Source organism: Labrus bergylta, chromosome 21, assembly GCF_963930695.1.
Source record: "Labrus bergylta chromosome 21, fLabBer1.1, whole genome shotgun sequence".
In the NCBI taxonomy this organism is placed as follows: domain Eukaryota; kingdom Metazoa; phylum Chordata; class Actinopteri; order Labriformes; family Labridae; genus Labrus; species Labrus bergylta.
In genome coordinates, this window is record NC_089215.1 from 511138 (window position 1) to 616073 (window position 104936).

Consider the following 104936-nt stretch of genomic DNA (forward strand, 5'->3'; position numbering starts at 1 on the left):
GGGGTGTTATTTGCTAAAAGAGGCTAATTAATCAGCAGCAGGTATTAGCAGCTTATCACAGAGGTCTGCACAGATTGTTTTATTTACACGCTGACTCAAGTGACATCACTCGAGGACTACATAATCAGACACACGCAACGCCCTCTGGAGACTCCGAGGGCTTTATCGCACTCAAACCATCTGCCTTCCTAATCCAAAACAACCTATCTGTATAATGTTTATCATCATAAGGACGCAGTGTCTCGGGATGAGGGACAGGATTTGGGGCTTTGAAACGTTCTGGTTTCTGTTTTTTTCATCATGTTTGAGCTTTGGCTTTATGCAGAAAAAAAACATCCATGTGGCTGAAATGAATCCAGGAATCCATCATCACCTTTCATCTCTAAACCCAGATTTATTATTTTAAGAATCATGTTTCCAGTAGAGGGCTGCACGGTGGTGCAGTGGTTAGTCCTGTACCCTCTCTGTGTGGAGGTTCCTGGTTTGAATCCCAGACAGGGTCATGTCAGCCCTGTGATTGGCTGGCGATGAGTCCAGGGTGTAACCCCGCCTCTCGCCCAATGACAGCTGGGATTCAGTCTTATCAAACTTAAACATCAATTTTTAACAATGCAACCTGTTCAAAATGAATTGTTTAACCCCTTCAGCAATTAAAAATAAAAAAGCACATTTGCTATTAAATTAAAAACTAAAATATAAATACTTAACCGCCATGTGACGATATAATATCGCCATGCAAAATATCATGATATGGTTAAAAATCAAACAAAGTTGATCCCACAACAACAAAAAAAGAGAAATCCTAGACACCCAATATTGGGTTATTTCTAAAAAATTGCAAGCAAACTTTTTCACACCATCTAAATTGCACAAAGTCATTGGTTGTGCAAATCAGAATCCGGGAGTTTGTTTGTTATATTTGATGGATTCATTCCTCTCCTACACACCTGTCTTATATGAAACTAACTTCTTGATTCTATCCTCATTAAAATAAATCGATTGTTTTGTTTTTAAACACGTTGTATCACAGCTCATTCAAGATTTGACAAATTTTAGCGTACCTGTCTTATCTCCAGGTACGTCTTTGTTACCTGACCAACAGAGGAAATCTTTTTTCCCTCTGTGTGTGTTTGTAATGAAGACGTCTCTGCAGCAGACTTTCTTCTCCTGCTGTCGTCCTGTCAGATCGTCTGCGAGCTCTCAGCCCGTTTCATCACTCGACTCGACGGCAAACAGTCGAGTGGATGCAGATTAACTGGTTTGTAGAGCTTCTGTCTCAGTTTACAGAAAAACAAAGACGAGTGAGTGTGGAGGAGGAGGTCTCACTCTGCTCTCTGTTTGTGATGATTACAGGCTTGTTGACCCGGTGCTCAGACCAACACTGATGAACCCTACAGGGACTTTAAATATAATGAATCTTAACAAAACAACAGCATACTGCCGTTTTCACAGAGTACTGTAGTGTACAGCCAAGTACAAACACACCTCGCACCTACTCTGTCTGAATACTCTCTGTCTCTCTCTCTGGTAGTCGGTCGCCCACACTGTTCTGTCACTCTCTGTCCACCTTTTTTTTAAATAATTGAACACATTTTCTTGAGTTTCACCTGTGACTCCCCCTCCAATGTGCCAGAACATTCACTAATGCATGATGTTGGATTGTATCAGAGAATTATCTGCAGAGCCCCTAAAGCAGTGTTACTCATTGTGCAGCTCGCAAGCCTCATGATGCTCGCCAAGCCTGGTCGCTTTTAATAATATGGTAACGCAGCCAATACATGAAACACAATGTGTTAAATATATATAAATATACATTACACAGCACTATGAGCATTCAGAAGTTCACATCATGTTTCTGTTCTGTTTCATCTGCTCTGGTTTCTTCTATTGTTTTCTCAGCATTTTCAAAAGTGATGGATGAGATTTGAGGCGTTGTAGAGGACAGTAACAATGAGCAGCTGCTTCGTAATGACCTCTCAGGTCTCTCAGGTGTTTGTAATGTCGACGTCTGATTCACTGTAATGACCCAACACATGTTTCAGCCCTGAAATTAGGAGATTCAAACATGCTCCCCGTGTGTAACTGAGGATTATTGATGATTATTACGACCTGCAATTACAGCAGCAGACTCTGTGTGTGCATGTGTTTATCCTTATCTCTAATTCTACTTGATGATCGGCAACATCTGCTGTGTGTGTTGCTAGGAAGCCTCATGATCATTTCCAATAACAATACCGATATTTTTGTATTCACTTTTGATGATATCTGCGAGTACAGATCACAGTGAGCAAAATGACCAGGAGAAACCATAAGGCCGTCAACATTTTTGCTACTTTTTTTAAGATGTATTTTTGGGCCTTTGAGCCTTTTTCTTGGACAGAGAGGACAGTGAATACAGTTGGAAATCAGGGAGAGAGAGAGTGGGGTTTGACATGCGGGAAAGGAGCCACAGGTTCGGACATGGGTCGCATGCTTGGAGGACCATGGCCTCCATACATGGGACGCACGCACTAACCACTGCGCCACCAGCACCCCAACATTTTTGATATCACCAAAATGTTACAGTCTTTGTTATTTCAATGATTGATAGTTTAAAAATGTACAGAAGCTTTATAAACAACTACATCTATATCATGAGTCAGATGTATAAGAGAGGAATGAATCCAGGCAAACTCCTGCACATTGTCTAAATTGCACAAAAATGTTGGCAACCTTTTTTACATGGATAACAAGTTGTGTCTCAAGTTGTGTTTTCATGAATTTCTGCACTCTGTAATCTCTGATTTTTTTCAAAGAAGAATGTCTTTTTAAAAGAAGAATGTGTGATTTTTTGATCCAGTCGCCCTTTGAGCACCAGCATGAAACCAAAACAAACTGCTGTTTGGCCACGCCTCCTCCAAACTGAAGCCTCCGCTCTCCTCCAGCGACACACCTCCAACCCCCCTCCACTCATGTTGCACTAAGGAGTTATGAATTAGAAAGCACCATAATTAAGCACCATTGAGCACAAGCGGCGGGTTAGGGTTCGATATGCAATCACCTATGGTCTGCATTGTTGTGTTAGCGCTCTTTAGTCACTTTGCATGTAAACTGACACAGAATGAGCGTGATCTAAAAACTCTTACTAACATCCAAATAATCAGTGAGTATGTTCTTCTTCTTCTCTCTAGTTCTTGACTAAAACAGCTTTTATACACAAGGGGAGGAGCCGGCCGTCCCGTCCATGTAAACACGGCTCTGACAACAACACAGCCAGCGGGACTCGAGCTTCTCCCTCATTGTAGACAGTCAGGACTCAGAGACACATTTACACAGGAGAGACTTTATTCATGATATATTTATCTGTAACATGTCGCACATTCTTCCTTTTAATAAAATTCTCAAAATCAGAGTCTGGATAATTTTTACCTGAATCAGTTCTAGCTCAATAACGGACAGATCTATAATAATTTGACAGATCAGACAGGTTCAGTGTAACTCTATGATCCCCTTTATGGTTTGTGTTTGTTGAATTTATTGTGTTGTTATTGTTTGTGCTGTTACGACACAGATGTTTTGCGCAATCTGACATTTCCACTACGTTTGAATCCATCTTTATTATTATTAGTCTGAAATGTCAGAGCTGGCCAAATGTCGAACGCAGCTCAGACATAAATAATGAAACGCCGATAAACATCAGCTCATTTCGACAACTTGTATAATATAGAAAATAAATAACAGAAGGTGCAGAAATTCATCAGTCACGAGAGAGTGCAGAGAAATTCAAATGCAATTTCATTCCTATGTTTGTATAGTTTTTCTGGGAGTCTCGTTTTCTAATCTGACGAGACTTTTTACTCCTCATTCAACATTTCTCTGACAAAAATATGAAAGGAATAAAGAGACACAAAGGCATGAAAAATGATCACAAATATGTTAAAAAAAAACTTACAAAATCCAAATGTTATTTTTGTTTTAGTAAAAGAAATCAAGGTTTTTCGTTCTGGGAAACTAACACTGAAATGTGAAGTTGTTGTGAAGTAATTGAAGTCACACGTCTGTCCCCTTACTAATTAAAGTCTACAAACTTTAATATGCAATCCCCCATTTCCCTTTATACACAAACACAAAGAAATACACAGAAACACATGCGTGCCAACACACTAAAATGAATCTTTTTTTGTTTTTTACAGGAAACTTGTTGCAGCTCAGATTAGATTTCTTCACTAACACAGCCACAAATATCAGTGCTGAGAGTTCTTCCTGGAAACTGAATCTTAGTATTTATTCAATAACATCAGAGAACATTTTAAAACGCACTTTTTAAATTCAATTCCACTGTGAAGTGCTTTACACTCAGCAGATAAAGGATACAGTCACAGAATCGAAACGCAGAAACGTGGGAAACAAACATCAAACAGAAAAGATTGACTGATTCATTTGTTTAGTATTAGTTTTTGATTTAAAGGGCAAAAACTGAACATTTGGTGAAAAACTCTACTTTAAACTTACAATATGGGGGGGTGGGGGGGTAGGGAGTAGCAGGGAGAACTCTCATAAAGTCCTGGTCTCACCCTGCCTTGGTCTTGGTCTTGACTCGGTCTTGATCCCTAAATGTCTCGGAGCATTTTGGTCTCAACTCTCAAGTATGTCCTGGTCTTGGTTAGTGTGATCTTGACTACAACACTAAGATGCTTGATTAAATGCAGGTTAATTTTAAAGGAGGGTGGTTGCACAACATATATCCATGGGCAGTTTATAAAAATGCAGCAACTGTGCACATTTACACAAGTTATCTACTTCATTCAATTTTAATGTTTTGGTACTTTTAATAATTTCAATAAAGTTTTAGTTTAGCTTGGATAAGTTGTAAAGGATATCTGTCCTAAATTCTTGTTGGTTTCTCGTTTAAATCTTCCAAATTGTATTTTCTCTTTTCTTTTTCTCTTTGTGTGACTGTCTCTTACTCAGAGGGGAAGGTGGAAGTGACTAAAGAGGGGATGAAGTTGTGTACGATGGGACCGGGAAAAGTGTTTGGAGAGCTGGCAATCCTCTACAACTGTACCCGGACGGCAACTGTCAAAAGTGAGTACACTGTGTGTGTTTTTTCCGGTACATTGGCAACATTCTTTGTTTAATTTGGATGTTTCAATGATGGGGATCAGTTTGATGCCTCAATAAGTCTCTTACACAGAGGATTGGGTTGGTCCTCATATCCACGTACAGATTTGTGACAAATGTCCTCATAAACCACAAAACCCATTTAATGTGTGTTATTGTTTGAAGCTCAAATCAAAAGAGCATAAATCCAACATATAAAGAGCACAGTTGATATTGTAGAACCTCTAATGTATTGTAGCAGTAGTTCCCAACCTTGGGCTGGGGACCCTCACAAGTGGTCGGAAGATAAACCTGAGGGGTCCCAAGCTTATTATAGCAGTAAAAACACAAGTGTTTATTGGAGGAGGAAATACAATTTTGTATCACTATATTCCATTTATCATTTAATTAATCACGATAATGAACCATAAATTTAAGTTTGTGTAACTGAAAATGTCATGTCAATTTTAAACTATCGAATAAATCGACAAAATTCTCCTTTGCTTTAGCTGCAATCACCTGTGTCCTGCATTGTTGTGTTAGCATGCTAATGTTAGCGCTCTTTAGTTAGCTCGTAGCTTCGCATTGTTGTGTTAGCATGCTAATGTTAGTGCTCTTTAGTTAGCTCGTAGCTTCACATTGTTGTGTTAGCATGCTAATGTTAGCGCTCTTTAGTCAGCTCATAGCTTCACATTGTTGTGTTAGCATGCTAATGTTAGCGCTCTTTAGTTAGCTCGTAGCTTCACATTGTTGTGTTAGCATGCTAATGTTAGCGCTTCTTTAGTTAGCTCGTAGCTTCACATTGTTGTGTTAGCATGCTAATGTTAGCGCTCTTTAGTTAGCTCGTAGCTTCACATTTCATGTAAACTGACACAGAATGAGCGTGATCTAAAAACTCTTACTAACATCCAAATAATCAGTGAGTATGTTCTTCTTCTTCTCTCTAGTTCTTGACTAAAACAGCTTTTATACACAAGGGGAGGAGCCGGCCGTCCCGTCCATGTAAACACGGCTCTGACAACAACACAGCCAGCGGGACTCGAGCTTCTCCCTCATTGTAGACAGTCATGACTCAGAGACACATTTACACAGGACAGACTTTATGATTTATTTATGTGGAACATGTCGCACATTCTTTCTTCAGGATAGTTTAAGAGGTCAAAGTGTTCTGAGAGGAAAACTGCTCAGGTGGAAAGTGTTTCTACCTGAGCAGCAGAGGGCTGCTCATTAAATTTGATGGAATGTGGAAAATATCCAGAAACATGTTCCTACATTTTTATGAATCCTGGATGATCGAGTGCAGAGGCTGTGCGAGATAGACGAGTCTAAATAATGGTGTTCATTTTTAAACTGTAGCTGCAGGAATATTGGTACATCTGCAGCTGTTCATGTCGGGAGGCAATGTAAGTAATTTTAACACGCTGTGGATACTTCATTAATTATTCAAAATGTTGACACAGCACCTCCATGGAACTGCAGTTCATCTTCTAAGCTTCAGATATATACGCGAGAGTTCTCTGTGTTTGAATCCGGTTTTTGTTGGTATTACTTTTTTAATAAAACAGTGCTGACATCTTTGTGTAAATATTTATATAACATGCAACATTTGACCACAAGCAATAACCTATGTTTCCCCTACAGAGACAAGTTTCTTTATGATATATTTAAAGGTTAAAGGTCAATTCTGGACTTTAATATTTATAGCAAAGATGATGAAAACATTTTAAAGTAAAACTGAAACTGTTCTTGAAGTGGGCTCAGTCATGCAGTCATGTATGATCTTGTGTTTCCTGTTTGGTATTCTATGATGATTTGTTCTTTTATTGTTCTGTTTGTGTTATTGTTTAGTGTGTTTTGAAGACATACCTAGGGGATGGGCTTTTGAATTTAGCTTTAGGTGATAAATACATATCGGATTACACGCTTCATTCTCGCCCCTATACAAATAAACTTTAAGAAATAAACAAAAGAAGTTGAGCAGCTGGACTTTTCTCCTCTCTGCTCAGTGAGCGTTAACCGTTCGAGGTCGGGACAGCTGGAGGGAGCTGATGTGAGTTTGGGAGACGAGCTGGTTGTCGACAGGAGGAGTGGGAGTTTTGCCGTCTGAACCCATAAAACATCAACCACAACTCTGACAGCTGTGTGTGTGTGCTTTTTAGTGTGTGTGGACCTCCAACTTTTTGTCAGTGCTTCCTGGTGGAGTGCTCGCTAAGCAGTTGCCAGGCAACACCATCCGGTCTTAGCCAATGAGCTAAGTTTTGGCAACAGCGTCTCTTGGCAACAGCGCTGGGTTCGAGGGGATTCGGGTTCCCGTTTGCTGAAGCTTTTTGCTCGTTATCTTCATATTAACAAACGAGCTCCAGCTGGAGTTTATCGGCTCTCACAGCCTTAACTTTATCCTCTCTCACTTCAGCACAGAGCGGTCAGTGTCAGCTTTATGGCTCACATGAATAATTTAAATCAGTTTATATGAAAACAGAAAACACTGAACTCTAAGTCATGCTCAGTTGACATAAACTCAAGAAAAACTGTCAGGACTGTGCCAATAAAAAGAGGCTTTGTTTTCCTGAAATACTAAATACTCCTGAAGGGTTCGGACTCGATGGATAGAGAATAACTTTTATTCTTGGCCACAAAGCAGTCAAACCTGATTGAAACAAAAAGCAGTTCAATAGCTGCACGTTTAAAACCCCAAAGAAACAGTTACTAGACGGAGATGAATTATAAATGAATCAGTGAAACTCAAAAGAAGTTAGTCTCTGAATACAGAGATGCAACAACAGGTAGCTGAGATACAAAACAACGTCTGAAAAGTACAAAACGGGGGAAGAGTTGGTGAGACAAAGCTAACACTTAAAAGCTAACAATGAAAGATCACTCTCTGACAAACCTATTGTGCACAGAAGGCCTTCTTTCAGAAGTTGCACTGTTGCTAATAACATAGATGTAGTACACGGGCCCCTCAGATTTTTGTGTTTGTTCTTAGCTCTGTGAATACCACATGCCATTAGTCAACAAGGTGCGTTCGAGAGCAGCTACTTGAGAACATGAAATCATTCATGTTTTTATTAAATCACCTGCTCATTTATTCCTACACGCTCTGACCTGACCTTTACCGCTCACACATGCAGCAGGTCAGTGTCGCCGTGGCTGTAAGGCTTTAATGCACATTAATGATAATCATTCAAGTGTGACAAGCCCACCTGAAACACACACACACACACACACACACACACACACACACACACACACACACACACAAAAACAACCATACACAAACTCACACACACACACACACACACACACACACACACACACACACACACACACACACACACACAAAAACAACCATACACACACACACACACACACACACACCCACACACACACACACATACACACACACACACACACACACACACACACACACACACACACACACACAAACAACCATACACAAACTCACACACACACTTTAGATTCTTCTTAGACTATAATATGTGCTGCTGTGCAGTGTCTCCTGTTGTTTCCGTGGTTACGCAGACACTTGGCATCTCCGTAGCAACAGACAGGAGGTCATAAAGCAGTGGAAACAAGAAATAATAAAAAATGTGACCAAACAGATGAGCTGTGATTTTTACAACTGATTCATAGAACAGCAGAAGGAGTGGGCAGTGTGTTTAGGTCCTCGAAATCAACAACTAACAATCCATATCCTGATCAGCTGATGAGTTTTATGATCTATAAAATGTTGGATGATAGTGAAAAATGTTTTGGCTTCACTGGGAGCTGTCACGTCATCCATCTTTATGTAAAGTCTATGATGAGAAACTGTAGAAAAGGTGTGACTTTGTAGTGTGTTAAAAGGATTTCTGGGCATTCTTCCTCTAACTTTATTTTATAAAACTGAAATTTAATAAAAAATTGAAGAAGTCAGATATTTAAAAATTCAATAAAGCCCCCTCTCTGATCTGTAATGATCGCTCAGTGTGACGTTCAGAGAGTTTATTTTTTCTGAGCTCAGAAACTTTACAGACCTCTGCTCATTAAACTGAAGGAAGTTTGATCGTCGCCAAGGAAACTGCAGACAATCTACACATACACACACACACACACACACCTAAAAACACACACGGAAGACATCAAGGTAGCTCAGTGTAACCATGGTAACCGGCTGGCTGTCTGTCTAAATATCGGTCCAGGGCTTTAAGGAATAACTGAGGATGGAAGCTCGCTTTAAATCTCAAATATATGTTTGACTTTATTTCTTCTGTTTGTTCAGATTTCTGTAGAAAGTTAAAAAACTGTTAACTTTAGTGTCTTTTTTAATATAGTATTTGTCTTGCTGTAACAAAACCGATAAAGCCTAAGTCCTTCCAGAGAGGGGGCGTGGTCAGACACAGCTCATTTACATATTTAAAGTTACAGACACAGAAACAGCCTTTTCTGAGCAGGGCTGAAATAGAGGGGTTTATAGACATGATCAAATACAGGATCAGAGTGGATTTAGAACAAGAAACTTCACACACATGTTGAAGAGGAGCTCTGACACTTATTTAAACTGAAGAGGAGGAGGAGGAGATGGGACCTTTAAACTCTGGTTAAGTTTTTAACAGATGCTGTGTTGAGCAGAAATGTAGAAAAGTTCTTCCAGCTTCATAAAGATCAAAATGAAAAAAAATAGTTTCCAGGTGAGTGAGAGCTGGACGGGTCAGCTATCCAGACCTCAAGAGAAATAACAGCAGAGATGTTTTTATATAACAACATTCTCACATCGCAGACTTTTTCTGTATTCTGACAGTTTGATCTTCATTCAGCCTGAAATGTCCTCTTTCCTTCACTCCTTCTCTTATTGATTTCCACCTCTGACATCTTAACAGAATTTCCAGCAGATGAAACGAGGTGAAGTCTTCACCGTTTTAAAAGTCATGAAAGCCAAACAATCACAACATCAGTTTATACTGTTTTAACCGGGAGGATTCCCAAACACAGCCCAATACTTTTTTAATCTCAAAAAGGATTTTCAGTAAGAGCAGTTCAAACAACAGTCTGACCCTGAATACCATGAAACATATCTTTAATCTGAAGTCGCACAGCCGCATGTTTGCAGGAGGAAAACAGATCGAGGTGTAAAGTCTCCTTTTCTTTCTTTTCTTTTTCTGCAGTTACGACGATTTAAGAGAGTTAATGTTGCATGAAATTATTCAATTAAACCCTCATTTTGATCTGTTTGAGTTTCTCAAAGGCAGTATCATTGAATGATTTGTCCATCTGGTTGGTGTGTAGTAAATGTGTCAGTCATGTCGTTTCTCTCCATGACGGTCTGACAGACAGACTTAGTGGCATCCATTTTTAATAAACGTCTGAACTTCTGCTGGATGTATACAGTCTAACATCACACACAATCACATACACATGTGCTGTATATATATATATATATATATATATATATATGTGTGTGCTGTTGCCATGACGACACCTGCATGCTGTACACATACACCCACACAATCAACAGCAGCAGCAGCAGCATGATTTATTTTTTCATCTGATCTTTAAGTCGAGCACACTCACAGATTAGAGCAAATGTGCATGCAGGCACACATGCGTATACATCCCCACGTGCACGCGGCACACCTGATGTGTTTAAATATTCATATATGCATAAACACACAGCTGTACACTCTGATAACGAAATCAGATCCTCATATCGTCATGCAGGAGCTGCCACCTGAGACGATGTTCAGGATTTACCTGCAGCTCTGATGCCTCTCACAGCCACAGTTCAAATATAATAAGGCCATTTAATATGATTACATGACAGGAAGTTAATAAATGTGTATGCAGGGCTTTATTTAACATATTTCTAAATATGTGTTTCAGCTCTGGTGCATGTGAAGCTGTGGGCGATCGACCGTCAGTGTTATCAAACCATCATGATGAGAACCGGACTCATCAAACATGCAGAGTACATGGACTTCCTCAAGAGGTGAAAACTCTCTTTTCCCCTGCAGGTTTACACTGTACACTGTATATAAGAAATGGACGTAGTCACTGTGACAACACCTGGGCACGGCTTAGCATCTTGGCCTTTATCATCTTGATTTATTTTGGAGCCAGAGGCCTCAATAATTTGGCTGAAGTACCCAGAACAAAGAGTAAAGTTGTATTTTGTAAAAACAAAGAATTAAACTTTCTCTCTCTGCAGCGTTCCCACCTTCCAGGGTCTGTCAGAGGAAATTCTCAATAAACTTGCCGACGTCATGGAGGAGGTGAGACTGTACTCACAAACACACAAACTTTGACCATTACTGAGCTGGTCATATATGAAGAAACCTTTTATTCCTGTATATTCTTATTGTGTTTTAGCACATAAGTTATTAATTTCTGTTAGGACCTAAAGACAATTTCAACCAAAATCTTTAAAAGTGGATCTTGAGAAAATTTACAACCCTGCCTTTACGCATTGTATCATTATTTTGGGGGGAAGGGGTCCTGTGAGGGAGTAGGAGTGGCCCAAAGGTAAATAAGTTGGGAACCACTGGAGTATACCATTCAAAAATATGGTTCAAGGAATTTATTCTCACCCAAGGAAAGAGACCAGATGGATTCACTACATGTGGTATTACACACAATCTTTATGGTCAGATCGATGTGAGAGTACACTGGTGACCTTTTTTTACACACCGCTCCACAGTTCAGTTTTGAATCAATGATGTTCCCAAGGTATTAATAAGATTGAACACACTGGACGGTCTGACCTTTGATAACAGTGTCTTCATTAATGTGAGTTTTCCTCCTAAAATCAATCAGAATATCTTTAGTTTTAGATATTTTTAGACTTCTCACATACTGTACTAGTCAATGACCGTGAAGCAGACTACCAATCAATCAATCTTTATTTGAATAGCACTAATTCATAACAAATGTTATCTGGAGACACACAAAAGAGCAGGTAAAAGACCTTACTAATTGCTGTGTTACAAAGACCCAGCGTTGAGCACTTGAGAACATTTAGCAAAGTTACAGTGGAGAGAAAAAACGTCCTTTTAGACTCTAACAGCATCACCACTCAACAATAATGCTACACACTGTATGTGTTTTTAATTTAAATGAAAATAACTATTTCCACAAGTGGAAGTGTACATACCTTGTATTATTCTATTATTGTATTTTTTCACCCTTTATTTAACTGATGTAAATATGTTTGATTTTTAACTTCTTGTTATTTTTAATCATTATATTCCTGTTTCCTGTTTTCTTGAGCTGTTTCCCCCATGGGGATCAATAAAGTTTATCTTTATCTTTAAGAGATAAAACTCTTGGGACGGAGGGAGATGCAGGTAGAAGGATAGGGACAAATAGAGCTTGGGGGAGGGGCTCCATAGCAACAATCCTGAGGAACCTACGAGACGTCGCGCCCACAGCTAAATGAAGTTAATAAAGCAGATAGCTACTGGACGAACTCCCCCAGACACAGGAACTTTATGTTACTTAATTAACAAGTTGTCTGCATAAATATTTTTAGGCGGACTCGTTAAAATCATTTCCTAATGGGGGTGCCGGTGGATTAGCGGTTGATGTCAGCGCCCCATGTGGAGGGACTTTGTTCCTCTAAGGCAGGCGGCCCAGAATCGGGTCCGACACATGGCTAATTGGTTCCCCGCTCTCTCTCTCTCCCTCTCCCTCCGGTTTCTGGCTCTGTCCACTGTCATATTTCTAAGAAGGAGGCTTGGAAAGCACACAAAAATATCACTTTACAATTTGAGAAAAAAAACAACATATTTTGTAGAATTTCATTTTTCTATCAATTTAATTGTTTTATTCTGATTTATTCGAAAGTCCCAAAAAACATAAAACACAATGATTCTGATTAAATTGTAAGCCTTCATCTTTATGATGCTACTTTTAAATGATCAAACTAATAATGATAATAATAACTTTATTTATATATCACCTTTTATAAACACAGGTTTACAAAGTGCTTTGACAAACAGCAGAAACAAGAACAAACTAAACCAAACACAGAAGAACATAAACAACAACAAGAACATAACAAATGCAAAATACTAAAAATAATTAAATACAATTCAACAGAAAAGAACCCAAAGTGCACGATACCCAACAGACATATAGAACCAGACCATCACAAGAACCATCACAAGAACCATCACAAGAACCATGACAAGAACCATCATAAGAACCATCATAAGAACCATGATAAGAACCATCACAAGAACCATCAGAAGAACCATCATAAGAACCATGATAAGAACCATCAGAAGAACCATCAGAAGAACCATGAGAAGAACCATCATAAGAACCATCACAAGAACCATCAGAAGAACCATCATAAGAACCATCATAAGAACCATCACAAGAACCATCACAAGAACCATCATAAGAACCATCACAAGAACCATCACAAGAACCATCATAAGAACCATCATAAGAACCATCACAAGAACCATCACAAGAACCATCATAAGAACCATCACGAGAACCATCACGAGAACCATCACGAGAACCATGATAAGAACCATCATAAGAACCATCACAAGAACCATCACAAGAACCATCATAAGAACCATCACAAGAATCATCACAAGAACCATCATAAGAACCATGATAAGAACCATCATAAGAACCATGATAAGAACCATGATAAGAACCATCATAAGAACCATCATAAGAACCATCACAAGAACCATCACAAGAACCATCATAAGAACCATCACAAGAACCATCACAAGAACCATCATAAGAACCATCATAAGAACCATCACAAGAACCATCACAAGAACCATCATAAGAACCATCACGAGAACCATCACGAGAACCATCACGAGAACCATGATAAGAACCATCATAAGAACCATCATAAGAACCATCACAAGAACCATCACAAGAACCATCATAAGAACCATCACAAGAATCATCACAAGAACCATCATAAGAACCATGATAAGAACCATCATAAGAACCATGATAAGAACCATCATAAGAACCATGATAAGAACCATGATAAGAACCATCATAAGAACCATCATAAGAACCATCACAAGAACCATCACAAGAACCATCATAAGAACCATCACGAGAACCATCACGAGAACCATCACGAGAACCATGATAAGAACCATCATAAGAACCATCATAAGAACCATCACAAGAACCATCACAAGAACCATCATAAGAACCATCACAAGAATCATCACAAGAACCATCATAAGAACCATGATAAGAACCATCATAAGAACCATGATAAGAACCATGATAAGAACCATCATAAGAACCATCATAAGAACCATCACAAGAACCATCACAAGAACCATCATAAGAACCATCACAAGAACCATCACAAGAACCATCATAAGAACCATCATAAGAACCATCACAAGAACCATCACAAGAACCATCATAAGAACCATCACGAGAACCATCACGAGAACCATCACGAGAACCATGATAAGAACCATCATAAGAACCATCATAAGAACCATCACAAGAACCATCACAAGAACCATCATAAGAACCATCACAAGAATCATCACAAGAACCATCATAAGAACCATGATAAGAACCATCATAAGAACCATGATAAGAACCATGATAAGAACCATCATAAGAACCATCATAAGAACCATCACAAGAACCATCACAAGAACCATCATAAGAACCATCATGAGAACCATGATAAGAACCATGATAAGAACCCAGGCAACACAAGACTAAGAGGTGTTAAAGTTTGTGAGGGTGACAACGAGGAACTTTAATATACGGAGCATCTCCCATGATGAACATTAAAAGGTGTTACACCTGTTCAGAAAGCCAGCCTCAGCGCTCAGACTCACTGTTGGAAGGGTTTTACAAATCCACTCCCACTCCACACTCCGAGGTTTTTGGACGGTACTCAATGTGGTGGACCCTCCAGGCGAGTGCGAAAGACAGCGTGGAAGTGCGTAGGGTGGAGGGAGGGATTTTTAGAAAAGCGTAGTGAGTACTGCTGGTTAAGAAGTCAAGAATCCAGAATCCAGATTGCTATGAAGTCAAACTGTTCTGAAAGCCTTCTGGTTGAAGCACCAATCAGTGAGATGTGTAGAGAGTGAGATGATAAAGGTATCTTACTATCTGATCAGACATTAAAGAAACATGCTATGTTGAAGTGTTGGCTTCTCTGACAACAATTCTAAAAAATAAAGAAAAACAAAGACTGTATTTTTAGTCAATAGCATGACTGTCTTCTTCTGACTCAGACTGTTTTCCCTCCAGTCAGACTCTTCTTCTTCTTCTTCTGTGTTTAGACCCATTATGAAGACGGAGAGTACATCATCAGACAGGGAGCCCGAGGAGACACCTTCTTCATCATCAGTAAGGGAAAGGTAACACAAACACACCTTTTGTATGAATCCAATTAAATGTATTAAATTGATCAGCTGACTCCCTCTGATCGTCTGTTGACACCTGTCAATCAAACTTCCTGACAGGTGAACGTGACCCAGGAGGAGTCGGCAAATCAGGAGCCAACACACCTTAGAGAGCTCACCAGGGGGAACTGGTTTGGAGAGAGAGCTCTACAGGGGTAAGATCTTGTGACCTCTGAACTTCCAAACTTGAACCCTTAAAAGTCTTAACCTGTATTCATGATCATTGTGAGAATCCTCTCAGAGAGCTCACAACTTCTTAAACAGCTCTTCTGAAATGTGGCTAGTGGTTTGTTTTACTCCTTTGTGACATTTTCTGAGCGTTCCCCTTGAGGCCAAATGTATCTTTGGCTTAGAAAGACAGTAAAAAACGCGACTTAATCACAGAACATTCAGACGTCACCATATTGTGTATTTTTAGGTTAAAGGTCAGGGTCAGGGTCTTCAGCTCTTAATAACACCAGTGAGCGTTCAGCAGCAGTCTGACAGGAAATGAGGTTAACAGGAGAGAAGCACTTTACTAAAGGTTGGAAGGGGCGCTGGCTGGTGTGTTTTCATGACCTTCAGTCTTTGTGAGGACCAGCTTGTGTGTCCGATGTGCACAGAAAGGACAGATTTGGAAAGTCGGGACATTTTCTGTACTTCTAATAATTTATATTTTATATTTTTATTATTGCCCAGACTGACTAACTGCAGGAGACAGACTCTAGTGGACACTGGAGGAACTGCAGCTGTAAAGTTAGACATTTTAACATGGGGCTCTATGGGGACTGACTCACTGCAGGAGACAGACTCTAGTGGACACTGGAGGAACTGCAGCTGTAAAGTTGGACATTTTAACATAGAGCTCTATGGGGACTGACTCACTGCAGGAGACAGACTCTAGTGGACACTGGAGGAACTGCAGCTGTAAAGTTAGACATTTTAACATAGAGCTCTATGGGGACTGACTCACTGCAGGAGACAGACTCTAGTGGACACTGGAGGAACTGCAGCTGTAAAGTTAGACATTTTAACATAGAGCTCTATGGGGACTGACTCACTGCAGGAGACGTTAGCTTTGACTCAACTGTTCAGTTGCTCTGAGGTTCAGCAATCACGTTTAGGAATTGGTGGCTGGCTGGATTGAAATATAAAAAAATGCAGATTGGTTTTGCAGATTTTGCATATCTTTCCTCTGATGGCAGAGGTTTGTATTTAGAGGAATTTGTGTTCCTTTATTTTAGGCTCTGTAGAGGCTAATAGTTGTACCTTATTCTTTACCCTTAGATTTGTGCATGCTAGTAAGCCTGCTGTTCAGTTGCGGTTTTTCCAAACCAATCTCATACCTGCTGATGCCCTCCAGGATTACCCGGTAGAATATCAGCGTGATCACATGGCATCTCCTCGAAAAAATGTTCCATACAGAGCCTCGGGGGATATATGAAGATTAATTTTTCAAGACGTATTGACTGAAATAGAACACGGCACAGATACACACGCAAAAAACATGTGAACTAAAAGCCTGGAAGCAAGCATGACACCTATGTGTGTGTGGCATGAAGGAGGACGGTTTCACCCTGCAGGGACATCAATCTATGGTCCTCATATGTACAGTCAGACAAATGTGTGTGTGTGTGTGTGTGTGTGTGTGAGAGAGTGTCACTGTTGCTGTTCATTTATTTGATTGACTTTAATTAAAGAGGTATCTGGTCAGATGTGTGTGTTCCTTTTCTTATTTCTATCAGTGTGATCATGTGAAAATACCTCCCATATGCACACACACACACACACACACACACACACACACACACACACACACACACACGCTATAACCAGTTTGTCAGTGTCTCTGGTTTGTGTCTCTGCTGGATTTCCAACCTCCTGTCGGCATCATCACAGCCGCTGCTAATTGGATAAACTGTGTTTCGCTGTTCACAGGGGAGTGCTGTTTACACATCCAATGTGTGTGTGTGTGTGTGTGTGCGTGTGTGTATGTACTGCTTCTTCTATCTCTGTGAGGACAGGCACAGGTTTAAAATTTAAAGTTGTTTATTTCCCTTAATGGGATTGAGAGCATGTTTGTAAATATATTTAGAACCTGAGGACATTGTTCCTGACCATGAGAGGGTTTTTTTGCACTTGAGGTCAAGTTTAAGGAAATTAACACATGAAAGAAACCTGAAGAAACTATTTAACCATGAAGACATTTTTAGACATTTTGAATATTTAATAAAAGAGAGGACACCATTTCATAGTGGGGATATTTTTAGAAACGTGTAACTTTTTAAAACAAGAGTCCCAGTTCAGAACATTTTGAATAAATTCGATTTTATTTTAAACAGTGAGGATTTTTTATAAAGTTAAGACATATTTTAGAAGTGGAGAACTATGGTGTTATATTAATATCAAATCTCAAGAGTGAACCATGATTACAATCGTATTATATTATTTCACGCTTGCACAAATTAACAATCTCTTAAACAAAGTTTTTAACTTGGATTGCCTTTCCAAAATGAAAATGAAGAAATATTTTAAACGAAAGGAAATAATTCAAAAGTAAGGATGTTTTTGTAAAGTTAGGACATCCCTTAAACAGTGAAGAAAACTCTCAGGCAGTGAGAAGATTATACGAAGGTTGGGACAGTTTTCTGGAAAGTGGGAACATTTTTGCACTTGGAGGACGACTTTATAACGTGAGGACAGATTTTACAACGCTGGGCATTCTTAAATCTAGGACATTTTTAAGATGTGATATTTTCATGGAGTGAAAACATCTTCATCGTCATTACAATCGTATGACTGAGGACGTTCTAAGACAGTGAGGACATCTTAAATAGGTAAATTTGGTTTTCTGGAACTCAGATGTTTCTTCAATGTAATCTTTTTGGAATATGACGATTGGCCTTACAAAGGGAACACACATTTGTCTGGTTATAATCTTCAAAGGTGTTAGCTGGTCATTTTGAGACGGGGTCAGCTGGTAGGGAGAGTTGTCCGTTATGGGTTGTTGGTTTAATTCCGCTCGTCAGAGTGTCCTTAAAGAACCCACTGTCCCCACACAGCTCCTGATATCAGTATGTGAAGTAATGGTCGTGTTTTGTCCCGCTCAGATGGAACGGCCGGTTTAATTCATGAGTCTTTGTGTGTGTCTGTTTGTGTTGTGTCCACAGAGAGGATGTGAGAACAGCCAATGTCATTGCTGCGGAGGCCGTCACCTGCCTGGTCATCGACCGAGAGTAAACACACACACACACACACACACACACAGACACACACACATTACGACACTGTTACTTACGGGGATCTTTCACAGAATCAGTGACTGCTTTTCAATCACTTTTTAACCCTCACGTTTATACACCTGTCTTCTTCTTTTTGCCTTTTTAAGCCTTCCTTACTCCTTTTTGATTTCCTAATTGCTTACATTTCCCAAAATATCCTCAATTTCTGACATTGCTCTTTAAATGTGACAGCTCAGTTGGCCTCAGCGTCCACCCTTCAAACGCTTTAAGAAATTTCACGGACTGAGGGCATTTTCATTCATGACGAGTACAGATTGTTCTACATGAGCATATAGATAAAGTCCACTTTAAAGACAAGGCTAAATGAATGGGAAAAAATATATACAAGATGAACAACTGTATACCTTTGCATGCATCGAGAAGAAATATGAGCCACCAACCTGCATGTGCCAGCATCTCATTGGTTCCTACCACACTTAATGTTTCTGTCTATTTTATTTTCTTACATGGTTGGTCCTCTTTGGTCTCTTTGCATGTAGCTGGGTTCCTTTGGTGATCTTGTGCTTGTGTGCTGCCCTCTGCTGGTCCTCATCACTAACTACAAGCAAACACATTAAACACAAGAAAGACTTCATGATTTCTCTCTCCGCCCAAAAAACTGAAATATGACCATTTATAATCTCAACATAATAATGATATTTATCTTTCTTTTTCATCATGAACCTTTAACTTCTTTAAATAATGAACATACTTTTAAAACTTTGATTTATGATGAAATGGTATCATTTGTGGCTGCAGACGTGAAACACATCTCTCTCTTCAACAAACATTAAGTCCATTAAAATATTTTTAAACTGGGACACTTTAGTTTAAATAATATTTTAATAAGTTTAGACTAAACTTCAGGGACTTATTTTGGTTTTTATTATAAATATTGCCACATGTGATTTGTGATCTTTTTTTAAGATTATTTTTCTGTTTGAAGTCAGAATTTAAAAACAGCTTTAATCATCAGAACACAAAATATATTTGGTGTTTACACTGGAGACGCTGTATGCTGATTGGCTGCTGTCTTCTCCCTCCTCAGCTCATTCAAACATCTGATTGGTGGACTGGACGATGTTTCGAATAAAGGTTACGAGGACGCTGAAGCCAAGGCCAAGTAGGTTTAACGATCACATACACACACACACACACACACACACACACACACACACACACACACACACACACACACACACACACTAGTGTTACCAAGACCAAGAAATTTAGGGATGGAGACTGAGACCAAGACCAAGACTACGAATATCACTGAAAAATCATCATATTGGGTAAAATCAAACTACAAATAAATAAAAGTTATTTGTTCAGTTATTTGGTGGTCTTGACCGGTCTTGATTTACAATCTGGAGTCCGCCCAGTCTTTGGCCGAGACAAGAACGAGAAAAAATGCTTAAGATTCTGAGACCGAGACCTTCTAAAAGTGGTCTCAGAGACCGGTCTTGAGACCAAGCCTGATTTCAAGCTTTACTTTAGTAAAAGTCTATATTTTGTTTTGTAGGAAAAAGCTGCTGACTCTGTCTTTAAGGAGAACATATTCGACTAAAAACAGCTCCTCCTTCATGCTAGCGTTCATTGTTTTTTTCCTCCGACATGTCAGGAGCAGGTTTGTTGTCTCTGTGGGAATGTTTACAGCAGAAACAGGATCCTCTTATGTAAGAAAAGCTAATAATACAACGTGGCATTCAGGGAGCGACACAACCAGGGAACACTAAAGGACACCGACTAATTACCGAAGACACATAACACCTCGGTCCTGTCAGGTGATTCTGTCCCTGACAGTCATTCTTCTGCGTCATAAATCAGTGTTCAGGAAGAAGATCCACCAGGATGTGATTCACACTGCGATGTAAAAGCACTTTGAGTCGTCAGAAGTCGAGAAAATAAATATACAAGCTTAAATCCATTTAGCATTTAACTAAAGTACATTCGTTAGTATCTGAAAATTGTAGACAGAGATTATACCTGGCTTGCAATGATGTCAGATTTTTAAGCTTTGATATGATTCTAGTAAAAATCAAAACAATATAGATACCTAGCGTATGGACGACAGTTTCACTCATGGCCAAGTGGGCGGTTCCAGCAGTGTGTGACGTCACGTGAGAACTGAGAGCTTTTAGAGTACACAGATGTGAGTTTACTATTTACAGTAGTAGTGATGACATAGGGAGGCATTTTAAACACACACACACACACACACACACACACACACACACACACACACACACACACACACACACACACACACACACACGGTAGGAGTGTAATTTAAAATGGAGTGTCTTGTATCAAATGACCGTTGGCATGTCACAGAATGAAGTCATCTCCTCTTATGGTATGGAATCCATACAGCCAAACACCACACACACACACACACACACACACACACACACACACACACACACACACACACACACACACACACACACACACACACACACACATACACACACACCTGTCAGTAATGGGAGTTATGTTAACAGTACAAAATAAACCTTGGTTGTTTCATGCATAATAAATACAATACTTGTAAAAATGTATTTTCATTATCTTTTTGTCAAATTTACAAAATGCTTATGCCAAAAATTCAAACATAAATATCTCCTAGAACCCTAAATTAATATATCCATTTAGGGCTGCACAGTGGTGCAGTTGTTAGTGCTGTTTCCTCTCTGTGAGGAGGTTCCTGGTTTGAATCCTCGTCTGTCAGGAGTCTCTCTGTGAGGAGGTTCCTGGTTTGAATCCCCGTCCTTCAGGAGTCTCTCTGTGAGGAGGTTCCTGGTTTGAATCCTCGTCTGTCAGGAGTCTCTCTGTGTGGAGGTTCCTGGTTTGAATCCCCATCTGTCAGGAGTCTCTCTGTGAGGAGGTTCCTGGTTTGAATCCCCATCTGACAGGAGTCTCTCTGTGAGGAGGTTCCTGGTTTGAATCCCCGTCCTTCAGGAGTCTCTCTGCATGTTCTCCTCGTGCATGTGTCTCTCCGGGTACTCCGTCTTCCTCCCACAGTCCAAAGACATGCTCGTTAGGTTAACTGCTCTCAACTGCTCCTCTCAACCAATGACAGCTGGGATCAGCTCCACACCCCTCACTACCCCGGGAAAAGCTGTATTGATAATGGATGGATGTTTTGACTACAGACAACACATGTTTTATTACACTTAAACATCAACATCACGTTAAGATAAATTGACTTAACATCATTGATTCTGTGTGAGGTGTAACTTTGGTTGTATCACGTTGGTCCGACTCTTAATGTTTACTATTTCACTAAAGGACACTTCAGCACGTTGAAGGTTGGGGGGATTTGAACCCCGCAGGAAGCTCTAAAGGTTAATCTCTTCCTCGCTATGACAAACTATTTTTAGAGTGTTTATGGGTTGGTTTTGTCCAACAGTCGATCAACAGCATCTACAGTTTCTGAATCTGATTCCACGGCGGCAGTTTCCAGGAAGTAGTCCCGTTTGGAGAAGCACTGACACACGAACACACACACACACACACACACACACACACACACACACCCACACACACACACACACACACACACACACACACACACACACACACACACCCACACACACACACACACACACACACACACCAACCCGCCAACATCTGGGTTGGCAGACAATATATTTATTTTGAGCTGAGGAGAAAGTTTACTCCACAGAAAGATGCTCTTGTTTTTAAAATAACCCAAAATCCAGGTAGGAAAGGAGACATTTTTGGGCCATTTTTGCATTAATTGGACAGGACAGCTGAAGAGAAACAGGAAAAGTCTGGAGTGGAGAGTAGGGGGACGACATGCAGCAAAGGACAGAGGTCAGATTCAAACCCACAGCCACTGTGAACGAGGACTATTGCATCCGTTCATGGGGCGCACAACATAACCGCTAGGCTCAGGCACCCCAATAGAGAACAAAATTTAAAGTAAATATTGTCTTTAATGTAAAGTTGCCAACATTTTCCAAACAATCTCTGCTATATGAATGATCGATAGCATCAAAAAGTAATGAAACTAGAAACGACAATCACTCCCATGATTCCCCGCCAGCCTCGACGTCGTCTTTTGTTATTGTTTGGATTGAGAGCCCCCTGGTGGCGGACTTTACATAATGTGTGTTTAAACTTACGTACCAATAATATAATGAGTGGAATCAAAAGTCATTTTGGATACATTGGGATTCAAATTTGATGTCATAATAAGATGCTTTTGCAGATTATAAAATAAGTAGGAACACCGGGTTGACTTGTATTGGAGCCCTAACTTGCTATCACAGATAAACAGAGTGAAATAAAATTTATAAATGCTGAAGCTTAGGGCTAACGTAGAGTTGACATTTTGGACTGGTTTATATGACAGATGATGTGGATGTTGGACCGTTTGTTGTGGGTGGGTATAATCCTGCTCCTGGCTGTTAAAACAGAATGTTGTTTTATTTTTGAGATCCCTTCACCAGACATCAGACTCTCCCTGATGACATCGCAGATCTCTTCACAAGACTTTGACTTTACATTTCTTATAATATAGATATTAAACTCAAACCATTACACACATGGACACGTGCAGAAATTAAACACTTGAAGACTGCAGGAAGCTCGCTACATCCGGAGAAATCTTAAGTACTCTTTGTTGTGTCCTGCGGTTTTGAGGTCGGGACAGTCTGTCCTCAAACCTTCAGTCATTTTTATGACTGAGCTGGGTTTACAGGGTGAACCTCCGAGCAATGTTTCTATGTGCTAAAAATACCAGCAGCGTTATGCCATGAGGATCATCCTCTCAGGTTGGTGTTACCCCACCCCTGTAGGACTTGACCGCAGAAGTGTACCCTGTTTTGATAGAAAGGACGAACCCTTCAGAGGCTATCCTCAGACATTGCTTAAGTCTGAGCGTGCACAGTTGGATCTTCTCCGATTGAGACACCCTCACACTTGCAGACTAAATATTCGATTGGGTTTTGAGTTAAATAGAAAAGTAATATTTCCCAAAATCCATCAAGAGTACCAAGACAACAAGCTCTTTTCACAATGCAGTCCAGTTCTGGATTCTGACAGAGTCCCGCTCAGATCAGGACCAGGCCTGTTCTTCACTTTATTGAACACTGAGCTGGAGGATCTGGAAACCTCACTTCACCAACGGTCCCCTGAGACCAGATCTTTGGATCGGTACCTCCACCGTTGGCCATACCCTCACCATGTGAACTGGGACTGCAGCTCTTCCTTTAAGACGGTTCTCTTAAGGACTCTGTGCCGAACATTCTCGTGAGGACTGAGAACCAGCTTCATGTTGGTGAATTTGTGTTCACTTTTCTACTTTGTGACCAAGAGAAATAGTTCCAAGCGTTGAAGGAAATTAATGACTTGATGGCTTTTTGTAGATAAAGAACTAAAACATCAAGATCAACTGTTGACTTCCCGTTATTCTTCAAAACCAGACTGCTTTAAACTGCTCAAGAAGACAGCACAACATCTTACCTGAACTATTCCTGTGCTCGAACCAATGCTTTGGTGATAACTGGATGACATTTTTTCTGATTTGTGTGGATTCACGTTTGGAATATGAGAGAGTTGCTTCTAGTCCCAGCGAGGCAGAAGAGAGAGCGGATCACCAGCCTCCCTTCTCCTCTCTCCTCCCCCTTCCCCATCACCTCCTTCTCCATCCAAACCTCCAAAAAGTTCCCGTTCTTCCACGTGGTCAAATGCTGCAGGTACAGCTCAAAGTCCGGCTGGGCAGTCTCCTCTGTTTCCATGGCCAATTTTGACTTTAAACGTCTATGTTTAAGTAGACTGAAGTAGCTTGTTTAGATACAGATGATGCCCTTGCTCTGCAGCTTGATCACCATGTCGAAGCAGAATGGTTACTCTTTCAAATGGTCCAAGAACTGTTCAAAAGTACAATTTCCTTGAGTTCGGTGAATGCATCTCTAGGTTTTGTGTTTTCAGGTACGAGGCAGAGAACGCCTTCTTCTCCAGTCTGAAGTTGACCGACTTCAACATCATCGACACGCTGGGAGTTGGAGGCTTCGGACGTGTTGAGCTGGTATGATCACAATAGATGAAACAATATCAGATTAATTTAACTTGAACTGAATCATCATCAATCAATGATACAAGAGAAATCGGATGCAGATTTCCAACTTAACTAGTAGAAACACTGAGCAAGATGTTTGAAAGTTGTCAACATTTTAAAGGAGCAGTATGTAACTCTGACACCCAGTGTTTAAAATGGGTACTGCAGTCCAAATTCAAAACATTGTAGAGAACTGTCTCCTCCCGCCCCCTCCTCTCTAGAGTGGATGCTCAATCAGGTCACCATGTGGTGGACTCTGAAGCTTCAGTGTTTATCCAGCTCTGCATGGGTCTGTAAACCTTTCTGTGTTCTAACCTCTCTCCATTTTTCAAAAGCATCTCCAATATTGATCCTAGTTTGAGCACGTTTCTGCTCGTGGAGCTTATTAGAAACATGCAGAGGCTTTTTAGGTCGGGTACAATCACTTCTATCTGAACCACTTCTCTTGCCCACTTCCATCGCTGCAACACCTGTTGACCTGATAACTGCTCTCATATCTGACAAACCGAGGGGTGTCCAAAATGGCCGTGAGGGGGTGCCTTTAAACCGCCTATCTTCTCTGGTCCAAACAAATCCAGACCACAGTCTATTCACTGTGCTTGTTCACATCTGGGTTGTAGAGCAAGGAGAGGAGGAACATTAACCAGAGATATAACCAGAATATGGCTACAGCCCTAACTAGTCATCAAATGTCATCACCCTCACTTAGTGCTGACTTGTGAGGATGATGACGATAAACCATTTGTTCATCTAAACACGCACATCTGTGGTTTCAAGTTAGTCTGAGATTTAGCATTTGTTTGGCATCAGTTCGATGCCAGCTTTAAAAAAAAAACAGATTCAGATTAAAGGGTTTCAGCGTAAAGTTTGAGACTAGCTTCAGGCCGTACTACGCTAGCTGTCCCTCCAAGTCCTTTTCGTAGTTCAGAAATCTGCTCGGATGCTATTTGCAGTAACTTTCCAGTAAAGTATCAGTACTGGTAACTGGAAACCAGTCCTCGTGATTCAGAGTCTGGGCTCCTGGCCCTCTCTGTGGCTTTGTAAGGAACTTATATAACCCAGAAAACTGCAGTCAAACAGTTTGGTTCAAATTTCCTACTTGTTTCTCATTATGCTGCAGAAGAATTATAATGTGTTATTCATAACAATTGTCTTGGGTATTAAATGTCTGTCCCCTAATGACTTTATTCATCTTAACGAGTTTATTTCAGACTTAACGAGTCTCTCAGATCATTAAATCTTCAGCAGAGCTTTCTTTGCATCGTTTGCAGTTTTATTGGATTTGTTGATTGCATTAATCCCCACAGTGTACCTGAGGTGTGAGATGGAAAAAGCAGAAGGGGGGTGGAGGGTGGGTGGGTTGTAGCGGGTGGTGCATTGCAGCCACAGTGGTTAGGTTACTTTGCCGCAGAAGGCGTGGCTGGAGGGTTACTGAAGGTCGAGGGGAAGCCCTCCGGCGGGTTTGCCCAAAAGCAGGAAGGAATCCCACTCAGAGACTTCCATCGTGCCTCTGGAGGTATTTTTAGGTGATTCGTCATCGTGTAACTCTGATCTGAGGAAAACACTGACCTCTGATCCGCAGACTGCCTGTCTGACCCCGATCATAACTCTGACACTCAGGCAGACGCAGGGGCAGGGTTTATTTATGCACTGCACAGTGTTTTCACTTTTTATGTAGAATGTGTTGTTTTGTCTTCAGGTTCAGCTGAAGAACAAGGAGGCGAAGACGTTCGCCATGAAGATCCTGAAGAAGCGTCACATCGTCGACACGAGACAACAGGAACACATCCGTTCTGAGAAACACATCATGACTGAGGCGCACTCCGACTTCATCGTCAGGTCAGTCCAACAAGCATCATCATCATCAACAAAAGTGAGGGAACATTCAGCTTTGATGCACAACATTATAAAAATGTGTCTCTCTGAATGTGCTCTCCTCTTCTGTTTCTGTTATTATTTGGATCATGTTATTGTGTATCACAGGTTTCCTGTTTGTGTTCAGGTTGTACCGGACATTTAAAGACAGTAAATATCTCTACATGCTGTTGGAGGCTTGTCTTGGAGGAGAGCTGTGGACTCTCCTGAGAGACAGGTACACATTTAAACATTATCAAAGCCTTTCTGCACTATTTGGCTTTTCCACCCTCTGCTCGTCAACAAATGTGCATTGTACATGAGGGGAGGCATACAGCAATGTGTCTAACAACATTCAGTTGCACTCTGAGACCTTCGGTGGGCACTAAAGCCCACCAAACCAAATAGCTATATGTTATCTCTTTAAACAAATCAAAAAGCCTTCTCATTGTCTAACTGTTTTTTTAAACTATTTTAGGGGTTCATTTGAAGACTCGACCACCAGGTTTTACACGGCATGTGTGGTTGAGGCCTTCGCCTATCTGCACGCCAAAGGCATCATATACAGAGACCTGAAACCTGAAAACCTCATACTGGACAGCCGGGGATACGCCAAGCTGGTAATTTCATACCATGTACATAAAGTAACAGCAGTACTAATGTTAGCATGCTATGCTAAGCTGGAACAGTTTGTGTTTTGTTTCACAGAAAGTGTGCAAAAGAAAATGAGAAGAATTATTTAATTTGACTTCAAACTATGAACGTTGCACTTAATTCCACAAACACAAATGCATTTGGAAATATCCAACAAATAAGCACAAAACTGAAAAGTTCAGTTTTTTAAACTAGTCATTAAGGGACCCTCTCCACGACAGGGAAATAAATCAGGACTTAACAGAAGTTTCTTACCGTGACAAGTGGTGTCACCATCTTTTAAAAGTTTTAATAGAATTTGCTTTAAATGTCAGCCTGTTAGCTTGTGCTATGTCTTGAGTACAAGTGGAGATTCTGTACGGACAAATGAGTTAAAGAGAAAGTCAATAGGACACAAGAAATCCAAGATTCTGAGTTTTTATGACCAGAAGTATCAACAGAAAAGTGTCTTGAGGAGAGGTTGGGAGACACCAAGCCAAGCTTGAGATGCTTCACTGGTTCAAGACAGTAAATCGTTTTCTTTACCAGGTGGACTTTGGTTTCGCCAAAAAGATTGGTGTCTGTAAGAAGACTTGGACGTTCTGCGGCACGCCTGAGTACGTCGCTCCAGAGATCATCCTCAACAAGGGTCACGACGTCTCCGCAGACTACTGGTCTCTGGGTATCCTAATGTATGAGCTGCTGACTGGCAGCCCTCCATTTTCAGGTCCAGACCCGATGAAAACCTACAACATCATCTTGAGAGGCATCGACATGATCGAGTTCCCCAAGAAGATCACCAAGAACGCCGGCAACCTCATCAAGAAGCTCTGCAGGTAGAGGCCACTGTGTTCCCGGGCAACTCTGATGAACCACAGAGTCATAATTTGTTCTTTTTATCTCTGAATTAATCCTCAATGTTTGTGTGAACAGAGATAATCCCTCAGAGAGACTCGGAAACCTGAAAAACGGAGTCAAAGACATCCAAAAACACAAGTAAGGGAGATGAAAGGAAGCTGGTATCTGATTGGTTGTTTCAGTCCAGAAGTACAGTATAGTCATCACCTGACTTTCACTTTTCATTTCAGTTCCTTTAATTAAAAGGTAAGGCTAAAAGATCTCTCCTTCTCTGTTCAGGTGGTTTGAAGGTTTTAACTGGGAAGGTCTGAGGAAAGGAACTCTGACTCCGCCCATCACACCTGATGTGAGTTGAAATAAACCTTTGTTTTATTTCCCCCATAAAGAAAGCCAATCTCATGTTAGACCTTTTTTGACATATGACCACCCGGGCTGTAAATGTGTTTTCTATTCATCAATGTCATCTTAACAACAACTTCTGTTATGTGTATATTACCCATGCGATTGTCGCTAGAAAGATACAATTCTTGTAATCCCTACCTTGTAAACCATCTCAAGATTCGACCAAAACAGCAGCCACAATCTACACATCTGTCAGACCTACCAGTCTTTCTGATTAGTTTTTTTTAACGGCTGAAGGTATACAGTTCTCTTCCAGCCCTAATTTCCCAACAAAAACGGTCCTACTGCATCGGTGAAGGTCCCCACGATCCAAATCCAGAAAAATATTTAATCTAAATACATACCATCCATAAAGACGGATGGATTGCTTCAAAATTTCCATCACTGTCATTTCACCAATCAGGACCTAACATACACTGTTCTTAGGCTACTTTAGCCAATGAGAGCCTGACTAGAAACAGAACTGCAGATGATACAGATGTGTCAGTTGAAAAAGGAAAATAACGCTGATAATTAAGCTATAACAGATTAACGGTTGGTGATGCCCAGCTCGGAATATTACTGTTTGTACTTCAGCATTTCCTCCAGTATGTCAAGAGTTAAGTTCCTACCTTAAATTTTAGAATAGGATTAAACCCTGCGTTGTCTAGTCAAGTTTTAAATGTGTTAAACTCAATTTTGTTCTTTCCAGGTTTCCTCTTCAACTGACACAAGTAACTTTGACAATTTCCCCGAAGACACAGAGGAGCCGCCACCAGACGACAACTCTGGATGGGATTACGATTTTTAGCCCAGTACATAGTTAAACTTTCAACCCGACGCTCTACAATGTGAAATCTTGGAGGAACAATAATGGTTCACCAGGCTGAACAAAGACAAACTTTTTTCAAGCATTTTGGATCCTGTGGGAATAGAACTCCTAATGCTTTGAGAGGGAGCCGACGGAAAAGAACTGGAGTCCTGTCGTTGAGCAAACTGTTCAAACCATCCAGAGGAATTCTGAGCTGAAACCTGAAAACATCTGAGAGCTGGAGGATAAGGTGGTTCAAGTATGAGACAATCAATCTCGTCTACAAGTTTTACCTGTTTCCAAGAAATGGTCAACTTGTTTATCAATTCTCAGAGAGGGGAATGGATCCTGGAAATATTAGAAGAATTAATGCCGAATCCAAAGGGGTTCAAGTAAGTTGTTGACTTTTGTGACCTGGAAAAGTCACTCTACCAACTCCAGTTAGACCCCTATCAGAACTCTGATGTTTTTTGAACAAGAGATACTTGTGCCCTGATGAAAGGATAAGTGCTCAGTGAAGACACCACTCATCCCAGTTATGCCCCTTTACCCTACTGATAAGTTACATAACTTAACTTATGGCCCTTAGCTGCCACTGCAACCAAAACAGCGATTCAACAGACCCAGGCTCCATTTCCAATCGTTTAGACTGATGGGCAGCAAGAACAAGGACATCACCAGGGTTGTCGAGTTAGGGAACCTCCCTTCACTGGTGTTTTTCGCAATTAGTCCCACTACACCTTGAGAAGGACGGTCAGTGAGTTCTGACGTCCCAGAGCCTCCCCCCTCCATGCTAGCTCTCACCAACCACCGTAACCACACACAGAACTTCTATATCTCAACTACCCTACCACATGGCCATCACAGCCCAAACAGCATTGCCACCTTTAACAGACCTAGGCTCTGTGCATGCTAGTTCCTTAATGCTGAGTTCAATGCTGCAAATAGATTCCTTCAACTGAGAACACTGCTGATTCCTTGTTTAACTGCAGCAGGACCTTGGGTATCTCCACCATTCAGCAGTCATTCTCACTGTAGAGGTTGTTTTGACTCCCCGTAGATTGCAGCAACTCCCAGAGATGATGAGTCCTTTGAATGCTGCGAACTTGACCAACATTCAGCACTCCCAACCACAAAGAAGGTGTTTTAACCTGGAGCAGGGTTCTTTCAGAGGTAAAAAAAAAAGGATACCATGAATTTACTTAGACCCTTGTCCCCGCTGACGAAACATACCAAGTATTTTTAAATCCCATGAGAAACGTCCTAGGGGGAAAGCAGCTTCCTTGAGAAAAGACATGCTGATACATCAAACAAGGACATCCAGCAGATGTCGCCTATGACCTTATTTTTTTCCCCCATTGCTTTCATGCTTAGGATGCATACTCTTCACCAAATGCACTTTTTATGAAGCAGCCAAAAGAAAACCAGGTCAGGATAGTGGGTCAGAGGAGAGATACTTGCAGCTATCCGGTTTCTAACCACGGAAAGGATCTTAAACGGTCCCTTCAAATGTCACTTCATGATATTGGAGACTACAGCCGTATTTTTTTAGCAGCTCATTGGAAGCCTCAGCTCCTGTCAAGTGTCCTTGATCCCTGGCTGATTCATGACCTTTCTCTCCTTAGAAGAAGATTTTAAAAGACTGCTGCCCATCCTGTGGTATCTGCTGTTTGTGGTTCACATTCTGGAAGCAGTTCAGTAAGTCCTGGGGGCTTTTCCCAGGTTTGACTCTTCAAGCGCAGACTAGAGGAGATGCAGTTGCCAGATGAATCCCTGGTCCAAGTAGCAAACTATCTCCACCGACCTCGGAAGACAAAAGTGAACTTAAGAAAGGAGACGGGAAGGAAAACTCTAAGTCACCATGATGCCTTCACTTCTCATTTCACTTTTGGGGAACTTAAAATCCAAGGACTGAAGGACAAAAAGGTTTGTTTGTAGCAGCTGTGGTCCTCCTCCGTCAGTAACGCGCAGTGATCTGATCATTTCTACTTTAACTTTCCTTTCTACTTTTCCTTTTGTTGTGAATCTTTGGATCAAAGCATGACAAAATTATTTTGTATATATTTTCCAAGCCTTCCTACACATTTTTGCACACACCTACAAACACTCCATTTGCACAAACACATACACGACTTTGTTACATTTCTTAACACCATTTCTTTTCTTGGTTTGTCAAAATTGAGATCATTTCATGACTGTTTCTTTTTGGTTCCAAACCTCTGAATGAGGATCCACATCTTCACATTCTTACAGTAACTTCACAACAAATCTTGAGCTGAAGATCGTGTGCAGTCTTCAAAGTTTGTATTCTTCCGCGTAAAAAAAAAGATTTTAACAGAAATAAAAGGAGGAATTTGTTTTGTATTTCTATTTTGTGGCCTTTTGTAAAAGCAGCTGATTGTCGTTGTTTGGTATAAAGACTTTGTAATAGTGCTCTGAATTTATTGTGATATTTTTGTAAACTGATCAGCGGTGTGTCTTCTGTGAGCTCTGCATGAAACCTATGAAATTCATGTGTTTGGTTTTCAACTACAGCAAAGTTTAAAAATAACAACCAAACAGGCAGAATGTGAAATGTATTAATTTAGTCCAGAGAAAAGTCAGCATTTAAACTTCACCACCATACTCTGGAAAAACTGCCTGGTTGAAACGTCATTTATTTTGAAAACAAAACGATCCTTAAGTGATTTTAAAAAATGTGTTTGGACCAGAAGTAGAATAATTTAAAGTTTATGTTGATTATATTTTGTGAGTATTTTATGAGTTTGTGAAACGAAGCTCGCGTGTCACTGATGTATTTGTATATATTGGGAATATAGTGCTTTATAATGTGCCTGCCGTTTGTAGATTATTATTATTAGTAGTAGTACTACAGTGGTTGCCATGGTAGCTAATGAAATGTTCTGACTTTCTTGCTCTATCAGTTCAAAAAGCTTTATGGGCATGACTGTTAACACGACAAAACAAAACCTTTTTGCCAAAGCAGGTTGATCTGTTTGAAAAATAAAGTAAAAAACTAAACTAAACTTTTGTCCGTATTCTATGTGTTTTGTTTGAATATTTTTTTTTTTTACAATTTTACCAGTTAGGATGCAGTTTAAAATGCAACATGCCATCAGAATACTACATTATAAGTACATTTTACTTTTTCAACAACAGAAATACTATTTGGTTGATGGGCCTCCGCTTGTTTTATCCGTATTTACATTTTTCAGTAGGTTCACATCAGGTTTCCTACGTAGGCTTCCTTTAAGTATTTACAGGGTTAGTCATAGATTCAACTCAGATGAGGAAACCACCTCTCACCCCGCACAGCATGATTTCAAAATGGGACCTCTGGATGATTCCCAGTCATATACTAATATTAATCCTGGTTGAATGTTGCAAACATGGCCGATGCTGTTGACAAAAATAATATGCATGTATGTTCAAAAGCGCTAATAACTCTAGTTTTCATGGATGAGCTAGGTAAATGTAAGCTCAAACATTAGCATTAAAAGAAGCATAGGCTAAGCTGAAAACAATTTGAAATGTTTTTTATGTGTTTGGGATTGAGTAAATGGGATTTGCTCGTTTCCATGTGTAACTCAGGTCACCTCCTTTAATTTGGCAAACATTACATCTACCAGAGAGCATTTGGTCAGATATCATTTTACTTTTATCCACATGTACACCTCGCTTCTTAGCAGACAACACAGTGTTTCTCATACACTTGATTTACGCAAGAACTTAATTGAGTTTGGCATGAGTAATATTCTCTTTCCAAACACAATGGACACAACCCAGAGCTTCCTAACGTGAGTGTTTTCAACCTGCTTTGACACATCTTCGTAAACTTTTAAGAGAAGTTTTTTTATTTTTATTGTTTATCAACGAGGAACCCTCTCACAATCTATCTTTGCTGCAGTACCGCTCTCTGCCTGAACCGAATGAAGTGCATCGGTAGGGGCGCTGTTTCGCCAAAACTCACATTTGATTAAATAAATTGTGATGAATTAAAAAAATCATGAAAATCAAGGAAAATGAGAACGCTTCACAATAGTGCATGTTATCCTTGCACCAGGGGCCATCCTCCTAATCTTTTCTGTATCGTTCCCAAGTTTATCATGCGTTACAGATTATGAAACACAGCCTGATGTTAGTGCCTTCTTGTATTTAAAGGAAGGTCAGCAAATATGATGTCTGAGTCAGGGTTCAAACTCAGAAAAATAAAACAGAATACCAGACTGCACATTGTGCACTGTTAAATGTTAAACACTGAGTAACCACTCTCCCTCTGGCCCAGGTCCTGGTTCTGGATCCTGGTACCGTTTGACAGGGTGCGAGCTGAAAGGGATTGTGGGATTTCTATGCAGATCAGCCGTAACAACATGGAGACATAAAGTTCCTCCTCTTCCTCCTCACACTCAGGAGAATGTGGAGGAGGAGGAGGAGGAGGGTCTCAGACCTGCTGTCAGACTGAACATGAGGTGTCCTCCAGTCTTCACTTCTCTCTTCTTATTTAGACACTACTAAGAGACGCCCCAGATCTAAAACTGGATCTGAACTGGACCCAAATAAGAACTGATGGTGCAACAAAAATCTGAACAACAAGCTGGACTCTGATTTAATTTTTTGGAAGCTCTTTATCAGGTCCCATCGTTTTCTTATTATGATGTTTAAAATCTGTCTGATTCTGAATTTATAACCCTTGTTCATTTTCATTATTTATTTTCTTTCCTTTTCTGAAAAGCCTACCACGTACAGTTTATAACGTTAATGAATAGTGATCAGTTGATAATACACAAATTAAATAAAAACATGTAAATGAAAATGCACACATGATTACCAAAAATTAAGCTGCTCAAGATCAATAAAAAAAAATACATTTCTGCTTAAAATACAATTCTACAAAACAGTCTCAATATTAGAAGAATACATGTTTAATGTTAACAGATAATTTGCTTCCTCTTCATGTCAACATCTGTGTGTGTCATTTTCTGAACGTCACTCAAACGTTTTCTATAGTCCTGCGTCAGGAAGTGAAGGTCTCTTGTAGTTCTCCCAACTGGCCGCTAGGTGTCAGTATGTGACCACCCTTTGCTTTAATTCACGTCTAAAACCTCCTTAAAACTCTGTGTTTATGGATAAATATGATGAACATTCAGATGTTTTCATGTCATGTTGTTGTTATTTTAAGAGTTATGTCGTGTTGATTCTGTTCTTAGAATTAAGACCGGAAACAAAGAGCTCTGTTTGATTTCTGGATAAGGAAAATGAAGCTTGATAATTCTGGCGATTTCGCTTTTGTACACTTCGTCAACAAGACTTACGTTTTATTTGTATTTTTCACAAATGTAAGTGTGATTCTGATGAATTCGGCGTACTCACAAAAACGAAATTAGCAGCAGTTTATGTGATTGACCTGTTTAGGTTCAGTTTTGCTTGGCCGTAAAGCACCGATAATATAAGTAATTTAAAAGGTTTTCAGGATTATCTGAGAATCATTTTTAATGCCGAAATAATTGAAAGACCAAACTAATTCAGATAAAGTGTTAAGGTCATTTAAAAACATCTGTTTAAGTCTTCCACAAACAAAGTTACTTGTAGTCGTATCATTTCTAAAGGACATCCGGCGAGAAATGAATCACTAAACCTCTGCAGGGAGAAGCGTCACTCTGACACACAGGTGGGGTAAATTAGTAACTTTAATCTCCGTTATAAAAGCAATCATTTAGCCCAGGATTAATCAGCTCTTTCTATCAGTTTGTCAGTTTAATTAAACGCCAAATGTGGCTACGTTTAAAATATAAAATCTGTCATTTGTCAAAAGGAAGAGCCCCCCTAATAACTCAGTATTTGACTCAACAACCGGACTCACAATCTAGTATTAAATACTGAAACAAATATAAATCATGGTATTTAATGATGTGTGCTATTATTTGGCACAATATATTTTTCAAAGCAATCTTCTTTGTCTATTTTTCCTGGGTTTAATGTTCCACTCCAGTTTGGCCCCCTTAGTAAAAGTGGTCTAGAACCACCACTGATCTTAATATGCTTTTGCTTACTTTGACCTTATTAGGGCCAAACTAAGCTTAAGAAAAGCATATTAAGATCATAATTCATCACTCACACTAGAAAAAGTTTTCCCGTACCGCGCTTAAGCATGATTGTCCCCCCTCCCCTTTCCCCGCTGGCCTCACACTGCTCCAGGACTAACCGGGCCTGAGCACGATTACCTCTTGAACATAACGTCGTAATTCAACACATGCACAGCTTCATGTGATTATGATGCATGCATACAAGACAACGGTTGAACCACATACACACACCAGAGAACAACAGAGAGAACATGACAGATACTTTACTGACTTTGTGTCTTATTTAGAGTCATGCTCGTCGATACAGACAGAACACTCCAGGATTTCTCGATTAGTGGAGGAGGGGATGTCCATGTTTTGTCCCTGTGATTGTGCTCGTGCATGAACTGTACCGTGCTGAAGCGCACCTCTTCCAAGCGTGCCAAGGAAGTGTGTGATTTTGGAAGTGTGTGAAAATAAGTAAACGCCCCTGAGTGCAGGATGAGTCATCAGACATTTGAAGCGTTTTAAAAGGAAGAGAAAATATAGTTATTCAGATGTAAAAAAAAAAATCTTTAGATTATTCTTTATTGAGATTTATTTGGAAGATAAATTAACATTCAACAGGAACGCTGGGAAATGTATTTTTCATTTAATGGGGACTTTGAAGGTGAAACAAAAGAGGAAACTGGATGTTAAGGGGTTAAAACTCCTCCTCCTCCCCCTCCTCCTCACTTTTTTATGAATGAGATCTACACACACACACACACACACACACACACACACACACACAAACACACACACACACACACACACACACACACACACACACACACACACAGTGATGTCAGCGACGAGCCCATCCCCCACTGATGCGGGAAAAACCTCACGATGAAAAAGAGAGAGAGGCTTCCTCATGTTTCTAGAAGTCTCTCTCTCTCATTTATCACGGCAGAGGGAATCGGGCAAGCAAGCATCACCCCCCCTCCCCCATCACTCCATCCGCCCTCCTCCTCTCCGTCCCTCACGAGCCTGAGGATGAGTAATCCAGTGAGGGAGGGCGAACGAGGTAGAAGAAGAATGGGGGAGTGAGAGAGGGAGGATACCGACGCAGCATCAGCATCAGCATCATCATCATCATCGTCAGTGAACGTGCAGAGTGAGAGGATGAACATTCAAAACCCTGCAGCTCCTCTCTCACCTCTGAGCTCTGGGAAAGACGGAGCCAGCTAATTCCTGGACCGTCACATGATGAAACAGAAGAAGAGGCAGGGCATGAAGTGGATTGCATTACCGTGAGCATTTGGGATTAAAACAATCTAATCACTGGATTAAAGAAGGAAAAGGAGAAAACCAGAGGAGGCAGGAAGAACATTTGTATCGCTGTAATCTTCACCTGCGTAATGTGCTGCATGGCTGATTAATCTCTGGTAAAGCCGGACAAGAGGGAGGCTTCCTCCCTTATGATACAGGACGATACCTGACTAATTCATGGAGAGGAGGTCAGTTGACTCATCGCAGCGATTGTGTGGACTGACCTCTTCCTGAACAGAAACCCCTCCCCTCTTTAGTATCCGTCCTAACTAACAAATCTGTTTCACGACTTCACATGTGCTGCTTGTTTGCCTTGGATCTGTCTAATACCTGGAAATATTGAACCACAACATCACCTCGCAGCAACTGGACTCTCTGTACTACGAGTCCACGTTCAGCCTTCTCCTGGGACCGGGTTAATCTCTGGATCAGCAGCTCTGGCATGTTCTGTTTCTGCCTGCAGAGTTCTCTGCTGAAGCTCCAGGCGCTGGAGGTGGAGGGGGGTCCGTCTCTGGGTCCATCCCCCGAGGAGAGCCCCCCTGCCCTGGGCAGCAAGGAGCAGAAGAGCCCCTGTGGGCCTGTGGAGCTCGGAGGGAAGGAGGGGAAGACTCTGGCTCTCTGCCACAGCGCCCCCGCCGACGAGAACAGCCCACCAGGTACGCACAACACCTGTCTGTCTGCAGAGACACCTGTCTGTCTGCAGAGACACCTGTCTGTCTGCAGAGACACCTGAATGTCTGTCTGCTGCACACCTGTCTGTCTGCTGCACACTTGTCTGTCTGCAGGCACACCTGTCTGTCTGTCTGTCCATACTAAGGTTATCAGTTCTTTGCTGATACCATGCATTTTTATTTGATACAGTCTTCACAGGTGTGTAGGAGAGGAATGCACCCTTTGCAACCTGCAGACAAACTCCTGCACGCTGCCTAAGTTGCACAAAAAACATGCTTTAAAGGAAGAATGTGATGAAGTAGATGTCGCCCTTCAGCTCCAGCATGAAACCAAATCAAACTTCTGTTTGGCCACGCCTCCTCCATACTGAAGCCTCCGCTCTCCTCCAGAGACACACCTCCAACCCCCCTCCACACCAAGGAGTTATGAATTAGAAAGCACCATAATTAAGTCCCGTTAAGCGCAGGTGGCGGACAAAATTGTCCTCGGCTCGAGCTGCAGTCAGCTGTGTCCTGCATTGTGTTAGCATGCTAATGTTAGCGCTCTTTAGTTAGCTCGTAGCTTCACATTGTTGTGTTAGCATGCTAATGTTAGCGCTCTTTAGTTAGCTCGTAGCTTCATATTGTTTGTGTTAGCATGCTAATGTTAGCGCTCTTTAGTTAGCTCGTAGCTTCACATTTCATGTAAACTGACACAGAATGAGCGTGATCTAAAAACTCTTACTAACATCCAAATAATCAGTGAGTATGTTCTTCTTCTTCTCTCTAGTTCTTGACTAAAACAGCTTTTATACACAAGGGGAGGAGCCGGCCGTCCCGTCCATGTAAACACGGCTCTGACAACAACACAGCCAGCGGGACTCGAGCTTCTCCCTCATTGTAGACAGTCAGGACTCAGAGACACATTTACACAGGACAGACTGGATTTATGATTTATATTTATGTGGAACATGTCGATCATTCTTCCTTTAAAACTTGGTTTTATACTTCCCTGAGCATGCAGCTTCCAAGAGTAAACACAAACCTTACAACAACAAAAAAGTGTTTATACATCATAAGAAACCAAAGATATGTAAGATTGCAGGAAGTCTCCTTTTGTGCATCATAAAGGAATTGACACAAAAACACAAGAAGACGTTTCTTTATGATGCATGTTTTCATCCTCATTCTGATTCGTTCATTCATTGTTTGTTTCCTGTTTATGTTTCTCATGAAACACCGACGGCGGTCCTTATGTCGCTCTAACATGTCACAGACTTGTGTTGAAGCTTTCAGTCTTCTGGTGACTGTTATTTTGCTCAGCACGCCACCAGTCATGCTCTGACTATGCGCAGCTATTTATAGAGCAGCATGCAGGAATAAAACACTTTGCAGCATGTGAGGCACGCTCGCTGACCGCCGAGCACGCCTCTGCTGCCAAATCCACTGCTACACATTTAGATTCCCTCCAACGTGTCTGCTCTGAGACGGTGAAACACAGCCCTATTAAACACGCTGGAAGACGTCCTACCTCACATTTAACCATATTTTTACAAGATCAAATGACTGTTTAGAGGCTCAAAGTAGAAATAAAATGTGTCACTCATTTTTATAATCAATCTTTCGCCAATGTGAGGATACGTACTGATTTTGTTCTAGGTGTTTCTTGGACGTTCTTTTGGTCTTTTTGGTGACCCTCTGTGTCATTGAGGTGATGGTTTTGAAGGAGGGTTAAGTTGACCCTTTTTGGTGGTCACGGTTGACGTTAAGTAATGGAACCAACCACCTTAAGGATGAATATAAAGACCTTTGGGACAAACAGAAGGCCAAATTTAACCACCTTAAGGAAAGATAGAACTATTAAAAAGACATCCAGACCAGTACCACCTCAGTGACTTCAACAAACCACCTAAAGGTCCTCTTGTCTTTTAGAGCAGGGGTTCCCAAACTTTTCATCCCGCGACCCCCAAAATAACGATGTGAGAGACCGGGGACCCCCTCTGTCCCTGGAAGTGATTAAAGCATAACAGTGCACACAGCAGCACGCACTAATGGGCCTTTATCCAAACACTGACATTAGAACAACAATAACAAATACAGCAGCCTTAAACTAATTGAACAACATTTTTGTTTCACAGTTTCACAATTTCACAATAATAGGTAAAATACGTAATTTCAAGTCATTTCCAGTTTGCATTTGTTTTTGGAAGGCAACTCGCGACCCCCCTCCCAGTGTCTCCCGACCCCCACTTTGGGAACCACTGGTCTAGAGTATCAAAGAAAACATTTTTAGGAATCTTTCAAACTTAAGCACAAGAAACCTCCTAAAGACTCCAAACTAAAGGATCTCCTCAACCTCTTTGGAGACCATTTGATCCCCTTCCTCTCTTAGGTGGTTCCATTTGTCCTAATGTTGGTCTTTTTGTCCTTAAAGGCTTTATATGCCATTTTTTTGATCCAGCAGATGTCGCCCTTGAGCACCAGCATGAAATCAAAACAACTCACGCTGCATTGTTGTGTTAGCATGCTAATGCTAGCGATCTTTATTATGCTAGGTATCTTCACACTGCATGTAAATTTACCTGAAATGAGCGTGATCTAGAAACACAGTTAAGCAGTGAGTACAGTATGTTATTCTTCTTTTCTCTAGTCCCTCAATTAAACAACTTTTATACACGAGGGGAGGAGTCAGCCGGCCGTCCTGGCGATGTAAACAAAGTGAAGATTCGACTCTGAAAACTCTGAAAACATCACAGACAGTGGGACTCGGGTGTTACACCCATTGTAGACAGTCATGACTCACAGAGTTATTTTCAGAGGAGATACTTGATTTCTATATTTAAGTGTGAAACATCGCTTATAAAGCCTTTAAGGTGGTTCGGTTTTTCCTAATGGTGGTTTATGTGTCCTTCAGGGAGTCCATTTGTCCCAATGGTGGTTCTAGTTTTCCAAATCGGGTTCTATCTGTCCATAAGGTGGTTCCATTTCTACTTGAGGTTCTCTCTTTTATTTGTTCTTAAGGTGGTATCCTACTATTTTTCTTCAAGGTGGTTCTTTTAGTGTTGAAAGTGGTTTCCATTTGTCCTTCTGTTCATCGATATGTGTCCTTCAGGTGGTTTAACTACTCCTTATGGTTTTTCTGGGTTTTTTTCTGCTGTTTCTGTTTGGTGCTGTTCGTCCTCCGAGAATCTCAAAGACATTAAGCGGGTTCTTGGGATCCTTTAAAATATTTCAATGCTCATTCAGGATGTAAAAGTTCCCTTGGGTTGTTCTGTTAGGAGTAGACTTTCATCCTTCTGATCACCAGAGACTTCTAGATGTTCTTTATGATACTCAAGATGACACAGGGATGTTGATGTTGTTGTCATGAAAGAAAACTGTAGTGGAGCATCAAGCGATTGTAAGATGGTTCTGGAGATAAGAGGTTTTCATATGAACTAATGACTCTTAAAATAAGTTATTTAAGTTTGTTTAAAATCCTTACAGATGTCGTTGTGTTTATGGTTAGGGTTGGTATGAACAGGTGGACTTGATTGTTACCTAAATGTTTTTACTCACTTTGTGTCCTTACAGAGATCCTGAACGTCCTGACCCGACCTCCACAGTCTCCCCGACACCAGCCGTTAACTGCCATCCACCCGGGCCAGCAGTCCCTCACCCCGGATGGAGCGCTGCCCCCGAGCCCTCACCCCTCCCCCTACTCCCCTCAGAGGGGCAGCCCCGGGGGTGAGGGAGGAGACGGAGGAGGAGGAGGAGGCGGGGCTCTCCTCCAGCTGCTGGCAGGCGGTCCAAGCCCTCTGCCCTCCCCCCGCTGCTCCAGCCTCACCCACAGCCTGAGGTTTAACTCAGACCCCGAAACAGCTCCATCACCGCCCTGCAGCCAGCAGTACATCCTGTAAGTCTCACCTGTCTAACTGTCTGTCTCCTCATTGGTCTGTCTTGTGGTTGGGTTAAGGAGACTCTGAACGTTTGAATATGTTGACCTGGGTATCAGATTTGACTTGAGACTTGTTGGTCTGGAATTTAAACTTGTACCTACCTAGTGTCCACATACTTTTGGCTTTAAGTTGCCGAGGTAACAAAACAGCGACAGAAACGTCTCCTCCTTACTTTAACTCTCATCCAGGTCTACACTCCCCCCCCCCCCCCCCTTTCCCCACTACGCTCTGCCAATGAAAGGCGTCTGATCCAACCTTCACAACAGGGTCCTAAGACGCTGACTAGACTCTTCTCCTCTGTCGCCCCCCGGTGGTGGAATGAACTTCCAAACTCCATGTGATCTGCAGAGTCCCTCTGCACCTTTAAGAAAAAGCTAAAGACTCTTTCATGAATACCTACTAACTTAATGATGATGGTCTCCATATTATTGATGATGATGATGATGGTAATGACGATGGTTTTTGTTTGATAACGATGACTTATAAGATGGTTTCTATACTGATTAGAGCTCTCAAGAACTGCCCTCAATGTTGTGCTTTGCCTCTGGTCACTTCCTGTCAGCACCTGTGTGTCCAATCAGACTCAAAGCTGATCGTTTGCTCTTACTCACATTGTTCCCTTTTTTCTAGATCCTTGCTTGTGTTGTTCTTACTCTCTGATGTACGCTGCTTTGGATAAAAGCGTCTGCTAAGTGAATTGTAGAAATATCTCCAGGACAACGTTTTATTTTACTGAAACATTTAAAAAGAAATCCATAGCGTTTCACATGACGTCTGAGCAATGACGTATTTAAAAATCATCAGCTGTCTGCTGCATCGACGTGTCTTATATAATCACAGCTCTTCTTCTTCTTCTGTTTTCTGACCCACTGCCTGAAGCTGTGACCCAGTTTATGAGTCTGATGTCTCCAATCTGACTAACATAATAATACTAAAACACACACACACACACACACACACACACACACACACACACACAAAGACTCAGACTCAAGAAATCAGATGAATCTTTAAACGTGAAAAGGATCAAAATGTTAGCAGATAAAAACTTTAAGTTCTTCCAACAGGAACGTTGTGACACAAAGAAATGTGAAAATGAGAAGAGAGAATACTTTCAGATTAAAGACTCATCTGAGTGTGTGTGGGCATGTCTCCTGTGTTTACCTGTCCAGGTGTCGGGGCAGGGAGCGTGCGGAGGTCGTGGAGGATGAGTGCCCCCACTCCATCCCGTTCCTGGGTAAACACATTCAGACCCTGAAGAAGAAAGTCCGCAGGTTCGAGGATCAGTTCGAGCATGAGATGAACTACAAGGTAAGTTCACCTGACGCTCATATTTCACCAAATAGTTCTGTTCAGTACCATATGCCATTTTTTCTTATCCTGATGCTGCCAATATTTTTCCTGCAATTTTTGTTGATCAAAAACAAGAAATTAATAATAATAATAATAATAATAATATATTTATTTTATTTTATTATTATTAGTATTATTTTTTCTTTCTAAATGTTAAATTAATTAACTTTTTTCTCTTCGTACCTTTTCTATATATATATATATATATATATATATATATATATATATATATATATATATATATATATATATATATATATAAATGGGGAAGGGTGAAAAAATTATGTGATGAAATATGACAACTAATGTAGTAAAACAGCCTGCAATAAAGTATTTTAAAAAAATAATAAATAAATAAATTACTAAATATCTGATGCTTAGGATTTCTGTTTTTGGAAACCTGGTATCAAAACAGATTTTTAGGATTTCTCTTTCTTACTTCTAGTTTGAAGTTCTTGAATCATGACAAGCCTATTATAAATTATGTTGATGATGTCACAATGTGTTTCTTTCCTCCAGCCGTCTCACAACGATAAATACTCCAACCCGGAGATGATCCGCATCATGAATGAACTGGCCAAGGCTCGCAAACAGCTCAAAGGTAAAAAAAACAAAAAAAAAACACCTCTCTGACGTAACGCAGATTAGTTCACTAATCTGCTCCTGGAAAGAGACATTAATGTTTGCAGATTGAATCCTCCAATCATGTGAAGCTTCTGAGAGACAGAAATGTGAAAATCCTTGACCCCACAATATTTTTAAAGATATTAAAAATATTTTTGAAATCTTACAAATTTGGTGTTTAACTTGATGTTTTGCATCACAGCTACTCATTAAATATTATTTAAGAATGCCATTATCAGGATTATGAAGCAGAAGCATGATACGAGTCTCAAACAACCAGATGTGTGAGTTGGAAAAAGTTGAAACGGAGTCCCATTTTCTTTTGCATTGTACAAAATCTGATGATTTAAGAGAATTATTGTTTCATGAAGTAAAATCTGAAATATTGGGGCGGACAGATGTGCAGAAACTGGAATGGCTGTTTAAGTTTAACTTGATAATTTTGTTTCAAAAGCTTGGAGAAGAAGACAGGATATTCTGTTTAATGAGTTTGACTTCTTGCTTTCTCTTTTTTTTTCTTGAGAATGAATATAGCTTACCTAGTGCATGTTTTTCATTTATGGTGTCATGCAGGCTGGGCATATGGATGTATGTATGACACAATAATTAAATAAAAAACTAAAACTAAAACTAAAAAAACCAAAAACGTCAGTAAATGTGTTAAACTGAAGTTCTGTGTGTGCTGCAGAGCTGAGACTCCGACAGTCGGTGTTTGAGTCCAAGGAGCAGGACAGTCCAGAAAACTCCTGCAGGTAACACAAACACTCAACCCTCACATCGTCCCGGTGAAATACGGTATCATGAGATCCTTCTTCAGTGTAAATCTGTCCTGCAGGTACGGCTCGGGCCAGCAGGGGGCGTCTGAGCACAAACCCACCCTGGAGGAGACCGTGGAGTCTCTGTTCAGACGGATGCGAGAGAAGAGACAGGCGCTGGGTCTGCCCGACAACATGAAGGTCTGTATTGTGTTCATACAGCAAACACCAAAACGCTGACCGATTTTAGTCCCACTCATCTGACTCTGTGTGTGTGTGTGTGTGTGTGTGTGTGTGTGTGTGTGTGTGTGTGTGTGTGTGTGTGTAAACAGGAGATGACTCAGGCTCAGATGGTGTTGGAGAAGATCACTCTGCAGAAATGTCTGCTCTACTTTGAGAGTCTGCACGGCCGACCGGTGAGTCACAGCGCCATCTAGTGGACAGTGAAAGAACAAAGACCGTATCCTGCAGTTCCTCAAGTGTCCACTAGAGGCTGGCTGCAGAAGCACAGGAAGTCACATACACACCCAGAGAAAGCCACAACATTTTTTTAAAGTATTTTTTGGGGAAATGTTTGCCTTTATTGTAAAAGGACAGCTGAAGAGAGACAGGAAATGTTGGGAGGAGAGAGAGAGCAGGGGAAGACATGCAGGTGACCACAACGAGTACTATGACCTCCATACATGGGGCACACAACACAACCACAAGGCTATCTGGCACCCTTGCCACGACATTTTTTAAAACTAGAAGTTTTAGCTTCTTTCAAGTTTAGAGAAAAAAAATGCAAGTTAGTGTGAAATTAGAAATTGTACTTAGTTATTGAGAAAATGTTGCAGATTAAAATATGATGAAAATATTGATTACAGCTGTTATGATGTATTAATGATACAGGGAACTAAGCAGGAGAGGAACCTGGTGAAGCCTCTGTACGACAGATACACAATGATCAAACGGTTACTGTGTGCCAGTCCGACCCCCATCACAACCATCGTGAGTAACACACACACACACACACACACACACACACACACACACTGACAGTTTTTTAAAAAACTGGTGAACCCCTTAAACTTTGAACCGCTAAAAATATATAACCGTGTGATGTATTAACTCAGCCTAACTCAGCCTCAGTTCCCTGTGAATTAAAATAAATGTAAAGTATTATATGATGACATTTAAATGTTGTGTTTTTACTGGTGAAGAATCTCAGATTTCTTTGGAGGATGAACTCTGTACATTAGGGTTTTTCTGTTGTTGTTCTCTCAGGAGGAAGAGGACGGTTCTGATGAAGACTCAACGAGCTCCATGACGGTCGTCGAACCTCCGGTCCCGCCTCCTCGCAGAGCGGCCCGACCAGCTGCCGTCGAGGAGGAAAGTGACCGGGACAGCGACCCCGCCTTCGTGTCCCCCATAGTGGAGGTGAAAACTGTCCATCAGCAGCCAGCAGCTCTGACCATGGCTAACCTACACGAGGCCTCCAGGTGTGGGGATGTTTAAGATGTGTTTAAGTCAGAGTCTGTGCTGTAGGGACAACATGGATTAATCTTCGAAAAGTAATATTTTTGGCCTATTATCATGAAGCACTAGGCAGCTCCTTGCGTCTTTTAGAGGTATAATATGTGACGTTTTAAACATTTATTTAGCAGATATCAAAACAACTATATCTGTGAATAAAATGTGGAGTAATGACTTCCTAAAAAGAGAGTGAAGTCAAACTCCCTCTGGGTTTGTTGCTCCCTGATGAGACACACTTCCTTCAGCTTGGTTATGTTTCACTCAGAGGCTCAGACATACTGTATTTCCCCGCCACACCCACTCAGGTAGTGATGTCACACTTGCAGAAAACTCCTGAAAAACCGCACTTAATTTACGCTCTTGTGTTGACAGTGTGATTCTGAAAGTGAATTGTTTTTTTTCTGTGCAGTTAGTCCTAAAAAAATTCAATAACCTCTACAATCTGTCTATTTAAACCAGGTCTCAGCTGCTGATCTGTCTGCGTGAGACGAGAGCAGAGAAGAAGACGAGACGTAAAGCTCTGAGAGAGTTTGAGGACGAGTTTTACCGCCAGACTGGAAGGTAAGAGTATAGAAGGAGTGCAACAAGGATCTATTCTGAGCCCATTGTAATTTTCTATATTTCATATTCCTTGTGTTTCCTTTTAGAATTTGCCAAAAAGAGGATCGTACTCCGATGAAAGATGAATACCAGGAATACAAACAGCTAAAGGCTAAGCTTCGACTGCTGGAGGTCCTCCTCAGCAAACAGGAAGTCCCTAAAACGAAGTGAGAGGAAACATCAGCTCCTGGAAACTCCTCCATCAAAAAAAAAAAAAAATTCATCTATTCATGGGATAACCTGAAGTAAAAGTGTTTATTTAAAAGAACCGTACAACCTTAAGCTGTTTAAGGAATTAATTTTCCTCTCTGAGAGTTAGAAATTTGCATTGATACCATCCTCCTGTGTTTGGTTAAATTTACGCTGAAGTGGGAAGTGGAAATGCTGCGCTCCTGCCATGTGAACAAAATCACTACAAATTAGAGTTGTGACGATATCAGAAATACGATTCTAGGAAAAAATCAAACAATATTCATTCCTGTTTGACCCCATGGTTTCACATATTGGGAAATGTCATTTTTTAATGACAAAAAATGTAAGTCAAACTCCTGCCCACTGTCTAAATTGCATCAAAATGTTAGCGATGTTTCAAGAAGCTGCCCATGTTTTTGTGCAATTCAGACAGTGTGCAGGAGCTTTTTGTTAAAAAACTGAAGATATGAAGTTTTTTTAAGCTTCTGTACTTTTTGATACTGTCGATAATTAAACATATTCAATGAATAACATATTAAGGTAAAAGTTTCAATGTTAAAATGCTACCTTGCCATGCTAAGATTCATGCTAACATGCTCCTGTTAGGGTAAACTCATTGTTATAATGGTAATGTGTCTCATTACACTAGAACATAAAATGTAAAACATTTCTGCAGAGTTAGCATATTTCAGGAAACTCTGCGTTAGCATTAGTTCTACAAAGTGAATCACATTGAGCCGTGCCTAACCGTATGTTAGCATTTCAGCGTAATACATTTAGCACGTTATGGTAGCATGCTGGCATTGAATATCTTTATCACATCGTGTGTTTCAGGTTATTGAGGCAGCTGATATGATGGTAGAAACTCAGGCCCTGATTCACTAAAAATGGATTGTGGCGGCTAATAGCTACAGAAATTGTGCATCATTTGCTCCCTCTACCTGCACCGTCTCAAGTTCCAATTCACAAAGCATATAGTGTATAGCGCTAATGATATTCAGACACAAACACGCTCAGAAAATGGTCATGGTATGAGTACTTTACAAAAGTAATTTTTACAAAGGTGGATTTTTTTTCCTGATACTGGAAACTTTGTGGTGACGTCTCTTATAAATATTGCGACGCAGTTACCACCAACTCTCAGCAGACGGTAATTTTTTCACTGTAATTGAGCATGGCTTTTAGCACCGGTGTTTGTGAATTAGAAGCTTTTTGCAGTCAAGCTGATTTGCACAGTAAAGGGGCAATTTTTCCCTTAATGACTACAAAATGGATAATTTAAATATGTGCAACCAGCACCGGCGCACAGAGATGTTTTCTCTGCAGCTCAGTTAGGGAAGCATTTGCCCTTGTGTGTTACGGTATGTGAAATAGACATTGTCGCTGACTCATTTTAACAGGTTTATGGGGCTTAAAAAGCAGTGCAATCCTTTTGTGAATCAGGCCCTCTGTGATCTTTAGTTTATGTGTTCGTAAAAAACTGTAAATAATCTTGCAGAGATTTATGAAGATCGTAGCTTCCTGTGTGTACTGTCAGTGGAAACTTGTATACCAGCATCCTACAGTGTGTAATTAATGACCTGCATCCTCAGATGTGAATCATTTTGTAAAACTGCATTTATTCCAGTCTGCAAAGATGAGGATTTGTCTGAAGGTAAAACACGTTTTCCTTCCGTCTCGTTTGATTTAAAGGACCAAAGGATGTTTTTTAAGGGGCTAAATGTGTGTTTGTCGAACTGAAAGCACTTTAAAATGTTAGCGAGGGCGTGGAGAAAGAGAGTTTATTTATGAATGACTTTATTAATGATCAGGTTTTATGTTTTTAAAACAGCATTCAGGAGTCTCTGTTTACTGATCAGGTTCGTTTTGATCTCCATCAAAGTGTTTTGGGGCAAAGATGCAATGTATAAATTATTAATATTATACAGGATGTCAAGATAATCTGTAATGTGGAGAAATAGATTAATTTGTATTTATATCAAAACTTTCCATGTGGAAAAAAAGGGAATTTATTTTCATCCAAAGTCTAATGTTAATATGCAAAATGTTCTGATTTTAGAGATCACTGCAGTGTGAGTGAGCACGCAGGTGAACTTTGTATCCCTGCAGAGCGTTACAGAAAGAGATTTAACAGGAGGACAGACGGAAGAGGACATGCTGGAGAGAAACATGTGAGACGGGAATGTATCTGATGTAAAACCTTTGGCTTTGTCTCAGCGTCTGAAGATTTTAACATCAGAGAGCTATGTCGGATTTCTGCCCTGAACTTTGACTCTCAGTGCACGTTGTGTTGATGTTTTCATGCTCCACATTCTGACATGAATCCAAAATGTGATGATTAACAATGTCCCTGTTGTCGTGCAGTTCTGGTTTGCTTGACGAATTTCTACACAGACGAGTACAAAATAAATATTTTTGCTATTAACAAAGTTTTGACGTTTTTTATTACGTTTGAATCAGGTGTCTTTTATGATGATCAGGAGCCTTGAATTCTGAGAAATTTCACTGGTAGTAAAAGCTTTTAGTGACTCTGAAGACGTCAGACGTTCCTTCATACGGCGTAATGACGGGTCGCAGGCCTTTCATCTGTTTGTAGTGTCCAAAGTGTTTGATCCTGTAGGAGCCGCTAGGGGCCGTCTGGGGGATGTGCCACTCGACTGTGGAGTTGCTCTCACGGTTTGATCCTTTCAGCCACTGAAACCTGAAAGCACAAATCAAAGTAAAATCCCTTATAATATAGAGAGAGACGGGTGTTTTTTAAACTACTTAACCACCCTTTTAACAACAGACATGGCGTCCAGAGGTGGGAACAGTTAATCAAAAATGCAACTATGTTAACCGTTAATCCGTAAACGAAGTTGCTAACATTGCTAACACAGTTAATATTACTGGAAATTAACATAAAGTTCTAGGAACTGTTGGAACCGTTCCCCCTTTTTTTAATTAATTCCGCAACCCAGGAACAATGAACTATTTTAGTTCCGGTTTAGGGGAACCTTTTTAGCTCCTGATTCAGAGTTGGTACCATGGTGGTGCGAATGAAAACAGACAATCCCCATGATGTGTAGTTCTAAGGGAATTCCCTAGTGGATAGTAGCGGACTGTTTGGTCCGCAAACACCTATTAACGTTTACCGGTATAATCATAAAATGTCAGTTGATTCTAGTTCTGAATAGGGCATGTATGTGTTGAAACCTTTTTCTATATAAAAACATTGTCTTTTATTGTTGCTGCTCTCTCTGAATGTATAAATGTCGGTCATGAAGCATTTCACAATAAAAGCACCCGGGTCAGTGATGGGAGTTTTTGCCCGTTATTCAATAAGCTCTATAAAGTACAGGGGGCGCTATGCTCTCGCTCAGGTTATCTGAGAACCATCTTACAATGTAAGTGCGGGGTAACAGAATTTAGCTGTCAAAGGTTTTGATGATCTTTTTTTTTTTTTTTAAATCAATGTTAAAAATGATGTTTAAAAAAGCACCAATAGGTAACAATTGACCTGCTCTGATTCAATCTCCATCTTATCTTCTCTGTACTAAATGCTTTTTATGTTAATGCTTTTAAAACACGTCAGTATAACTTACTTTTAACAAATTATTTTATAATGTGGAAATTGTATTTTTTATTTTAAAACAGATATGAAAGCGCCTGTCACTGGTCTTTATATTTAAAATCACCTACCACACTTTTACCTACCTGGTTTCCCATGATGCATCATTGTAGATCACTTCCCAGGAGCTTGTTCTGTTGTCATAAAGCTCCACAGTAACAAAAGTTTTATCTCTCTGTAATGAAACCACAGGACGCAGCATGTGAAAGGATACAAAAGACTGAAGAAAGAAGAGACAAATAGGTTAAGTTGAAAAAGCTTCTGGTCTTACAATGTCTCCAGAATGTCTCGGGTTTCCTGCTACGAATGTGACCAAGACAACATCCCCCTGAAAAAAACCCCAATAAAATAATTTAGTTGGTGCTGCAGGATCTTCAGACAGAATAAAACAGGGCCCAGTACTGAATTCTGAGGGACACCATAAAACAAAAACTTTAAGCAGAAGAAGCTGTGTGTGTCCTACTTGTCTGTAGATGGGGTAAACCTGCTGCAGGACGTCTCCGAAGCTGCTGTTCTCTGGTTTCCTGTCAACAGTTGCAGCGGAAAGGAGGTTGAAGAGTTTCTCAAAGAAAGGAGGCTCGGGGCCAATTGGGAGCTCCGACACTCTGTCCTGAAAACACAAAATCACACAAAGCATCACTGTAAATGCTCCTGGTAAAATACAATACGGTTTAAGAAGCTACTGTTCATTTTCCCTGTCTTACTTTTTTCACAAGGATAATTTGACATAAAACCTTGAACTAGATCACTCATAATATTTTGGGGAATTTAAACAGAAAGTATAATGTTGTCATGGCTTAAGCTGTAGCTAACAAGTTTCTCCCTGTTATTTTCAGACTCAGTCTATTTAAATATTTTCCTGAATTAGCTGTTAGCTGCTCTTCTTAGTAGTGTGCACATACATGTACAGACACTTATCATTGGATTAGTTTTGTACTGGAAAAAACTGAAAAGCAAACACAATACATGGATTCTTAGGCAAGTTTTGACTTATTCAGAGAACAAGTTTTGCTGTAATGTGAAACTATATTTTTGATGTTTATTCCTGATGTCAGGGATAATTAATTGTTTGTGGAGAGTTGGTTGAACAGAATTTAATGATATTTGTTTTATGTATTTGTGGTTGAATAAATTGTATTATTGCTCAGAAAAAAGTGCAATCTTGTCATGCAAATTGTGGTGGCAAGTGTGCTCCAATTTCCTCAAATACCTTCTTACCCTTACAATAGCGCCATCAGCCATAAAGCTACAGCTACAGTTTTCAGTTGTTTACATAAACCTGCATGCACATGTCTTTTTCACTTCATTCATATTCACTTCATTTTTCAACATAATCTCACCTGTGCAATGGCTCTTGCCAGGCTTCTGTACTGCTGTAGGTACGCACTGAGCGTGTGTGGACCATATATGGTGGAGGCTCCTTCATATCGCTGCACCTGTAAAAAAAAAAAAAAAAGTTGACAGTTGATAGTAACGATCAGTTTGAATCTTTCTAATTTGATGGACGGCTTTTAATAGTTCAGTTCCCATGACCCTCAGCGTCGATGTACCTGGTACTCTTCAAAGGTGGTGATGTAGTGAGTGTATATGTTACTCAGGCCAGCGATCACCACCTCTACATCCTTGAATGCCCCCTCAGATTGGAGCTCCTGATGCACACACAAACTCACATTTGGTATGATGATATGTTACAGGTGAGTATCAGTGCAGATGTTTGTGTTCATTGTGTCTTACCTGTTTGACTGCTTCTCGTAGCCTCCTACCTGACATGGTGCTGTTAACGTGCAGAAAAACCGGTAAAAATGAGTTGTGTCGTTGTATAGTTAGTACTTTTACCATTTGCAGTATTAGCAGCAGTATTACAATCATGAGAGGTAGTGTCTTTATTATAAAAGTAAAATGTTGTTACGTCATTTCTCCAGGAACTGCTACGATAGCTACGGAGCCGATGGTGATGATCTGAACATCGACGATCTGAGGATGCCATGGCAATGGCCAGTTCATCTACACACACACACACACACACACACACACACACACACACACACACAAAGTCTTTAATAATACAAACACATAAATGCACCTTTAAAGTAAACTTTGTAGAGGTCAAATTTTAATTTGTGATTTATATTGTACATTGGTTATATATGGATGTATCACACATTTTGTATAGGTCTTATTTTATAATTGTACAGGTTTAATTTTGATCATATTTCTGTTTCATTTAAATGTTTGTACAGGTTTGCAGGTGAATAGGGGGTACAGTGGGTTTTGTTAGATGTAAAAAAAATGTTTTAAGTCATGTGTCTTGTAAGTTGCTACTACTATCTATCTATCTATTTATCTATATAAAATGTACTATTTTTATTGTGACCATTTATTTTTTCACAAATTGAAGATGGTCCCCACAATGTGATTGTGTAATCACAACTTTGTCCCCACATTGTCAGTAAAACAAGTTGCACACACACACACACCTAACAAATAACAGATGCACATTAACAAACAGAAACACAACACTGTGTAAAAGCTCATCCTCACCTCCCCCGTGCTAAACAGGATCGGTTTCGGATAGTGACACTCCTGTGTCTCATTGGACGGTTCCCCCACCAGAGCATCTCTGATCCCGTCCCAGAACGGGTCGCCCTCCACAGCGCCTACATGAAGTAACGCAGAGGACAAGAGACAGGTACGCAATGAGAGAGAAAGAGAGAGGCTCAGTTAGACAGAGATTCAAAAATGTAACAGCACAGTGAAAGTAGAAAAACAGTAAAATCACCCTGAGTGAAGTTAAGATCTCCTCCTCCGTCTGTGGTTCCTGCTGCAAAACTGTGACCCAGAGCCGGTTTACACGTTTTGACCTGAAACATAAATAAATTTAATAATTATTCTGCTGACTAAAAGAGATACATATCTTATGACTAAGATTTTCAATACTTTATACCTTGTTTTTCAAGCCAAAACGATGCCAATGTATTTGTACGATTTAGACAATGTGATGTAGTTTGCTTGCAACTTTTAATATTTAAAGACAACACATTACCCAATAATGTGTGCCTAGGACTATTCAAAACATCCCTGTAATGTGTGGCTGTAATGTTAACATAAGAAGGGAAATTTCAAAATTTTTATTTTTTATTCTGTAATTATTTTTGTGACTTTAACAAACACAATTTCCCATAAGCCCACAAAACAACACAAGATGCATCTTTAGACAAATGCTTTCTCTTCATGGCCACTGACCGTGTGTGTATTGTTGATCTGAACAGTAACGTCCGTCATGTTGACCCACTGATGTGCGGAGTGAAGTAAACCTGTCACCTCTTCTGCTGTGTTAGCATACAGCTCCTGCAGGGGGCAGCATCACACACACACATTTACACATATCTATGTTAGAGAAGAATCTGTACTGATTTATGGTTCACTGTACATTTCTTCTCATATTAACCCAAAAACAAGACCTAAAATTCAAATAAAAACCAAAAAAATGTTATGGGTAAAATTTTGGGACATGGGAATGTGGGTCCTCATAAACCAGGTAAACAAACACACCGATTTAAACATACTGGGGGAGATGCAATAAAAGTCAGACACACACACAGAGCTACCTTGGCCTTCTTGTAGATATTTTCTCCGATGATTCTCGTGCTCTCAAACATGTCCTCTCCAGGTCCGAACGCCTTACACTCCTTAGTCTAACACACACACACTTCCAGTTAACTTTCTGCTGATTGTACTGAATTTGTGTGTGTGTGCATGTGTTTGTATGTATGTGTGTGTGTTTACCCCGCCATCAGGACAGGAGCTGTTCAGGTAGTCACAAGGCATTCCAGTGTTCATACAGTGAGGTCCTTTAGTGTTCGGACTGACGTCACCGAGGTTACTGGAGGAAAAACCAGCAACAAAACCTCCCTGATCACACACACACACACACACACACACACACACACACACACACACACACACACACACAAAGTTAGACAAGTGATATGGAGACCAGGAATAATAGTTGCACAATCTTTTGGGGAGATATAACCAACTGTAATTCACCTGTCCAGGTAGCTCTCCAGGGTTCTTGTCCTGTTCCAGCAGGTAGGAAGCGTAGCCCATGTTATCGCTGCTCACCATCAGGTTGGTGTAGTTCATGCTGACGGCGTGGACGGCGAACCAGCTATGTGTGTGTGGGGGGCGGAGTCAAAGCAACAGTCAGGTAAATAGATAGCAACTTGTAAAGCAGCTTAAAGACAGTTTTAAATTTAATTGTCAATAAATAAACATGTTTTTACTCCAGTTTAATCAATCACATAATTGTTGTTTTTATCTAAATTGTAGATGCCTGTATTTAAAAAAGCTAAACTCATATTATTATAAAAATGAAGTATGCTGTGTGTTTACCTGAGCATACCTATCCCGTCTCCGTCCAGATCAGTGAACTTCAGGACCACCACCTGTTTATCAGTGTTCCACTTATACCTGAAGGGATCGATAAAAACAATAATCAATTATAACTTTATAAAATGTCTCCTCTCTTTTATGTGACTTCAGCAAACACAGATTAATCTCAGAGGTATTTACCAGAGACAGTAAATCAATACATAATGTAAATAGGGTTCATATTTTAATACACAATATATTAACTCTCTCTCTCTCTCTCTCTCTCTCTCTCTCTCTCTCTCTCTCTCTCTCTCTCTCTCTCTCTCTCTCTCTCGCTCATTGTCTACCTGTGTCTCTCGTCCTCAGGGTTGTTCATGTAGGAGTGAGGACTTCTGTTCAGGCTGCTGTCGTCCAGTTCTCCTATGCTCCTGTAAATCCTGCCCGGCCTCATGTTACTGTGGGCTATGTCTATACTCTGGAATGTAAGGTTTAATTTATTAATGCACGGTACATAAGGCTCTGTCTATATCCTGGAAACAAGGTTAAAATTATTAATTCATGTTATATCAGGCTCTGTCTATATCCTGGAAACAGTTTTAAAATTATTAATGGATGGTAAATAAGACACTGTCTATGCTCTGAAATGCAAAGATTTGCTTTTAATAATACATGTTACGTTAGACTCTGTCTAGTTCATGAAAAATAAGTTTAAATACTTCATACATGGCAAATAAGGCTCTGTCTACACCCTGGAAAAAATGATTAGAGTATTAATGTGTAATTAATAAGGCTCTATCTATATCCTGGAGACAAGGTTAAAACTATTGATGCATGGTACAGAAAGCACTGTCTATGTTCCAAAAAATCCTAGAAACATAGTTAAAATTAGAAACACATGGTACATAAGGCTCTTTCCATTCCCTGAAAACAAAGTTTAAATTCTAGAGTTTAAGAGTTTATGATGTTATGTCTGGTATGTAAAACTACTGGTTACAGAAACCAAGGTAAATATTTTTTTGTTAATATTAATAAAATCTTCACGTGCAGTGATTTGTAGGTTGGTTTGCTAAGTTTAACACCTGCAGCTGTTTGTTAAAAAAGTTGATTCATATGTCACCTTAACGATGCCGTTGACGAGCGGCTCAACCGACGCCTTGATGTAACCTTTACTGCTCATCATAAACAGAGTATACTGAAAATATCCACCCAGTCCACAGTGAGTGTGAGTCCCGCTTAGAACCACGTTATCCTGACCGTACAGATCCCCGTACTTCAGCTTCAAGGCCTGAAGAACCTGCACACACAAACACACAGACTCGAATAATTATCGTTTTTATTTTTATTATACACACATGCATGAGTTAGGTTTGTCAAAGTGTATGATCCTATGTGTGTGTGTGTGTGTGTGTGTTCACCTCCAGTCTTAGTCTCTGTGAAATCATTCCCACGTCTGCGGTGACGAACACAACTCTCTTCCTCCAGTCGTCGATGATGAAGGCTCGGCTGAATAGGCGAGTGTGTATGCCTGCAGCGTTCTGCTGAGGGTTTGCATAACCCATCTAACAATACACACACACACACACACACACACACACACACACACACACACACACACACACACACACACACACACACACACACACACACACACACACACACACACGCACGCACACACACAGCTGTGTCTTTATGCCAACACTATTATCTTAATTTTCCTACAAGGAACCTTTTGATCTCAAGCTCCATTTATTTCTGACTCAGGAATTCTCATTGGAGCAGAATCTCTTTTCAGACCTGGCGGGAGCAAACGAAGAACCACGACCTCAGATTCTTGTCTCCTTCATGCATCACTGCAGACCAGCTCAGATGAAGCCAACAGAACCAGAGAGATGTGACGCAGCAGGTTGTTTATGATCGGACTGTAGAGTGTGATATCTTGTCATATCTCAGATTTCCACAGTGAAATAAAAATAAAGATTAACAGTCCAAACACGCCCAGTCTACACTGGAGACTTTGGAATTTGATTCCCGGATCATCAAAAGTGTTTGGATATTCTTTATGTTCTTCAGTGAGCTGCTGCTTATATGTGAAGCCAAAATCATGTTTACATATAAATACACCTTCAAATGTTAAAAGAAAAAGTGTTTTGTTTCTAAAGTGGTGAACAGATGTCTTTGAAGGTTTGTTCCTGTGTTCAGAAACGTAAAGAATCAACCATGATGATCATCACTTTAAAGTTTGTTATTGTCTCTATACTGTTCTATTCCCCTTGTTAGGTTAGCTCCACCATTCAGATATCTACTGACACAGCCTGTTTAGCATCCCCTGTTGCCATGGAAACCTGCAGGTACTGACCAGAGGGATTTCAGCCGGCGGCCCGGTGCAATCAGCTCGACCGACGCCGATCAGATAAGGTGTATGCTGAGGCTCCGGGGTCGGAGGAAGAGTCGGCGAGGGACCTGAGAGGATGACAGAGGAGGGAGAGTGTTTGTTTTTTAAAAGAATACTCTGTTCACTCGGGATCTTGAGAAAGGCGCTGGAATGTATTCGTTATCGTGGGTAAACAGAGTAATGCCAAGGTCAGACTACACAATCTTTTTGTCCGTCACAATGGTCACTTTGTCAGATTAGGCGATCACATAGCCATACGCTGTGACTTGACCAACAGACATGACAGGGTACTCGGTGGTACCCCACCAATCATCGAGGTCATTACACTTGAAGGAAGACAAGGGGGCCTAGACGACACCCGGAAAGAAGACTACTGTGTGTGTAAAGCGCTCTGGGCTCTCATTGGTCAGCGCTACTTATTTGATGGAACACATTGTTGGCCCAAAAAGAAAAAACTAACATGTTAGACTTTCTGTCGGGAAGTCCTGAGGCATCCAAGATGTGGCCTTGATTGTGTTTCAGTATTACACACTACATGGGATAAAATTATCAATTTCCCGGGGTCTCCTGGAACGAGCTAAAAATCATGCTGATAACGTGTAGTCTGATATTGGCATAACATTAAATGTATAGATAAATGTCCTGTTTAGGCTTCTGTAGTGACCACCTGAAAGCTACACAAAGAACCTTAAAATAAGCTGATTTCATAAATGTTGTTTTTACTGTCTTTAAATCTAATGTTTAAACACAAACCAAAAACACATTTTCCTAAATAAATTTTCTGTCTATGATCTCAGCTCAAAGCTCATTGGTCCTCACTGAAGATATCATTTGTAGTTCTTTAGTGTATGTTTAAAAAAGTCACAGCTGATCTCTGTAGTTCTTATCAATCAAATAGGAGGAAACTGAACGTTTGTGGAGGACTATTTTCAGCAGCGGATGAATCAGCATTCTGTGCTCTGGTTGAATAACATGCAAGCTTTGTTCTGTGTGTCTGTCTCTCTATGTCTGTGTGTTAGTGTGTTCTCACCTGTGTGTGTTTCTGTAGCCATTAGTGCGATCAGTGTCACACTCACGGCTGTCATGAGGACAAACAGGACAGCGAAAATCAGCTCCCGTGCAGAAAGACCACAACACACAGACTTCCTGCTCCCCATGATGTCGGACCGTGTGGACACGAGGGGTCTGAAAGGATCAGACACACAGGAGCATTCTGAACAATGTTTGCACAGCACAGGTAAAAGATACAAATGAACATAACATATAGCTAAATGACCTGAAGAACAAAAACAAATCCAACAGCCAAAGAAACCAAACAACAAAATACCCAACAAACATATTCAACCCAACCTTCACAAACCATTCATAAGAACCGTCACAAGAAACCATCACAAGAACCATCACAAGAAACCATCATAAGAACATCACAAGAAACTATTATAAGAAACCATCATACAAATCCATCATAAGAACCATCACAAGAAACCATTATAAGAAACCATCATACAAATCCATCATAAGAACCATCACAAGAACCCAGCATAAGAACCCATGATAGGATCCATCCTACAAACCATCACAAGAACCAATCGTTAGAAACCATCTTAAGAACATCACAAGAAACCATTATAAGAAACCATCATACAAATCCATCATAAGAACCATCACAAGAAACCATTATAAGAAACCATCATACAAATCCATCATAGGAACCATCACAAGAAACCATTATAAGAAACCATCATAAGAACCATCACAAGAAACCATTATAAGAAACCATTACAAGAAAACATTATAAGAAACCATCATACAAATCCATCATAAGAACCATCACAAGAACCCAGCATAAGAACCCATGATAGGATCCATCCTACAAACCATCACAAGAACCAATCGTTAGAGAACATCACAAGAAACCATTATAAGAAACCATCATACGAATCCATCATAGGAACCATCACAAGAAACCATTATAAGAAACCATTACAAGAAACCATCACAAAAAAACAATATAAGAAACCATCATAAGAGCCATCACAAGAAACCATTATAAGAAACCATTATAAGAAACCATCATAATAACTCATCATAAGATCCAACATAGGAAGAATTCTGTACTCTAGAGCACAGCTAGTCTTCCATTAGGTCCACATAAAAAAACATGTTTGAGGCTGTATTTGAATGTAACATGAAAACATGATTAAGCCTTACAGGCCACACAAACCATCACATTTAGAAGAGAGAACTATGTGAATCTAAACTATACAAACAAACATGATCATGTCAAACCCGAGACATTAATTTAAAACATGAGGTCAAGATAAACTTAAGTGCACAGTAACTTTGTTACTTGTCCCAAGGTGTTTCTTTAGTCAGTAACAGCTGTAAGGAATTCCATGTTTTCATTGCTCTGTATTTGACTGTTTGTTTAAAGAAGTTGGTGTTTGCATTGGGTTGTAAAAAATGTCCTTTTGTCCCTCATCTGGTGGCGTATGTATACGATTCTAAACTTTAGACTTTGTTCTTAATTCAACACTAGCCGTAGATTAAATTTTTATCGGTACCGTTGCTGTCTGTTCAAAGTAAAGTTTTATTAAAGTTTATAGTTGCAGCTAGCAAGTTACAAATGGTTGAGAGCAGTCAGAGATAACAGTGAAAGTGACTTTCAGTAACAGCCGTGGCAGCGTCCAATCAGAGAGAATTTAACAATGTAAACAAGGAAATACTTTTCCACTGAGTCACAGCGGCATGATGGACTCCAAAAAAACCACAGAAGAGCTCAGACGTTAAATTAATCAGAATCTACTTTAAGAGAAAAAACTCACCTTGAGTTTAGAGCAGAGAAAGTGTTTGTGTTGATTCTGATGTGAAGGTCTGAGAGCCGCTCGGCTGTTATCTCGCTGATAAACAGGTAATTTCCTCTATCACTCCAAAGTTCACACACCTGAGCCTCTCTCAGATTATAAAGTATAGATAAAACACATTATATAAAGACACTATAATTATTATTAACTTTTGAAAAGCTGTTTGGTGTTTGAGTTTGAGTTTGAGCACAGAAAGATTTAAAACTGTCCCAGCTCAACATCCACTGCAGCGTTTCTTCAACAACTTTCTACCAAATATATTCACCTAACCTTTATCTGTTTGAGCCATGGTGAAAAGTGCTGAATAATCCTCTACCCAGTGTCTTATCTGCTTATTTGTCTGCAGTGGGCAACAACGTTTCTGATAACCTGACACAAGGGATAATAATTATAATAATAATAAAGTTTATTTATAAAGCAATTATCAAAACCAACGTCACAAAGTGCTTTACAGAAAAAAAAAAAAATCCCAACAGTCAAATGCACAACAATAAAATCCTATTAAAAGCATGAAAAATAAAACAACAGTGCAGGCAATCATCCAATTAACAGAAAAAAAGGGAAACAACCGAGACAAAGAAAAACATCCTGGATGAAAAAGGATTATATGTAAACAAAATGTAGATAAAAATGTGTTTTTAAAAGTGATTTAAAAGAAGATACTGATGTAGCTAGTCTGAGATCCTCAGGCAGGTCGTTCCACAGCCGAGGAGCCCGAGCTAGAAATGCTCGATCTCCTTTAGTTTTCAAGTTTGAGGGGTGAACAGTAAGGAGGTTCCTGCCTGAGGATCTCAGATTACGCACTGGCAGGTAAGGGGACAGCAGTTCAGAAATATATTCTGGGGCTAGACCGTGAAGTGCTTTAAAAGTAAGAAGTAAAACCTTAAAATCAATCCTAAAAGAAATGGGTAGCCAGTGTAAGGTCATTAAAACAGGAGTGATATGTTCTCTCTTCTTCGTTTTTGTTAAAAGTCTCGCGGCTGAATTTTGCACGATTTGGAGACGGCTGATTAATTTTTGGTTTACACCTGTTAAAATACCGTTACAATAGTCTAATCTTGAAGCGATAAAAGTATGAATGATTGTTTGTGTGTCGTTAAAAGAAAGCATTGATCTTATTCTCGCAATATTCCTGAGGTGGTAACAGCATGACTGGACAATTTGTTTTGTGTGTTTCTCAAAGGTGAGATTGCTGTCAAAGGTCACTCCCAGGTTTCTGACATTTTGCTTTACATTAAAGGATAGAGGACCAAGGGAGGAGAGGACATCTGGGTGCAACTTATCAGGGCCAATTATTAAAATTTCAGTTTTGTCAGCGTTTAATTTGAGAAAATTTGCTGACATCCATTTCTTAATGTCTGTAAAACAATTTATGAGGTCTTCTAGGTTTGGAGAAGCCCTTTGGTCAATTGGGAGATACAGCTGTGTGTCATCAGCGTAGCAGTGAAACTGGATGGGCATTGAAACACCAAACAAGGGTTAGGGTCTTTATAAAACCCAAATTGACCCATTATCACTGGAAAACCAGTGTCGTTATAACCGAGATAAACAGGTAAAAAAGTCAAGACCTTCACCAAACAACCAAAATGTTGACATTATCATGGGAAAACTGAAAATCAAATGCATTGATGCATGTTCTCATAGGGCTTCTGTAATTATCAGAGAAACTTCAAGGACGTCCCTTAAGGAAGTTATATTATTGTAAGATATCAGATTTTTGGATTCTGATGCATGAATGTTAGAACGATATTTTACTGTAAATGCTCCAGATTGAGACACCTTCACTTTGATAAGTAAGTCTAGTTGTTCAGAGTTTAAGCTTCAGTCCCAAAAGTGATTAAACAAACTGACATCTTTTGTTTGTAGTTCCTGATAAAGAAAAATCACAACCAAACTTGTCACACATTTTTTAGAAGTTTATTTTTGGAAGATTTAAGAAGCTTTAATGTGATAGATGTGTATTTGAGGTTTTCTCAGCGAGTAGATCAGTTAAAGTACGGTGTGGGGTCGCTCTTGTCTTTCATCTGGACGTGGACATGTGATGTAATTCCTGGGTAAACTTGCTGCATCGGCAGCATGACGCCGATCCTCTCCCCTTTCCTGACAGTTCCAGAGACTCGATCCGGCCGAACGTAGAACAACTTGAATGTCAGATCTGCAGAAACACTTTATTTCAGTAAGAGTTCAAAATAGGGTTGTCATGACACCAGATTTTCAAACTTTGATATGGTACGGCTGTGGCTCAGTGGTAGAGTGGCTCATCGCTCAACAGAAAGGTCGGGGGTTCGACCCCCAGCTCCTGCAGCAACATGTCGATGTGTAAACCCCAAGATGCTCCCACTGCTTTATCATCCTACAATTATATGTCACTTAAGCTAACTCAGAAAACTAGGAATTCACACAAATATTTATAGCAAAAATCGACAACATGTCTCACGTAGATGTATTCGAGTAGAAAGTAGAAAAAATAAGCATAATTTTAGATACAAATACCTTAAATTTGTACTTCAGAATTAAGTAAAAAAGATCGTTATAAGATATGTGTGTGATAGACTGACCCCCTCCACTCAAGTTGATGCCGCTGTTGATGGCGGCTTTGTTGGGGTCGTTGTAGACGGTGAGTTTCCCTTCCAGAGTCACGTCAAACGGAGCGTAGACAACCGATCCGTCCTCGCACACGATATCCAGACCTTTATGCGTCCTACTGCCCCTGAAACACAGTAAACATCTAGCTTTAACAGCTGATTCATGTCCACAGAGTCTACAAGACATTTGGGATAATGCTTAGCAGGGTGTCCATTATCAGGGTTTTTTGAACACCTGATTATGGACATTTCAAAGGATAAGATTACACACATACTAGTGTAATTTGGGGAAAAAATAGGATGATTTATCTCTTTTTTTTCATGAATATAAAACATATTACAGTTCAGTTATTTATAGTCCTCTAGCTGTCTAGCTGTTGAATGATTCAGTATGAACAGTGTGATCCTTTTTCATACTTAAATATTGTGGCCAATCTAGTAAACAGCCGGGCATTTCTTGCAAACACATTTTGGAATTTTGGAACGTACTAAACACTAATTGTGACGTCATTTTTAGCATTAATTGTATCAAAGTCTGCGGTTACGAACACAGTCAAAGATTTGCACCTACAAATGGTCGGCCATGTTTACTGTGGTCAGCCTGAAGCAAAGAGCTGAATCATCAAACATGTTTACTGTGGTTTACTGTGAATGGAATGTGAGATGATGTGGTCCACAGTATCAGTGAGTTCAGAGGGGCGGTGTACTTCCTGCATCCTCTGTGGTACAGGTGCCATCCTGTGTGTGTTCAGGGGTACTGCAGGACTGTTGGAAAACTAAAGTTTATTTTTTTCCGCATCCCCTTTCTTGAGCTACGTCCCAGTCTGCAAAGTTTTTAATATTCGACCGACTGATTAAAGAAATGCCTCTCATTATTAAATTTAGACGTAAGCTTGTTAACAAACTGCATCATTTTTAAAAAGAGGCTTTTACTGCATCCCGGTAACTTTTGTTTTTCAGTTTAGATATTTCATTTTTCAGCTTCAAAATATATAAAAGAGTGTTACCTTCCGGCTCCATAGTGTCCCTGTCCCCAGCTGTCGCTGATTCTCCTTCTGTTAGTAGGGTTTCCACTGCACAGCTGACCAAACTGTTCGCCATCACACACGCACAACACAGCTAGACACACACACACACACACACACACACACACACACACACACACACACACACACACACACATACACACACACACACACACACATGTTTAAATAACTTTAGGAGACATCACACTGACTTAAAAGTAATTTTCTGGACATTTATCCTATATAAATATTATATTATTGAAAAAAGTTTGAATCTTGACATTTATTATCTGCGGTCCAGATTCATGTCCCCAAATAGGACACGCGTCCCCACATTGTACTACAAACATGTACAGTCAAAACACACAGGGCAAAAGTTTCTGTTTATATTTTCTTTCTAACAAACAAAAGTGTTAACTATTTGTCATTATAGATAAATATTATAATTTCCTCTTGCATATCTTCTGTGTAAAATAATTCATGTAAAAAATTACAGTAAATAGATTTAATCAGTGGTTCTCAACTCGTCGAGCCTCAGGACCCAGAGAGAGCAGAGAAATATTTAACTTCCATGTTCAGCAAAATGAATGAAATTGCAAAAGTCTGAGTTTGAAAGGTCAAAAATCTGAAGCTTGATTGATAACAAAGTTAAATTTAAAGCTGCTGATTTGTCAGATTTAATCTGAATTAACGATGTCTCTGTTTCTCACCCAGCAACACGACGACGACTCTCATCTTCAGCTCTGAAAGTTTGATCCGGATGATCGAGAGTTTCTTCTGTTTTAAGGTAAAAACTGAAGCTTCTCTCAGGTTTTATAGACGCTGATGTTCCTCTTTCAACAGGTTGGAAAGTCCGCACGGAAAAGCAGAAGCAGGTCAACAGTTTGTTTTCTTGTTTCTTATCGGGGACTATTTATTATTTCTCAACAAAGAGGACGTCCTGCTCACTGTTTACCTATCCTCACCTTTGATCTCAGCATTTCCCAAACACACGCCAAGGAGCCGTCCAATCACCTTCTGTTTTTACTGCTTTGTTTTGAAATTAAAACTGAACTACACCCTCAAGAACAATTTACAGAAAAGTGTCAACAGATATTATTTGAATAAGCACTCAGAAAGCACCTTCATTACCTTCACCGTTTTAATGGATTCAAAGAGACATTTTGAACATTAAATCCAAATAAAATACAGCTCCACATACATGAGGAAAGGAAGTTCCATTACATTTATAATAAATCTATATTAAGTTTTAAAGTGATTTTTTAAGAAGTATCTATTTTGGGGAATATTGCATCACATATACTGTGCGATATAGATGTACTTTGGTAGATCAGCCCTGATGCTGGTCTGTGTTTAAACTGTTTACCTGTCCTCACCTTTGATCTCAGCATTTCCCGAACACAAACTGTCAGCATGCCATGGAGCCGTCCAATCACCTTCTGTTTTTACTGCTTTGTTTTGAAACTAAAACTGAACTACACCCTCAAGAACAATTTACAGAAAAGTGTCAACAGATATTTATTTGAATGAGCGCCATACCTTCACTTATTTACTCCGTTTTATTGGTTTCAAAGAGACATTTTGAACATTAAATACAAATGAAATACAGCTCCACATACATGAGGAAAGGAGGTTCCATTACATTTATAATAAATCTATATTTATTAAGTTTTAAAGTGACCTTTTCAAATGTTATTCATACAAGATTAAAAATAAAAAAAACAGATTTTTTAATCATATTTGTGATGTTTATGTCTCTTAATTCTTTCATTTACCAAAGTCTGCAGTGATTTAATCCCTGAGAGCTCATACGTCATTATATCACATCAAACACACACAAACAAATATCCACCTTTTATTTTAAACAGGCATGGCAACTTTACAACAATCTATACAAACTTGAAAAACATCTATACAATCTTAAATCACGGCCTGTGCAAGTTATGAATAAATCTACAAACGTTCATGTCATACATTCAGTCTTCACATGTTTTAAAAAGTTAGGTTCAGGAGTAAAATATATTTATCTGTTTTCATATTCTAAATTAACCTTTCAGTAGATTCCATCTTCTATCTCGGAGAATATTGCACCATGTTTACTGTACGGACTAGATGTACTTTGGTAGAGGCTGGTCTGTGTTTTAAAGGGGACATGTTATGAAAAATCCTCTTCTACAGTGTTTCTGAACATATATCTGGGTAACCTGAGAGTCTACTGACCCACAACATGTGAAATAAATCCATGTTTGTAGTCTGCATAAGTCTTACAACACAGAGAAAAATGCTCTGTTTCTAATGTGCTCTCCTTGTGATGTCACAGTGGGATTCTGATAAAAAAAAATAAAAAAATCCCCTCCCCTCCCCTGGTATCTCCACCCATGGACTCCACCCCCAGCATAGAACAAAACTTTTGAGCAGGTCGGCCATTTTTATTCTCTCTACAGAGGAGTGATGTCTACGGGGAAAACTCAGGGGGCGTGGTCACTGCATTTAAAGAGACACACACACACCAAAACGGAGCGTTCTGAGAGAGCTGGTTTATACAGGGTCACAAACCTCCTCTGGTGCTTGATTCATGTTATATTTTGACCAAAGCACAGCACAGATGTTTCATTTAGACCACAGGGGACTGTTTGAAAAGGTGGAGGAGGACTGTTTGAAAAGGTGGAGGAGGGGACTGTTTGAAAAGGTGGAGGAGGGGACTGTTTGAAAAGATGGAGGAGGACTATTTGAAAAGGTGGAGGAGGACTGTTTGAAAAGGTGGAGGAGGACTGTTTGAAAAGGTGGAGGAGGGGACTGTTTGAAAAGGTGGAGGAGGGGACTGTTTGAAAAGGTGGAGGAGAGGACTGTTTGAAAAGGTGGAGGAGGGGACTGTTTGAAAAGGTGGAGGAGGGGACTGTTTGAAAAGGTGGAGGAGGGGACTGTTTGAAAAGGTGGAGGAGGGGACTGTTTGAAAAGGTGGAGGAGAGGACTGTTTGAAAAGGTGGAGGAGGGGACTGTTTGAAAAGGTGGAGGAGGGGACTGTTTGAAAAGGTGGAGGAGAGGACTGTTTGAAAAGATGGAGGAGGGGACTGTTTGAAAAGGTGGAGGAGGGGACTGTTTGATAAAGTGGAGGAGGGGGATGATATGTCCTCTTTAAAACGACCTCTGTCACTTCATCTGTTTCTTCTGCACTACATTTAACCCTGTGATTCTTAAACACTACCTGTTGTTAGTTCTGGGCAATATATCAAGTTTTTAAGATTTGTCGATATATGTTTAAACAAGACAAGAGGGTAAGACAATCTCGTTTGTATCAGTATAGTTTAATTTGCGTTTTAATAATGTTACATGTTTCTTCTGTGGCCAGTTTGCCCGCTCTCACTCTGTCCCTCTTCACCCTGCTCCGCCTCTCTCCCTCTCTAAGGCCTAGTCCAAACGTGGACGTTTTTTTTTTAAAAACGCACCTTTAATAAAACTCCTTCCAGGGTGAAGATGTTCAGAAACTCAGTTTAAGGTGTTTCTGTGAAGACGGGGAAAACAGAGTTTAGTTCTTGTGATGTTTAAAGTTTAAGCTTCTGGTTTCTCCTCTGTGTGTCATCTTGCGACGTAACCAAACTAGCGCTGGTGTTAACGTTGCTAACTGGACTTTTTACACGCTCACACATACACACACAGTTACTCTCCCACTATGCTGACGAGCAGAGACGCCTGAATGGACGACTTTGAAAATGAAACGGTCATTGCAGACGAATTGCGAGAACATTTTAGTAAGTCGTTTCGCGTTTTCATGTGGACGAAGATGTTTTGGTGAGTGTTGACAGGATTATTTTTTTAAACAGAGGAATTTGAAAACAGTACCTATTTACATGTGAAACTCAAAAACTGCCTGAATAATAAAAAACTCAGCTGTGTGTATTTTACTGAAAGGTTGCAAAAAATGTTGTGCAATATAAACAAAACTATCTCTCTTGCTGCAGCTTTTGGTTAAGAGCGTTGCAAATGTTGTTGTGAAATTAAGACAGTGTGATAGTTAAGAATTTACCTGTTACTGGGCACCAAAAACTTGCCGTGGTATCAAACAGGTATCATTTGATTTTGATTTTTGATTTTGACTAGAATCATATTAAAGTTTAAGCTTCTGGTGTCGTGATGATCCAGAGCGTAAGTGAGTCTGTAATAAATCAATCAGAAGTCCGTCAGTGATTTGGGTGGGGTGGGCGGGGGGGGGCGTCTGTCGTCAGTTGAGCATCAGTCCCTCGCTGACGGGCATGTTGATATGGGCGGAAAGTAGAGGGGAGCTCCGCCCCTCATGCAGGACGAACACCTTGATGATGTCAGAGATGCCCTTGTCGCTGGTGCACTCAACGAAGGTCTCAACGGGGTAGATGAGTCCGGGCACCAGCAGCGGGATCCTCATGTACGGGTTCTTCATCCGGTACAGACCCTCGTCGAACAGGAAGCTGATGGCCAGGTTCATGACGGGCCGACACGCCGCCGTGTTCTGGACGTTCAGGGTCAGTTTGAAGGACGGGCCCAGGCCCTGCACCACGGCGTTCATCTTGAGCGGCTCGGTGAGGCTGGAGGACATCGGGGTCATGCTGGACTCCAGAGCTTTGACGTAGGCCTTCGCTGCAGCCAGACGCAGGCGGCTCAGATCCATCTGGAAGGCGCGGTGCATCGCAACGCCGTTCTCTCGCTCCCGGAGAGTCTGGTCCACGTACAGCTTGGTCTTCTTGGGCACGTTGAGGCGGATGCTCTGAGCCACCGGCGGCCCAGGGGCGCTGTCCCTGTCCTCAAAGGCCGCCGTCCTCTTCAGGATCTTCACCATCAGACCGCCTCCTTTGGTGGTCATGATGAGGGTCCCGTCCTCGCGCCCGTAGCGACCAAAGCAGATACTGGTTATCACGTCGGGGGTCTTTATGGTGCTCAGCAGGTTCTTATCCCGGTAAAGTTGGACCTCACAGTTAGCCAGACCCACCAGGACCGCCTGGAAACCCTTGGTGGGGAGGTCCATGGACGCCATAGTGCAGATGGGAGCAGGGAGGTCGACTCTCCACAACTTCTTCCCCTGAAGTCAAGAAAAGAGACTCAACATGTTAGATACTTTGATACTTTCTTGAATCATTTTGAAGTTGAAAATTCTGCTATGGTGACAGTTTTGTACCTTCTGCGTGAAGCCCTGCAGGCTCTCGTCGCTGCAGCCGACCACCATGTTCTTCCCGACCCTCACCAAGCCCACGGGGTGAGCCGCCAGCTCCACACAGTACTTTGGTTTGTCCGAGTCTCTGAGGAACAGCAGCACAGACATCTGTCAGGTCCTTGTCTTATTTTTGGATTCTTGACAGTAAAAAAAAAAAAAAGGGGGTCAAGAGCTTACCTGCGGAGGATGTAGATGTTGCCGTTGCGACACGCCACTGTTATACGAAACTCCACGTCGTACTGGCCCGTCACGTCCATCATGGTGGGAGCAGTAGGCAGAACCATCTGAGACAGAAACACAGAAGCGTCGCACAAAAATGTATATCGAACATTACACGTAAGTGAAGCTTACAGTCAGAGCTCGAGGTCAAAACTGTAAAAACAGTAATTGAAAGGGGCCAGGTTCTAAACCCTGTGGTACTCCACAGGAAAATGTATTTGTACTATATGACTATACTTTGTTTAATTCACTTCTTCTTCGTCTTCTACAATTCAGCTTCATATCTAAAAAAAATGTTGTTCTCTTGAGGTATTGACAAGTATTGAATAATCCATAATTTTTACAGCCTCAGTGTGTTAGGAGGTTACCTTTGTGAGGATAATGAAAGCCTCGGGGTCGAGGATGTAGACATCGCTGCTCTCCGTGCCGATCACCAAACAGCTGACTCCGTCTTCATCAGCCGTGCTCTTCTTCAGAGTGCCGATGCACGTGATGACTGTCTGAGACATGCACAGGATTTATAATGTGTGAGAGTCCTGAGATAACTAGGTGTCATGGTTTGTCTCTGTATGAAGGAAAATTAAATAACGGCTCGTTTGTTTTTTTGTGTATGACACTAAACTACAGGTCGGGTTACATTTGGCAGTGTTGGCATTAGTAATGAGTCATCATATTAATCCTTCAACACGTCATGTCAAGATGTCACATATAGGATGATATTGATATAATGATGAGCGTTACCTGCCGTTTGATTGGCTGCTGCTTGTGAAGCTGCACAAACTCGTCCATGTCGTTTGTGTCCAGAGAGAGGAAGTGTAGCGAGCGGACGGACAGCGGTACATCGGCCTTGTTCCTGATGCTCTCCAACATCTCCTTCAGGGTCAGAGGGTCGATCTGCCCCTCCCTCACCTGCTGCCACACGTCCTGACCAATCGGAGCGCCAGATTTTAATGATCCATATCATCAAATAGTACCAAAAGCTTTAAAGACAATAAAGATAAAGGTGACCAACCTGCTCCAGTGTGTTCACATCCATCCCCGGCAGTGTGAACTTGAAGTACGGTCTCATGTTTTTGTAGACGTAGATGCAGGGTCCGGACGCCACGGCGACAGCGGGGATGCGGGGCTCGTGCAGGTCCATGAAGAAGGCGACAAGGCCAGCGGGAAGGTCGAGCAGGGTGCTCTCGCTCATCAGCGCAGTGCCCCGGTACACCTTCAGCTTCATCCCCGACGAGCCGGAGCCTAGGTCCCCCAACACCAGCCGGCTCTCCCCGTCCCCGCTCAGGTCAGCCAGGTCCACACAGGATGAGAAGGTGTACAGCCCCGCCACCGGGTCGTAGTGAGCATCCAGCCACTTCCCTCCATCGCCACCACTCAACTCCACAGAAGTCATGATGGTTGCGGGGGGGGGGGGGGGGGTCACTTCACACCTGATCTCTGTAAGAATTAGTCCTGAATTAAGACTGAGGTTGTGAACATTTAAATAAAATGTATCTGAGCTTTAAAGAAACTTCAGATCTTCAGTCATGTTAATGGTCTCAACCTGACGCTACAGTATAATTGGAAAAAACTGAACACACTGCCTATGTTCTGCCTAATTGTATTGAAGAGATAACTGAAAAAAATGTGGAGAAACTATCAAATTCGAAGGACGTTTATAATTTGGATGCTCAATTCATTAAAAAATATAGCTCTATACTGATTACACCTCTGACTCATCTTATTAATTTATCAATTAGAACTTGTAAATTTCCGAGTAATTGGAAAAAGGCAGTCATTACACCAATCTTTAAAACAGGTGACTGCGATTTGGTGAGCAACTACCGCCCTCTCTCTATTCTCCCTGTAATGTCAAAGGTACTTGAAAAGGTTGTGGCGGCACAGGTTTTGACCATCTGGAGACAAATCCGCTCTTACATCCTCAACAATTTGGTTTCAGACCAAAATATTCAACAGAAACTGCAAATAGTTTTTCATTGAGAATGTAAAGTAAATGGTAAATGGACTTGAGCTTATAAAACACTTTTCTAGTCTTCCGACTACTCAAAGCGTTTTTACACCGCAGGTCACAGCCGCTCACACGCTGATGGTAGTGATCACTGTGTATCCATCAGAAGTAACTAATCACATTCACACACCACCACTGAAGCAGCGGGAGCAATTCAGGGTTAAGTGTCTTGCCCAAGGACACATCAGACATGTTGCTCAGCTGGGGATCGAACCCTTAACCTTCCGGTTGAGAGACACGACTCTAACACTTTTTTCCGTTAAAGTAATTTAATTGAAAAAATCACGAATGTTGGGAATAAATATTCTGAACTTTACAACATAAATAATTAACTTATAAAATCTTATAAACCCATTTTTTAAAGGAAACCCCATTATCAGTTACTATAACGACGCTCTCTCACCGTTGTCAAGGAAACCGTGTTGCTGCGTCTCCCACAGCCGCCCTTTATCCCGACTTCTGCCTTTTATAACGAAACAGTTTGACTTCTCTGCAATTAAAAAATCATGTAAACCGTTTCAGAGTCAGATTTTATCCAGTTAAAGGAGGTTAATTAGCAGCTAGCTGCTGTATCTGACGCTGTAATCCTCAAATCCACTCCAAATCCGACCCTCCTTCCTGCCCTCCGCTAGCGCTGGCGCCGACCGATGACGTCAATTTCATCCGCCGATGGTATGTATTTTTTTTAAGAATTTATAATCCTAAGAATAATACAATGAAAAAAAATTATTTAACGATATTATAAAACACAAAATTCAGTAGATTATAATTTACGTTATCATTGAGGCTACATAATCTCGCGAGTTTGATTCCGAGGGTGCGAGCGAGCTCTGCCTGACGTCACTCTGTGCCTGCACCTGATTGGTCGTCCGGTCTCAGTTTAAAAACTGAACCGCGGAGACGCGAGAAGCAGCTAAAGCTAACGTTACGGTCTTTTTCGACGTTTCTTACTTCAAATGTGATGCATGGTGAATAAAAAAACATCCGGAGTGAGTTAAAATGACCTTAAATATTCTACACCGTTGATTCCTTGCAACGTTTTGGTACTTAAAATAAGTTAAAAAGAATGAGCTGACGCGTGCATTCATTAATGGGGGTTAGCTTATGTGGCTAATGCTAACAACAAAGTTAACAGTTTTTAAACTCTTTGCTTTACAGTCTAACTACTTTGACCTTAAAGTGTCTGTGTGACCGAAAAGTAGTGATTGTTTGTAACCTAAGTGTGTTTATAATGCGGATTTAACTCTTCTTACTAATATTCACATTTAAGAGTATTATTATTATTATTATTATTATTATTGTTATTATTATTGTTGTTGTTGATAATAATGTAAACATGTTCTTTATGATCAGGATCAAACCGTGAAGTCGACATAGATATAATCTCCATCATAGTTTTCTATTTAAGGATTTAGACTTTAAAAATTGTGCATTTAATGATTTCTGGATTTTAGAATTCAATTCAATTCAAAAAACTTTATTTGTCCCCGGGGGGGCAAAGACACAGAGCAGTAAATTAACAACAGTGCAGGTAGATGAAACATTTTAACCTCAATATAAAGTGTCAATTTAAATACAATTTAAAGTTTAAACTTAACTTAAAATACAAAATATAAAAGAGTAGATATGAGTGGACAGTGATCGGACTGACAGATGTAAACAGATGTAAACAGAACTATGTGCAGTAAACGAGAAATAAATATATATATACAGAGCTATGTGCAAGTAGGCAAATACTAAATGATAAGTTATTAAGGTGAATAATGGAACAACAGAACTAATATATACAATATAACTGTAAGGTAAAAATGAGATAAATAAAGTGACGGATAAGTGATAGTGATGGATAAGAAACAACAGGAATAAAGTAACCAGAACTGTATGAATACTGAAATAGAAAGGATAGAATAAAGTGATGTAGTGCATGAGACCAGATAGTATTGTTAACCGTTTTTAATCGATACTTTTTTGATGCCATTTATTTTAAAACAAGGTCAAGAGCAACATAATAAGCGTAATGATGATTTTACGTTTTTGTTGGCAGAGATGATGGAGTCTTGTTTTGCCGGGAAGGCAGAGAGAGTTGGACCGGTGGAGGTGGATGACATCAGGAAAGATCTGTTTGGTGAATTTGCCGCTCTTCCAGCCGAGGTCAGTCCGTCTGTCTCTTCCTGTATACATGACGTGCAGCTCACCGTTCTGCACGTTCCTGTAGTTATGTTTGTTCTTCCTCCTTCAGGACGCTGTTCCGTCACAGTCGGAGAACCTACAGGTATTCCTGAGGGTTCGACCTTTCACTGCAGCTGAGAGTGACAGCGAAGGTTCACAGGTAACATCAAAACACACACAGACTCTGTAGACAGGATTTTAAAATAAAATAAGGGATTTTCTTACAACACCTTTTTGACCATTTGTCTATAAATTCAACCGCTGAAAATTAGTAAGTTATAACAACGATGTTCTGCTCACCTTGAAGAGATGTGATGATAATTTGCGCTGCAGTTACATTACATTAAAGGTTTATTTGATTAGACAATTCACAGAAACAAGGAGCAAGCTCCAGATTTTTATACATGATTATTTATTCCTCTTATTTGTAACTTCAACATCTTCGGGTGTGAGACCGTCGGTTGGACAAAGTGTGTGCAGTCTTTCATGAGAAGCTGTTTTATGAGTTTCTTTGTTTTTAAGGAGTGTGTGACCATCGAGGGACCGGACACTGTGGTCCTGAAGGCTCCTAGGAGCTGTCAATCAAACAGACAGAATGAGAAGTCCCTCCCACAGACGGCACAGAGGTTCAGCTTCACACAGGTAACAGTGGCATCACCTGTCTCTCTGTGGCTCTGGTGAAGACCGTTAGATACAGGAAGAAACTGTTTGTGGTTTACATCCTGTTTGTTGTTGTTGCTTCATCGAGCAAACATTCACGCTCCTCTCTGGTTGCTGTCTCATTGTTCAGGTGTTTGGTCCGGACTCCAGTCAGAGGAAGGTGTTCGAGGGTTCAGTTCGAGGTTTGGTCCGAGGCGTTCTGGACGGAGGAAACTGTTTGGTGTTCACATACGGGGTCACCAACGCTGGAAAGACCTTCACATTCCTCGGTCAGAAACACAGCCTGTCTGAAAATGGATCCGCTGTAGTCCAGCTTGTGTTTCCTTTTTTTTTTTTTTTTTTTTTTTTTTTTTTAAATCTGCTCTGTCTGTATCTCAGGTCCGGACCATGACTCGGGTCTGTTGCCGCGCTCTCTGTCTGTGATCTTTAACAGCATTGAGGGTCGTCTGTACAGCCGGGTGGATCTGAAGCCTCAGCGCTGCAGAGACTTCACCAGACTGACTCCAGACCAGCAGGCGGCAGAGCTCAGCAGCAAGAAGAACCTGCTCAGGCTGTTGAAAGAGGTCAGAGAGACACACACACACACACACACACACACACACACACACACACACACACACACACACACACACACACACACACACACACACACACACACACACACACACACACACACACACACACACACACACACACCATCTGTGCACAATGTGAGGATGTTCTGTTAATAGTGTGTTTTTTTTTTTGTCTTTGTCTCTGCAGAGTGACAAAAATCTGACCGCTGGAAGATCAACGTTTCTTGATGGTCCGTGATATTTTTTTACTCTGGAGTCAAATCTGCTGTTTCATCAAGTAAACCATGAGAAAACATATAACTCAAAGTACTGACTGTGTGTGTGTATGCTTGTGTTTCTGTGTGTTCAGGCTCGTCTCTCAGCACAGACAGCAGCGTGAACAGCACCTCAGACTCCGACAGTTTCTGTCTCGACGTCTCCTCAAACGTCCGTTATTCTGTCTGGGTTTCTTTCTGTGAGATTTACAACGACAACATCCACGACCTGCTGGAACAGGTACACACACATTCATTACTCTGAGTTTCAGCTTTTACCTTCTGGGAGAAGATTCAGGGTCCCTCAGACCGCTTTAAACATTAATTTGTGCTTTAATGTTCTTGAATTTTCTGACTAACAGGTGATGTAGGATGATGTGCAATAATAATCCTCAGTGTCTTGTAACCTTTAAATTAAACTCCGTGTTCCCAAACTTTAACTCCAGGATCAGATTCCAAGTCTTTACCTGAATCACTCTGAGATATTTTATCACAGACGCTGCCTCCAAAAACTTTACAAAACGATCTTTAACACTTTGAAGTTATTCTCGTTATTGAGAAGTGAGGAGTCGACAAAACGCTCTCACTTTTAGACTCCATCCTAAAACTGATTAATCTGTGATTGATTTGTGATGTTCAGATTCCCGGTGGACACCAGAGGAGGACGGTGCTGCGTCTGTCTCAGGACGTCAAAGGAAACTCCTTCATTAAAGGTATCACTGTGTGTCTTCTTTATGTTTAGTACTATGATCTTTTACTGTGTTTGTAATTAAGTTAGTGCTGGGATTGAAAGAGCATGCTGTAGATTTGATTGGACCACACAAGGAGAAATTAGTAAATAATAAATAGGAGGTTTGTGAGATTAATGTATCATCTCTCCTCTTATATTTGATGATGTTATTGAATTCATATTGGTTTGCATTTGTCTCTAAATTCTTTTTAACAGTCTAACTTCCTGTCAAAAAAAAACTTTTCTGCACTTGCATTTGTCTGAAAGGTTTTTTATAAATAAAGTTTGATTGATAAACTGCGGTTTAAGTTTCTGTGACCTGTAAGCTTACAGTTGTAATGGTTTCAAATTTAAAGCATCTTTCTGTGTGTGTGTGTTTCAGACCTGAGGTGGGTCCAGGTGAACAGCTCGGAGGAGGCCTACAGAGTGATGAAGATCGGGAAGAAGAACCAGAGTTTCTCCTCCACCAGACTGAACCAGCTCTCCAGCAGGAGGTCAGCTGCTCCACGCTGTTTTCTGTTTTCATCAAACCTTTATTTATTCTCCAAAGGACATGGAGGTTTCCCTTGTTTACAATGTCGGCGAGGTTACAAGCACATTTTAAACACTCAAAAAACCCAACACAAGTGGCTAAAATTCAAAATCCTAAACTCTGCAAGAGAGGGGAGAACTCCGATCTTTAGATTTTTAATGGAGGGCGTTTTATAAATTTGGGGCATCAGAGTTCAGTGAAAGCTTGAGGGACTTTAAGGGTGGTTTCACATTAGGGACCCGGGCCTGATCCGAGCACGCTTCACCCAAAGGTCCAGTTCATCTGATCAGTGTGAACACAAATGTACCGTACTCGGGTACCGTGCCAGAGTCCCCATCGAAGAGTTGGTCTCTGGCACGATTCATGAGTACTCATGTACAGTCAACTTCCTTATTTGACCACAATGTTCCTGCACAGGCTTGTTTTCTCTTCTGCTGCTCGGTACATATGGAAGTAAGAAGAGGGTCGTTGTTGTTGGCATATCAGAAATAACAAAACACATTAGCACAGTCAGCAGGAAGGACTCAGCCCACGAGTGGTTGCCATGGTTACGACTTCTTTCTGACTGTGTACATATGCAAGTGTAGTCGGGTACAGAGGCCCTTATTCATTAATCACTCATTTGAACGCAGACCAGCGGGGGGAGGAGGGAGGAATCATGCTCGAGTACGGTACGGTGAAAACACCTTTTAGAACAAGCCAATCAGTAGTACATGTCATGTTGAAGTAAAGTTGTAATTACTGTCGTCATTTAGTCTTTCCTTGCAACCTCTGGAAGATGAGCAGTACAATTAAAAACAAGAATGAACCAGGAATGTGTACTTTCCAACAAACTCGCCTTCTCTAATCATGTTTCTGTGTGTCTCTGCAGCCACAGCATCTTCTCCGTCAGGATCCTAAAAGTGGACGACGTTGGAGTTCCCAGAGTCCTCGGTATCAGCGAGTAAGCTCACACTTTATTCATTAAGAACGCCATCTGTACGAGAAGGGTTTAAAGTCGTTCCCTTCAGACATTCAGTACTGCTTGTAAATTATTATTTTTTTTGTCTTTAGGTTGGCTCTTTGTGACCTCGCTGGCTCCGAGCGATGTTCTCGGACTCAAAACACCGGAGAGCGATTGAAAGAAGCAGGAAACATCAACAGCTCTCTGCTGACACTCGGGAAGTGCATCAACGCCATGAGACTCAACCAACACGCCAAGTATGACATGTCATCGCCTCTGAACCCAGTCAGCCTTCTGTCGGAGAGAAATCGTATTCCCAAAAGACAGAAGAATAACTGATGACGTGTTTCTCTCTGCAGGTTTCAGCACCACATCCCCTTCAGGGAGTCCAAGCTGACCCACTTCCTGCAGTTCTTCTTCTGTGGTGCCGGCCGGGTCTCCATGGTGGTCAACATCAACCAGAACTCGTCCTGCTTCGACGAGACGCTCAACGTTCTAAAGTTCTCGGCTCTCGCCCAGAAGGTCAGCACAAACTCAAACAAAGAGATCGACAGTTTATCATAAAATGTGCTGTAAAAAATAAAAGTATAGAGGACTGAGAGTAGGTCCCTGAGGAACCCCTCTGAACTAAAAGGTTTTAAAATCTGTGGACTCTTTTTCTTACCAGGTGGTGGTGTTGAATACAAGGCCAGTTGTTGTGGACGAGGCCCCCCACAGGTCGGCCATGGAGCTGTCGATGATTATCGACGAGGCTGATCAGCGCAGAAACGTCTCCGGGCGGGGCAGGAAGAGCTCGCTGGTCGCTTGGGAAACGACCCTGGAGGACGTGCAGGAGGATGAGGACGGTGAAGACTGGGATGAGGAGGAAGAAGAGGAGGAGGAGGAGGAGGAGGAGAGTGCGATGGAGGGAACAGTGCTGGAGGCAGGAGGAGAGGAGGACGAGGAAGAGGAGGGGGACAGGACCATGGAGGAAGACCACAGGGTAAAGTTCAAATCAAAGCGTCCTCTCTTTTCTAAAAAAAAAAAAAAAGTCTGTGAAGTCATGTATCAAAGAAGAAGAAGAAATGTTTCTGTGCTTCTTCAGTCCGACAGGGAGGCGGCGCTGCGTTTGGTTCTGGAGGCTCAGATCAGAGAAGAAGTCAGCACTGAGTTCATGGAGCTCTTCAACAAGATGGAGAAAGACTACAGGTAACTCGGGATCTTAAACTTTGATACGATTCCAGTAGAATCAAACGATATTGATACCTGTAAGATAGATAGATAGATACTTTATTGATCCCGAGGGAAATTCAAAGCATCCAGGAGCAGGTTACAAAGACGTACATGACATGAAACATTTGTTACAAATTAAACCACAAGACCCCCCCCCAGTTCAAACTTAAACTGTGCAATTAAAAATAGACTTATACAAGAAATGTACATAACCCGTGCAGGGTTATGTACAGTTGAGGAAACAAATCTGTAATTAGACCTGAATATAAAAAATAAAAAAGTGTTGACCTTCTGAAATTGTGTTGTTTATATATGTACAGCAATGTTTAAAAAGAAGATCCAAAAAATGAATTATCAAAAAACAGACATTAAATAACGTGTGTGTGTGTGTGTGTGTGTCAGTGAGCGTCTGGAGAAGGAGAGAGAGATCATGGAGGAGCGAGCGGAGAAGAGGGTGGAGATCCTGAAGAATCTGGTCAACAAGACGGTCGACCTTTCTGCTGTCAACGCTGAGTCCACCAAGGTGATCACACACACACACACACACACACACACACACACACACACACACACACACACACACACACACACACACACACACCTGACTCATCACTGGTGATTATTGGTGATCACTTACAGTATTTATGATTTGTTTTTTAGCAGGAGCAGGAGGCTCTGTTAGAAGGATTCATCAGCTCGATGACTGAAGACCTGGAGAGAATCAAAGAAGACGCTCAGAGTGCTCAGCGCTGTCTGACTGAACACGCACATGTTGCAGGTACACACACACACACACTCTGCAGATACACACACACACTGAAGGTACTGACACACACACACACACACACACACACACTGAAGGTACTGACACACACACACACTCTGCAGGTACAAACACACACACAGACACACACTCTGAAGGTACTCACGCGCGCACACACCTTGCAAAGACTCACACTCTGCAGATACACACACACACTGAAGGTACTGACACACAGACACACACTCTGAAGGTACTCACACGCGCGCACACACCTTGCAAAGACTCACACTCTGCAGGTACACACACTCTCTTATTTGTGGTCGTTTCAGTGGATGTAACTTTGACTTGTTTATTGCAGAGCTTGAAGCGCTGCGACTGGAGAAGCAGCAGACACACGACCAGCTGCAGGAGGCCATGGAGGTACTGTTTGTTTCTTCTTCTGTGGTGTTTTCAGGTGCCGTCGTTTTCTTCCTCAGCTTCTTATTTCAGCTTCACAGGAAGCTGAATATGTTCAGTCATCTGGTTTAAAAGTACTGGACAGAATAAAAGTAGGGTTGAGAATATACCAATGTGATGGGATTGACATGAAACAAGAGGTCGAGGTCGGATCTGACCCCACGGCTACTACAATGGCTATTGATGCGAGTAGCAGCCATGTTGGATTTTAACTAGTGCTACTGAAGGGCGGCGTTCCTGATGACGTATCAGACCGGCAACTCTGAATGTCTGAGATCAAATTAAACTCTCACACATGTTTATGTTTTTAATGCAACATAAATTAAAATTTAAAAAAGGATCAGTTACCTTTTTTTAAAACAACTAGTGTGCCTTCTTAAGCTCCTCCCCCTACAGCGTGCCTTGGTAGCTTTTGAAAGACGGCTGCAGTTTGTACTTTTAGTCTTTTTATCCATGTGTCTCCTTCACAGGAAAAGTTACCTTAAAGGTTAAAGGTCATTTAAGCATTACACCTTCATACTCTGCTCTGATTGGACAGCTGTTTTCTCTTGATGTGATGTCATTTGTTCCTCTAACCCGAGCCGTGTGTTTTTATTGTTTTCTAGAGTCTGCAGCAGCAGAAAGAGAAATTATCAGACCTGATGGAGATCTGTCAGCAGAAAGACGAAATCATCAACAAACTGCAGACGGCCATGGACGACACGGCGGAGAACGCCACCAGAGACGTAAAGACATTTTTTATTTGTAGTTAAATTCACAGCAAAACGTAATCATTTCATCCTGATGATGTCAAGGTGCTACTTAAATTTATATAATTTATTAAAAGGTGAATGAAGTCCTTAAATACTTGAGCTCAGGTTTGACTCTCATCGGAGCAGCACGGCGAGCGCCCGGCTGTAACATTACGCCTTAACCTAAAGCTGAAACGAGCGAGAGGAGAGCGAGAGGAGAGAGCGAGAGGAGAGAGAGGAGAGCGAGAGGAGAGACAGAGAGAGAGAGGAGAGCGAGAGGAGAGAGAGAGAGGAGAGGAGAGCGAGAGGAGAGAGAGAGCGAGAGGAGAGAGAGGAGAGAGAGAGGAGAGCGAGAGGAGAGAGAGCGAGAGGAGAGAGAGAGGAGAGTGAGAGAGAGGAGAGCGAGAGGAGAGGAGAGCAAGAGGAGAGAGAGGAGAGCGAGAGGAGAGACAGAGAGAGAGAGGAGAGCGAGAGGAGAGAGAGAGAGGAGAGGAGAGCGAGAGGAGAGAGAGAGCGAGAGGAGAGAGAGGAGAGAGAGAGGAGAGCGAGAGGAGAGAGAGCGAGAGGAGAGAGAGAGCGAGAGGAGAGAGAGGAGAGCGAGAGGAGAGGAGAGCAAGAGGAGAGAGAGGAGAGCGAGAGGAGAGCGAGGCGAGAGGAGAGAGAGAGGAGAGCGAGAGGAGAGCGAGGCGAGAGGAGAGAGAGAGGAGAGCGAGAGGGGAGAGCGAGAGGAGAGCGAGAGGAGAGCGAGAGAGAGGAGAGCGAGAGGAGAGAGAGAGAGAGGAGAGCGAGAAGAGAGAGAGGAGAGCGAGAAGAGGGAGAGCGAGAGGACGAGAGCGAGAGGAGAGCGAGAGGGAGGGAGAAGTTAAACCCACAGGAAGTTTATTCGCTTGCTGTACAGGTGCTGATCGCTCTCAGTGTGTGTCCACTTTAAAAAAGGGGGTTAAAGGTTATTGATATTAAATCAACCTCGTTCAGTTGTGACCGTCCTCGGCGAGGCTCGGTGCACTCGGTGCAAATTTAAGCCATGAAGTCGGCCGTGAAATATTCTCTCTGCAGTTTATTGACCCAGGTTTTATATTTGGATATTTTCCAGTTGTCAGTTTCTCTCCATGTGATCCCTCTCAGTGGGCGTGTTGTAAACAGGAAGTGTTTGTCTCTCAGAAAGCTCTGGTGGAGACGATACAGGCAGAGCTGCTGGAGCTTCAGCAGACCTGCAGCTGTCTGAGGGGGAAAGGAGGAAAGGAGGAGGAGCAAAGGAAACGGCAGCGCGACTCCCTGGAAGACGAGGAGGAGAGAGGACCTGCAAAGAAGAGAGGTGAGGGGGAGGAGGAGGAAGAGGGGGGGGGAGGAAGAGGGGGAGGAGGAGGAGGCGATCTGTAGATGGAGCTGAAGGAGATAAAGACTCTCATATTTATTCTTTCTTCTCCTCAGTGGTTCTGGAGGAGGAGATCTGGAGGCTCCAGGAGGAGAACGACAAGATAGAGGCGACCATCGCCGAGCTCAGAGAGGAGGAGGAGGAGAGGAGGAGGGCGCTGGAGGAGGAGCTGAGGCGGAGGGAGGAGGAGGTGGAGGAGCTGAAGAAGGAGCAGGTCTTACTGGAGCAGAAAGTTCTGCAGCTTACAGGTAAAAACTCAACTTTTATACAGATTCAAACTGTTTGTTTTTTTACAGAGAAATCAACTCTGATTGGTCAAAAGTCTCATTTCATCTGTTTTCTCTGTCTCCCTCTCTCTCCCTCCCTCTCTCTCTCTCTCTCTCTCTCTCTCTCTCTCTCTCTCTCTCTCCCTCTCTCTCTGTCTCTCTGTCTCTCTCTCTCTCCCTCTCTTCTCCCTCTCTCTCCCTCTGTCTCTCCCTCTCTCTCTCTCTCTCTCTCTCTCTCTCTCTCTCTCTCTCTCTCTCTCTCTCTCTCCTCTCTCTCTCTCTCCCTCTCTCTCCCTCCCTCTCTCTCTCTCTCTCTCTCTCTCTCTCTCTCTCTCTCTCTCTCCCTCTCTCTCTGTCTCTCTGTCTCCCTCTCTCTCTCTCTCTCTCTCCCTCTCTTCTCCCTCTCTCTCCCTCTCTCTCTCCCTCTCACTCTCTCTCTCCCTCTCTCTCTCTCTCTCTCTCTCTCTCTCTCTCTCTCTCTCTCTCGTAGATCTGGACGAGTGTTCAAACTGTGAGTCCGTGTTTGCGTCTCTGGAGTTGGAGCAGAGGGAAACTTCCAAACTGAGAAAGGAGAACAAAGCTCTGGTTAACGGGATCTTCCAGCTGCAGACGGAGGTACAGCTTTTAGAAAACACACAGAGGGGATAAATCTGCATCCCAGTAGAAATAACAAATAATTTCTAAAATGTTTTTATTTGTTTAAACATGTCTTCTCCTCTAAAACGACTCTCTCAGGTGACCGGCCTCCAGTCGCAGCTCAAACAGCAGACTGACTCCTCCGACAGCCTGTCAGAGCAGCTCGACACTGCCAAGACCCGCCTCCAAGTCCTGGAGAGCCAATCAGAGGAGAAGACGAGTTCCGTCAGCAGTCTGACACAGGAAGTGGAGCAGCTGAGACAGAAAGTGAAGGTTTGCTCTCCTCCTTTGTTTCTGTTTGGATTTCTTTTTTAAAGTGTTTTCAGGATCTGATTCAGCTCACACGATCGATTGGTTGTTTCAGGAGGAGGAGGGGCGGAGCAACAGCAGCAGCAGTGTTTTCCACGCCTCCATGGAGGAGTTAAAGAAGGAGAGCAGGGCGGCGCTGGAGAGATCGGCGGAGAAATCCCAAGAAATCGAAGCTCTGCAGAGAGAAAAGAAACAGCTGGAAAAGAATCTGACACAAAGGTAGACGAGAGAGAGAGAGGGTCGATCAACGCAGATATCGGTCCGGTTTGATTATTCTCACATTTTATAATTCAACCTCTTCCTCCTCCTGCAGTGAGAACAGGTGTGAGGAGCTCAGGGAGGAGTTAACCAATCAGAAGGCAGAACTATCTTGTCAGCTCGAGGGCCTGAAGGCGGAGCTTAAGTCAGAGTGTGGAGCTCTGCGAGGGCGACTGGAGGAGACGGTGCAATCAGAGGAGGAGAGGAGGCGGAGCCAGGAGAGAGAGAAGGAAGGTGAGAAGATGAAGAAGAGAATCACAAATATCTTTTCTGTTATCTGTTATCGTGTGTAATGTGTGGTGTGTGTGTGCGTGTGTGTGTGTGTTGCTCCGTCAGAGCTGCAACAAGAGGCGACGGCGAGGGAGAAACTTCTGGAAGAAAGCTGCAGACAGGTGGTGACTCTGAGGAAAGGTAACGACATCACCTGAATGAAACGTTTTATTCATGATCTGATCTGAAGATGAATCTGAACCGTTTGTTTCCCCCCCGTCAGAGCTGGAGCGTCTGAAGGAGGAGCTGCAGAGGAAAGAGGAAGAGGGGGAGGATGAGGGGAAGGAGAACAGAGAGGTGGAGGAGAGGAAAGTGACGGTGGTGGATGAGCTGAAGGAGGAGATCCTGAAACTGGAGGAGAGGAGGGGGAGACAGAGGAAGCAGCAGCAGGAGGAGGAGGAGGAGGAGGTGGTGGGGGGGAGGAGCAGGGCGTTCGAGGCTGTGAGGAGAGAGATGGAGAGGCTGCAGGCGAGCTCACAGGTGAGTTCATCAGGGATGTGATGCTTCTTCATTTTCAGACCTGAGAAGTGAAGTTTGTTTTTATTTTGTAACAAATTTATTGGAAGGAAGTTTTTATTGTCATAAATAGTTTTAACACTTTCCCTGAAACATCAAGAGTTAAACTTAGCTCGACACGCTTTGCTAAAGATGTTTGAAGTCTTTTTTAAAGTAAGAATTATTTAAAATAAACAGTTTTCTTCATTAACAATAAAATAAATGCATGCTGAGTAGAAATGCTAACCCTGTTATTGTGTGTGTGTGTGTGTGTGTGTGTGTGTGTGTGTGTGTGTGTGTGTAGAGATGTGGTGGGCGTGTCCTCACAGATCAGGACGCTCAAGTCTCTCCTCTGAGATCCAACATGGCCGACAGGAAGAAAACCCCCAGAACTACAGGGAGGAAGAGGAAGAGCTGTGAGATGCAGGTGTGTGTGTCTGACGAGTTATTTAAAAGACCTGCCTCTGAAATCTGCATAGATGTCACACGCCTGACCTGTGTGTGTGTGTGTGTGTGTGTGTGTGTGTGTGTGTGTGTCAGGGCCTGGTGTTCAGCGAGAATAAGAGAAACCGAGTGAGGAACACACGGAAAGACAAAGAGGTGAGAAATCAAATCATGAAGTCAACATCCAAACATCTGTCCAGACGAGCCTCCACGCTGAAACACTTTTCATCAAATCAACAAAGCCTTGTTCTGGTCAGACCTCCTTCCTGTCCGCCGTGTGGTATCTGATAACTTCCTGTTTGTCCTTCAGTCCTGCTCTGTGGTGAAGGAGAAGAGAGACGGCGCTCTGCAGAAGATCGGAGAGTTGATCCACAGCTCGCCCTCCATCCTGGGCAGCAAAGGTCAGAGTCACCGTCGGTTCAGTCTGACACCCGGAGTCCAACCGGGGCGGAAAAGCTCTGGCTTTGTGATCGGGAGCGCTGCATGTGCTTCTTGTTTCTATGACAACGGTGTATGACCGACACTGCCCCGTTACTTTTTACTGCATGTTTTAAAGCGTTTTCTTTCCTTCGCTATGAGCATCAAACGGAGGTCGATTGTCCTCCTACTTTGAGATTAATAATAATCTCAGCCTCACTATCACGGCTCTGATCGTACACGGAGCAGTGTGAAGACTTTAGGTAGAAGCGCTCCGAGCGGCAGAGTGCTCAGAAAACTCAACAAACGCTTACACGTTTAATCCCGTGGTGGATTGTAACTCAAGGAAAGCAGGACAACCTCTGAGCGTCGTCCTTCTGATTGTCTCGGTGCTGTTTTGTTGTTGTTTCACTAATGAGCCAGCAGAGGGCGCTGCTGCAGCTCAGACTCTGAACGGTCAGGTGACTTTCCCTTTAACATGAACTTTAATCTCTTCTCTCTCTCTCTCTGCAGCTAAAACCATCCTCAGCCTGGTCAGTGGACCTGAGGCGGTTACCACGGCAACCAAACCGAAAAGAGGCCGGAAAAAGCTTTTCAAGAAAGACGCGGAATCGCCGCTGTTTGACTTGCCACACCCGGTGAGAGACACACACACACACACACACACACGTGTGCTTGAACTTCTACCCTCGTGAGGACACTTAAGACTTAACGAGGACTTCTTCTGTGAAGTAAATTATTTGTAGTTATAAAGAATAACTAAACCCCCAGGACCCCTTTTTTTCCCAGCTGAAAACCTCTGTATGTAGTGTTGTTGATCAATCCAGCTCCGCATCTCGACATTTAAAACTATTTAAGTATTTAAACTTCCTCTTGAGCTTTAATTGGAGCTTTAATCTGTTTGTTTTGTTTCAGACGTCAGGCGGAGCGGACGAGGAGAAGGAGAGCGATCACGTCATCATTAAGAGACAGCTGAGATCAAAAACATGCAGGAAGTGAAGACGAGGAGGAAATCCTTTTAAATATCTGTACAGTTAGTTTTACTTTGTATTTTTTAGGAGTTTTTTTTGTTTTTCATCGTTGGGGGTGAATAAAAAGATGTGAGAACAACCCTTCTTACTTTAATAAAAATAAAAATGATTCCCAGCCTCCGTCTGACGAACGCTCGTCTGTCTGTTTACTGAACGACTTGTTTCTAAAACCGTTTTCACATCTGCACTCCTGAAACTATCTAGATAGTTTCAGGAGTGTGAAAACGGTTCTCTGACAACAATGCAGCAGCCAGTATGTCCTCCTTCTAACTTTAGATTCTGCTCCTGAATGCTCTGGATTTGTTTGGACCAGAGAAGGTAGGAGCTTTTAAGACCCCCCCCACACGGCCGTTTTGGACGCCCCTCGGTTTGTCAGATATGAGAGCAGTTATCAGGTCAACAGGTGTTGCAGTGATGGAAGCGGTCAAGAGAAGTGGTTCAGATAGAAGTGATTGTACCCGACCTAAAAAGCCTCTGCATGTTTCTAATAAGCTCCACGAGCAGAAACGTGCTCAAACTAGGATCAATATTGGAGATGCTTTTGAAAAATGGAGAGAGGTTAGAACACAGAAAGGTTTACAGACCCATGCAGAGCTGGATAAACACTGAAGCTTCAGAGTCCACCACATGGTGACCTGAGTGAGCATCCACTCTAGAGAGGAGGGGGGGGGCAGGTCTCTATGATGTTTAGAATTTTAACTGCAGTACCCATTTTAAACACTAGGGGTCTGAATTGCATACTGCTGCTTTAAATGTATTTATAAATTACGACAGATTCTGTGGATTGTGTTTGTTTCTATTGTTTTTATTCATTGGTTGTTCTAGGAGGCAGCTGAACGTTTGCAGCACTTTGAGGTCACAATTGTAGTTTCTGTTTTTGGTTCTTCAGACTTCAAAAAGAGTTACTTAAAAAAAAACATTTCCCTGAATAGAACAAAAATATTTTCACAATAAAATTTTTAAGCACCTTGCATATTTTCACATTGACATGAACATTTTGGCAGCATCATCACTGGAGTCATTAAATCACATTTACAGTCACTTCATCACACAGACGACTTTTTCATCCCAACGCTCATCCAGTGAGCTCAAAGACAAGATGAGGTTCCTGTTTTATTTTGTTAATTCCTGTTCTTGTTGAAGATCCCATATTCTCCTCATGTTCACCTTTCATGTCTGTAAAACCTTTTGAGCAGCTTTGAATGATTTATTTATTTTACACAGGTGTCAGTAAAATCCCTCATTTCAGCTTTTTTCAGCTGCTGTCTCTTTAAGGCCCCCCTCCCCACATGCCCACTTTATTCTGATTGGTCAGCTCTCTGGAAGCCCTCTGTTGGGGCCGAACGCTGCAGGGCTGCAAGGGGAGGGGCTGCTCTCCAGTGCTGGGAGAAGAGAGTCTATGTAAGAGGTTTCAGCGGGGCTTGAAGCCGTCTGGTTCTGGTCTGATTCTTGGTTTCATATCGGGGAACTATGGCATTTAGCGCCCTCTGTAGATTTATCCTGGGATTACTCCAAAATCTATTTACAATGTTCTTCTCGGTCGTGCTCCAGCTCTGAGGTTCAAATCAACCAATCAGAGGCTCTCCACACAGGAAGCTGGAGTTTTTGGCTTTGACTCCTGTGACTACAAAAATATAAGCATGAAGTTTTGTTGCAGTGATGGGAGACTTAATTTATTTGCATTTGATTGACAGATTCCTCGACCAATCACAGCTCCCACCACTGAGTCTTGTGTCCATGAACACGATTGGTTGATTCATCTGACGCTACGAGGCGACGGTGTCAGTGACAGCCAGCTCCTTCTTATAGGTGATGTGGCATTCTGGTTGGTCCGACACACTGAGGGGGAGCGGCTCAGGCTTGGTGTCCTTGGTGATGGAAGTCAGCTGATGGCGGCGACAGTGTCGTATCCCGGCAACAGTAGTGAGGACGAGCGAGCTGGCCAGCAGGGCGGCACCACTGAGGAAGAATGTGGCGGTGTAACTTTGCGTGAGGTCGACGAGCCAACCTGCAGCAAGAGAAGAAGAAAGATGATGTGGTGTGTTTAAAGTCTGTGAGAAAAGCGGGACAAATTAGTGAATTTGAAGCAAAATTATCCTCGGTTTTAAAACGGGCACTGTACTGTCTCTCCCCCCCCCCTCCTCTCTGGAGTCGGTGCTTACGCATGTTGCCATGTCTCGGACACTGAAGCTTCAGTGTTTAGCCAGCTCTGCATCGGTTTGTAAAGCTTTCTGAGAATTGTGGAGCCACATGTCTGATGTGTCCTTGAGCAAGACACACAACCCCAAGCTGCTCCCGCTGCTTTTACTTGAATTATATTCAAGTTTAAATTGATGTTATTGGGCCACCGCTTCTATAAACAGTTTTTAAACCTATTCAATACCCTTTAAAAAAAACTTTAATTCATCCCCTGTGGAGAGAAGCTGTAGTCTATCAAAGGATCTTTGCTCTTTGCTCTCTGTGACCGACCAATCAGCTGCCAGCTCTGTGGTGTTACATAAAGAAGCTGCAATCTCTTGCTTAGGTGTTATTATCGCTCCCTGTCGTAAATATTATATCACATCCTGCTGATCCATCAGTTACCAGATTGATTTCTTCACTTTGGTTCAGAGTACCGTTCAAACTTTAACAGTACAGAGAATTTCTCTGCAAGCTGAGCCCCTCCAGGACCAACACTGAAAAATAAGTGACACATTGCTGGCAAAAATTCATAGCATGAACTACAAGTGTGGCTGACTGAAGTAGCCTTCAATTCTGCAATTCATTTATCAGACACCTTTATCTAAAGCATCGTACATCAGAGATTAAGAGCAAGACGAGTGAGGATCTAGAGTGGAGGAGACAACGTCAACGAACAGCTTTAAGTCTGATCGGACACACAGGAAGTGACCAGAAACAGGGCACAGGTGCTGACAGGAAGTGACCAGAGGCGGAGCACAGGTACTGACAGGAAGTGACCAGAGGCGGAGCACAGGTACTGACAGGAAGTGACCAGAGGCAGAGCACAGGTGCTGACAGGAAGTGACCAGAGGCAGAGCACAGGTGCTGACAGGAAGTGACCAGAGGCAGAGCACAGGTGCTGACAGGAAGTGACCAGAGGCAGAGCACAGGTGCTGACAGGAAGCAACCAGAGGCAGAGCAGAGGTGCTGACAGGTGACCAGTTAGTTAATATACCGTCATCAACAACATCGGCAACTTGTTTGTGAGACCATCGAAACCATCCTAAATATCGTTGTCATCGTCATCACTATCATTAAGGTTGTAGGTGTTCATAAAGAGCTGGGTCTTTAGCTTTTTCTTAAAGGTGCAGAGGGACTCTTCAGACCCAATGGAGTTTGGTGGTTCGTTCCACCAACAGGGGGCGCCAGAGGAGAAGAGTCTAGTTAGTTGTAGTTTTCTTTGCATTGAAGTATAACACATTTGATCGTGCTTTTATACGCATCACTAAACATTGCATATGACACGTTTTCATTTGGTCATCAAAATTAAACATTCTGCAGGAGATTATTTAAAAAGATTTCACGTGAAGCCGTAGGTTACATGTTGGTTTTTGGTTTCTCACCTCCAATTGGCGGGCTGACCAAGTAGGGGATTGCATGGAGAAAGTAGACAACGCCAAGCGCCGAGGACAGGTACGGAGCTCCCACCAGGTCTGACGTCACCACGGGTATCAGCGCCACGTAGGCGCCGTCGAAGTACCCGTAGAGGACGGCGAATGGCACAAGAAGGGAGAAGGAGCAAAGTAAGGGAGTGAAGAGGCAGCAGAGACCCTCCATCGCCACAGAGAAGATGTAACACGTCAGGCGGTATGGCTTTAAACACCTGAAGGATAGAAAAACATGTTTATCATTCGAACGGGAGGAGAGAAAACAGACTGGAGACAAGATTTTAAACAAAGCCATGTTGGATTATCCAACGCTGCTGTGTACTGGTTTCAAGTCGGATAGACTATACCTGTGGGGTCTCTCAAGGATCAGCCCTTGGCCCCCATCTTTTTTACCCTCTACATGCTCCCCCTCTGCTGCACCATCAGCCTGCATGGAATATAGATCCACCGATATGCTGATGACACTCAACTCTACCTGAAAACTGACTCCTCCCTCTCTGCAGCAAGATTTTAAACACAGCCATGTTGGACTATCCAACTAAGATTTATTTCTACCCCGGTCCTTCACAGTTCATACAAAGAATATTAAAAATGTTAAGTTATGAATTAAGCAAGGACGACTGGTCAAAAATCCTATCAAATACGGGGAGGTATATAAAGGAGGCTAGGGGGAAATTTACTCAATATAAAATAACACATAGGTTTTATTTTACTCCTTCTAAACTCCATAGGATGGGCATACTGGCCAAGAATTTATGTTGGAAGTGACAGACAGAACCAGGAACATTTTTACATGCACTCTGGGAATGCAAACTTGTAAACCCATTTTGGGACAAAGTCATGGAACACATAGGTAAGGGGTTGGGTATGACAATACCTAAATCACCAAGGATTTGCCTGTTAGGGGATCAAACTGAATTGACCGAAGTATCGAAATATGACCTTGTTGTGATAAACGTTGGGGTCGTAACGGCTGCACAATTGATCCTTAGATTATGGAAAAGTACGAAAAGTACGTCCCCCCCACAATTTAAGCAATGGATGGAACTTATGTCAGAAACCGTGTCTTATGAACAAGTGTTAGCCAGAATTAATAATGAAGGTGAGAACTTCCAGAGGTTATGGGGCCACTTTTTTGCTTATACATGTAGTACCATTGGTGCATTGTAATGATAAAGACGTGGTACTGTGTATACTGTGGTTACTGAATTGTTATTTTGGTTCCAATTATGTACTCAGTTGTTATGGGACTTTGGGCATACTGTTGTACAACAACAATTCTGTCTGTTTTGTTTGTTGAATGTTAAGTTAAAATAAAAAGTTGAATTACAAAAATACAATAAATAAGATAAATGTTAAGCTGAGTAAAGCTTCAGTCAACGAGTCGTACCGTCTGTCCGTCAGCCAGCCGAAGGTAATGTTCCCCACGATGTCGATGACTCCCAGGATGGACATGAGGAAGGCGGCCTGCTGGTGGCTGACGCCCACGCTCAGGGCGTACGGCACCAGGTAGACAAAGGGGAGGCTGCAGCCGCTTGCCAGGAACAGGAAGGACACGGCCAGGCCCAGGAAGTCAGGTAACAGCAGGAAGCGGTACTCCTTACTAGACAGGAAATGGGAGCTGAAGCAACGCCGCCTCTTCTGAAGTTGCGGGGGGGCGACATTTCCTGATGACAGGAGGTGGTCCTCGGATTCTTTGGAGAGTTTCACTGCGAGCTCGGCGTCATGTGACAAGACGTTGGCTGTATCAGGAGGCAGGAAGGTGAGGATTATGGAGACAGCTTAATCTGCTTTACATGTTGTTGCTAGGTAACCATGTGCCAGTCTCACGGTGATGTTTTATGCGACAGAACAACTAACTTTGGAATTATTTCCATTTCAGCACACTTGATTTTATCGTCTGTAATTATTAGCGTGACAGGCAGCGCACTTTTACTCACCAGGTTTCTCCCCCCCTCCTGACTCCCCCTCATTCCCCTCCGTCTCGTCCTCCTTCACTGTGATTGGTCGGAGCAGCGCCCCGCAGACGATTAGGTTGGCCACGAAGGCGCTGAGAACGAGCAGCGCCCCCCTCCACGAGTACATCTCGATGAGCAGCTGCACCGCCGGCGCCAACACAAATGTGCCGATCCCGCTGCCGGACATGGCGATGCCGTACGCCAACGCCTTCCGTCTGCGGAAGTAACAGCCGACCATGACGATGGCGGGCGTGTAACAGAGAGCAAAGCCCACACCTGGAGAGTGAAGACAGTTCAATAATTAAGTGATGAAACTGAAATTATTATGTCATGAATTCACGCTATACAAATAAAACTAACTGATTGATGTGTGTGTGAGGAGACGTCAGGTGTGTGTCTACCTGTTAGGACTCCCATGCTGAGGTAGAGGAGCTCCAGGCTGCTGCTGAAGGAGGAGAGAAGGAGCCCAGAGGAGGCGAGGAGTCCCCCCAACATCACAGACACCCTGCACGACCACCGGTTAGCAACCAGGCTGCCCACAGGAGCTACACACACACACACACAGAGTCATTCAGCTGATTGATTGATTATTGATCAGAGTCGATCTCTCACTTCAGTACTGACCAAAGAGCATGGTGGTGCAGTCAACCAGGCTGTGAATCCACGCCGTCGCAGCGTAATCAGCTTCAAAATGAGCCTGAAACTCCACGAAGAAGATGGACACACACCTGAAGACACACAGAGGAAGTAATCAATCAATCAATCAATCAATCAATCAATCAATCAATCAAACATTTGAAAACATGTTTGGGGAGCAAAAAATCTGGTCCCCACAACAATAGCCTCAGATTTAACATTCAAGGGTCTAAAATGATGCTATGTGAAGTTGGATACTGCCTGGTTATTTTAATCTTATTACAGAGGGGGGTCCCCAGAAAGGATGCTCTGGCCTTGTGTCTTAACAATGTTATAAAAACAAGGAAGTGTGTGTGGTATTGTGTTGCTATAAAGATGTTTAAAAATTGTTAAGACAAGGGTGGTCACATTATAATAATTTTAAACCACACAATATCAATACCTGTTGTTTTGATACCACAGCAACAAAAATAGAATACCTCAACACACATTATTGGGTCATTTCTAGTTTTCATAAATCTGGAATATCGTTTGTGACGTCCATGCCTTGAGGTCCCTTTCTGACAAGAGGCCCCAGGCAACTGTCTACCTTTGCCTAATGGTAAAACCGTCAATGGTGTTATCTACTGTAATGTGTAACATGTAAAGACACACAGATCGTTTACAGCTGATTTCTGTTCTGGACTTCAGAACATCACAGAAAAAAAGTTTTCCTGTTATACAACACTATGGACACATTATGATCACATGACCAGATGTTTATACTGATCGAAGTTTGAGTCAAATTCAAATCTCGACACACATAAGAGTAACGCATTGTGTGAATCAGCAGAGTATTAGAAACAAAGTTTGTTTGAGTGAGTCCTGCTGCTTGTGTGTGTTTGTTTGTGGAGGTTAAACTGTGAAAAGGAAATGTGTGTCACAGGTCAACACAAGACAACCGGGGGGCTGCAGGTGGTCAAAGGTCTCAGAAGGAGGCAGCTACTCTCAAGCTGTTTCCTCACATGCATGAAACCCTGAAATGTGTTTGTGAACACTAATGGTCTTATTGTTCATCCCCAACTTGACCTAGACATTTTCCTGCCAGCCTCCTATTAAAATTTCTGTAGCCATTTTCACACATGCACCCCAGAAAATCTTCCTGACTTGGTTGTTCACACACTCACAGCAGGAGACTTTCCATGTTGGGCAGGAGGGGAGATACAACATACAGAGAACACGGAAATCGCTGACAACAGAGTTGAACACTATAATCAGCCCTTATATCAGTGCTGTGCAGTTCAACATATTCACTGAATTGACAAAAGAGAAGAGAATTACACACTGTTGAACAGAAAACACCATGAAGCGGGCCAAATTAAAATATTCAGCATTAAGTAGTTGCTTATTAGCATGCTAATTAGAAGCTTACTGGCTGATATTAGTCATTATCAAGCGCTAATTAGTACCTTAGTTATCTTGTCCTTCCATCTATATGATATTTTATACTTATAAAATATAAATATAAAATATTTAATGTTTAAAAAAACCTATATACTGTATAAATGTTGTACTTTTGTACGGTTAAAGAGTAGCCAAGTCGCCCTATGATTCCAGAGGGCTGGAACATCTTGCATCACGAATGCAATGGTTCCCATTCAATGAGGGGTACCTGAACGCACCGTTAGCGTCGGTCTGTAGTAACATGTCAGCAGAAAGTGACGCCTCAGTGAGGTGATGTAAGTCTGAAAAAAACTAATGTTTGTTCAGGTGTCAGAGTCTCACGTCGGCAAGTGCTGTGCTTTACTTAATGCAGACAAACACACACACACACACACACACACACACACACACTCGCTTTAGTAGGTCATGCAGTTCATTGTGTTACATAATCACCCAGAACTTTGAGGTCGGCTGGTGGGAGGATTAACTTTATCTTTATCATAGAATTGAGGCTAAAGGGTAAATTTAAATTTTTTTAACAGCTTTTCATATTTTTGTAAACTATCAAACAACGGTTGTTGTGATCCCAAAATCTCACGATTCGATTTGATTCCGATCCTTGGGGTCCCGATTTGATTCAGAATCTATTTTCAATTCAAAATGATTCATGATTCAAAGTCTATTTATGAATGAGTACATACTTCAGGATCTTCTCCAGTCATCTGTGAGACTGGCTGAATTTATTGCTGCTCCATTTGGCATCCTACTGAGTTAAAGAGCTAGCATTAGCACGTAGCATGGAGTGACTGATTAGCAAAAAAAAAAAACGATTTTTGGAAGTTATGAATCTATTTTAAATCTCAGAAGATAAGATTCTTGATTTTCGCATAAATCGTAATTTTTCCATCTCTAATGACAACCCTAGTAGAAAGTCCAAGTGACAGACCATGCAGTTCCACTATTGTCCACTAGAGGCTGCCTCCAAAAGGGAGTCAATCCCCGGAGAGCCCCGTGTTGAAATGTCCAACTTTACAGCAGTAATAAACATGTTTAGAGTCGGGTTGTCATGATATCTGTATTTCAATACTTCAATACAATTCTAGTAACAATCACATGATAGTGATGTTTGTTTGATACCATGGCAACTAAAAATAATTGCATGAATATTCCTGCATGCTGTCTCAATTGTACAAAGAAATGGTCAACGTTTCTGTACACAATTTTCGATTGATTCATTTCACTCTTACACGCCTGTCTCTTACACATATATCTATTTTTTCCCAAAGCTGCAGTACTTTTTGATACTATTGATCAATAAAATAACAGACTTTGTTGTTTAAAAACACGAGGAATACAGTTCTTTGACAACTTTATGTCTGAAGAACGCCCATATATTCAGTTTACTATCAAAGAAGATCAACAAATTGTTCTAGCATGAAAATTTAAAAGATAATTTTTGTAATTTTTTGGAAAAAATAACTTCTAAATGTTAAAATTATCAGTTTATTCTGTTTACTTTGAATGGAAATGAACTTTTGCATATTTCTGTTGTCTTTGAAGTTGACACATGTTGTTTACCAACAGCTGTAAGTCAACCTGTGTATGCATTGTGTGTGTGTGTGTGTGTGTGTGTGTGTGTGTGTGTGTGTGTCAGAGACTGTGTGTATTTGTACGTCTATCTTTTAAAGGACAGATTTCTGTTTTACGTTTTCAAAGTGAGGACATTTCATCTTTCCAAACTTCACAGATCTGTCTGAGGGTCCAGATTTGGTTTAAACATTCAGGTTATGAGCCGGGTTTTTTATTTTGGGGGTAAAAACAGGAGGGAGAGCGAGGGTCCCCTCCAGTACAGAAATACAAACTGTTTGTGTGTGTGTGGTGTTGACAGAAACAGAAGCTTGCCCTCGTCTTCACGTTAGTAAAACAAGCTGCGTGGAAACAAACGACACTCTGAGTTTAACTATTCATAGACGTACTGACACACCGAGCTGTTACCGGAGCCGATGTAGGTTCAATGGAGACTTTGTTGTTGTTGTTTTGAAGATTACAGTTCTGTTGAGGTTGTCATAATTTGTGATATTTTGATTATTTTTTATCGTACGTGTTTCAAAACTATTCAGTCTTAATGATCGATAGTATCAAAAAGTACCAAAGCTTTAAAAAAACAAAATACGTTGGCGTCCAGTTCCGTTTAAGTGCAAGAAAGAACTTATTCATGCAATTTAGAAACTGTGCAGAAGTTTGCAAGCAATTTTTGATCTTTGAAAACAAAAAACTGCCCGATATCGGATGTCTACAACTTGTGTTTTTTAGGTATCGATATTGTTTGAGGTTTACTAGAATCATATCAAAGTTCAAATGTCTGGTATCTTTACAACCCTAAGGTCTGATATATAAAGGATTCTCTCTGTCCATCCCTTCAGTGGATTCTGTTTCTGAACGAGTGGATCTGTCTCAGCTGTCGTCACTACGAAGACAAACACGCAAACACACTCGAGGGCTGCAGCTAACCCACATTTCAACTTCAGTTAAGAATTTAGACCCCAGGATGTCAACATCGTCGCTCCTAGTCTCTAAAAGTTCAAGAAGACTTTAATAACTGTTTGATTTCTTTTTGACCAGCAGTCAAAAAATCCTTAAAGAATTCAGTTAATCTTTGAAAAAGTGACTGACTTTCTCCTTCTGGTTACAATCGTTAACACCGTCATGTCTGCCTTCATATCATCACCAGTTCTCATCTCCCCTCCTACATGGACTGAGTCTGGATTAACTTTCCTGCTACTTGAGGTTTACCAGGTCTCGGTCTGATGACCCGTTAGCTAGGATCAGGACCAGGTCTCGGTCTGAGGACCCGTTAGCTAGGATCAGGACCAGGTCTCAGTCTGATGACCTGTTAGCTAGGATCAGTACCAGGTCTCGGTCTGATGACCTGTTAGGATCAGGATCAGGTCCAGGTCTCAGTCTGATGACCTGTTAGGATCAGGATCAGGTCCAGGTCTCAGTCTGATGACCTGTTAGGATCAGGATCAGGCATTTCTGACATTTTCTCTGTTTCTAAAAAGACTTGGCACTAAAATAACTTCATCATGAGGATTTATTAGAAAGATCTGTCAAATCTGTCAACCATCTTTAAAGTGCTCGCTCTTGGGATGGAGTTTGGTGTTTTTGGTGCATTTTTGATGCAACCACAACAAGACTTTAAGAGAATCTCAACACTGATAGACTTTCACAACAAATTCTTCACTCAAGTCAAGTTGTTGGTGCAGCGTTAGCATGCTATTTAGCATTAGCTATTTAGCATTAAACAGTGACTCTGTTTCCCCTAGGTTTACAGCGTTGGGGGGCGATATGCCGACACGCCGACACAAACACTTGAAGGAATCTTGGTGTTCATGCGTTACTTTTAATGACAGCTGTCCTTTTCTATCGGAAAGGTATCCTTAAATGACTTCTTTCCCTGATTTCCGACTCTATCCACTATCCTATCTCTACAATAAAGGCACAAAAAGCCAAAAAATAAATCTCTAATATAATGGTAGGGGAAACACTGGAGTCCTGATGAGGCAGTTCTGCAGGTTTGTTTGTCATAAAGCAAAGAACTGGACCACGGCTGTCAAGATTTTAAACACCTCAAAACTTTAAGTAACAATGCTTTAAAAAAAGCATTTATCAGACAGGTGTAGGAGAGCAATAAATCCATCTAAAATTATGCAAACTGTCTAAATTGCACAAAAAAGTGCAACATTTCAATTTACGTTTACTGAAAAATTGCCAATGTTTTTGTGCAATTTCGACAACATGCATGAGTTTGCTGTTTGCATGACTTTTTGATTATTAAAAACTATAAATTACCCAATATTCGGAGTGAAGGACTTCTGTTTTTGTTGTCGTGGTAACACACAGGTATCCATTACATTAGATTTTTACTGGAATCAAATAAAAGTTTTAAAATCTGGTAACCCTAAATTGGACACATTAAAATATTGACCTGATGATGGTGCTACATCATCACAAAAGTTGTAACCCTTTATATTAACATGAACGTGTGTGTGTGTGTGTGTGTGAGTGTGTGTGTGTGTGTGTTACCTTGTCACCGCTCGTGTGCAGACCGTCACCATGAAGCAGCATCCGACAATCACCCAGCCCCAGCCTCCGTCCAGAGGAGACACCGCTCTGCTCCGCTTCACATCACCCATCCTGCAAGCGGCGCTCGTCCTGGACAAAGGAAAAAATGATCCAGTTAAGTTCGTCTCTCCGAGGGATGGATCAGCGCTGACGTCAGCTCCTTTTCCTCAGGTATCCAGGTGAGGTCGGGCGTCAGTTACTCCTCCTCCTCCTCCGCTGAAGGAGGTAGAAACCGTGGAGAAGAGCGTTAAGGATGAGCAAATGAAGATGTCGTCCAGCAGGATTGACAGAGGAGTTGTGTGAAGTGTAAACTAGGGAACAAAGACATCCTCTCTCTCTCTCTCTCTCTCTCTGTCTGTCTGTCTCTCTCTCTCTCTCTCTGTCTGTCTGTCTGTCTCTCTCTCTCTCTCTGTCTGTCTGTCTCTCTCTCTCTCTGTCTGTCTGTCTCTCTCTCTCTCTCTCTCTCTCTCTCTCTCTCTCTCTCTCTCTCTCTCTCTCTCTCTCTCTCTCTCTCTCTCTGATTCAGAGTGGCAGTAGAGTCTGGCTCAGTTCAGTCCGTCTCAGCATGTCTGAAACTCCAGTTAAAGATCTTCTTCAGTCAATAAGTGACCAGCTGACCCTCAATCATTAACTGACCCCTCCGTGTGAACTCTTGAGGTGATGACTTCTGCTGGAGCGTTTGATTTAAACCCTCAAAAAAACTCTCACTCAGACGTCTGCTGCAAACCGAGTGCTACAACTAAACTCCAAGCGATACCCTGAGGACGGTGTCAGGTGTCAGAGAAGAAGACAAACAGGTCTAACAGGACAGGATTTATATCCCACAGCTCCCAGTCTGCTTATTTATATCAGAGAGACGTTCACCGACAGTCTGACAGCAGGGTGGGAAAACCAGGACCAGGACCAGTGAATGAGCGTTTGTACAGTTTTTTATCCTGATGGTTTCAGTGCAACACAAACTGACACACCAAACTGGCAAGGCAGGGTTAGGGAAGAAAGTTCAAGGGAAGAAAGTTCCTGAAAATTTCAGACTACAGTGTCCAAATATATACGACAAAAAAATTAGATAAATGTTTCCACACAAAAAAATAAATAAATGAAAGTGTGGCAACATTTTAGAAAACATTTCTGTACGTTTGAAGAATTTTGGACCAAAGGTTCCAAAATGTTTCTGGCAAAAGTTTCCAAATATTGAATAACAAAATATAAAGTGAAAAGACAAATAGAGAAAAAAGTTCCCCAAAATTTAAGACATTTCTGAAATTTATGACAAAAATTTGCAAAATCTTCAAAGAAAGATTCCAAATGTTTTCTGGCAAAGATTTCCAAATATCCCATTTAAAAAAAAAAGTGAATGAATGTTCATGAATATGTCAGACAAATATTTCAAAACATTTCAAACCAGGGTGCCCACATTTTTCAGACAGAAACCCAAACAGGGTCAGGTGGGTCGAAAAGAGCCAAAAATAGGATCAAAGAAGATCAGCATCTGGGTGAAATAGAGCCAGGACCCGGGTCTAACAGGGTCAAACTAAGTCAAACCAGGACTAGAGCCTGCCAGAGCAAAAACTATAGGGTATAGATACCAGGGCCATGTAGAGTCTAGACCAGAGCTAAACAGGGTCAGGAACTGGGTTTATAAGGGTGGTACCGTTTTGGTCAAAAAGGGTCAAGAATGGGAGGAAAGAAGATCCACATCTGGGTCACATAAAGCCGGGACCAGGGTCAAACAGGGTCAGCAATGGACCCCCCCTCTCTTTGCTTTGACTCCCTCCCCTCATCATTAAAACCACAGTAAAGATAAAAATGCACATTTTACTTTATCTGACAGACTTTAAATATTCAAGGTTTTTTCATTTGATTTGACTTGAATCTGATTTTCGGGTGCTGTGAGCTCTGAAACATTTCAAATCTGCTGCAGAGAAACTTTCCTCCACATCGAAGCGTTCAAGTTTAAGATGGAGAGTCTGACTCTAATTAAGAAGCGTTTTCATTTTCAATCTTTGCATCGAAGTCAATAAAACTTGTTAATGATGCACTGTGGTATTTGTTAGGGTGTGTGTGTGTGTGTGTGTGTGTGTTTTCCTCACCTACTGTACGCGCTGCACACTTTCTCTGAAGTTTCTGCAGCAGCAGATGTTGGGAGGTTCTCGCGGACTCTCTCTCTCCCTCTCTTCCTCGCTCTCTCTCTCTCCCTCTCTGTCTCTCTCCCTCTCTCTGCCTCTCTCGCTCTCTTCCTCTCTCTCTCTCTCTATCTGTCTCTCTCTCTCTCTCTCTCCCTCTGTCTCTCTCTCTGTCTCTCTCTGTCTCTCTCTCTCTCTGCCTCTCTCTGTCTCTCTGTCTCTGTCTCTCTCTTTCTCTCTCTCTGTCTCTGTCTCTCTCTCTCTCTCTCTCCCTGATTGATCAGTTGGTCGGTTTAATGGCAGCTTGCAGAGTCTCGTGCGGCTCCGTGTTTCGTCTTCATCTTCAAAAGTGACACGAGGCTCAAAATGCCTCAAACGACTCCACCCTTCCCCCTCCCTGCCTCCCTCCTCCCTCCTCCCATGTCCCCCTCTTTCTCCCCCTCTTGTCTGTTTTTTATTCTCTCGTTTCCTGCGCTCATTAAACGCTCAACTTGTAAACATGAAACACGTGAGTCAACTCTAACACGACACTTCCTGCATTACAGAACAGAACTCTAAACATTTATTTATTAAATAATAATGATCACAGACTTTATTTGTACTAAAGCTTTTAAAACATTAAGTCTATTAATCAAAAATGAACATTTACAACACTTTGAATAATGTTAACTACGCTGATATGATCATATTTTAAAGACATCAAAAAATAAAGTTAGGCTACAATAAGAATGTTATAAGCATAAATATGTTTATTTTTACGATGTGTATTTGTTATGCAATACTTCAGTTTTGTGCAGTGGTGTTTCCAGAGTCGAGGGCCAAAGGCAGAAATTAATTGGGGGCCCCTCCAACCATCATAATGTCTGCCAGTGTCCCATCGCTCTTCCTCTGTCTTTAATAATTCCTCATCATTTTCCTTCAGTGACTTTCATTGATGAACTTTGGTTTTCACAGGATGAGATGTAAATGAGCTGTGTCTGTATCTTTAAATATGTAAATGAGCTGTGTCTGACCACGCCCCCTCTCTGGAAGGGCTTTGGTGTACTTGGTCTTTCTCGCTCCATGTCCTATTGTTTACGGTGAGAAGGCAGACTCAGAGGGCAGAACAAACACCTAGCTGTGGGAGTGTCACCCACCTGGGGGAGGGGCTACTGCCCTTTGTGATGTCATGAAGGGAAAATCTCCAAACGGCCTGTTTGAGCACACATTTTCTGAAAAGTGGAGCAGGCAGAAGACGGAGAGGATGGACTTTTCTCATCATTGGGGGGTTTGTAGACAGACTAGAGACAAGTTAGAGTTAGAGGAACATGGGGAAGTGGATTTTATATAATATGAGACCTTTAAAGTTTGTCAGCCCTTGGAGGAACCTTACTGGCCTGGCCCCCCTTTCCTGTTGACAAGCAACGACTCTCGTCTTGTGCACATTTTAAATGTCCCACTTTATGGACTTAAACTGCAGGAATTGTTACCTCCTGATGTTTTTAAAAGTCTGATGAACACTGAGCACTCCTGTGTCTCGTATTGGTTCGGCAACAATACTTTCACCATCAGCCGTCTGTGTTAAGGAAAACCTTTTGGGACTATTTTACCAGGCGGATTGAGAAGTGGCCCGCTGGTTAAGAAAGAAGTTATTTTATAAACTTTTTCTTTTGGCTCTCGGTTCTGACCCTGAGCTCGGGTTGTTCCATTAGTGTAGGGTTAATAAATGAATGACAGGTCAGTTATGAAGTGAACAGAGATGTTATAAAGTGATGCATGTTCAGAAAGATTCATCGGAGTTTTATATGTCATCACCCTGAATAAGTTACCTAATCATGTTTTCTGCTGACCTTTAGTGGTTGAACCTGGCTGCAGCGATCTGCAGGTACACTCCTGTCATATCTCTGTCTGCTGTAAAAGGCTTCAAACTGTAAAAAAGAAAAGTGTATCTTTACGGAGCAGCTGCAGGTTATTCTGATGCAGACAGGAATAAACAACTGCAGCCAATACTCAGGGCTGTAAACTAAACAGGCACCATTTAACAAAATAAAATATTTGTTTTGATTTGGCATATTCTCCGAATCAAACAATTAAAATGAAAAAAAGTTATTATTTATATCTTTCAAAAAAACATTTTGAAAACCAACACATTTTAACCTGAACATTTCACATTTTCAGAAAAATTTGGACTAAAAGAATTTAAATTTATTTATACGTTTGCAAAAATATATCTGACAAACATGGCTAAAATTTTCGGATCAAAGTTTCCAAATATTTATTACAAATGTTTTTGAAATCCCCAACAAATAAAAAAAGTGGGAAGAATGTTTCTTAATTTTTTCTTTTTTTTACACAATTAAAAAATAAATCCAACAAATTTTTACTGTGTCCAACAAATTTCTGATTTAATTATTATTTTTCATGCCGACATTTCCAAAAGAAAAATTCAATGAAGTATGTGAAAATGTTAATGAAAGATTCCAAAAGTTTTCCGAGACATTTTATTTTACAAAGGTTTGAATACAAATTTGGAAAAAATTATTTGTAAGTTCCAAAAAAAAAAAGAAATCGACAAAAAATAGCCCCTCCCCCAGGTGCGTCTGTGTTCTGCCCTCGGAGTCTGCCTTCTCAGGTAACAATAGGACATGGACATATTTTGTTATTCATCATGAAGCACGTTCTGCCGTCTTTATTTTTGGGGGAATCTCTGTTGATGAATATGAGGGACAAAAAATGACTAAAGTATAAATAAATGAATAAATAAATAAATGTTGGCAGAAATGCATACAATAATGTATAAATAAATAAATAATGAAATAAATGCAACAATAAATATATATATATAAATAAATGCAACAGTTCATATAAAAATTTATATATAAATAAATATATTCATATATTTATTGATGTATTTCTGTGTCCATGTTGTACAAGGAAAAGTAAATATGTAAAGTGGGCCGTCCCAACATTACTGAAGTAGGATTGGTCAATTTTGAAAAACAGACAGAAGCAAATTTCCATAAATACTTTTCATCTTGAGATCTGGACACAGAAATAAATAGATGTGTAAATGTAAAAATACGGAAATAAATTAATAACTCCATTAATGTGGAAATGTATGCATTGATACATATATAACTGTAGAAATAAAAACAAAGAGTATTTATTATTTATTCATTGATGTATTGTTTTCAGCATTTATATATTTATTGATGCATTTATTTATTTATTTATACATTATTGTATGTATTTCTCCCAACATTTATTTATTTATACTTTAGTCATTTTTTGTCCCTCATAGATGAAACTTTGATGTTTGATGAAACAGGTGTCTCTCACTGATCTCTCCTTAGGACATAAAAAAAACAACAACTCCTGAATAGTTTTTTGTCGTCCAACGCGCTGGTGAGTGACGTCACGTAGAGCTCAAAGGTCGGAAGAACCCGGAACATCAACAAAGCAAACAAAGAGAGCAGGTGTTAAATTCATAGATGTTTTTTTATTTATTTTTACCCGGTTTAGTTCTGTGTTTAACCCGGTTTAAGTCTCCGGTACCACCGACATGTTCTCCGTTTCCCCGCCCAGGAGCAGGCTGTTGTTAGCGGCTCTCAGCCTGCTGGTGACCCGGCTCTCCTGCTCCTCTCTGTCGGTCTCAGACATCCCGCACATCGCCTCCTTTTTCGGGACTAAAACCCGGTACGAGGAGGTGAACCCGCACCTGCTGCGGGACATCTCCTCCGTGAACAGATCCGTGTTAAAACCCCCACCCACCGAGGGCTGCACCCCGGTACACCTCACCGCCGTCATCAGGCACGGAAGCCGGTTCCCACCGCGAAGAACATCCGGCGGATCCAGAGACTGAGCGAGCTGGTCCGGACCGAAGCTTCCCGAAACTCCGCGGACTGGCTGCAGGAGATCCAGGGCCGCTGGGAGATGTGGTACACCGAGGACATGGACGGTGAGACCGGGAGACTGAAGGGGGACTGAGGGGGGACCGAGGGGGGACCGAAGGGGAGACTGAGGGGGGACTGAAGGGGGACTGAGGGGGGACTGAGGGGGGACTGAAGGGGAGACTGAGGGGGGACTGAGGGGGGACTGAAGGGGGACTGAGGGGGGACTGAGGGGGGACTGAAGGGGAGACTGAGGGGGGACTGAAGGGGGACTGAGGGGGGACTGAAGGGGAGACTGAGGGGGGACTGAAGGGGGACTGAGGGGGGACCGAGGGGGGACTGAAGGGGAGACTGAAGGGGGACTGAGGGGGGACTGAAGGGGGACTGAGGGGGGACTGAAGGGGAGACTGAAGGGGGACTGAGGGGGGACTGAAGGGGGACCGAGGGGGGACCGAGGGGGGACCGAAGGGGGACCGAGGGGGGACCGAAGGGGAGACCGAAGGGGGACTGAGGGGGGACTGAGGGGGGGACTAGTTTTAACCAGCAAATAGATGTTTCACAGGAAACTTAGAAACAGGGTCATTAAAAAACAAGTTGTAGAAAGTGACTATATATGTTTACTTTACAACTGAATTTATAGAAAAAATTTTAGGAGCTGCACCTCAACACTAAAGCCAAGTTGGCTGGATGACGGCCCGACATGTAACCCCCAATAAGCTGAAGCGGCCCACAGTCCGTATTTCGAGTTCACTTTTCTAACCGGGGCTCCGGAGACTCATCGGCAACAGCGTCATTTTCAAGTAAACATCAGACTGAGAGCTGGAGCTGAGGTGGGTTTCAAAGCCTTATGACAACTTTACATCGCGCCCACCTGTCAATCATGTCAGCTACGCGCTCAACTGGATAACATGTATCATTCATAAAATCAAAACGGAGCCGTTTTTAAAAAAAATCATCCCCCATACAGTGTGTGCCCATGACGACAATAACTAGTCAGACCTACTTCGTTTTTTGTACCAGGCAGTAAACGGGCATTATCGAATGTGGTGTGTATGTGACTCCTGGTGCTTCTGCAGCCAGCCTCAAGTGGACACTCGATGAACTGCAGGATTTTGCACTTTTGCATTCGCTTCATTTTTCAAGACCGGAGGTTGCTGCTTACTTTAAAAGTTGCCTCAGATCCAGCTCTCAGCCTTTCATTAGGTTTACTGACAGTTAGGTTAAGATACCTTTTCCAGCATGGTGCACGGTCACTGACAGGGTACCCAAAAGCCCCCTGCAGTAACAGATGATGTCACTCAGGCTTCGTCCATTACAGTCTATGGGTGCGACTGGCTGGACTTGCTATACAAAGGAGGATGGTGGACAGCGAGGGTCAGACAAAGTAGCGCAACACTATTACTGACAGTCACACGTCAGCAACTTGTCGTCATTTCTAAACAAAATGAGGTCATTAACTTACTGTATGTGTTGTACTGATTGTGCAACCCGACTACGGTATCATTTATTTTACTGGCCAAATTGAAATTTTAGCCACATTTGGCAAGTGGCGGGTGCTAAATTTCGACCCTGTCTGTCTGCCATTATCTCTCCGGTTCACTGTCACATGTTATCTTTATCTGCCTCTGTCCTCTGCCAAGTGCTCTTTGATGCAGTGCTCCCATGTCTCTTTTACTCACTCTCTGTTTACCTTCAACCCCACATCAAACTCTCCCACTCACTGCCATCTTCACTTGCATCCTTTCTAATTATTCTTTTTTTTTTACTCCTCTATTCCAGTTTCCTTTCTTTTTCCATTTGCAATTACTGTGACTATTAATTAAGAAAAACACAGCACTGGCACATCCCTCCCCAATGGTTGATTTCTACAGGGAAACACACATGCAAGATACACACACACAAGCCTTGTTCACACAGGTGCTCACCTTGCAAAGCGCAGGAAGACAGTTGCAGAGAGTGCAGTGTCATAACCGTTGCCTAATTACCAGTTGGGTTACAACAGCTGCGCAGAGTCGCACC

The 104936-nt window shown here is 41.6% G+C and overlaps 8 protein-coding genes and 1 non-coding gene across 15 annotated transcripts in view; 4 read left to right on the forward strand and 5 right to left on the reverse strand.

The window, feature by feature from the left end:
- LOC110001947 (cGMP-dependent protein kinase 1) overlaps positions 1-32414 on the forward strand; it is a 58196-nt gene extending 25782 nt beyond the window's left edge. For both annotated transcript variants that reach the window (XM_065949639.1, XM_065949640.1), the window contains exons 3-17: positions 4951-5064; positions 10960-11065; positions 11285-11348; positions 15381-15458; positions 15564-15658; positions 18653-18718; positions 19812-19886; positions 24725-24821; positions 26551-26690; positions 26854-26943; positions 27184-27325; positions 27888-28174; positions 28272-28334; positions 28476-28542; positions 29290-32414. In XM_065949639.1, coding sequence (XP_065805711.1) covers positions 4951-5064; positions 10960-11065; positions 11285-11348; positions 15381-15458; positions 15564-15658; positions 18653-18718; positions 19812-19886; positions 24725-24821; positions 26551-26690; positions 26854-26943; positions 27184-27325; positions 27888-28174; positions 28272-28334; positions 28476-28542; positions 29290-29388 — 1583 coding nt within the window. In that variant the 3' untranslated portion in view covers positions 29389-32414. The remainder of the gene's footprint in view (positions 1-4950; positions 5065-10959; positions 11066-11284; positions 11349-15380; positions 15459-15563; positions 15659-18652; positions 18719-19811; positions 19887-24724; positions 24822-26550; positions 26691-26853; positions 26944-27183; positions 27326-27887; positions 28175-28271; positions 28335-28475; positions 28543-29289) is intronic.
- Positions 32415-33405: 991 nt separating this feature from the next.
- LOC114921727 (U6 spliceosomal RNA) lies at positions 33406-33515 on the reverse strand. The gene has a single exon (XR_003810039.2). It is a non-coding gene; the product is annotated as a U6 spliceosomal RNA (small nuclear RNA).
- Positions 33516-36335: 2820 nt separating this feature from the next.
- Positions 36336-46592, forward strand: LOC110001949 (protein FAM13C). Its single transcript, XM_020657531.3, has 11 exons — positions 36336-37420; positions 40988-41309; positions 42525-42663; positions 43225-43306; positions 44018-44081; positions 44165-44285; positions 44417-44500; positions 44976-45074; positions 45351-45565; positions 46059-46160; positions 46247-46592. Exons 1-11 carry the CDS (start codon positions 37207-37209, stop codon positions 46368-46370), a joined length of 1566 nt encoding a protein of 521 aa, XP_020513187.2. The 5' UTR covers positions 36336-37206; the 3' UTR covers positions 46371-46592.
- A 2225-nt stretch (positions 46593-48817) lies between these two features.
- On the reverse strand, positions 48818-59752 carry asah2 (N-acylsphingosine amidohydrolase 2). Its single transcript, XM_020657529.3, has 21 exons — positions 59593-59752; positions 57798-57952; positions 56732-56835; positions 55791-55934; positions 55493-55669; positions 54723-54850; positions 54397-54474; positions 54052-54172; positions 53788-53913; positions 53610-53696; positions 53245-53349; positions 52781-52862; positions 52543-52658; positions 51911-52005; positions 51736-51775; positions 51552-51650; positions 51342-51437; positions 50465-50611; positions 50273-50329; positions 50088-50176; positions 48818-49092 (listed from the first exon to the last, which is right to left on the reverse strand). The coding sequence occupies exons 2-21, from the start codon at positions 57922-57924 to the stop codon at positions 48894-48896; spliced, it is 2217 nt and encodes a 738-aa protein (XP_020513185.1). The 5' UTR covers positions 57925-57952; positions 59593-59752; the 3' UTR covers positions 48818-48893.
- Positions 59753-61534: 1782 nt separating this feature from the next.
- lect2.1 (leukocyte cell derived chemotaxin 2, tandem duplicate 1) lies at positions 61535-64171 on the reverse strand. The gene is made up of 4 exons (XM_020657532.3): positions 63952-64171; positions 63224-63335; positions 62190-62341; positions 61535-61786 (listed from the first exon to the last, which is right to left on the reverse strand). The coding sequence occupies exons 1-4, from the start codon at positions 63974-63976 to the stop codon at positions 61617-61619; spliced, it is 459 nt and encodes a 152-aa protein (XP_020513188.1). The 5' UTR covers positions 63977-64171; the 3' UTR covers positions 61535-61616.
- A 610-nt stretch (positions 64172-64781) lies between these two features.
- bbs1 (Bardet-Biedl syndrome 1) lies at positions 64782-71301 on the reverse strand. The gene is made up of 7 exons (XM_020657533.3): positions 71054-71301; positions 69655-70079; positions 69384-69566; positions 69011-69142; positions 68601-68707; positions 68388-68508; positions 64782-68291 (listed from the first exon to the last, which is right to left on the reverse strand). The coding sequence occupies exons 2-7, from the start codon at positions 70033-70035 to the stop codon at positions 67461-67463; spliced, it is 1755 nt and encodes a 584-aa protein (XP_020513189.1). The 5' UTR covers positions 70036-70079; positions 71054-71301; the 3' UTR covers positions 64782-67460.
- Positions 71302-71526: 225 nt separating this feature from the next.
- LOC110001946 (kinesin-like protein KIF20B) lies at positions 71527-85296 on the forward strand. 2 transcript variants are annotated; one of them, XM_065949834.1, is made up of 32 exons: positions 71527-71639; positions 72695-72801; positions 72890-72979; positions 73342-73461; positions 73610-73748; positions 73858-74042; positions 74242-74284; positions 74404-74549; positions 74949-75021; positions 75421-75532; positions 76442-76513; positions 76624-76770; positions 76873-77035; positions 77181-77495; positions 77598-77701; positions 78128-78248; positions 78386-78503; positions 78847-78908; positions 79550-79669; positions 80837-80990; positions 81107-81298; positions 81807-81931; positions 82052-82225; positions 82317-82480; positions 82575-82753; positions 82856-82930; positions 83013-83269; positions 83589-83711; positions 83825-83884; positions 84039-84129; positions 84659-84783; positions 85061-85296. In XM_065949834.1, exons 2-32 carry the CDS (start codon positions 72697-72699, stop codon positions 85142-85144), a joined length of 4038 nt encoding a protein of 1345 aa, XP_065805906.1. In that variant the 5' UTR covers positions 71527-71639; positions 72695-72696; the 3' UTR covers positions 85145-85296. The 2 variants fall into 2 exon arrangements, with proteins under 2 accessions (XP_065805906.1, XP_065805907.1); XM_065949835.1 differs by having other exon boundaries at positions 78389-78503.
- Positions 85297-85946: 650 nt separating this feature from the next.
- On the reverse strand, positions 85947-99338 carry slc16a12b (solute carrier family 16 member 12b). 5 transcript variants are annotated; one of them, XM_065949839.1, is made up of 8 exons: positions 99020-99338; positions 96887-97015; positions 91367-91470; positions 91144-91287; positions 90725-91018; positions 90175-90526; positions 88740-88999; positions 85947-87184 (listed from the first exon to the last, which is right to left on the reverse strand). In XM_065949839.1, the coding sequence occupies exons 2-8, from the start codon at positions 96994-96996 to the stop codon at positions 86943-86945; spliced, it is 1506 nt and encodes a 501-aa protein (XP_065805911.1). In that variant the 5' UTR covers positions 96997-97015; positions 99020-99338; the 3' UTR covers positions 85947-86942. The 5 variants fall into 5 exon arrangements, with proteins under 5 accessions (XP_065805911.1, XP_020513182.2, XP_065805909.1 ...); XM_020657526.3 differs by having other exon boundaries at positions 99016-99337; XM_065949837.1 differs by having other exon boundaries at positions 96887-97141; positions 99016-99336.
- Positions 99339-102276: 2938 nt separating this feature from the next.
- Positions 102277-104936, forward strand: part of minpp1b (multiple inositol-polyphosphate phosphatase 1b) — a gene marked incomplete in the record, with an annotated part of 6229 nt that continues 3569 nt past the window's right edge. Inside the window, 2 exon segments of the mRNA XM_065949241.1 lie at positions 102277-102848; positions 102851-102985. Of these exon segments, the coding sequence (XP_065805313.1) occupies positions 102590-102848; positions 102851-102985 (394 nt within the window).

Excerpts from the sequence above, each read along its gene's own strand:
- bbs1 (XM_020657533.3), bottom strand. The coding sequence starts at position 70,035 with ATGACTTCTGTGGAGTTGAGTGGTGGCGATGGAGGGAAGTGGCTGGAT. Across the intron at positions 69,143-69,383 it reads AGCAGCCAATCAAACGGCAG|ACAGTCATCACGTGCATCGG; the intron begins GTAACGCTCATC and ends TGCATGTCTCAG. Across the intron at positions 68,708-69,010 it reads CTTTCATTATCCTCACAAAG|ATGGTTCTGCCTACTGCTCC; the intron begins GTAACCTCCTAA and ends TTTCTGTCTCAG.
- slc16a12b (XM_065949839.1), bottom strand. The coding sequence starts at position 96,996 with ATGGGTGATGTGAAGCGGAGCAGAGCGGTGTCTCCTCTGGACGGAGGC. Across the intron at positions 91,019-91,143 it reads CAGCATGGGAGTCCTAACAG|GTGTGGGCTTTGCTCTCTGT; the intron begins GTAGACACACAC and ends TTCACTCTCCAG. Across the intron at positions 87,185-88,739 it reads GGTCAGCCCGCCAATTGGAG|GTTGGCTCGTCGACCTCACG; the intron begins GTGAGAAACCAA and ends CTCTTGCTGCAG.
- LOC110001949 (XM_020657531.3), top strand. The coding sequence starts at position 37,207 with ATGTTCTGTTTCTGCCTGCAGAGTTCTCTGCTGAAGCTCCAGGCGCTG. Across the intron at positions 41,310-42,524 it reads TGCAGCCAGCAGTACATCCT|GTGTCGGGGCAGGGAGCGTG; the intron begins GTAAGTCTCACC and ends TTACCTGTCCAG. Across the intron at positions 43,307-44,017 it reads GGCTCGCAAACAGCTCAAAG|AGCTGAGACTCCGACAGTCG; the intron begins GTAAAAAAAACA and ends TGTGTGCTGCAG.
- asah2 (XM_020657529.3), bottom strand. The coding sequence starts at position 57,924 with ATGGGGAGCAGGAAGTCTGTGTGTTGTGGTCTTTCTGCACGGGAGCTG. Across the intron at positions 53,350-53,609 it reads ATATCTACAAGAAGGCCAAG|GAGCTGTATGCTAACACAGC; the intron begins GTAGCTCTGTGT and ends TGCCCCCTGCAG. Across the intron at positions 50,177-50,272 it reads CGAGACATTCTGGAGACATT|AGAGATAAAACTTTTGTTAC; the intron begins GTAAGACCAGAA and ends GTTTCATTACAG.
- lect2.1 (XM_020657532.3), bottom strand. The coding sequence starts at position 63,976 with ATGAGAGTCGTCGTCGTGTTGCTGG. Across the intron at positions 62,342-63,223 it reads GGACACTATGGAGCCGGAAG|GGGCAGTAGGACGCATAAAG; the intron begins GTAACACTCTTT and ends ACTGTGTTTCAG. Across the intron at positions 61,787-62,189 it reads CATCAACTTGAGTGGAGGGG|ATCTGACATTCAAGTTGTTC; the intron begins GTCAGTCTATCA and ends GTGTTTCTGCAG.
- LOC110001946 (XM_065949834.1), top strand. The coding sequence starts at position 72,697 with ATGATGGAGTCTTGTTTTGCCGGGAAGGCAGAGAGAGTTGGACCGGTG. Across the intron at positions 77,036-77,180 it reads TCTCGGCTCTCGCCCAGAAG|GTGGTGGTGTTGAATACAAG; the intron begins GTCAGCACAAAC and ends TTTTCTTACCAG. Across the intron at positions 84,784-85,060 it reads TGTTTGACTTGCCACACCCG|ACGTCAGGCGGAGCGGACGA; the intron begins GTGAGAGACACA and ends GTTTTGTTTCAG.